General features: G+C 55.3%; 9 protein-coding genes across 13 annotated transcripts; 6 read left to right on the plus strand and 3 right to left on the minus strand.

Moving 5' to 3' along the window:
• Positions 1–990: 990 nt before the first annotated feature.
• Positions 991–50,868, plus strand: NSD1 (nuclear receptor binding SET domain protein 1). Its single transcript, XM_062587593.1, is given in 22 exon segments — positions 991–1,069; positions 4,141–4,313; positions 6,309–8,886; positions 12,474–12,595; positions 12,730–13,021; positions 14,925–15,034; positions 16,169–16,238; positions 17,062–17,180; positions 22,128–22,271; positions 22,758–22,881; positions 23,449–23,649; positions 25,093–25,272; positions 25,640–25,796; positions 26,089–26,294; positions 27,085–27,197; positions 29,856–30,125; positions 31,467–31,583; positions 33,333–33,474; positions 33,938–34,044; positions 37,207–37,411; positions 41,388–43,575; positions 43,577–50,868. Coding segments are annotated over 22 exon segments (7,716 nt in total). The 5' UTR covers positions 991–1,062; the 3' UTR covers positions 43,668–50,868.
• A 1,254-nt stretch (positions 50,869–52,122) lies between these two features.
• RAB24 (RAB24, member RAS oncogene family) lies at positions 52,123–56,038 on the minus strand. The gene is made up of 8 exons (XM_062587418.1): positions 55,883–56,038; positions 55,501–55,569; positions 55,252–55,330; positions 54,840–54,907; positions 54,411–54,510; positions 53,768–53,818; positions 53,319–53,381; positions 52,123–52,631 (listed from the first exon to the last, which is right to left on the minus strand). The coding sequence occupies exons 1-8, from the start codon at positions 55,997–55,999 to the stop codon at positions 52,567–52,569; spliced, it is 612 nt and encodes a 203-aa protein (XP_062443402.1). The 5' UTR covers positions 56,000–56,038; the 3' UTR covers positions 52,123–52,566.
• A 223-nt stretch (positions 56,039–56,261) lies between these two features.
• PRELID1 (PRELI domain containing 1) lies at positions 56,262–58,328 on the plus strand. The gene is made up of 5 exons (XM_062587370.1): positions 56,262–56,416; positions 56,760–56,985; positions 57,069–57,182; positions 57,466–57,544; positions 58,035–58,328. The coding sequence occupies exons 1-5, from the start codon at positions 56,325–56,327 to the stop codon at positions 58,169–58,171; spliced, it is 648 nt and encodes a 215-aa protein (XP_062443354.1). The 5' UTR covers positions 56,262–56,324; the 3' UTR covers positions 58,172–58,328.
• A 136-nt stretch (positions 58,329–58,464) lies between these two features.
• Positions 58,465–59,966, minus strand: MXD3 (MAX dimerization protein 3). The gene is made up of 4 exons (XM_062587714.1): positions 59,767–59,966; positions 59,439–59,553; positions 59,187–59,358; positions 58,465–59,093 (listed from the first exon to the last, which is right to left on the minus strand). Exons 1-4 carry the CDS (start codon positions 59,964–59,966, stop codon positions 58,984–58,986), a joined length of 597 nt encoding a protein of 198 aa, XP_062443698.1. The 3' UTR covers positions 58,465–58,983.
• Positions 59,967–61,065: 1,099 nt separating this feature from the next.
• LOC134147016 (lateral signaling target protein 2 homolog) lies at positions 61,066–65,636 on the minus strand. The gene is made up of 12 exons (XM_062587715.1): positions 65,571–65,636; positions 63,808–63,948; positions 63,576–63,713; positions 63,161–63,363; positions 62,963–63,052; positions 62,768–62,857; positions 62,497–62,598; positions 62,029–62,411; positions 61,838–61,951; positions 61,564–61,662; positions 61,308–61,420; positions 61,066–61,182 (listed from the first exon to the last, which is right to left on the minus strand). Exons 1-12 carry the CDS (start codon positions 65,610–65,612, stop codon positions 61,066–61,068), a joined length of 1,632 nt encoding a protein of 543 aa, XP_062443699.1. The 5' UTR covers positions 65,613–65,636.
• Positions 65,637–66,481: 845 nt separating this feature from the next.
• On the plus strand, positions 66,482–75,641 carry FAM193B (family with sequence similarity 193 member B). Its single transcript, XM_062587630.1, is given in 12 exon segments — positions 66,482–66,514; positions 66,516–66,569; positions 66,571–66,762; positions 68,662–68,901; positions 69,653–69,875; positions 70,270–70,479; positions 70,953–71,367; positions 72,335–72,530; positions 72,964–73,200; positions 73,781–74,798; positions 75,015–75,090; positions 75,262–75,641. Coding segments are annotated over 12 exon segments (2,991 nt in total). The 3' UTR covers positions 75,359–75,641.
• A 205-nt stretch (positions 75,642–75,846) lies between these two features.
• Positions 75,847–83,269, plus strand: DDX41 (DEAD-box helicase 41). Its single transcript, XM_062587509.1, has 17 exons — positions 75,847–75,897; positions 76,024–76,122; positions 76,233–76,392; positions 76,472–76,546; positions 76,928–76,988; positions 77,624–77,760; positions 78,033–78,105; positions 78,284–78,437; positions 78,572–78,708; positions 78,958–79,120; positions 79,226–79,357; positions 79,550–79,621; positions 79,963–80,059; positions 80,962–81,111; positions 81,251–81,322; positions 81,621–81,731; positions 81,947–83,269. Exons 1-17 carry the CDS (start codon positions 75,874–75,876, stop codon positions 82,081–82,083), a joined length of 1,854 nt encoding a protein of 617 aa, XP_062443493.1. The 5' UTR covers positions 75,847–75,873; the 3' UTR covers positions 82,084–83,269.
• On the plus strand, positions 82,890–86,364 carry DOK3 (docking protein 3). Its single transcript, XM_062587510.1, has 5 exons — positions 82,890–82,946; positions 84,453–84,746; positions 85,132–85,225; positions 85,334–85,506; positions 85,587–86,364. Exons 1-5 carry the CDS (start codon positions 82,890–82,892, stop codon positions 86,325–86,327), a joined length of 1,359 nt encoding a protein of 452 aa, XP_062443494.1. The 3' UTR covers positions 86,328–86,364.
• Positions 86,365–86,558: 194 nt separating this feature from the next.
• Positions 86,559–99,325, plus strand: PDLIM7 (PDZ and LIM domain 7). 5 transcript variants are annotated; one of them, XM_062586966.1, is made up of 14 exons: positions 86,559–86,643; positions 88,171–88,277; positions 91,120–91,271; positions 91,591–91,621; positions 92,419–92,591; positions 93,471–93,491; positions 94,286–94,440; positions 94,826–94,862; positions 96,344–96,402; positions 96,562–96,796; positions 96,893–97,073; positions 97,236–97,356; positions 97,846–97,961; positions 98,274–99,325. In XM_062586966.1, exons 2-14 carry the CDS (start codon positions 88,173–88,175, stop codon positions 98,358–98,360), a joined length of 1,473 nt encoding a protein of 490 aa, XP_062442950.1. In that variant the 5' UTR covers positions 86,559–86,643; positions 88,171–88,172; the 3' UTR covers positions 98,361–99,325. The 5 variants fall into 5 exon arrangements, with proteins under 5 accessions (XP_062442950.1, XP_062442951.1, XP_062442953.1 ...); XM_062586967.1 differs by lacking the exon at positions 93,471–93,491; XM_062586969.1 differs by lacking the exon at positions 92,419–92,591 and having other exon boundaries at positions 93,471–93,487.
• Positions 99,326–102,144: the final 2,819 nt, after the last annotated feature.

Raw genomic sequence — 102,144 nt, forward strand, 5'->3', positions numbered from 1 at the left:
TGAATCCTTATTTTGGCAAAGATCCCACGGGTAGCACTGTGTCCAACCAAAGAGGTCTGCATACTTAGCAAACAAAACCGGACCTGCTCTCAGTTCCTCTCTCGTAAGGGAGAAATGGCATTAAACAGCATTAGGATTCTGTGTGTTGGAAGGTTTTGGAGTTCTCCTGACTGCTCCTGGTCCTCTTAGCCAGAGCGGGCTTGGGTGTTTGCTGCCAAGCTAGTATTTGTAAGCCGTTTTTGGAAATGGGCAAGTCCTTGTGTCCTATCTGCCTTGTGAAGGGGGAAAAAGACTGCAGGGTGGCTTCTCCCCTATTCCCTCTACATAGATTTTGGGACAGAGCAGGGGCAGTTCTACTCATAGAAGATGCATAGTTTTTCTGAGTGTGCCTGCCTTTGATTCTGAATATTTTATTATGAACTTTTTCCTGAACATATCTGAGAAGCAGAGCAGCTATTAACTTGTAAATATAAACCTTTCTTTTTGCTATTGGTAGACATTTTCTGAGTTGTTCTTATCACCTTCTTCCAGTGAAGAATATTTTATTTTCTCTTACTACTTTTTCTGTACACTGCAACCTTTGAAATGAATGAATCTGTGTTAGTGAAGTATTCAGTGCCAGTTATGATCTGGAATATTTACCTGGTCGACTGTATGAAGTTTGAGTTGAGTCACTTACCAAAGGTCACATTCTTTACTAAAGAATAATAATAAAATATAAAGCCCTAGTTTATTATTTTTCTCTTTCAGAAGGATGGGAAAAATGATCATGTTCTTTGAAGGTGTAGGGGCAACTAAGTAAAATCAGGGCTAGCCTTTTAATGTAACTGTCTCTGGTGGCCAGATGTAATCTGTACACAGGGGAGGGAGGCAAATTGCTTCAAAAGCATCTGGAGCTTTAGTGATTTCTTGTGTTCTGGTTTTTCCCCAAAGATCCGAGCCAAGAAGAAACCTACTCCAGTGAAGTATGAAGTTGGGGATCTTGTTTGGGCCAAGTTCAACAGACGCCCATGGTGGCCATGCACAATTTGTCATGACCCAGTGCTGGACTGTCACTCAAAAATGAAAGGTATTGTATCTACTCAGACCACAAAGTGGAGGAGCTGTGTATGGCAAGGTGCTACACTTTTTTAATTGATTAAACAAACATTCCCAGCCCTTGATAGGTCTAAAGAAATAGACTCTATTGCAGAAGGCTGTGGGATCTGTGAAGTAGACATGGACCTGGAAGGTATCAGGAAGAAAAAGGGACTGAAGCTGATGGAAGTGAGAATGATGTGGTACAGATAGCTGGACATGTTGGCTCTGATTCCCAGGATATAAGAAGGATCACAAGCTAGGTTGAGTGCAGGGCAATGCAGAAGAAAGAGCAGCCTGTTGAGAAAGTGATATAGAGAGAAGGCAGAGAAAAGGGGGATGAATCAGAGAAAAGGAGACCAAGAGATGCAATGAGTGAAAAGGGCGGGCAAGCAGAGCTAGGTAGCCTGGAGTGTGTGAGGATGTGGAGAGTGAGGCAGACTTGGAGAAGAATGGGATGCAGGAGAGGCTGTGAAGTGGGGTAGACTAGAGTAGCTGCTGAATGCCTGAAGATACCATGTGAATGTGTGGGAGGAAGTGATTTTTTTTTCCTTGTTTGACACGAGGGAGCGGGGAGATGTTTATGGGGAAATATCAAAAAAACCTGGAGATGGAGCCACATATGTGAAAGTTCAGGGCATAGTGTGTTAGAGATACTAGGAGCAGCTGAGTGTAAGGGGAAGAGGCAGAAGGAAATAAGACAGAGCTCTGTGCATGAACATGGAAAAAAGAAGGGAGAACTGGGAGGGAAGAGGGTGCTGTAAGGCTAAGGCAGAGAAGCGTAGATGAGTGATCAAGAGAACAGAGGGGTAGTGGTTGTTTGGAAATTGCCTTCTACTTGGAGGGCCTCAGGCTGCTTTTAGGATCATATTAGCTGCCATGGGGACACTGCTACAGATGGAAAGGCTCATTACATGTGTATTTTTTCCTAATTTCTTCTTTCTTTGTTCTGTGGGTAACTGGAAACTCATTGCAATAGTACCATCTGTCATTGATGAGTCTGTAAGCTCGTAAGGTTGCTGCTCACTGACGTATTTGTCTGCAATTTTTGTGACTCTTGCTGGCCTAAGAATTAAGTGCTGAGAGTGAGCAGGTTTCGGTGACCACCAGCTCAGAGCTCTTTGCTATTCCTCTAGACACATGAAGTAGCTTTTCTCGCATCGCACATGTTGCCTCAAGACAGTTGCTGCAGTCTTACATGCTATTTCTTCACCTCCCTTTTCTTCCTTTGGGAGGCATTCATCCTGATTCTAGATAATACTGAATGTGCAGTTTAAAATAGTCTTTTCTGAACTCACAAAGAGCATATAACAAAGATGTTGCCTGAAGATATGCCAGGCATGTTTCCATTCCCTCTGTCCCCCTGCCAATGAAATTTTGTGTTGGATTTAGTGTATATAATTGTCCAGTAATTCTGTCTCAGCCCTTATATGATGATTTCTAATATGGGAATTCTGCAGGGAGGAAACATGCTGTTAACAAATTCCAGCAAGGTCTGATCTCTCACGTGGTAAACTCTCCTATCATGCTTTATCCCTGTTCAAACGAGTAGATATCTGGGGAAGATTGTATTTTCCAGTTGTGGTTTTATTTGATCTGGTTATTTTGCCTCCCTGAGCCAGAAATGGAAGACCATCTGAATCTGAACTCTCGTGATTTTGGTCAAAAAGAGCTGCCCGAGCTCTGTATGTACTGTAGGAAGCACAGTCCTGTTACCTTAGCTGCTTCTCCCGTTGTCATGGGAACAGGCCATTCAAAACAAGGCAGGTTCTTCAAACTCATCACTTGTGTACAAAGCTTTTCTCTTCTTGGTCTGTGGCGTGGTGTTTTATTTAAAGCAATTTACCTCTTCTCAGCAAGCTCTTGAATGACATAACTTAAAAGATTTTTGCAGCTGAGAAATTGAGGCTCAGTAGCTCTGTCCCTGTGTTGTAAATGGAATGGATGAAGTCTCATCTTTGTCCGTGGTTTGATGTTGCCCCAGTTGCTAATGTCATCCTCTTTCTTAATGGTCTTGGCCAGAATCTAAATGTCTGCATTGCTGAACACCAGGGTAACTGGCACTGTGTTGGCATTCTTAAAAGAGACATCGCAAACCAAATGGGCTGTGAAACTTGAGCTACATGTTCAGAAGGTGAAGGTATCTCCAGCAGAACATTAAGCAGGTGTTGTAGGGAAATACAGGGAAAAAGCTTATATCCCTTGTTCCAGCTTAGTTAGCTCTGTTCTAATACCCTTAACCTGTCCTCTTTCATCAACATACCTAGTTAGTGATTCAGTTCATAATTGTACCACATTTATCCAGTGTTCTTACACAGAAAGCATCATTTAAATCTCCATGGTTGTGATTGTGCCATTATGCTGGAATTTCTTCTCTTTCTTTGCACCTTAGTGACCAAACTATGGAAATATTCATTAGATAATTGGCATTTTGTCACATTGCACTTACTCCTTGTAGTGGTATTTCTTCTCAGAGATGTGCTTGCTTAAATACTGCTGTTAATGTTCTATATTCAGAATGAGAATTTGTCTGACAATAGAATGTGGAACAAGATGGGATATGTTGTTGTGGGGGAGGTAAAACCTTTGTGAGTAAATCATATCCAGAAGGATGTTATTTCTGGGTGTTGCCAGCATGCTCTTGCCTTTTCCCAACGGACAAGTGGACTGGACTGTTTAATCATTAATCAGGGAGGAGCAAAACGAAATGTCCTGCCTAGTATGTTATCTCTCTCAAGGAAAAAGATATTTGGATACTTTTGCCATTTTTTTGCAGCCAAACTCTAATCTCTGCTCTAGGGGGACAGGTCATCTGAGACCTGTTGATTAGTTGTTTGTAAGGAAAAAATTCAGAGTAGCAATAAATAATGTAGAAAGTGGAAATCAAAGGGATCTCCCTGAATTCTAACTAGAAATCCCCAGAACTGGCATTCATATGGAAATGCTATTAAGCAAAGTTGTTAAGAATTGACTAACAAATTGCTACTGCTTTCTCTGTTTCTTTTGCTTTATCTTTATTCTGTTTTATGCAAGGGGTTAATACTGTTTAATTTCTTGAAATAGTTTCCAATCGGAGACCATACCGAGAGTACTATGTGGATGCCTTAGGAGAACCTTCAGAGAAAACTTGGGTTGCTGGAAAAGCTATTGTCCTCTTTGAAGGAAGACATCAGTTTGAAGAGCTGCCTATTCTTCGGAGAAGAGGAAAGCAAAAAGAAAAAGGCTACAAACATAAGGTAAAAGATCTGTTTTCTCTGGTGTGTTTTTGGTTCTTTGAATCTGCACAGTAAAAGTATTTCTTTGTATCTGGAATTGCACTTTGACAGCTTTCTTTTGTGTTGGTGATTTTTAGCAACACAGCCAGCAAACTGATTCTTTGCGTCTTTATAACAAGCATAGTTTATAAGCTGCCAGGAGTTCCTAGGCTCTTATGTAGAGGTGTGGCCTCTTGCTTTTGTTGCCCTACAAAGCTCTGAGAGGTAGAGGAGTTCAGGTCTCTCTGTCATCATGGGATTTGTTCAGCTGCATAGCCCTCTCCTGATGCTAATTACAGTGCTTTTTAAAAATAACTTCCTCTGCTCTCTTGCAGCCTCTTTTGGCTGATCTGAAGTAGAGGTGGAGTTGCACACTTTACTAGATCGCTGAGTGAGATAAAGCGGTGGGGTTTTTAACCCTGCTTCAGTAATTCTTTTTATAAAAACCTGTAAGTATTTATAATTTGACTTGGAAAATACCTTGTCAGTGAGCCTGTACGAATAAGTACTGTGGCTCATCACATCATCTTCATTTGCCTCTTTTCCAAACACAACAGTCCCTAGCAGTTGTGGCCAGTGTAATGTAATGTGACACAAAGTCTGTTCACTACATCCTTAGGAAGGAGACTGGAGTTCACTTTTTAGAATTGCTGAAGAGAAGTACAGAGGCTACTACATTGCTGTAAGAGCAGCAATGGTGTCTCTGTTTTTTAGTCTTTATTTTAATAACAAATTTATTAGCGGTTAAGTACTTAACCAATGTTAATGAAAAGTATCAGATTAAATAGAGTGCTCTTGCAGATTTTGAGCTCCTGGTATGTAATACTTTCTTTGGGTTTCCCTTTTCCAAGAGAATGTTCTTCCTCTTGTATTTCCAGCTTCCTAGCTGCTAGTTACATGCTTCCAAGTAACTTTTCTGGTCCTATAAGTTAAAATACTTCATGGGCTAAAGTCTCATCCTATATATAAATTGTAGTGCTGCTGTGATGCAGCAGAAGGAATTGGATGTTTGTTACTTGCATAAATATCCAGGCTTGCATCCCCAGAGTTTAAGATCTGATGCAAGCTAATAATATTTGGCTGCTTTGCTACCAGGCTTCGTACCTTTTAGTTATCTACTGAGATGAGTTTTTTTTTTTTTTTTTTTTTTTTTTTTTAGAAAAAGTGTCAGAAATTTGAGTTGTTCCTTCTGCCTTGGAATTGATTTTGATTTTAGGAGCACTTGTGAAGCCTTTGATTTACTATTGTGCAGCCAAGAATAACATGCACAAATAAGAAACAAAGTTCTTGTTGTTTCAGATGTCAGCACAAATTCCTCTCCAATATGCAGAGTGCCTTCTGTTTTATGCTAAAGATAAAGGGGTAAAGCTGGAAGACTTCTAAGTAATAGAAATGTTGAATTTGTTTGTGTGTATTTTGGTTGTGTGTGTCTGGATCTCACGTTTGTACCTAGGATTGGGTACCTAGGGCTGATGGAGAGGGCAGATAGAATTGTGCTCCAAATTCAAGTGAAGTAGGAAGAATCAAGAGAGAGCAAAGCAAAAATGTCAGTTCAAATATTTTGAGAAAATGTTGCTGCCTTGAGAGGCCTGTTGGCTGTTGCTTTACACCTCTGTGCCAGGGATCCATACGCATTCCCCTTACAGACTGTCACATTCAGGATGTGCTGGGGTGCCAGGACATTCGATCCCTCGGAGACCTGTGCTTGAAGGGACCTTTTTACCGTTTTGGGAACGTACATGGATTTTTATTAGTTTCATTTGGAGTGCCAGGTAGTTGTCCAGGAGAAGTATTTTCTGTAACCTCTAAGCACTGTCTATGGGAATACATGTTATTGTCCCGTAGACAAGAAATGCAGGACCATTGCTCTGTTCTGTGCTCTGTCCATTTGTCTCTCCTTTTTATCCTGTTGGTTACCTTCTCAAATTTTTTCTCTTTTCTTTTTTTTTTTTCTTTTTTGTCTCCTCCAACCTTAAGGTTCCTCAGAGATTTATGGCTAAATGGGAAGTCAGTGTTGGACAGGCAGAAGACATTCTTCTTGGGGGGCCAGAGGATCAAAAGTGCAGCCAGAACTCCAGTGAGCTGGACAGCGAGAAGGAAGCGCAGTTGGAATACTATGCCAATGGCCCTGGAGCAGAAAGGGACAGGCAGCTGAATGGTTGTTTTAAATCCTTTGTGTTTGACTCCAGACACCCAGCCAGTGAAAAAGGAAAGTTGCACATTAAGCCACACATGAAAAAAAGCTCTGACAGTAGAAAAAGGACTAGAGTAAAAAAGAGTGGCAGAAGAGGGGAAGCATCTAGGGGAGAAATCAAAGACAAGACAGAGAGCATAGTTAGAAGTGTGATTGTCGGGGAACTACCGGATAAGCATGCATCTCATGAACTTCGTCGCATTGCAAACAGCCTAACGGCATCTAGTGGCCCCAGGGAAAACCATTTGCTTTCCTCCTTTGGAGAAAGACGTTTTGAAAAGGCAACTTTGAAACCAGAGTATGAGACTCGTAAAAGTGATACTCTGAAAAATACACTCCAGGGTGATTTGTTTTCCAGTGCATCTTTGGAGAGAGAGAAGAGCTCCCTGGGCATTCTGTGCAGTTCCAAATTACAAATACACTATTCTGCATCTGATACTGGTATTGAGAAAAAGCTAACTGAATCGGATGCATCCTCTTCCCTCTCTGATGATGGAAACAGTGATGTAGATACTATGGACCAAAGTTCGGAGAGAGCCTCCAGCACTCTTGAAATTAGTGATTCTTCAGATAAAATGGAGAAGGAATTTCCTATGACGTCAAGTGGAAACATTAAGCTTTCCATGTATCTGTCCCAGAAGAGCAACAGAAGGGCCAGGAAGAAGTCACACAGAGATCGTAAATCCCTAGGAGGTTCAGTAGCCAGCAGACTTGATGCTGAATTTGCGGATGGGGAACTTGAAGGAGGCTCCTCTGATGCTGAGATGTCACTGATGGCTCTTGAGTGTTCTTCAGATGTAAGAAATGACAATCTTTCCCTAGTGAACAAGCACGCCACTCCCCAAAATGTTTCCAAGGACAGCTCCTGGGCTGCTGTTCCAAAACAAGCAATCTTAAAACAAAAGAGCCTGAAACTGCCCCGGATCAGGAGTATAAAATGTAAACATAAAGAAAAAGTTACTGGCTTGGAACCTTCTCTCTCAGAAGAGGACCGTAGCATGAATTGCTGCTCTCCTGATACCAAAGGTTTCTCTGGCCTTCATAAAGATTCTCTTCCTAAAAGTGGAAAAGTTGATGGTCAGAAACTGTTAAACAACATGCATGAGAAAGCCAGGGATTCTGCTGAAATAGAAACGGCTGTGGTGAAACATGTCTTGTCAGAGTTGAAGGAACTGTCTTATCGGTCCATGAATGATGATGCTAGTGACTCTGGTACTCCAAAGGCCACAGTACCTTTACTTTTCTCTTCCACCTCTGGTCACAGTCGTTTGCCTATTGAGCCAGATTACAAATTCAGCACGTTGTTAATGATGTTGAAGGATATGCATGATAGTAAGACAAAAGAGCAGCAACTGATGGCTACTCAGAATATGGTCCCATATCGAAATACCAGTACGACTGATGGCTCTGGAAGCAATTCTGCGAGCGGTCTGAAGTCCTTGCCTGTTGTAGGCCCCCCATATAAACTAGAAAAAAATGGGGATTGCGTCCAGGAAACAGTAAATCCAAACTCCAGTATAAGCAACTTCTCACTTTCACGCAATCCTACAACCAAGTTAACAGGGATTGGTACTAGCAAAAGGGAGCCCACGAATACTGCTGTTTCTGGGACAAATGGCACAAATTGCGTATCCAAACGCAACTGTTCAAAATCTAAGCAGCCATCAAAACTTGGAGATAAAACAATTTCAAACAGAAAGGACTTAAAACCAGGAGGGCCAAGTAAGTTATTAAGTCGGTTATCCAGAGATTCAGGAGAACATGCATTCCATGTTCATGGTTTGATTACCAGGCCTCTAGGTAAGGAAGCAGAAGATACTGAGAGGAAAGAGTCTGTTGATTTAACAGAACATTCAACTGATGAAGATTCTACCTGTTTATCTGATGACAATTTAGATCGTATTGGAAGGAGACCTGAACCTTGTAGAAATATTGAAAGCTCCATTTCTGCTGAAAATGGGGAGAGTCCAGACTTGGATTCAGAGGCAAATAGTGAGAGCTCTCTTGGTGATGAGTCTAATGATATGAATCACGTAGCACCCAAAAAGCGATGGCAGCGTTTTAACCAAAGCAGTGCTAGATCCAATAAGCACATCAGTAGATCTAGGGAACAAGGAAACTTGGAGAGTGCCTTTGGCCTGAATTCTCGTGGCTTTTTGCTGAAGGGAAATGAGTGCTTGGGACGTAGGCATTCCTCTCATTCGAAGGTGCTTGAGCGAGACCTAACAGATCAGGACTATGAGAATCATTTAGACTTAGTTGAGAAACGTTTGAATGTATGTGGTAAGCCAAACAACAGTGTGATGGACTCAGAAACAGAGCTTGGCAACTTTGCTCCCCAGTCTGAATTCTCTGCACAAGGTAAGGGAGCTGAACTTGCACCAGAGTGTGTATATTTTTATACATTTTATAATCTTTCATTTAAAACATAAGTTACGGAATTTGGGGCTATTTGACAAAATGGAGATACATATATCTGTGAGCTGAAGAAAGTGCAATATGTTGTTTTGGGGGTTCTCTGTAAGGACAGAGAACAAAGGAGGTGGGGGTTAGATTATGGGAATTTATTCATCTCCACAATGAAAGGTAAATTAATCATCCGAATGAGTCTGGGACTTTTTTCCTTTTTTTTTTTTTTTTTTATATTTATACCTTCATACCATGGTTCCTAGCCATGTGCTTGTTCTTAGCTGGATAGATCAGCTCTAGAAACTTATGGGAAACTGCCCCTCGGAGGTTCTGTGGCTCCCCCCACCTCCCCACCCCCCAACCATGCAGTTTGACTTAGAAACCATGTTTGGTCTGTTCAGTAGGATTTCTTCAAGACTTGTGCTGGACTCCTGTTTGTTTGTTTTAGAGTGGAAGTTTATTAGCTGCTGATAACCCCACAGATTTCCTAATTTACAGCTCAACCCCACAGCCTTCCTAATTTACAGCTCATATGGGGCTGTCTGAGGGAAAAGGAGAGAATAGAGGAGAGGGGAAAGTTGCCATGGAGTCTGGGACTGAGGCTGGTCTGGAAGATGGTAGGCAGAAGTAAGGCAGCCTCATCCAAAAGAAGCTGACCTAGGAAGAAGGAAGCTGCTGATGGCCACAAGGTCAGACAACTGTGCCTCTTCCATGAAGATAATGAAAAGATCAAAATGAAATTTTTGCAATGATTTCACCAAACTAAATGGCTTTAATCTGTTCACAAATAATATTGTAAATTAGCATAACTGACAATTTTTGAACCCTTTTTGTCACTTCTGCTCTATGTTGTCTGCATGCGTGTGTATACTTTGTCATTAGCAAGAGGTTGCTGGAGATTGCCTGCACACCTCTGTTTCAATGTAGAGAAGACAGAGCGCCGGATTCAGTGATCATAGGAACTGGTAAAGGCAAGTCACAACAGGCACAAAAATGAGCCCATAGAGTGTAATGCACTGGGTAAAAGTTCTGTTCTGAAATCACGACAAGCTTAATCATTCATTAACTCCTCTGACTGTGGCTGTATGTTTTTTGAGAACTTAAGTACACACATCTTCACAAAGCAAGTAGCAAATATATTCTTTGTCCTGGGCTTGTGCTGTGTAGATAGGGTCTACCATAGAGGAGTGTCACAGCCTGACCAAGGAAGTGAGTTCCTGGCTAGCTGTAGAAGCAGCTGGATTCTCATGGCTTCCTGATGCTTTTTGTGATTGAAGAATCTCACTGTTGCTGTGTGAGATGGAGATGCAAGTCTACAGAGAGGTCTAGAGTTCAGTAGTTGATAAGGGGTAATGCTGTTGAGAGAAAAGGAAAAAAAAAAAAAAACAGAAGAGCAAGACAGTTGGTTCCCAGGGTGAGGTGACATTTGGAGAGCAGAGCTGTCCAGGTGCTGCCTGTGGGAATGCAACACAGGGACCCTTCAAGGGTTCCCTTCAGATCAGCAACTGTAGTGTAACCTAACTTTGTGCCCTCTAAAGCACATGGGCTTTGAAGCCCATCTGACACCTGTATTTGCAAATGTGCAGTAAGAAGGTACCAGAACATCCCTGAATAAGGAGCTCTCTGGAATGCTCTAAGATCAGCAGCGCAATATGGGTACTGAGTAAACCTCCAGTGCTGTGAAAAGTCCCTTCATGGAAATTAGTCTTCCTTCTCTTGTATCAGACAAGGCCAATTCTATAGAGAGTAGACCGTGTGATGTTGGAAATTTGACTCACTGCAGCTTAAGAGAATTAGTTTACTAGTGCTTTGAGAAGACATGGTTAATCCTTATCCGCAGCAGGCAGAATATCAGTGAAAGGGAGCATAAAAGATTGCCATTCAGCTAAGACGAGGAATTGTAGTTTGTGTTTAGTGGAAATTACACTGTTCTGAATGCAATGTTTGCCATATTTTTGCTACAAACATTTGTATGTTTTAGAGTAAATAAGGCAGAAATGAAGACTGGAATTTCCTGACTTAGAACATTTTTATAATAATAGGTATTTCTTAAGGTATTTGATTTGTCATTGCCAATCAGACTGCATTTGGGATTTTTGTACAGGATTCACTTTGGAAAAAAATGTGGTTAAGCCACCCTTTTTGGCACAGTGCTGTGCGCTCTGCTGCATGGCTTTGAGGCTCTGAGTAGTTGCCTAGTGAAGATACTCATACTATAAACTGGTTATATACTGAAATATGTTTCCAGACATCCAGACACCTGCACAGAGCTTTAATAGTAGCTGAGAATACCTGTTTTTGAAAAAATTGTTCCTTTCTTCTCTTTTGGCCAAGTTTGACATTTTAATGCTTGTTTAACCACAAAGCCACAATAAAGTGTAGCAATCTTGTCCAGCGTCCCTGTTCTTAAATATTGCTCTGGAATCCTTTGTTCTAAAATGTTTCCATTTAAAGAAAAAAAGTCACTTCCTACACATGAAGAGAATTAAAGAAGAAAATATTTACTATTTGTTCCAACATTGCAGAGACTGCAGGGTGATTTTTTGAGAATACTGTTTAATAATTCTAAAAACTAATCAGGGTGAAAAAGACTCATTTGGTCACAGACACTCCAGAAAGTGACAGAAAGAAATAAACTTGTATCATCTTGCTTCTCCAACCTGCTAAGCAAAGCTGGCCTAGAGTGTCAGATTCTTTTTGAAGCTCAACATGTGTCAAGGTATGTGAGGTAGTATAGCATGGGTGGTTATATTTGTATTGGGGAAATACCTATTATCAGATTTTTCCCTTGTGAAGGTGCAGTGCTGTTCAAATTTACAGAAGACATCTGACCTGAAGAGCCTCCAGCCTGCGCGGACTGATCTGTTCACTCCCTTGTCATCCTGGTTTCATTGTAGAATCTGTTAGGAAGCAAAGGGCTTCCCAGGCTTGCAGCAGCACAGTGGGAGTTGTAGGCTCTTGCAGGACTGTAGCGTAGAAGATGTGAAGCCTAGCTTCTTCTATTTACTCTCTAGCAAATGTATTACTAGTGAAACTAGTAACTGAACAGTATTAGGGAAAGCAATGTTTTTCCTTTGCCCCTACGCTAAAACCAAAGGAGTTTGGGTTAACAGGAATAATAATATGAAGAGTCTGAGTTGTTAAATAGACTTAGGTTTGGGTAAACCGATTGGAAGAAGGTTAGACATCATCTGTCTAAGGAGATGGTTGAAATTCTTTGGAGCTTTCAGTCAGTTGGATAGCTATTTTTTTTCTCTTCTTTCTTTTTTCTTTCCTTTTTCTTTCTTTCTAATTCTTTCCTGCTGAATTCCTGCTTGAAGTCTCTGAGATTCTTAAAAATGCCACCTGCTATGTCAGGATTATGGAAGATATGAAGCTCAAAGATTATAAGGCTGTATCCAAGAGATAGAAAGAGGGCTCCACATGTAGCCTCTGGAAGAAAAGGCAGGAGTAGCTATCATCTACAGATCATAAGGTGAATTTTATCTTGGGATCTTCTTAGAAATGTAAGTTTTGAAGCTGCTTTCCTTTTTCCTTAGTACATTCAGAGAGGAAACGCCTTAGAAAGCCAAGTAAACGACTTCTAGAATATGCAGAAGAATATGATCACATATTTGCACCCAAGAAAAAATCAAAGAAGAGCCAGGAGCAATTACAGAAGGTAGGTTAAGGCAAATAAGCTCCTCACGGCTGTTACTCTAGTGCTCTGGTTTACGTCCTTACTTGCTGAGTTTTCTTGGTGTGTGCAGTGCTGTGCAGGATAAATGCTTTCATCTTCACATTTCGCTATGTTAGGTGAATTCTGTGATGAAGTCTGAATTTGAAGGAGTGCTTCCTGTACAACACAGTCCTGGAAGCGATGCCCAGCGAGGGCAGAGCCCTTTGGTTTCAACTCCATCTTCAACCAAAGAGTCCCCTCCAATCCTTGAAGCAGAGTGCTCCCTATCAGAACTAGGATCCCATTGCACTGATCCCACTGACCAACTTTTAGAAGGACATTCAGACATGCCAGAGCTGGTGCTGTCTTCCTCAGATGTTTCTGAAGTTTCTGCTTCTCCAGAAGCAGAGGAGAGATTCCTGAAAACAGGTAAGTTGGGGTCATGTGATTATGTTCACATAAGTGAACATATCACAAGTTCAGTGGGAATTGTTGCTTCAATCAGAGTGAAAAAGGTTAGTAACTATTGATCTGTTTTTTTTTTTTTTTTTGCTTTGCTGCATTCAGTGACCTTTACTGGTGCTTGAAAGGGAGAGGACAGGTGAAGTGGGTGGCCCAGTGAGCTGATTCATTTCTGATTTTAGCATTTTGTAGTGTATGATGTCTTCCTTTTGAAGATAGTATATACTAGAAGGCACGGAGTGCCTTCCAGATGAAGATAGCTGTGACTTGTTTTCTGAATCCTTGTCATCTTTGCTTGCCTTGTACTTGCAAACAGTTGCATTATTTTTAGCTTGAAGGAGTCTTGTTGTTAAAATGTTTTGGATGAGCGTTGCTGTGCTGCAGTTGATGTGCAAAGTATGATCTTTTGCATAGGTAATGGGCTGACCTCTTGGTCTCATAGTGAGCTCGGGGAACTGTAGCACAGAACCCCCTCCTGAACTTTATTTTTTTTTTAAAAGGTTCTTAGTATCTGAAGAAATCAGAGATTTGCACCAGCAGCTGCATGTGGCTGCAGGCCAGGACACTAGCATTCAGCAAGGCACTGTATATGAAGAGAAATTGTGATCTGATAGACTTTTTCATTTTCAGTAGACTCAGTATCAGAATACACCTAACAGTATGTTTTCTGGTAGTGTTTAGAGATATGTCTAGGGTAAAAGCCTTGTCGTTACAGCTACGATAACTTGTAAGCAATGCCGTATCTGTTCTGTAGGTCTACTGTAAAAATGAACCAAGCAGGAAATGGGGCGGACAAAAAGATACAGACACAAGAGAAATCAGTTACCCTCTTCTTTTTGTGGGAACTTGTGGGCATCAGAAGGAAATAGGAAGTTGGAAAGGATTAAAGGAGTAAAAAATGGGGATGCGAACATAAGGTTAGGGATATTGGGGAACAGTACAGAGTGCAGCAATGGGAGCAGGCAGCCGTTAAGCAGAGGGCACACAGCTCTTCTCACTTCTAAGAAAAATCTCTTGCTAAAGGAAATGGAGAGCCCAAACTGTGGGCAAAGGAGGCTTACCTTGAGAATGATGATGTTCTTCCATTAGGCATCTGCAGAAGCAGTGCAAGTAGAGGTATGTGTCATAGGAAGGGCATAACCAAGGATGAGAAAGGAAGCAGATGAACAGGGTATGAATAGGCTGTTTCTGTGGATTGACTTGAGCTTCACAGCACGGTAATTTCCTGGTCATTTCAAGTTTACAGTGTTGCCTAAATCAGTGGCTAGTCTATGATCTGGTTGCCTGTTACCTTCTGAGTGCCAGCAAAAAAGCTTGAGCAGGATCTGGAAACTGATGCAGGTTGAAACTTTTCTTCTTTTTCTTTTCTTTTTCTTTTCTTTCTTTTTTTTTTTCTTTTTTTTTTTTTCTCTCCTCTGCAGGCAGTTAACTGAGATCAGGGCCTTCAGCTTGCTTCACCATACATAGCATGAATACTGGTATGAGTGGTGAGGGAATGGGAACAGGAGGAGGCACAGTTACATCTGTGGCAGGACTGGCTTATGCTAGATCAAAGTGATTCAGAAATTATAATCTGAATTGCGCTGCCTGAATGTGTTATCTGCATTAACTTCACTGTCTTGTTTTCTGTAGATAGATTTTTTTGTTTAAATATTAAATATTGAAATATGCCTGAAGGTCACAGCAGACAGAGATCCGTTTTTGTGAAAGTTGTACAGATGCAGATAATTGGCATCTCTACTCAAAGAGCTTGTAGTCCATAAAACAAGGTGAAGCAGGTTGAGAGTTCTGAACTGTTGTTATTTGTTTAATGATATTAATGTGATTGAAGAAATTCCTCATTTATCTAACAAAAAGACTTTTATTGCAGGAAACTTCGAAAGCAAACGTCAAAGGAAGCCCACTAAAAAGCTTCTGGAATCTAATGATTTGGACACTGCCTTTATGCCAAAGAAGGAGGAGTGGACTCCCCCAAAGAAGGTACTTCCTTTCCAGGATTTTGAAAACTAGGTAGAAAATGAGCTTAGATAGCACACTCTCCTGAACGAGGCGTGCAAAGCAAGGGGCTGTGGTTTTGGGGGTTTTTGTGGCTGTGGTCCAGGAGGGAAGGTCTACCTTTCCCAAAGGTGTTGGTTGCTGTGTTATGATGAAGGAGTCTCTTGGATACAAAGGCGTTTCCCATCCCTTCCCACTTGTAACGTGGGTTGGGAAGTTCTGGCTGTAAAACCTTCTCTCTTTATTGATTTGTATGGGAAAAGGATCTGTCTGAATGCTGGCTGGGGAGGTGTAAGCAAAGATGTTCTGGGCAGAGGTTTTCTGTCACAGGGAATCCCTATTATGCTGCACTGTAGCCTGAGCTTGAACCGAGGGCTTTGTCCTTTTCTGTCAGATTTCCTCTGAGTAGCGTTTCTTTTGTTTCCCTCACCAAGGGGCTGGTAGATGGTATACAAGTGTAGGGCTTGTAGCACTATGCAGGCTTGTGTTACATTGTATATGCGGTATGCAGTGCTTGGTTCATATTTTTATTTAAAAATGAGTCTTTTATCTGCTAAATACTCAATATTCATTCAGTGATATGGTTTGAAAAAACAATTGTAAAGAGTTATTTCAAGTGTTGCACCTGTACAAGACTCATCAGTGTTTCTAAGGTTTGTTAAGAGCAATCTTGCTTTCCTTGTTTTCTCCCTGTTTGGCACAGTTATGGTTGCAGTTACGCAGAGGCCAGTGTGTTTCAGTCATAGGCTCCATAGAGATGTAAAAGTGGGAGAGAGAATCTGTTACAACCCCTCTTTCCCCCCCCCCCCCCCAATAACTTGCAGGGTATTAGCAGCCTTTCCAGGAGAGCTCAGGAAACAGTAGGTGATGCTGGCCAGCATGAGACACAGCAGATTCGGTATTCTTCCCTTCCCAGAGACTGTTGACTTTTCCATGTGGGATGTATCAAATGCAGAAACCAAATGTTTTCTTGTACTATCTTTAATCATTGATGAATTTATGATTTGAAGTGTTACTTGTTGCAGTTGTTTGTAAAAATGCTGAATGGTTGAGGAAAGTGCATCTCTGATTTGTATCTGATTCCCACTGGTGAACTGTGTCTGTGTTGTGTTTTTGTAGGGCACTGGCCCTTCAGAAAGTGACAGCTCTGAGCTATACTCTCCAGCCCACTTCTCTGACCTGGGAGAAGGTAAGTGAAGATAGGACCATGTGGGTAAACTGTTGATACTGTTTGGATTAGTACGTGTGACTTGAGCATGTATGCAACATCGTATGTGTCCTAGGCTCTCAGAGGGTACTTGCCTCAGCTGAGGCAGTGGCAGAAGATATAGGTACTGAGATTGTTTATCAAAGGTGCTGTTATGTCTGACTCCCCTGTGGAAAGTAGAAATGCAGGATTAAAAATTCTCCAGGAAGATGTTCACTTCATCCTTAGTCTGGGTGCCTGAAGGAAACCCATCACCATGAGTCTTATACCAATGCAGTGTCTTGCCTGACTGTATGTTGTGACCAGGGTCAACAGCAGCTGCTCTGTCCCATGAAGAATTGTGCAATTGTATTGTATCTTTTTTTTTTTTTTTTTTTTTTGCCTTTTTTTGTTTGTTTTGTTTCCTTTTCCCTGCATTGGCATCGCACTGGTATTGATGTGAGGAGAGTTTTTGTTGCAGTGTGTTAGGAGGAGGCATCAAATCAGCATTTGATTAGTAATTTAAACTTTGCGTTAGTACCTTTCTTGCTGGGGAACAATCTCAGAATAAGTCAGAATGATGTTTTTTGGCAGCTCAGCAGAAGAAGCTTAGACCAGTATGAATCAACATTATCCAGGTCTTCTGATGGCTGCAGGACAGAGGGCAGACTGCCCAGAGGCTAATCTTGCCTCAGGCTTTGCAACCGCCCAGGCAATAGGACTTAGGCTGAAACTGTCAGCAGGAGTGTAAAATTTGCTGGTGGTGCCTGTAGCAAGAGAGTTATCTCTGCATTTTTTTTTGAGTGGTATTTCTGTCACATCCCAGCTCCTGAAAAGCTCTTGGAGAAGCAGCGGAAGCGGAAGAGACAGCGCCATCCCTCTGTTGCAATGCACTCCAAGAAGGAGAGAAATGAGGAAGGGCTGGGGGAGGCCCCACACTCTGAGGTACTGTTGAGTCTTCCTACATGCTGTGATCTCTGTAAACTGTCTGCTACTTCTCAGGGCGCTGTGCAGAAACAAGGCTAGGTAGTCTTTGATTGGCTGAATGTGAGGTTAGTGTTTCAGTTGGGACTTTGTCCCACTGATGTAGTGGCATGAGCCTGGGGTTGAAGCTGAAGGTACCACCTTGATTTAGTAGCTATTTGATAGTGACTGCTTTTAACTCGGGCTCAGTTTATAAGCTGCTACTCAACTAATTCTCTAGGAGAAAGGCTGTTCTGATCTGACAAAACCAGGTTTTGCCTGGCATTTTGCTTTGCACCTCAGAAGGTCTTCCTGCTGTAAAAGCTCTTGTCTGCTGGTGGTGGGAATCTTGCCATTTTACGTAACAATATGAAGTGCAAGCCCTTGGCATGCTAGGGTGAGCTGAAGATCCATGTTGGAGGGGACTGGGGGGAGACATATGTGATTGCTTACAGGAGCCCCTCATTACATTCTGCCATCCAACAGAAAGGGGTAAGTGGGACAATTCCCTTCTACTACATCCCAGCAGAGCCGGCATACAAATATCTCTGACAAGCGCATTTTGCCTTTTAGGAATGAGCCAGGTATCATCAAGTGTAGGGGAAGCAAGACTTTTCCTGGGAGAGGCGGGACACCTCTGGGCCTCCCACCATCACCTCTCTTCCAGTGGCCCAGGTTGAGCAGCAGGCTGTTCTGTCAGGATAGTCAGTATGTATTTCAGGAGCCAATTGTAGACATATACTGTTATATTTGTTACTGTTATACAGCTTCCAGCAGAGCACAAGCAGCAGACCACTTACCTGAGCAGTGCCAGCCACCCTGCTGTATGCTGCTACTACTTTTTGAGAAGGACATTTCTGATGGGGGTGATAAAGTTTGGGGTAATAACCCTAGGCTGGGTAATCCTTCCTGTGCTGTTTTTAGTGCACAGGTAATTTTCTTGTTTCTAAAGTGTGCTCACCTGGAATCATGTTTCAAGAATCCTGTACCCATATCTTTGCCAATGTTTGGGGGGTTGTTAACACTGTCTGCTGTTAAGACACTCACAAGATGCTGGCTTAGTTCAGAGTAAGCAAATTATCCATGTTTCTTCTATAGGGAAGAAATGAGGGAGCAGTTCAGAGCACCAGGGTAGCTAGGCCAAAGCTCTGAATCTCTCACTCTTCGCCGTTCACTGCAGAGGAAGCCCAGGGAGTCTTAACTGTCTCCAGCCTTAGACATCTGTGTTGAGTACCTGAAGTTAGGTGATGTCAATGCTTGGCACCTTTTACCAGCATCAATTTTGCTGTGATTATGAGTCTCTTGAGCCACTTTGCTTAGATGGGTGCATGGGTGCTGGTGAGTATTGGGGTGCTGTGGAGATGCAATTACATTTTCACTTGGAATTCAGACCACGCTGGTCTCTAAGTGGCTATCCACACACCAGGCAAGGAGCCCCCCTTTCTGCTGAATGGTGCTGGAAGAAATAGATGGTCTGGTGATACAGCACAGTGAAGTCTTGGATCCAGCTGCTTTCAGAGGAAAAGATGGCAGAGGAAAGCTTGTCCACCTGGCTGAACTAGGCAGCTTTTTCTGTCCTTGCCTGTCGATGGAGCCAGGAGTGCAAGTTCACAACATCAGGGCAGCAAGAGACTGAGAGAAGGGGATGGAAAATGCTGTTGGAATGGTTGTCAAGGTTGTGAGCCAAGGTCAGGCTGTGCCAAAGAGCAGGCCAGGCTCTGGAGGATGTTCCCAGATGCAGCAGCAGAAATAGCTCTGGAAGAAGACTCAAGATGAGAGATCTGCCCTCTATAGGAGGTATGTAGTTTTGCAGTGCTCACACATTGGGTAGGGGAGAGAATGGGGAAGTGTGACAGGTTTTTTTGGTTGAGTCATGGCCTTGGATGGCAATTCCCTTCTCCCCGTCCTTAAAGCACAAATATTTGGCCTTGCCTGTCTTTCTTGGCTCTAACATTCCCTTTCCTGTGTGGCTGTAGGAAGCCTTGATTAAAATAAGACTTAGGTTTTTGGTGTGTGAAACTTGCAGATTGGCCAGATACTTGTAGAACTAAATAGGATGGATTTAGACTGAAAAGATCCAGGCTAGAGCATGCTGTGCCATACTATGCCCACATACCCCATAACAGTGTGGGCTGGCTGTTAGCATTTTTTGCTACCAGAAAATGCTACCAGCTCTGAAGACAGAGTTGCTGGTTAGTGTTAAATATCTGCAGATAGATTTTTATTCTGCCATTCCATTAACACATGAAACATGGCCATCAGGGTTCAAAACAAGTAGTTCTAGCAGCCGTGAGCCAGAAGGATAGAAAGATGAACCACTTAAAAATCCCTCATATCCCTGTCTATAGCAGGTCTGAATCTCTTCCTCTCCCTCCTTCCAAGACTCTCTAGCTTCCTGCTGTAGCAAAGGTTCAAGTGTCAGTAATCACAGGAATGGCACCCATTTATCAGCACCCTGTACCCCCTGAAGTGGATTCTCAGTGACTGTGAGGGGAGATGAGCTCACTATTGTGTCTGCAACCCCTGGGGCCCCAGAGTGAGCAGAAGCAGTAGCTGATGTTGTTAGCCAGTATCTGTAGCTGATTAACCCTGCTCTTGTTCTTCATTACAGTGACCCCTGCAACCTCAAGGTCACTGCTGAGCTGAGCAGAAGAGGGAGCACGAATGTAGGAATAGGAGGACCTGAGCTGCACCCAGTGCGTGGAGCACTGGTCTCCAGTGCTGCTCCTGGAGCTGCAGGCTGATGTGGAAGAGAGGGCTGTCAATGCATGCAAACTCGAGGCAGAAGTAACCACATGAATTTTAGGGCACCAAACCCAGCGTTTGGGCCAGAGGGCTGTCTTGTGACAGACTATGTCCTTGCTGGCAGAAGTAAGGCTGCAGGAACAGAGGTGTCATAAGCAGCTCTTTAGAAGATACTATTGAGTACAGAGGCAAAAGCAGCAACAGTAGTGTTAGCTGGTCTTTATACTGGTGTGGTAGAGACCTTTCTTGTCCCTCCACCAGGGCTCTGTGTGTTAGGGTGGCAGCAGCTTAAATGCTCTTTCTCAGCGTTCCCACAGGCTATATTGCTGCTGGTCTTCCAGCGTGTTTGTGATAATAGTCTGTGAGGTTGTACACTGTATAGTATATTGGGTTGGCAGTAGTTTGTAGCTGGGAATTTGCTTTTTTGTGCTCAATAAAGGAAGTTTGTACCATTCATCTTTGTATTGTGTGTTTTAATATACATCAGTGCATCTGTGCTTTGCTGCTCCACAGAACCCATATGGTTTTAAAATATCCCAAAATGAAAGCATACTGTTGTATCCAAGGAATGAAAAACAATCAAAGGAAGCAACATTATCTGACCAGGGTACCAACTCCAAGTTCTTCCCGCTTAAGGACATAAAGCTTTCCCAAAATTTGCTTTGCCCAGGCTAATCGTGTGTCCAGAGTTTATCTAGTTCAGCTTGCAAGCTGTATTCACATGCATCCTAGCGTTAGTGGCACAACAATTCTGACTGGTATTCTCCTGTACAGAAACTGGTGTCAGGCTCCCTCACCCGATTGTTGTTTGGATACCCAGTACTGGGCAGCCTCAAGCATATTGAGACTGATGACTGCTACTCCAGACAGGAGTTTGAATTCCTGACAGGCTCTTTAAGGTGTACGGTATATGTCTGAATATACACTGGATATAGCTTTGTGACCCAAGGAGGAAGTGGTGGCTTGGCTATCTGTGCAGTGGACTGGGTTATTAAAAAGAATAACGGACTTCTCTAAAATGTTCTTGCTCAAAGCACTTAGCTAGTTCCTAAGCAATATGTTGATGCAGCAGTGAAAGTCCTGTAAGGCTTACAGACTATAGAGTAGCAGCTGGGGCTCATATGGGGCTCATAAAAGACTACAGAAGTATTGCCTAGATTGCACCTAAACCTTAGAAGTTGGAGTGGTCATGTTTCCTAGCTCAAATTGTCTGTCCTGATGAAAGTGAAGTATGTTCTGCCACATGCCAGCTGCAGAACAGCAGTATCTTGTGGTGCCAGCCAGTGTCTAGCACAGATGCTGCTCTCCTTTCCTTAAACAGGGCAGGTCCCTGGGCAGGTCCCATATGCATGTGAGAGGGTGTCCTTCCACCTTGGGAAATGCTGTGGCCTTTTTTGGCAGGATCTGCCAAGTTGGCCCATGTGAGTGTGACTGAGCCTCCATCATGCAACGTGTATCTGTCTTTCTGCAGGATGCTCACTCTCTGTTAAGTGTTACAGTCAGTGCTATCACAGTCGCCCAGGTCAAGTGCTTACTGTAGACTTGTCACCTCAGGCAGGATGCATAGTGTAAACGCCCTGCTTCGTTGTTCATGTTAGGGTAGGCCTGCTAATTCGTAGTACTGTGGATCTCGGGTACCTGTGTAGGTGTATTGTACAGGGGTAGTACAAGCTGAGAGGAGTCGAAGATAATTAGCTCATTTGCTGGGTAAAACCTGCAGTAAAGATTGTTTGAAGGTTCTGATTTGCATTTTAGTGCAAGCAGGCATCATGATGTGGGACACTTCTCTGGTGATGGGTGGAGGGCATGATTTTCAGGCTCTTCCAGCCTGCCTAGTTTGTTTCTGTGCAGGGTAATATCTCTCTTCCACAGTCATGACTTTCCATTTTCAGAGAGGGAATATACATAGCAAAATAATTGTATTAAATGTATGTATATATATTTTTAAGTGATTTAATGAGCTAAGAGCTCTTTCCTTCCTTAAAACTTTTGGTGAAGTTGTATAGGGGTGTTCTCTCCAGGGTGGGTAATAAAGGCTGTAGCGCAGTATACAGGCTGACTGCCAAACATGTATGTGTTTGATAGCTAAATTTGCAGTTTATAAGTCAGGACAGGAAATACTGACAGCTCCAATTCTGGATTTTTTTTTTTTTTTTTTTTTTTTTTTTTTTTTTTTTTTTTAAGGGGGAGACATCAGTTCATGGGACTGCTGCAAGCCCCAAAGAGGGTAATGAAGAGGGGTCTGAGAATGACCATGGAGTGCCTTCGTCCAAAAAGATACAGGGGGAGCGTGGAGGAGGTGCAGCTCTCAAGGAAAACGTGTGTCAGGTAGTGTCCTTGAAGGAATGTCTTTGAAACTTTTACCATCCTCAGATTTTCTCATGTGAATTCTGGTACGCACAAGTGCCCCAGCTAACCGGTAGCCTTAAGGCAGTGCTTAAACAATTAACCAGCTTTTTGTGCTCTGAGCGAGGGCTTTGCAGTTCTGGAGGCTTTGACTGTTCTTTAGCTGGTAACGTCCCTTGTTCTGAACTGAGCCTTTCCGGTGTGAACGTGTCTCATCCTGCTAAAAGTTAAGGATGTAAGAAAGGAAAACATGATAAATACATAATTTTTTAGTGGTAGCAGGGACTGGATAGCAAGTGGCAGTGGTGGTGTGGAAACCACCCAAACTTACTGGAGCAAGGAGAGCTCAGATGTTTTCTGTGGGATCTCTGCTCGCAGTCCTAGCCAATGCACAGGTTGCTGCTGCTGTCTGTGACTAGTTGGAGAAGGGGATTGCTTAGAGCTGATGGTGTGCTTCCTTCCCTGTAGATCTGCGAGAAGCCGGGGGAATTGCTGCTGTGTGAGGCGCAGTGCTGTGGTGCTTTCCACCTGCAGTGCCTTGGGCTCTCTGAGATGCCAAAGGGCAAATTCATCTGCAATGAGTGTTCCACAGGTACGGCAGCCTCTGTGAGTGCAGAAGGACAAGGTGCTTATTGTGTGCTTACCTGGCACTTTCTTCATTGCAGTGTTTATGCCTGCAGTAGGGCCGTTAACTGCCTCTCAGTTCTCTGCTTATTGACTTAATATTTGATGGTCTCTTTCCAATTAACTAGTCTCACTATTGAAAAATATTCTTCAAGCAGGTAGGTTAGGAAGGTGGGAATGTCCAGAGCCTGCTGGGAAAGAGTAGGAGAATATTTATATCTGGTGTTAGGGAGAGAAGAGTGGGAGGGAAGATGAGTCCAAGGCAAGCTGGAAAGTAGGAAATATCTAAGTGGAGTTGTTTTTTTTTTCTTTGCCCCTTTCCCCAGCTTCAGCCTGTGATCACAATTATTATGATCTTTGTTTCCATTTGGTGTTGTATTACGTGCAAAACCAGCCTGCTGCAAAGAGCTGTGCTTTGGGATATATACCGTGGCTTGGGAAGTCATACAGTGCTAATATGTAACTTGGCGAAGGTGGCAGGTTTTCATTTAGTTCTGCTCTATGACTGGTGTTATGTCTACTGCTCTTTCTCCAGGAGTCCATACCTGTTTTGTGTGCAAGAGTAGCGGGGAAGATGTAAAGCGGTGCTTGCTGCCCCTCTGTGGGAAATATTACCATGAGGAGTGCATACGGAAGTATCCGCCCACGGTCATGCAGAACAAGGGTTTCCGATGTTCTCTGCACATATGTATGACTTGTCATGCTGCTAACCCAGCAAACATCTCTGCATCTAAAGGTACTATAAACCTCTAGGGTGGTCCTGGGAGGCAGTCAGAACCCTTTTCTTTTTGTTTTGTGTCCACTGTCCGTGTGCTAAAGGTAAACTAAATCTGCAGAATAAACTACTACTTACTATCATTCAATCCATCCAGAATTTTCGTACGTGGTCCACTAGTTGTTTGTAATGATTTTATGTCCTTGCCACACTGCTTGCTGTGGCATTTGCCAGGGAGCAGCCTCTCTCCAGGGATTAGGGGGGAGGTGGCTGTATGTGAGGTTGCTGCTCATCAGCACTCCTGATGGTCAGAGGTAGCAACTCAAATGTTCTTGCCTGTCCAGATACTTGTCTGCCTGCACGTCCAGCGATGCCACATTCCTTTCTGGGTTTTTGAATAAGTCTCTGGAGCTGTACGGACTCTCTCATGTTTCTCCTACTTGCTTTTCACTGTGCTAGTGCTGCAGTCGATGCCTGCTTAGCAGCACTGGCTGTCAAGGCAATGGTACAAAAAAGAGCATAGTGCTCATTTTAGTATTGTGTGTTTTTTTTTTTTTTTTTTTTTTTTTTTTTTTTTTTTTTGTCTTTTAATGCAAATTCGTGTTGTAGTGACACCCTTGGGTTAAGCTGCTCAGGCAAATGTTTGTTTGAACTGTTCATAGCAATACTTAGACCTTTTTTCCCTCATGATTAAACTTTAAAACTTTTTATGTGTCTTGCATATTTGCTTCTAAAACTCCCTGCCTTTAAATCCTTGATATTTTAAGACCGGTGACAATAATAATAGCTGTGTTTTTATTCTTGAGCTCTGCTATGTCTATCCTTTTTTTCCACATACTGATACTTAGTGTAATAGAAGTCACCAGGACCTCAAGCCCACAGCTGACTCGTTCTCCACTGAACGCTTGCCTTGTGTTTCTCTGGCTATTCTCACTGGTCAAATTTACCCCTTTCCTCTGATCTCTTCTCCCTATTAATACTTTCCTGTGAGGAATTGATCAGAAGCGCTGAATATTTTTGAATAAATTAGATCTTTAGCAGTTTCTAAGTTCTCTGTTCTAGAATTTGGTAGTAAAGTAGTGAAGTGAGTGCTGAGGTTTTCAAAAGCCTCACAGACTGTTTTCCTGATGTTCAGCTACTTGGAACACTCTAATTACTGTCTGAACTAATTTGCTAATGATTGGTGTATGATGGGAAGCAGTCCTAGTCTGTGGGCTCTTCAACTGTTTCTGTCCTGCAGGCAAGATATCTTTCACTTCTAAATCATAGGTTTTGTTACATTAAATAATTTGATAGGAATCTAGTATGTCATGGATTGTCTATAAAAATTAAAGGTCAGTTTCCATTTCTAAAAATCACCTACAGTTGTTTGTTTGATACTTGTATATCAATAGAGACTAGTTTTGAGAGGAAACTTGACCTCCTTTAGAGGTTCACTATGTTTCTGACACATTCTGGTGCCAGGTCGCCTGATGCGCTGTGTACGGTGTCCAGTTGCATACCACTCCAACGACTTCTGCCTTGCTGCTGGGTCTGTGGTCCTTGCCTCCAACAGCATCATCTGCCCCAATCACTTCACTGCGCGGAGGGGCTGTCGCAACCACGAGCACGTCAACGTCAGCTGGTGCTTTGTCTGCTCAGAAGGTGAGACAGTCTGCGCTGGGTCTGCTGTCACTGAGTTAAGTCCCACTGTAAATGAAAAACAGTAACAGAAACATTGTCAGAATTGCTTGTTGTAGCAGAAGCTTTGCCTGTGCAAAGTGTGCCAGTGAAAATGGAAGAGAACAAGTTGTCTTCCTATCCATCCCCATTGAAATCTAACTTCAGACTAGGACTTTTCTGGGATCCTTAAAGAGGTTCTTTCTGCAACAAGAGTATGGCATGAGCTGTTGAAAAGGGTTTGCAGAAGGGCATTATACCTTTTTGCCAGCTGTTTGATTCTGTCTAGAAGTGTAGAGGCCAGTGCTTCTACACAGTGACTCTGATAAATCCTTCCTCCTTTTCTTTGTAGGGGGCAGCCTTTTATGCTGCGAGTCATGCCCAGCTGCATTTCACCGTGAGTGTCTAAACATTGAGATGCCAGAGGGAAGCTGGTATTGCAATGATTGCAAGGCAGGCAAAAAGCCACACTACAAGGAAGTAGTTTGGGTGAAAGTTGGGCGTTACAGGTAGGTAAAGGCAGAACAGGCCTGTCCCCATTCCTTTTCCATGTAGTGCTCATGGTGTCTGAGATGAGGACATCCCTTTGTAGGATACAATGCATCAGCCTCTGACTTATTTCCATGCATGCAGCTGCTGGTAAAGTGCATACTTTCTTCTTCCTGTAGCCTCTATTTTCCCCACTAACCTTGGTGATTGCCCTCACACAGTTCTTTTCTCATGCCTCTCAACCCAGTAGCATGCATCTGAGTCCATTGCAAGTGAGGAAGTCCAAGATTTCATCTGCTCTTCCCTCTGTAGGTGGTGGCCAGCTGAGATTTGTCATCCAAGGACAATCCCTGTCAACATTCAAAAAATGAAACATGATATTGGCGAGTTCCCTGTGCTGTTCTTTGGCTCCAATGATTACCTGTGGACCCACCAGGCCCGTGTGTTCCCTTACATGGAAGGTGATGTCAGCAGCAAAGACAAGATGGGGAAAGGTGTGGATGGCATATACAAGAAAGGTAACTCATCTTGATCCATGCAGGTACATAATGGCTTTGTGTTCTGTTTCTCTTCTTTTCCATTTGGAGAAGTAGTGTTCTTATGGGAGAGATCATGATCTTTTAGAGCTAAAGGTAAACAAAATTTGCAGAATAAACTGCTTCTTACTATCATTCAATCCATCCAGAATTTTCATAGGTCTGAGTTCATGCAGGATGCACGGATCTTGAACTCTTCTCTAGATTTGCCACAGCTGCTCTAAGTCTGGGCAAGCTGCTGCTCTGTCTACTTTCCTGTGTCTAATACATTCATTACCTGTATATAAAAATGTAATTAAGAGTTCTGAATACAGCTTCCTGACACTTCTTAAAAGCAGGCAAAGCTAGCTGATGGTTTGGATGCTTCATCACCTACAGGCAAGTCCCTTACTGTAACTCCTGTGAGTGCCCTACCATGTTGGCCTTTTCTTCATATCCCTCTAGTGAACCTCTTTGTTTCCCTCCAGAGCAACATGCAGCTCTCTACTGGGGAGGTTTAGTTGTAGGGTGTGAGAGCTGGCCTTCTGAATGCTGTGCAGCTCTGTTGTCAGTGGAGCTGTCAGTTCATGATTGCTGGTGAACCTTTCCTGTGAGAGTTCAGCTTAGACACTGTTGGGCAATTTGCAGAAATCATGCTCAAGATCACAGAAACAAAGGCTGCCCACTCAGGAGAGTGCAAGTGCCTGAGCATTTTGCATGAGGTGGACACTCACAGCCTGCTGCCATGCGAGCAGCAAGAGTTCTTCATAACACACCCTGTTCTTTCACTTAGCTCTTCAGGAAGCTGCAGTAAGATTTGAAGAGTTGAAGGCACAGAAAGAACTGAGACAGCTTCAGGAAGACAAGAAGAATGACAAGAAACCTCCTCCCTACAAACACATTAAGGTGAGGGCAGATGTCGGGGGACAGGTGCAGAAGAGAAGTGTTGAGCTGTCAGTGCAGGTGATTTACAGGTATACAGAAACGTTTCTACTGTTTGCACATCTGGCTGCATTTGAAGGTTACTTTGGTCCCACTGGCATCTTCAGACATGCTCCACAGAAAGGATTTATGTATCAGCAGAGCTGTGTGGAAGCTGGACACCAGTAACAGAGGTATTCTGATTTACTGGAACAGATCTGGACATCTCTGTTTCATGTCAGTTGTGTGATGTGAAAGAAGTGTCTCTTCCTTGGGCACTTAATGGAGAGCACTAGTAAAATGTGCAGTGTGCCCATGTACTGTGAGCTTCCCACATGGTGTGGGAAAGCAGATGGGTTGAGGTACAGTGGAAGAGAGCGATGGGGAATATGGTAACCCACACTGGAGTTTGGTAGTATCTTATTTCATCTCCTGTTGTTTCAGGGTTTTCTGTAACAATTACTGACTGAACTGAACCACAAAGCAGATGTATGTGTTGGATTATCAACCATTCTGCTGAGTTTTGGGGAACTGTTCAGATTTAGGGCTGTGTTTGGAGATAGATTTGGAGCCGTAAGGAAAGAGAGTACTACAGGGTGGAGATGACTGAGAGGGAGAGGTAGGGCTGAGCAGGTTCGTGCACTTGAGGTGTGGGTCCAGTTTGGATGTAGAATGATCAGAAACCCAGTGACTTGGCAACTGTGTTCCTTTTTTCTTTGCCTCCTTCTACTCCTTCCCTTTTTGTGTGGCAAAATATGAAAGCTCAACTGATAACTGGCCTTTTTTGTTTCAAACTAAGATTTCTAGGCAGGCAGGTAGATCCTACATGACTTACTTTACAATGCGAAAAATACAACTGAATGCTGTGGCACTGTGCCAACAGCATGGGCCAGGCAGTTCCACTGGTGGAAATCCTGTTTCTCATTAAAGATATTTTTAAGTCTGTCTCTGTCTGCAACACAAAGAAATTGCGGAAGCAGTTTGGAGCATTTTGGATAGTCTTTTAATACAAATAGTAACAGTCATGGTCATTAGCCATGACAGTTGTTCTTCTGAGGTCTAAGTACAAACTGTTTGTCTCTGTGAGAGCAAAGGAAACCATTTGCAGGAGCTTATGATGAGTTAGGCAAGGCTTTAGGGTGGATTGGCAGAAGGTAGCTGTGTCCACTCCCCTATCTGGCCATCTCAGGAGATCAGCACCTCAGGTATAACCTGGGGAGTTTGCAACACAGGAAACTGTTGCAAAGTATACCTGGGATCCTTCATAACACCAGGATTAGGGTCATGGCTTGTCCAAGCATCTCCCTGTTTAGGAACTGTTTTTGTAGTGGCAATGTCTGAGATTAGGGACTTTCATGCTGAGAGAGTGATCTTGCTTAGACAGCATTACAGTTTGGAGTGGCAGTGCCAGAGTCAGCAGTGGTGCCTCTGTCTGCCCAGTGCTGAACAGTCCTAATTTTGTGAGTATCTCATCACTCTGTTGAAGTGATGAGCTAACAGTTTAAGTAAGAGATGAGAAGCAACAGAGGAAAGGAACACAGAGTGACAAGGAAGGTCACAGGTGGGGACAGTAATAGGAGGAGGAGACTGCATGTGTTAAAGAGATTAACCTGAGATGTCTGATTGATTTGCTTTTAAACAAAGAAGATAAGGCCTAGGCCAGCCTGTGGCAGGCTGCCAGTGCAGAAACTTGCTCTGAGGGTGGGACTTGAGAAATTGTGTCCGGGCTGGAATAGTTTTGTTAAATGATCCCCTCCTTCATGGAGAGGAAAGGACCTGATGGTATTGCTCGCACATGCAAAATACAGCAAGGAGCTTTTCTTCAGTGTCTCTCTCCAAAGTCCTGACTCTCTGTTGCCTGCTTTTCAGCTTTCGCTGCCTTTAACCAAAACCAAAGGACCCTGCTCGTGCCACAGACAAGCCAGTCGCTTCTCCATCTGGTGCTGCACTCTGCTTCCTTCAGGAGCGGTTTTTAGAGAGCTCCTTGGCTTAACTCTGAGCTCCTGTTTGAGCCTTCCAGCCCCAGCCTTGTCTGATTTTTCTTTCATTTACACCTACAGGAAAGTTGGGTAGGGAGGTAACTGCTTTTGTCCTGGTGTGTAGATAGGCCCTCTGCACGCTGTCACGGGTATGCAAGTATCTGGTTCTTATAGTGACAACTGAGAGCACAAAACGGCTTGAAGGTGACAGATGGCTATAAGGAAAAGCTAAGGAGAAAGATCCGACTCCCAGGGACTGGAGAAGGTGCTGTTTCACACAGTGAATGGTTGGTGTCAGTCACACATGTAGTGTATAACCAGCCTGAGCACTGGGCCACAAGGGATGAGACAGGGCTGGATGTAGTCACGGTGGTGCTGGGAGGGGGACACTTTGCAGCCTCTCTCCCCTCCGGGGATAAAGAATATGCACTGCACCAGGTGGTGCTAATGGGGGACATACCTCCTCCGTAGCTCTTTCCTCTACCTGTACGCATCCTGAAATAACGTGCCCAGAAGTACATATGTGCCTATATATTTGTGTCCTTCTACACCTTGCTGAACTAACTTCTGCTGCAGCCTGTAAGCTCGTAGGCAGGGGTTAACTGTAACAGTGACTATCATGATGTTGTTCCTAAGTAGCTAACATCCTTCGTGTGCATTCAAGGTAAACCGGCCGGTGGGTAAGGTGCAGATCTTCACTGCAGACCTGTCGGAGATACCACGTTGCAACTGCAAACCAACGGATGAAAACCCGTGTGGCCTAGACTCAGAGTGCATCAATCGCATGTTGCTCTATGAATGCCATCCCATGGTCTGCCCTGCTGGCGAGCGCTGTCAGAACCAGTGCTTTTCCAAACGACAGTATCCCGAGGTACAAATTTTCCGCACACTGGCACGAGGCTGGGGCTTACAAGCCAAAACGGACATTAGAAAAGTAAGTACTCTGTTTCTACATTTAATTCCCTCTTGCCACAGTGTCGGTTTTAATAGATACGTTCAAATATCTTCCATGATTTGAAAAATACTTTCTTGCTTTAGAATGTCATTTATAAAATAAATGGATGAATTTAACTTTTCCAGTCCTGACAAGAATGTTCTGGCTTAGCTAAGTACATGGTTTGTACGTTAATGTAACAGGGTAACACTCATGATTGCTTGATTTATATGCTTGTATGGATAGACACTAAAGTAGTGAACATTATGAATACGCTAGAACACTGGCCTGAAGACAGTGCTTTGGAGTTTCAGACAAGGAGCTCTATTTTTTTCCCCTTCCTCATTCTTGAATAGCTAGGCTCTTCTAACAGGAGAATCCTGTTACCAAGACTGGGGCTTGGCTGTTACAAAGGGGGAATGTTTTGGAGATGACTATAATTACTGCTGAAATGGGTATCTCTAGACAGCTGAAACTTTTTTTTTTTCCCCCCTCCAATCCAGGGAGTAGTTATTCTGTGGCTACACATCTGTGCTGAATGAAGAAGAGTATTATAACAACCTTAAAGCAAAGAAATGATGAACTGAGGCAGAGGACAGTTAGATAGCATAGTAGAAAAAGAACGTCTGAAGGAGGAGGAGTATGGAGAACATACTGTGGGAGGGGGGTGCTTGGTAGCAGTAGGAAAAGTGCAAGAGTCTGTCCTGCTTAGGCTTCACTGCCTGCTGTGACATAATTTGAAAGATTTCTTTGCCACTCCATGTGCCTGTTTTGCTTTGCTTTAAACTGTCATTGTGGAAACCGCGAAACTCCATTATTTAATGAAGGCACCTCTTGGCTTCAGTGGAGCAGAGCTGTGGTTTGCTTTGATGGCTGAAGTACAGTCTCTGTAGTACTTCGCTACAGGTGAACTCCACGGATTTGCAGGAGAGGATGCCTGCCCTAAGTGCATTATTGTTGCAGGTCTCAAAGTGGATGTTGCTTTCAACTGGAATGCAGTTAGGTAGTATTTTGAGTTTTGCAGCAAAAACCCAGTTATCTGTGGTTTCCTTTATGCTGTCCCTGAATGTTCATTCTTTCCATAGCACAAAGAATAATATGATGGCTGTTGTTGCTATGTTTAGTTTACTTCATGTTATTTGCTGAGTATGTGAAATGGCTATGTAATTTGGAGCTCATAGTGAAGGTTGTAGGTCAAACTGACTGCAAAGCACAGAGGAAGGTTATTACAAAAAAGTTTCTACAGAGGAAATAGGAACTAAGTTTTAGCACAGAGATGGATGTTCCTCTCTCCTGGAGGGAATTTGTTGTATCATCAGCCTGTTGTCTTCTCTCTTGCAGGGTGAATTTGTTAATGAGTATGTTGGGGAGCTAATCGATGAAGAAGAGTGCCGAGCCCGAATCCGCTATGCTCAGGAACATGACATCACCAATTTCTACATGTTGACACTGGATAAGGTATGTGTAGGGAGTTTCTCTTGCCATGATCCTAGGCAGAAGTGAAATGATATTTCAAGGGCTGCATGATAGCAGTCTTCCAGTAACTATAAAGGTGCTAAGAGTGCTGATGAACTAGTATACATTTCCACTAAGATGACTACTAAAAGCATAGATTTGCTGTGCAGTGGAGAAGGTTCAGGTTGGATATTAGGGTTAGGAGCAAAGTCTGAACCAACTTCATTGGAGTTTATACAGAAGTAGGAGAGTTTTCTAGGGACAATTGTCTGAGGATCGTGAGTCATGCTTCAGTGTGTAACAAGGATCCTCAGGATCCTTCCCAGCAGCTGAACCTTTCATAGTCCAAGACTGGGCTGGGAATGCTGGAGAAGACAGCAGCCCTCATATGTACAGCACCAGACACAAGGGGACCCTCATTTGAGTTCAGGACCTGGGCCTTGTATGTCAAAAGAGAGAGAAAGGGAGTTTGCTTCAACCACAGAGAGGTTCTCAGTGAGACCTGGAGGCCTGGTTGCTAGTGTAAGTTCCTGGCTTTTAAAGTTAGTTTTGTCAACTGCTTTCCATACTTTGTCACTCAGGCTTGGAAAGATCTGAAGAAAACCATTAAAGCAGGCATAGGAAAGAAATAATGCAGAATGTGGAACAGGATAACAATGTGACTGCTCTCTTTTTTCCTTCTTGTTGGAAGTTGACATTGGCCAGATAATATTCTCATCTGGAAGCCTTTGGTGCAGTTGCTTTTTTCTGAGTTTAAGCATTGTGGGGCCTTCTCTCCCAGATATCCAATACCTAAGAACTGTGCTGTTGCACAAATTAGCTAAAGACTTTCCAGCAGCTAGAAATATGGTATGTGCTCTGTGCTGCAGATGTGGATGAGAAAACAGTGTTGTCAGGACAAAAGCCAACCTCTCATCTACACACCTAGTGCTGATAGGGTAAATGAGAAGGGGAAAGAGGCTTTTCCAAGCTGACATTCACAAAATAAATCATTCATGACGAAATATTGCCCGGCTCATAGTGAATTTCTGTGTATTGTGTCTTATAGCATAAGCTTTCTGTGCTAGGAAGCTGGCTCCGTCCTCTGAGTGCTCTCTACTTGTTTGGTTGATGAGTGGGAGCAGAAACAAAAATGAGTATTAGTATCTCTCGAGTCAGCAACTCATAGTGACAAAATCAGTCCCATTTGCAATTCCTCTCCCCTCTCTGACGTGGTCTAACAAATCTAACACTGTACAGGGATGTTTTCACCTCGTGCATTGCATTTCTAATTCCCTGCTGTTCATTAAAATATAAGAAATAGAAGCTGATTTTGCTTTTAAGCAGAAGTTAAGGTATGGAAGTGCAAGTGCTGCCTTGGGTATGTGTAGATGTGGTGTTTATCCAGTGCTGATATTACAAGAACAGCTAAGTTCCCAGAAAGCAACAGTAACATCTTGCCTAATCTTTTTGAAGAGGAAGATGTCCCACAGAACACTCTACTGCCGTATGATCTGCCAGCCCTGTCTAGAGACATCCAGAGTGCAGAAACCGGTTGGGTATCTTGGTTGTCCAAGGAACACAGAGGGGTACCTGCCACTTAAACTTGGTTAAAGTGTACATTCCCAGGTGCTTTGCAGGTGTTACCAGATATCTCTGCATACTTTTTACTATTATAAAATGCTTTCTTGGCACACCAGTACCTGTGCTGGAATGGCTTGAGCTGGAAATATCACTTATTAAACATGATTTTCTTCTCCTTTGCAATTCTAGGATCGAATCATTGATGCTGGACCAAAGGGCAATTACGCTCGGTTCATGAACCACTGCTGCCAGCCAAACTGTGAGACTCAGAAATGGTGTGTGAATGGTGACACTCGGGTTGGTCTCTTCGCGCTTGTAAATATCAAAGCTGGTAAGGAGCCCCACCTGTCAGTACCTGGAATGGAGCTGGGGGGCGAGGGGGGTCCGTAAGGAAACGGGAAGGGTTGTGGCTCACTGGGAACATACTTAATTTTTCTATTTTCACATAGGCCTTCATGAGACAAAACACCAGCACTGACATAGTGAAACACATACATCCATGGTATAAATGGAGGTTCATAGGTATAACTTACAGAACCAAGAAATGGAACTGTGTGCCACAGCATGGGACTGAATGCCCTTTGCAGCCCTAGGATGTGGTAGGAGGAGGGAGTTGAACTGAGTTCTCAATCCATGCAGATCTACAGGAAGAATTATAGCTGATATCACTGCATAGTTTTTGTCAGTCGTTTGTGTCATCATATTTCAAATGTACTTCAGTAGTAGTTGTAAGACCTTCTGCTACATAGTTTGTTAGAACTCGTCTTCTATTTTTGATTTGCTTTTGTGTTTAGGAACTGAGCTGACTTTTAACTACAACCTGGAGTGTTTAGGAAATGGAAAGACAGTTTGCAAATGTGGTGCCCCAAATTGCAGTGGCTTCCTGGGAGTACGGCCAAAGGTATGATGCCTCTTTTAAATTCTTCCAAATGATCTCTTCACATAGAAGTGGTGCATTTGCTACAGAGATTTCAGGAAGGGTAATCCGTTTTCACAGGGCCATGAGAACAGTGCTTGAATGGAGATAAATATCCAGTCTTTCAGTCTCAGAGGTGCAGATCTTAGACCTCAATTACTATAGTTGGAATTTCTATAAATAATCACAGGAAGCATATTTTATGACAAAAAATAAATGGAAGATTTTTCAGAGTTTTATTCTAATTGTTGTGGCAATTTCCATCTTGTTAAAGAGGGAAAGGACAAGCATGTGGAAGACTTCTATCAGATAATGAAGCAACCTTAGCTCAGCCCATTTCCCTAAGTAAAGGCCTGCATAAATTGTGAGCATACTTGGAAGGCCAGCAAACCGCCATATTCCTTTTGATTGGAGTTAGAAATGCCTCAGAGCCAGAAGACTTCTACATCACCATCTTTCCTTCAATGGGAAAGTTCCTGTTTTTTGTTTCTTTTACTTAAACAGTGAAAGTATACACATCAGACAGAAGAGGAAATTTGCCGTATCTACTCTAGAAGAACCACTACTTTTTAGAACTTAAGAACTTTTGAGAGCTCAGTTTTGTAACTGTAATGGTGTGGTAACAGGAATTGATTTCAATTACCTTGCTTGTGTGAGCTAGTTCGTACTGCGAAAAGGAAATTACAGAAGCACTTGGCTGAGTTCTTAGCTGTCATCAGCTAAATGTATGTCTCAGCTGTTGGTTTGTTTCAAGAGATGCGCCAAAGTACTCTGTAAACCCTCTGCTTTGGCATGTAGATGCTGGCAGTTTACCTGCAGTTAAGGATTAAGAATTCTAGCAGCACAGGTGTTAAGCCCCATGAAAATACAGAGAAGGCTTTGCTTATTTCCCTGAGAGCTAGGCCTTTGGTCTTCAGAAAAAAATGAATTTCTGATTTTAAAAAAATGATGTCTTCAAAGGACAATGGATGAGGTGAATTACACATCTGATGTAGTTATTTTTCTTTTTTGTTGTCATTTAAAGTTCAGTTTATTTTGCACTACCTCTGGGTTATATGTAGCTCCACTGTCATTTTGGTCCTGAAAGTGCAGGCTACATGATGGAAATCAGAGAAAAGTGCCATTACGTTGGCATTAATCTTCCATTGTAATGACTCAGGCAATTCACTCCATCTCGATGAGATGGGCTAAGAGAAAAAATATCCAAGAAACAGTATCTTCCCCTCCCAAAAAGAAGTATTCATCCCTGAAGATACAGCAAAACAGAACTTCTGAGATTATAGCTAGATTATACTGAAATTTAGCTTAGGAGCTTGTTTAAGACATTCAAATTATTTGTGAAAGATTTTTCTTGTTCTATTTTATGTGACTGAAAAGCAGGAGAGAATAGGTAAAAGGTAGGGATAGTTTAGGTGTGGCCTTCAAATTGAATGATTTCTTTGTCTGTAGTTTCAATATGATAAAAAAAAAAAAAAAAAAAGGCCTGACTTATCCCTATTTTCAATGGGAATGCAGGTATGAAAGTAGAAATATTCACATAGGAAGGGAAGCAAACATGAAATGTAATACATTCATGGCAGGGCAGCTGGACAATTAGCAATGCAGAATTCTGAAATTGTAGGTCTAGTGACAAAGGTTTTTAAATGTTTTTATTTTTTTCTTGATTGGAGAATGACAAAAAGAGTGCCTAATATTTATGGAGAATAAAGGCATGCAAAAAAATCAACTTGTGGGTCTAATCTCAGTATACAGAGATATTCTGCGTGCAGCGTGTAGAACGTGTACTTGGACAAAAGATGCTTGGAAAATGGCATAAAATTTAGCTTGTGTCTATCAAAGACTAATTTGGGTAAACAACACTAATAGTTCTTTGATAACACTGATGGGGCACAGAAAGGTATCATCTTTCTGGACTTGAGAAGGGTGTTTGATACAGTGGGAGACAGCCTGAAGAGGATCATTATTACTGGAATTAGGCCCTTGCCACGGAGCTCAAACCAAAAAGGGGTAGCAGTTCGAGCACTGAAAGAGGAATTGTTAGGCCAGGGAAATAACTGTTTGAGAGCAGTCCTGATTATTTCATTAATGTCTCTGACATAGATGTTGGAAGTCTGCTAATTTAAGTGTACTGATGACCCAAACATCAGGTGTCATCAGTGCAGGAGAAGATTGGGCAATTGCAAAGGAATAACTGAGTTCTAGAAATGGGATTAAATTCAGTGATTCTTTGTGCCAGAAAACACACCTGAAGGGTTATAGCCCAAACAGATCCGCAATAAGAAGGTCATCAGTGAGAAATAATGGTGGAGAAGGAGCTCTTGTCCTGTTATGTCACAGCATGACTGTGATCTGCTGTTGTGATGCAGCTGTGAAAAAGGCAAATGCAGTCGGGGTGCTTGGAGAGAGGTATCTCCAGTTCAGTTAGAGAAGCGTTAGTGTTGCTGTACATAGCCCTATGAGACATCGTCTGAAGTAGCGTATGTAACTCTGTAACTTGTGTTTGAGAGAGATGAGCTCAATACAGGCAGAGAAAAGCCATGAGGAAGATTGGGGAGATGAAGACCGTAAAAGAGTTTGGTTTGTGAGAAGGACCCTGACCGCTGCCTGTAAGCGTATCCTGATGGTTACTTCAGGGAGAGAGGCAAACTTCTTCAGGAAAAGAACAATACTGACACAAGAACAAATAGGTCTAACCTGATTGCAAATAAATTCAGGCTGAAAATAAGGAGAGGGGTGAGAATATCAAAATGTCCAGGAACGGCCTGGAACAAAGGTTTCTGTGAGTTATGGATACAAGGAGACCCAACTGCTTGGAGAACCTGGAGAGTTCCTCAGAGGCTGTCTGCAAAGGGGCACGAGCTCAGCGCCGCCAGGCAGCCCTCGGCTGCTTGTTCTGTTGTTGCTATTTGCCTGTTTCATGCATTTAGCCAGGCTTTGGGTGCAGAGCTGCCAGACTGTTTCCACAAAAATAAGTTCAATTTGCTATAAGAACATAGTTGCCAAATACTACAAAGCATCTGTAGATGTTTCAGGTATGACTGGCAGCGGCTTTTAATTGTGGGATCTGTGGTTGTAGTCCACTGTAGCAGGAAGGGAATAGGTGGAAGGGGCAGAGACCTGTATTAACTGATGTTGTCTCCCCTGCAGAGCCAACCCAGTCTCACTGAGGAAAAGTCCAAGAAGCTAAAGAGACGGCCACAGATGAAGCGCAGGTCACAGGCGGAGGTCATGAAGGAGCGAGAGGACGAGTGTTTCAGCTGTGGGGATGGAGGGCAGCTAGTTTCTTGTAAGAAGCCGGGCTGCCCCAAAGTGTACCATGCCGACTGCCTCAACCTGACCAAGAGGCCTGCAGGTCAGTGCACTGTGCGACTCCGCTCAGCTCAGCTCCGGGAGGAGCGGAGTGTGTGTCGGCCTCCAGTGAGAACGCTGGCTTATGGTCTTCCCAGCGCTGCTCGCTGCGTTGCACTCCCTCTGCCATGTCTAAAAACCAGAGAGCTTTATCACTTGAGCACGCTTGCGCCTCACACAACACAGCCCTAGTTTGCACCCTACTATGACTGCAGAGCGTGAATTTATTGCTGAATGGGGAGCTTGTTGTCACCTAAGAAATACTGCTTGTGAGCTGACCCCATTCTCTGGGCCTAGCAGAGGACAATCCCAAGGACAGGAGAGGTACTGATTGCTCGAATTGGCTGTTTCTCCAAAGCTGAACAGAAGTTAGTGCAATGAATTGTGAGGAAAAGCACTAATGAAAAATGGGAATTAAAGAAGAATGCGTTAGATATCTAAAAAGCCATGATTTCATATTAAGGAAGAGAACAGAATCAAAGCATACCCTCCTTTGCGGTGAAATGTGGGCAGAAATTTAACATATAAGGCAAAAGTATTCAAAAAGTAGTTTTAGTTCGTGTGCAGAAAAAGTTCATGTACTCACTGTATGAGAACAATTGAACAGTTTCCATTTCATTAGCAGCTTGAGAGATGTAAAGTAATATCTATTAGAGGAAAACTTTTAGGTTACTTTTAGAAGTCTTAGAGGACCTGCTTGAGAGGACTGTTTCCTCTGTTGTTGCAGGACTTCTTGGTTAGTAAAGAAATCCCAGGGACCATTGAGTATTTTGATTTAATTAGTATTCAGAAATGAAAAAAGTCTGACCTGAACCTTGGTAGGCCAGTTAGCCTGATTTCTGCCAGGCCAAGAGGATGGAAAAGCTGATATGAGACCAAGGCCAAAGATTAAAAGGGTAAGAATGTAAACAGTACTGGATAACTAAGTTTTTAACCAGAATAACTCGTCAAACCTAATTTAGTGTTTTGTTAAGATATAAATTTGGTTAATAAAGGCAACTGCATTGATGTAATTAGGTTTAGGGGTTTGTATGTCTTTTCAGTTAGTACTGTACAGCGTTGTCATTAGAAACTCTCTGTGCAGCCCTGTACAGTATTTTTTGATCACCTCAGAGGAAGGTTAAGAAGTGTGTAACTGAGAGGTATCTGCAAGGACTCTGACAGTTTCTTTTACAATGAAGTGTTCCTGTTGGAGCTCCATAAGGAACCAGAACTGGGCATTCAACATCATGAGCTGTAATTTGGCAAAGTATAAAAAGTGCTAGTAATACATTTTACAGATGGCAGAAATTATCAGTGTGTTTAAACATTAGGGAGAATAGGATGTTTGTACGGAATAGCTTGCATTGCTCTGCTCGTTGAAGAAACGCTGTAGCAGAGCCATGTGAGAGCTGATGACAAGTGTAGGCAATTCCTGTGGAAACATAATCGAACAGGGTGAGGAAGTCTCGAGTTATTGCCTTTCCACACCAGATTCTGTGCTAAGACAGGACCTTGAAACATCCTGGTAAATATTTTTCCATGCTTTCAAATCTCCAGTAGAGTGGAAGCCAGCATCTCCCCTGTTCCCCTGCTTTACATTTGAGACGTTTTTTCTGTTAAACAGCCTAACGTTCTAAATAGAGTTAAAAAACAGTGGATTGCTGTCTCTCTGATACAATTATTTTATGTACTGAAAGACTTGTATTATCTCCTTAGTCCTTTTCCAGATTAAACAAACACAACCTGTCCTTGCAGCTCTTACTTTCTAAAATTATAATTCTTGCTCTACTCTTGTCCCATTTGCCAACATATTTTCTAAAGTGCAGTAATAAGAATGTTTAACAGTATTGCCACCAAGGCCTTACTAATGCCAGATGATCATTAATAGCTGCTTTTTGAGAATAGTTTTGAGCCAGTTACAGCCATTTTACCTTTTTTTTCTTTTTTAATGCAGGCTGTTATTTTCATAACCTGCAACTTATAATATCATGCAGAATGTTAAAAGTTTATCACATTTTACTTCAAAAGCTTCTTCTATCATGGCATTGCTGCTGAATAGTAGGAATTTCCTGCTAGTTTGCATGCTACTAATTGTGTGATCGTACTTCTGAGAGCTGCTCTGCCCTGGGCTGCCTCTGGAGAGGCTCCTTATTCGTTAGGCCTTTTATCCTGTCAGGGGCCGTTAAGAGTGGTTTGATGCAGTCTATCCTTGATGAAACATGCTGGCAGTTTTGGTCTTACTTTATTTTCAGTCGTTACAAATGACCTTTATAATAATAGTTCCAGAGTCTCTCCAGTGACCAAAGTGACTGTTGAAAGTGGCTGTTCTTTAATTTAATAACAACATGTCAGGAAGGCTCACCAGTCCGGGCAGTGGGAAAAGGCTTGGTGCAGGGGTTGGCGTGGGAGCAAGGGGAAGCAGTAATATCTATACTGCAGCACTGCAAGGCTGAAATGGGAAAACCGTATCTAGTTTGAAGCTTCCATGCTCTGAAAATGATGTTGAAAAATTGGAAAAGATACAGAGAAGCTATGTGTGTTTTTTTGAAACCGGAACAGAAGTCTTGGATCAGCTTCAAAGGAATAGAAAAGCATGGTGCATGTTGTCTCCAGCCCAGGAGGAAAAGCAGCATGCGAGGCAGGGAAGAATGGAAAGCTGATGTTGCACAAGTGCATCAAGAAATGACCACAGCTGCTCGGTGCAGCACAGGAATCTCTATCTCTTCCTGCCTTTCTTGGAAAGAGCTAGTAGCCAAAACCACAGATATGTGGGCTTGGTTTGGGGAGCGTGGGGAGTGCTCCAGCCCTGGCACTACATTGCTGCCGTGCTGCTAGCTGTCCTCTGCCCTTGCTTCTGGCTGCCTCTTGAGGGCAGACAGGTCCGTGGCTCTACTCCAGCCTTTCGGGGAGGACTGCTCAGCCAGGAGCTGCTCGTGGCAGCAGGACATGGCACTGCCTGGCCCTGGGAGCAGGGAGGACCAGGAGGCTGCAGAGGCCTTACTTGATAGCGTGATGGTCAGAGACTCAGCTCATCATGTACCTTGACTGCAGATGATCTCGTTCTCCTTGGGGCTGTAAAGCTGGCATCCGTGAACTAGTTAGAAGCTTGGTGAAATGGCAGCAGCCTTGGCTGGTGGGAAGCAGGGGGCTGAATCAGTAAGATCCATCTTCATGTGGAAAAAAAAAGAAAAAGCTCTATGAACTGTCATGTTTATTTTCTTTTCCTCTGTGACGGTTTTGATACTGGCAGTGAACAGATTCACCGTGGACAGTGAACTCCTCAGGGCACAGTTTGGCTTTGTATTAAAAAACATTATTTATCATGGGCATACACAGAGGTTAAGGAAGATGCCTTGGGGAAGGAGACGAGAGAAACTAATTTCCTTATATCCGCTGTCCTCTGATGGCTACTTTCTGATAAACAGGAAGGGAGGAAGTTGACTCCAGAATTAATAAAGAATTAGATGAACCTGGAACATCTACAAATCATTCAGCGTGGAGGGCTGAATATGAAACAAAACTTGCAGTAGTCTGTAATCTGGATGGCCAAGATTTAAAAAAAATTTGGACGAAATTACTTCAAAAAGTCCTTTGAGTGTCTTGTATACAGATATTACTGGGTTTTTTTGCTTGTTTTTGCTTTTTTTCCCCTGGAAATTAGAGCCCCAATGAGGTGCAAGCTGGAGGTGTCTGCTCTTGTGTAGGTGCCCATACTGATTAGTGTCACCCTGAACTTGGGTGGCCTTTGGTCTCACCTGGCATGGCTTATGTTTGTCATAATGGTGATTTCCCTTGTTGCTTCTAAGGACTGCAGATTACTGTTAACTCACCTTCAAACCCAAGAGCTATGGCAGAAATTAAGGAGAACCAGCAGTAGAATTATATTCGAGTGTTACAGGGGTTTTCCCACTGTCCCTTGAACTCTCTCTGCCACAGGCCTTGTATATTCCCTTGTACCTCACCTAAGTTATGTCTTTTCTCTTGTGTTTGTACTGCAGGAAAATGGGAGTGCCCATGGCATCAGTGTGATTTGTGTGGCAAGGAAGCAGCTTCCTTCTGTGAGATGTGCCCCAGATCCTTCTGCAAGCAGCACCGAGAAGGCATGCTCTTCATCTCCAAGCTGGATGGACGTTTATGCTGCACAGAGCATGATCCCTGTGGGCCCAACCCGCTAGAGCCAGGAGAAATTCGTGAGTATGTGCCTCCCATAGGAGCACTGGCTAATGGCGATGACACCCAGCCACCAGAGCAGCCGTCTGCAGATACAGATCTGAGTGTTCAGTCTTTGGACAGGCTACCTCAGTCAGTGGCCTTCAGACTGCAGACATCGGACAAACCCCCTGCTACCCTAGCGCTGAGGCTGCCACCGTCAGACAAACCCCCCACAACCCTAGCCCTGAGGTTGCAGCCATCAAACAAGCCCCCCACCACCCTAGCCCTGAGGCTGCCTCCACCAGACAAACCACCTGCTACTCTGGCACTGAGACTGCCACCATCAAATAAACCCCCCACTACCTTGTCACTGAGACTGAAGCCATCCAACAAACCCCCCACTACCCTTTCGCTCCGGCTGCAGCCTTCGGACAAACCTCCTACCACCCTGTCGCTCCGTTTGCAGCCATCGGATAGGCCCCAGGCTGCCCTGTCCCTAAGGCTGCAGTCAGAGAAGCAGCCCATCGTTGTAGCGCTCAGATCTCAGCAGCCCGACAAACCTCCCACTAACGCAGTGCTGTGGCCGCTGGATGAGTCTCCTAGTGACTCCTCACAGCCTCATCTGCCGAGCAAATCTCCTCCAGGAACTCCACAGTCATCAGACGAGTCACTTGTTACTGCTGGTGACCTGCAGCTTCAGCTATCGGACAAGCCTCCTGCCACTGCTGGGGTTTTGGGGTTCTCAGACAAGTCTCTCATTGGCACCAGAACCCAGCAGTCTCAGCTGCTGGATGAGTTTCCAGCAAAATGCCTGCATCCTCAACTGTCAGACAGACTTCTCACCACAGCAGGGACCCTGCAGTCCCAGGCAGTGGATGAGCCTCCTGTGGCTGATCAGCCTCAGCTGTTGAATAAAGCTTCTGCCCAGAGTCCACAGCCTCAGTCCATAGAGAAGGCTCCCAGCTCTGTGATGCCACGTGTCCCAGCATCAGAGAAGGCTCCTGGCCCTGGGATGCTGTGGCCTCTGCCCATTGAAAAAGTTCCCAGCTCCCCTATCTCACGGATCCTGCCCACGGAGAAGGTTCCTGGATCTGGAGTGCCACGGCCCCTGCTTCCGGAAAAGGCTTCCTTCTCTGGAGCTGTGCGACTCCCAACCACGGAGAAGACTCCCAGCTCTGGGTTGCCACGTCCCCTACCTTTGGAGAAGGCTCCTGTGTTGGGGATGTCACGGATCCTACCCACAGAGAAGGCACCCAACTTAGGTGTACCATGGCCCCTGCCTCTGGAGAAGGCCCCTGGCTCCAGGTCACCGCACGTGCTGCCAGTGGAGAAGGCTCTCAGCTCAGGGACGCTGCGGCTTCCACTTGGGCAGAAAGCTCTCACCCCCGGGGTACTGCGGGCCCTGCCTCCAGAGAAGGCTTCCGACTCTGGGGCACTGCGGGTCCTGCCTCCGGAGAAGGCTCTTGGCTCTGGAGTGGCCCGGCCTCAGCTGTTGGAGAGGTCTCTCACTCTTACAGCCCCATGGCCTCAGGCATCAGACAAGCTGACTGCGGCTGTAGCTCCTCGGCCTCAAGTTTTGGATAAGCCTCCAGCTGCGTCAGCTCCAAGGCTGTTGCTTTCCGAGAAGGCACTGCGGCCTGTCGACCAGAACGCTCAGCCGAAAGAGAGAGGAGCTTCTGCTATAGAGGTGAATCCCCAGCAGAAAGAGAGGACCATGTTACCTGGTGATCAAATCTCTTGGTCTGCTGGGAAAGCAGCAACACATGTCGGACAGGTACCTTGGCCTACAGAGAAATTACAGACACATGAGCAAACCCACTGGCCCGCTGCAAAAGCCCTGACACCTGCAGAGCAGTCTCCTCGGACAGCAGAGAAACTACCAGAGCCGACTCTTCAGCCTGGCTGGGAAGTGGCTTCAGCCCCCACAGAGCAAACCCCTTGGACATCAGAGAGATTGCGTGCATTTGAGCAGACCCCTCGGCCTGCCAGGGAAGCACCAGTGCCCCCAGAGCAGACGCCGTGGCTTGTCAGGAACGTTCAGACAATTGACCAGATTTCTTGGCTGGCTGGAAAAGTACAGACTCCTCGGGGGCAGGACCCTTTACCTGAACAAAACACAGCGCTAGCCCATAACCAGGATACTGTCTGTCATGAATTGGCTGACTCAGAGCCAAAGTGAGGTTGGTGAATATGGGAGGCAGGTTTCAGTCTTTTAATGTTTAGGGAGGGGGATATTCTTTGTTGTCTTTTTTTTTTCTAATTTTTATTCACTTCCCTGAGCCCAGCCCCTAACCCATGCACATCCTATCCATATTCTCTCATGACATGAGCAAGGACATTCACTTAAGTCTGAGTGTGGCCCAGCCAAGGGGAGAGAATATCCGTGACCTTTTCCTCTTCCTTTTACAAATGGTAAAGCTGAAATAAAGAGTCCACTCTGGATAAATCTCAAATTCCATTGGAATGGTCACATTACTGATCCAGCATGTTCAAGCTCCAGGTCTGATTCATAGATGGGTTCCCAAGTGCACCTAGGGGGCCCTTTCTTCTTACTGTGTTTAGAGGAAGCAGATCAGTTAGGCTGCCCTGGGACTGGAGATGTTTCAGGGATCAGGTGGCTGCCCTGGGACTGGAGAAGTTTCGGGGATCAGGTGGTGAGCAATCAGATGTATTCCCTTGCTAGACTCTGTAGAAGCAGGGAAGGGGGGTTATCTGTTGTCTGCCCAGTTCTCTGTCCCTGCAGGGTTTTGCTTTGCAAGGTTTGTCCATGCGCTCACTGGGATGTGCTGCGTGCGTGGTTCGCTGAAGGACAGGTATTGTCTCCAGCTGAGTTAGGAGAGGAGCCCACTGCACCCGGTCTGTGCAGTTTACTTCAGCAGTAGGCAATATCCATTAAGGCTCCTTTATACATGACTATGACTGTCCAGGCCCAAGAAACAGGAAATCTGAAGGAGGTCAGAAGAAAGAGAGATGTTGGAAGAGGCTACCTGGCAGTTTTTCCATTCTTGTGTCTTAATCCTTTAGCAAAGAAACACGCAGAGTGTTTCCTGCACTTGAAAACATTGTGACCTATAAAGCAGCAATAGCAGAGTAGAGCAGAGTGGATTTCCCCAAGGTGCTGTGCACCACCCCTGCAGGGTGTCGGTGCTCCATTTGAAATTTCCATCTAGTCTCTTCTTGAATTCTGTCATTTCCATGAGCCAGCAAACTAAGCAGTCTTTTCTTCGCTTGTCTCAGACATGTTCAGGACATGTGTTTGCATCGTGTCTGGTCTTTCCAGCAGAGTGATGCACTGCAGTGCTGCAAGTGAAGCCTGTGTCGTTCGCTCTGTAGCACAGAGGCAAGAACGCGGTATCTGTATCGGGACCCATCTCAACACCTTCCCCTTGGGTAGCTTCTGGCTTAACACATCTACAACCAAAGGAGACTTGAATTAACTGGACTATATTGGTGTGTGTGTGTGTGCGTGTGTGCGCGCGTGTCCTTCCAACTGAGTAGTAGTTCTCACACTGGAACACAGTGGGCTCTAGCAGCTGGCTGGCATTCTTTTTTCCTCTTCTCCCTTTTCCAGTTAAGACGTTTTGTACCTGGTGGTTGTCAGGCTGGTGTCCAGACTAGGCCTGCTGAAAGCAGTTGATTACTTGAGTGTTGAGGCAGAAGTTTGCTTTGCTGTGATGCTCTTGGGGCAAGAGGTGGAATCCTAGGGACCGAAGGAGTGGCACCTTGTGACACCAGCCACTGCTGCCCTCGCAGAAAGGAGGAGGGCAGATGTCCCCAGGCGGTACTGCCCGGGTTTGATCAGGTTCAGTATCCTGCCATCAGGAAGCCAGCACACTCTCCCACTCTCACAACACATTACCTCTGTGATTTGCCTGAGCTCCACTGATGCAGGTCCCGCAGCCTCGGATCGCTCTGTGCCAGCCACTCACCTTTTGTACAGCTCCACCGTATCCTTCTAGGTCCAGGCAGATCTGCAAATCTCCCCTCGAAGGGAGAGTTTAGCTCCAGGCTGACCCTTTCCTCCTGACTTGGGAGCAGGTCGTTGCTAGCATTTGGCTTGCAAGTGCTTGCTGCTCCTGGAGCCGGATGGTCATTAGCTTTGCAGTGTTCTACGAAGGGAGACAGACACTTGTACCAAGACAAATCCTGATCCATTCTCCTTTCCTGCTGTGTGCACCCAAGGCAGTGTCCTGCTGTAAAGGCCAGGTGTGCTGGGCACAAGGGGACATTACCAATGCTGTGGTGCATCCCTTCTCTAGTCCGAATCATTTCAGATCTTTTGTAGAATAGCTAGCGACTTTGAAAAGCTTTATGGCTTATGAAAACTTACTGTTTAATGTTGTTTTTCCGGGAAGACTGGCAGGTCAGTTCCTGCTTGCTGCTGAAACTGGGGAAATGCAAGCAGCTTGTGTTTCTGCGTGACTCCTGCACAAAGGGAATCAGGACAACTCCTCAGAGCCATTGAGAGAGAAGATATACTAAGGGCATTTATTAACTTTTTTTAAACAAAATAAAAAAAATGGTAATGAGGTTCAGTATATTAAGTATTTATCATGTGTGAGAAGGAAAATAAATCTTGAATTTACACTTATAGGCCTTCCCATGAGCTGGACTTAGTCATGTAGATTGTGTAAGTAGGGTTACCTCCGTGCCAGCCACCCAGCCAGCTACAACTGTAACCAGAAAGGTATCTGCACTGCTCTGTCCAACTCCGCTTTGCATTGTCATGTGTTAACTAGTTATTTGTTTCATGAAAAATAAACTGTGAATATTTTTGGTGCAGGCTATTTTAAATCTGTATAATGGAGAAGTTCTCAATGAATTCTCATAAGTGCAGGTTTGAAAAATCACTTCTATAAATCGTATGTTCAAATAATAGGGTGAGGTTCACAGCAACAGAAGCCTTTCATACAGCAAGCTGTTATCTAAAAACTTGTTTTTAACAGTGAAAATAGATTGAACTGTTGCATGGCGTTTCAAACCCACAGCCTTATTCCTTGCATCTGACTTTACCTCACCTCTCTTCTTGTCTCCCTTCATGCCTTTTCCATGAGGAACCAGTTTTCCAGCTTGCTACCTTCCAGCTACGTGTTGGAAAATTGACTTCAGCGTAGCTGGGAGGCTGCTCAGTAAAATGTGACCTGGCATTTGGAAATGTCGTTAAAAGAGGAAGCAAGCAAGCTGTTGTTCCCTCCCAGCCCCTGCAGTCCCCTGGGTGAAGTTTAGTCAAATCAGGAGGGTTTTATAGAAGTGCCCAGGGCTCGCATAGGGAGAATTTATGCTTTTAGGAATGACTGACTCTGCTGGGTCACTCAGCAAAATGAGCAAGGCCTGAAAAGGCACGGAGATAGGTCCCTCTAGGCGAGACTAAGAGATGTGCTCTGCTTTCACCAGCCTGTCTTTCAGCTGGAGCTGAACAACATGATCTCAGGGTGGCAGACAGCGTTGGGCAAGAGAACCCTTAAGAAGTAAGTGTGAGCTCCCTCAGCACTTGAGAGGGCGCTTACTGTTTGTGGGAGCTGGTGGCACTTCCTTGGCGGAGGCGAGGGAGAGGTGTGTCCTGGCGCTTCCTCGGTTCCGTTTCTGAAGTTCATTGCTGCCTTTCAGAGTTTTGCCAATTTGAATCACTGGATGTTTTTAACATGTAAGGAAGCAGCAGGTAACACACTGCCCTGGCAGAACGTTAGCGTAGGAGGGAAGCTGCTGCTCTCAGACTGTGACACGGCATGCAGGAGGTCCTGCACCGTAGGAGACGGCCGCCACGGCGCTGCCGCCGCGGCAGGGCAGCTGCGCTTGCTGTCGGGCTGGAGCTCCATGGCTGAGGCCAGGGCATGTTTTGGGATAGTTGAAGGGATCTCATCTGGTCACAAGTGGTCTCAGATGAGATGTCGCTGCACACAAGGTGGAGGAGAGGTGACTCTTGGGTTAATATGCCGCCATGGAGAGTTTTTACGTGGAGAGTAATTGTCAGTTCTGCTTAGAGCTATGTCCCCTTTCCATAACATCTTGAGGAGGCTCATGGAAACTTTCTGGTAACAGTCCACTTACAAAAACATCCGTGACTTCCCACGGCTCTGATAGGGGCTGAAAGTTTTGCTGCCATGTTTGATGGGCAACTGTGCCTGCCAGTGCTCCCTGCGTGCCGGCGGGACGGCCGGGCTCAGAGCAGTGAACAGCAGTGGTGCCTTGGTGGGCTGCAGTCACAGTCCCACCGACTGGGGCACTGTGGTGCCCACTTCAACAGCCGGTTTGCCCATTGGGTAAAGTAGTCTGCATTCACCTTTGCTGATGGAGGAGCTCTTCTGAGGGATAATGGCACAGTTATGGACTTCACGGGGCCACGATCTGCTCGCAGAGGCGGGAGGAGAGTTGTGGAGGAGGAAGAACCACGGGAGTGTACGGGGTGTGTGTGCAGGAGAGGAGCAGCGCACTGGCTACCGCCTTGCTTGGCTCAACCCGTTTACTCCAGCGGAGCTCGCTCGTCCTCGTCCCTGCCAGCCAGGACTCTGGTGAACGTAGCATGAAAGTGACCATTGCAAGGGATAATCCCGTACTGTGTATCTTCAGATACTAGCTAGCTCATGGTAGCATTCTTTGTTACTGTTCTCAAGTTAAAACTTTTCCTATTAAAAAACAAACAAAAAAAAAAAAAAAAAAAAAAACCCCAAAAGACAGATTCATTTCCGTGCACAAACTATCCAGATACTACTGTGGGAGCATGCGTTTTAACCCCCCTCCCCCCCCCCAGGCTCAGGCCTTGCTTTGAAGGAGGGAGCAGTATTAAAATTTAAGAGATCAGATATATGGTTAAATCTAAAGATCAGCAACATATTAAGGTGAGAAGATGCAGAGTTAGGGTGTTAGAAAAGCTTTAACTGTTTAATTAAAAAAAAAGAAGAAAAATGAGGCCTAACCCTAATGCATCTTGCCAGCTGGTTTATCCTGAGCACGCAGTTGATGTATGTTGCTTGTACTTGGATGTGGTACCCAGCATCACTACAGGGTAGAGGAGAGTTTGAGAGACCTCAGACCTTCAACACCTTCGGTTTATTTTTATTTTTAATTTCAGCCTTAACTTCTGATTTTGCTTGGTGTTTGGAATAACTGTAATTGTAACCTGCTTGTAATGTGCTTTGCCCTAAATTACTGATGAGTCTTTCAGCCTTTGCCAGCGAGTGAGTGTTTAAGCAAGGTGTCAAAGTGGTGCAGCTACTCTAAAAGGAAGCTACAGAGGCGGCCGCCTGGATTCAGTGAGTTCTCGTGATGTGGTTTGATCGCCCCGAGCTTTATCCACAGTAGGTGCTCCATGTGATGGTGACACCCCCGTGGAGGCATTTGCGACCGAGGCTCTCTTGCATGAGCAGGGCCTTGCTGATGGGTGCTCTGGGTTCCCAGGCCCTGGGAGACGGGCCGCTGTAGTTCGGAGACCGCTCTGCCGCTTGCCTGGCGTCAGCCGGAGACTTGCCTATGTGGTGATGACAGGATGGCAGTGCCCTTGGTTAACAGGGGGTGGAAGATGCACGTTTGTGCTTCAGGGTCTCCTAAAGTGAAGTCAGGTGCGGGTGCTCTCCAAGCACGGCAGCAGGACAGCGTGCATGAACTTGGGCTAGAGAAGCGGCAGTGATGGACAGTCCCTACAGCACTGAATCTACCTCCGAGGGAAATCTCGAGAAACTGATGATGCTATGTCCTATTTCAAAGTAAAGTTTTAATCAGTTTGCCCTTGGCTGCTAAGCACTTGGGCAATTGTGGTGCTATTGTAAAATGTTTGGCAGCTTAGCACAGTAGGGCTGAACTCACAGCTCCTAGCCCTTGGGCTGGAGTTTTTGTCAGCTGAATCCTGTCCCCTGGTAGCTGGGGCTTGGGCTTTGGTGTGTGTGATGGAAACAGGGCAAGGCATGTCTCTTAAGCCTGGAGGGACTCAATTCCTTTGATTTGTGATGGTTTTGAGACTCAAACCAGCGTGCCGGTGGGCTCCATTAGTGCAGAGAGCAAATGGAGCCACATGAAGCAAACCAGGTATCTGCTAACTGCATGTTCTTTGTGTCTGTTTGGTACTGAGCTGGTTTCAGTTTTTGTTTTTTTCTGATGTTTCCTAGTTGTTGACTTCAAGGAACTGGGTTTTGTGTATTTTTTTTTAGACACTGGGAACTTACTGAAAGGAAAAGCAGCAGCACCAGGAGGCTCAAGGTGAAGCAAGGCTGGAGCTAAGGCTAGCACGGGTGGGAGTGAGTTTGTTCTGTCGGCCGCAGTTCGTGCCGGCGCGGGGGTGCGCGGGCAGCAGCGGCGCTGGCGGCACGCTCTACCGCCTCGGCTGGGCTCCTCGGTAGGGTGGTAGAAACGTTTTGGAAGAGTAGTCCCAGCCGTGCTTGCACGTGGCGCTCCACTGACCGCTCCGCCAGTCTGCTGGCTTCAGACAGAACATGTTGGAAAGCACACGCGGTTTTGAAGTCTCGCGCAGCCCTCCTCCTGCGCAGCCCGCTTGGCGGTGCTCTGGCCGTGCCCCTGCGCGCGGCTCGGCGGTGGGCTCCCGGGGAAGGCGGCCCCATCCCAACGGGCCTGCCGGCGGCAAGCCCAACGGGAGACGTCCCTCTGCAAGCGGTGTGCAGCCCGGCCGCGGAAGAGCGCCGTGTCCCTGGGCGTGCAAGCGGGCGGCTGGGGAAGGGGGTCCCCCGGCCGCCTGCTCCCCCCGCCTTTCCGGGGCGGATAGGAGCAACACGGGGTGCAGTTGTACCAGCGACGAAGCATTAGCTGGGAGGCTTGGTAGGAGCCAACCCTGGTTAGGGGTTAGCTGAGCCCACCCGTGCGCGTGATGCTAGTGGGGCAGCACTGGGGGCCGAGAGCTCTTTGCCCAAGCTCTGCCGCCCGCCGGGAGGTGGCGGAGGGGAACTTCTTGCAGGGTCCCATTTTTCAGGCTTTGCTGAAGGAAAGTTGACTGAAGCACGGGTGCCCGCCGGGGGGCTGGCCAGAGCTGCACGCGCGCGCCGCGGTGGTGTCTGGGGGCCGTGCCAGGCGTGGGTGCTCCCGGGAGACGCGCAGCTACTCAGCGCTGTCCAGGTCTTGTCCGTCGGTTCCAAGCGGAGAATGCCAGAGCGGGTGAGAGAAACCTACATATTTCCAGCATGTATATTATTTTTAGAAGAGGGAGAGGGGAGAGTCTTGGACCATTGATTACTTTCATTTTGCTCCCCTTAGACTGTCGGCTGTGTATGTGAAACTTATAATGAGAAGAGGGTTGCCCTGCCCAGGTGCTCCCAGAACATGTACTGTAATTCTTTGTATATAGAAGAAAAATTACTGTAAAGTAAAGTTTAACTTTACTCTCGATGTCCTCTTGTGTTTTGTCTTGCTGCGTGGGGGCGAGCGCACGCACGCGCACACGGAGGGGCCGTGCGGCCTGGCGCCCAGCCGTACCCCGCGCCGGGCGGTGCGGGTCGGGGCCGAGCGCCGGCTCGGGCGGGAACGCGGCTGCTTCCTCCCTCCCGCGCTGCCCGCTGCTGCCGCCGCCGCGCGCAGGCGGGTCTCCGGGGTGGGGACGGGAGAGAGCTGCAGGAGCCGGGGACGCGGCGGGCCCGGCCGAGGAGCGGGGCCCGGCGAGCGAAGGTCAGTTTGATCGCAGCGCTTCCGCGGGATTCGCCCGGGCGGCGGGGCAGGTTGGCGCCGATGCGGTTGACGCCGAGTCCGCGCCAGGGCTCGCTGGAGGCGGGCGAGAGGTGCTGTGTGCTCACCGAAGGGCAGCCTCTGCGCGACCCTGGTGGAGAAATGAGCATCTAAAACCCACGCGCCGCTCAGCAAGGCTGGGGCAAGGCCGGGGTGTAACAAGGCTCAAAGGGCGGCTGTGTAACCGCTGCTGTGCTCACTGATGTGCTCCTGTCTCAGAGCCCTTCGGAAGGACAAAGCGTGGAGCCTTCCTGTTTGGAGAGAATCACTTGGCCTCTCTCAGAGGAGTAGGAAATCCTCCTCCAGAGCCAGATCAGGTTGACCCAGAGTAGTTGAGGTGCAGCCTTCAGGCAGCTGGGCCAGGAGGGAAGCCTGGAGCCTGCACGCAGCTGCTTGTGGGCTGGCTGCTGGGAGGGGGTCCTAGGAACAGGACCAGCACAGTGGGCACACGGTAGCGCACAGGACACGGCACAACCCAGCCCGTTTTTCCAGGGACCCTTTCAGACGGGGCAGACTCAACTGCAAGTCTGGGTTTGGCGTTCTTCAGTGTTGATGCACGGAGCCACCCAATACTGGTCCTAGCTCAAGCAGAGATCTGGCCAGAGGGAGAGCTCCAGGCTGGCTGTTCTGGTCCAGGCTAAAGGGCCTTGCAGGAGGCTGGGTTAATGCCTGTTCCCACTGGGTTACCCATGGCGGCCTGCAGAGCCGGCGCAGCAAGTTCAACAGGCCTTAGGGAATAGCGCATTGAGGTGACGATCAGCTCCGCTGGGCAAGGGGGGTAGCTCAGGCATTGCTGAGGGCATGGGATCTTCCCCCAGGCACCAGCCTTCAGGAGATGAGTTTCCCCCACACACCTCCACATGCTGAATCCTTTTGCCTGCCCTAGTTGAGGCACATGGTGATGTCTCAACTGTAAGCCCATTCTCAGACCACAATGCGTTTTATTTACATTGTATACCTCAAAAGAAGATGCTTAAATAATCTGTAAAGTATCAGGCAATATCTCCAAGAGAATAAATTAACAGCTGCACTGGGCCAGAGCTGTGACTCAGGGAAGCAGCTTTATCAAACACTGGGTAGCAGATAAACCCTCTGCAGGGAGATGTCTCTGCAAGCATCCCGAGGCGTCACAGTCTGCAGCTCCTCACACAGCAGCAGTGTCCCAGCACCGTGCAGCAGCCCGCTACAGCTGGCGCTGCTCTGCACGCCAAGTCCAGGGAGACGAGAGCAGTCCACGGGGCTGTGCTCCGTTTCTACGTGGCCAGGCAGCCCATACAGCTAAAATACAGCAGGTAAAAAATAGGAAAAGTCTGGAGAGCATGGACTGCCAAGCCCACAGCAGCAATTCCCTTTTGGCAGAAGGTCTCAGTGGTGGCAGCAGCTGTACAAGTAGGTACCACTCTTCTGGCCCAGGTCAACTCCTTTCTCCTCTGAAAGAGAGCAGTGGGGTAAGACAGGGTGTTGACACGTACTGCACCATGATGCCAAGCAGAGGCCAGCCCCTGTCACCCCCAAGCCTGCCCTGTGGAAAGCCAGAAGATCCCTCAGAGATTTATCCCAGGCACAAGCAATTTTAATACAACCCACAGTGAAACTGCAGGATTCATTGCTATAGGACGTTCCAGGGCTGAAGGCAGAGGTGAGCTGAGCCTAAGCAGACACATGAGGACAGGCCCAACACGAAGTGCTGGAAGCAGGTAATGCAGCTGTTGGCGGGGGGTGTCTTTCTGGCTACCTGTTTCCCTAAGGCCTCTTTGTGGCTCAGTCTCAGTATGGACATGCTGTGCAGAGCCTGTCCTGTGCAACAGACTGACACAGGGACACCACAGACGGGGAACTTCCTCTAAAGCTCTGCCGCAAAAAGCCCGGCATGGAGCTGCAGCAACTTCACCAAGGGTGTGGGTGAGACTAGCAGGAACCTGAAACCACGTTGCTGCTCTAAACACCCCCACAGAGCAGTGCGACGGTCTGGGGCCTCCTGCTCCTCAGGCATCAGCAGGGCCAGGGCAAGGAACGACCCTGCGAGACCCCCATGGTGCTTTTCATCTACGCCCTGCCCCAGGCCCAGCACCTGCAGAGGGTGCTCCAAGGGGAATGACCCGTCCTGACACACTCACCTGTCATCACCTGGAAGGCGGTGAAGTGTACAAAGTCCTCAGCCACCTTCTGGAACAGTTCATCTGTGACGGGAGAGAGCACATCAGTGTCTTCCCACACACTGCAGCTGGGCAGCTGCCAGGATGCTCCCGGCAGGAGGTGGATGAGGGCCGGGACCCGGTGACACTCTGCCTGGGCACGGGGCCAGGGGGCTGGAGTCAAGCACCCTGGCTTTGCTCTCCTACCTCGGGGCAGCTACTTCCTCCTCAGGCAAGGGCAGAAGCCTCCTCACCCCTGACTACTCCTGCCATCTCTGATAGCCCCCCAAGAGCAGCTCATCGGGGTGCTCTGCCCCCTTGGCAACTAGTGGGGCCACCTGCCTGCACTGAGCCCAAACACACCTGGAGCTGCCCTCCAGTGCTGCTCAGGCGAGCAGTGATCACAGCTCTGCAGAGAGAAGGATACTCACCAACGCTCTCGCCCGTCTTACTGGAGGTTTCAAACAGCTCTGCCTTGATCTCTGAAAGAACGGGCACAGGTTAATATCCACGGGTGCAAGAAGTGGGCCCACGAGTTCAGCTCTCCTCTGAGCCTCCCTTCCCCTGCAGCAGCAGTTGTGGCTGCTGTCTCAGAGATGGCAAGTTGGCTGGAGCCCAGGGCAAGGTTCAACAAGCAGTTCCTGCCATCCCCCTCTCCCCAGCTGGCTTGGCACCACTTCCAGAGCCCTCTCCCACTGGTCTGTGTATGCACCGTCAGGACATGCTGTGCTCAGGGAGTTTCTTGGAAAACCCGGAGGCTTGTTATGCAGGGAGCCTAGGCCAGGGTGTGCCACAAGCTGCTCCTGCCATTCACCCAGAGGCACAGAGCTGCTGGATCTGCTGCTGGACTGTGCACTGGCAGCCCCTCACACCTCACAACCCTCATGGACACCATGTCTTCCAGCTCACCTCCAGCCCTGCTTGGCCCTAGAGAAATACGGGAAGGCCAGACATTGCCTGGCCAGCGAGCTTCACAGCTCCACTGGAACAACGTAGCACTGCGGTGACTCAAGGGCCTAGGGAGCAGGGAGTGAACAGCAGCTGCTCGTGCCCAGCCACCCAGCAGAGACGTACCATCCGCATAGTCCTGCACGTCATGGAAGTCAACTCCCCGCTTCCTCCTGTCCTCTTCCAGCAGGTCGCTTTTGGTGCCACACAGATAGATCCGGCAGTTCTACAGCAGGTAGAGAAGGGCTAGGTTAGATGTGCCTGTGAGCTCAGGCATTGCCAGCAACATTTCCTCCCTTTCCCAAAGCTGCCAGGCAGCCACATGCCTGCAGCTGGAGGTAAGCAAGAACAGACACACTGCAACCCCCAGTCCTCCCACAGCGCTCCTGAGGCTGCGGACGAACGCAGTGAGACTCACGGCAGCCCAGCAAGCTGCCCTGCTCTCATACAGAAACAGTTTCATGCAGGAAACTGAACCCCCAATTCCTGCTTGTCCTCAGCACATCCAGAGGGTCTTTCCCAGCCCAGCAGCACAAACTCTTCTCTGTAATTTACCTCCTCAAAGTTCTGCAGCTCGTTCACCCAGAATTTGGCTCGCTGGAAACTGCTGCTGTCAGTAAGATCTGGAAGAAAAAAGTCAGGCCCTGCCCTGCCCCAAGACCCTCTGCACCATCCCACCCTCTGTCCCCAGCAGGGAAGAGCCTGAGCCACCAGCACCTGGGCTTGAGGGGCAGCATCCGCACCTGCAACGTGGCGCACCCGCAGCCAGGCTGCTGCAGGCGCAGCTTCCCCGCGCTGCGCCCAGCGCCGCTGCTTCGCCCCTTTAGCAGGCTGGCGTTCCCGCAGGCGCACTCGCACCGGCGAAGCCCTCGTGGCCTCCAGCTCCTTCCTCTTTGCGCTGGGAGGAACAGAGGGCCCGGTGCCTGCCTGCAGCAGCCCCGGGCTCCCGCCGACGCTGCGCCCTTACCGTAGCACACGATGGCCGCTCGCGCGCCGCGGTAGTAAATCCGGCTCATGGCCTCGTACCTCTCGGAGCCGGCTGTGTCCTGGGGGTCGACAGGGAAGCAGTGAGCAGGGGCCCTGTCCGGGCCCAGCGGCCCCCACCGCCACTTTTGTCTCGGAGAGCCCTGCGTCAGGGAGGCGCTCGGGCACGGCATCGAGGCCTGCGGCTGGCACAGCCCGCGGCCCTGCGGACAGCCCGCGTCCCCGCACTCACCCAGATCCCCAAGGTCACGGTCTGGTCCCCCACGGGCATCACCTTGGCCACGAAGGCGGCCCCGATCGTCTGCAAGAGAAGCGGCAGCACTGTGGGGCCCGGCCCTGCGGGGGCAGCCGGCCTGGCCCTCGGGGCAGCATGAGCCGAGGCCTGGACCGGGGACACAGCAGCGCCTGGACCGGGCTTGCACCGGGCCGAGGGGGGGGTGCACACCGTGGGGGCTGGGGCCTGGGCCGGGCTAAGTAGCAGGAGCGACTCATACGGGGCAGGAGCAGGCCCAGAGCGGGCCGCGGGAGGGGCACGGACACAGGCAGGGCCAGGGCCAGGCCCGGGCCGAGCCGAGCCGAGCCGGGCCGGGCCGAGCCGGGGAGGAGGGACTCACGTTCTGGTAGGGCCCGGGGCGGAAGCGGCGGTGCACGTAGCGCTCCACCAGGCTGCTCTTGCCCACGCTCTCCTGGCCCAGCAGCACCACCTTGGCGTCCACGCGCCGCCCGCTCATCCTCGCGCCGCGCCGGGGCCGGGCCGGGCCGCGCCGGGGCGGGGCGCCGGCGGCGGCGGAAGCGAGCCGAGGGGGCGGGGCCTGGAGGGCGGGGAGGGGCCTGGAAGGCGGGGCGGGGCCTGGCGGCGGGGGCGGGGCCTGGAAGGCGGGGCGGGGCCTGGCGGCGGGGCGGGGCCTGCGCGGCGCGGCGCGGCGCGGGGCGGGGCGGACGTGGCGCCGCAGGCTCTCTCTCGCGCTCGCTCTCGCCGCATGGCGGCCGCCCAGCGGGCGCGGGCCGGAGCGGGCGCGGCGGCGGCGGCGGCGCGGGCCTGAGCGGCGGCGGCCCATGGGGAAGTACTGCGCCAGCCTGAGCGTCCTCAAGGGGCCCTGGGACCAGGTCTTCGCCGCCTTCTGGCAGCGCTACCCCAACCCCTACAGGTGCGCGGCGCCGCCGGGCCTAGCGGGGCCTACCGCGCCCTGCCGGGCACCGGCGCCTCCCGCGGCCGCGACCCTCCGCGCGCGCCCTGCCCCGGGGCCCGCTCCGGCGGTGGGGGTGCGGGTGCGGGGGCTGGGCTGCCGAGGGGCCCGCCGCTGCCCCCTGCCCCTCCGGCGCCCCCCGGGTCTCTCTGCTGCCCCACCCCGGCTCCCCCTCGGTCCCGCGGGGCCGATGGGCTCCTCCAGCCCCCCCTTCCCAGGGCCACTGCTGCCTCCCCCACCCCCGGGGCCTGGTGGTGCCGGGAGCAGGGCCTGACATTCCCCCCCCCCCCAATCCCTGTCTTAGCAAACATGTCCTGACCGAAGACATCGTGCACCGGGAAGTGACGCCGGACCAGAAGCTGCTCTCCCGGCGGCTCCTGACCAAGACCAACAGGATGCCCCGCTGGGCGGAGCGCTTCTTCCCCGCCAACGTGGCCCACTCCGTCTACATCTTGGAGGACTCTATCGTGGACCCCAAGAACCGAACCATGACCACGTTCACCTGGAACATCAACCACGCACGTCTCATGGTGAGTACTCGTGGGCGGGCGGGGGAGCGCATGGGAGCGCAGGCCCTGGGCTGCGCTCACGGTCAGGGCTGTGCTTTGTGCAGGTGGTGGAGGAGCGGTGTGTTTATCAGGTGAACCCAGAGAACAGCAACTGGACTGAGGTCAAGCGAGAAGCCTGGGTTTCCTCCAGCCTGTTCGGCGTCTCGCGGGCTGTCCAGGTGAGTGCTGCAGACAGCCCATTGCTTAAGCAGTGCGGTGTTTCTCCGCTACTGTACCCCTGCTCCATGCCATTTTTCTCCTCTTTCCCATTGCTCCCTCAGTCTGCGTGAGCTCACGGAGCCCAGAACCATTACTGCAGTGGCTCCTCTGATGGAGAGGCAGCATAGCATCTGCGAGCCACCAGATGTTTGGGACTGATTGAGCTAGGCCACAGCTCCAGAGACAGCACCTCTATATGAATTATGGTCTGGGCTTGCAACCTCACAGATTCTTCTGTTGCAGGAGTTTGGTCTGGCCAGGTTCAAAAGCAACGTGACCAAGAGCACTAAGGGATTTGAATACGTGCTAGCAAGAATGCAAGGTGAGTACTTGAGGGTAAGCCTTAGCTGTTCAGACCAAGTTTTTGTGGTAACAGGCCACCCCTGTACACCTCAGTCCATGGGTTTTGGTTTGAACTAAACTGACTGAGAAATCCTAGTCCCTTGTCTTTGCCTCCATGTCTTGGCACAGCCTGCTCTTCCTGAGCAGAGCAGCCAGGTAGCATTTACAGTCCCAGTCTCTTCAGAGAGCTGTTGTGAAGCTTGGCAGTGGTGGCCTGTGGGAAGGAGGGGGGAAGTAATACAGCGGTCACGTGCCTGCAGTTCTCCTTTGTGACGTGCCCTGAAGCACGGAGCGCACGGAGCGGCTGTCAGGAATAATTCCCCTTCCCCCACTACGTGGGGAAACATCCTCTGTCCCAAGAGGCAACAAAGTTCAGGCTTGTCTAGCTTGCTAGCTTGTCTAGAACTCCAGCAGCTCTCTGGTGCCAGGGCAGGGCAGGGACTGCTGGGTTAACAACTTCCGTATTACAGGAGAAGCTCCATCCAAAACACTGGTGGAGACTGCCAAGGAAGCGACCGAGAAAGCCAAGGAGACAGCTATAGCTGCTACAGAAAAAGCCAAGGACTTGGCCAGTAAGGCAGCCACCAAGAAGAAGCAGTATGTGTGAGCAGCTCGGCACAGGCAAGAATCAAGCCCACACCAGAACAGATAGGAGCCTCTTAAATTTTATATTTTTTAAACAAACTGTACAAGTCTGACAATCAGCTGCTGTTAGATCCTTTGTAAGATGTAATTATCATTAAAGAATCTACTTCCACCTCTAATTTTGCCTAGGGCTGGCCTATGTGGAACAGAGCCCTGTGATACCCTCTGCTTTGGGGGATGCAGGCAGCGAGTCCAGCACAGCTGCCACGCACGATAGCAAAGTGTTGGGCATGCAGGCAAGACACAGACACAGGCTTAGCCAAGTGCATTTACTAGAATAGTGTCGGGTATATACAAGGTTGCAGGGGGCAAGGCAGTTCTGGGAGCATGAGGGCAAGTTGCTTAATGCACTCTTTACCCTTGCCGGGCTCTTGAGGGGCAGCAGGGCTGTCCGGCACCCGCTGCAGACAGACTTGGGCTCCGGCCTGCCTTGGAGCAGATGGGGCAGGGGCGGACTGTCCCAGTTACAGTCAGGCTGTATTCCGGTGCCTGTTCCCCCCCCCCCCTTTTGAAATGCATTGCTGTGTGCAGAGGGGTCCTGGCCCCAGGTGCCTAGCACTGCAGCCGCTTCAGCTCAAAAGCCCAGCCGTGGGAGCTAGGTGCCCATCCCCATCCTCAGCCCCTTCTCCAGGCAGCCACAACGAGGCTGCGTTTCCGGCAGAGGCAGGCCCTGCGGTGGGCCGGGAGGCGGGAGGTGGAGCAGGCAAAGGCAGTTCCAGAGCGTTTCTGCAATAACCCCGGGGAACCGCAGGGCTCTGCTAGTGCCAGGTGCTGTCAGGACCAGGGCCCACAGGAGCTGGAGTAGCTGTGGTCCCTCCCGGTGCTGAAGCTGGCCAGTAAGTCTCCACCAAACATGGCTCCATCCACATCGATCTCTACCTCCTCTGAGCAGAGGGACAAGCCGGGTCAGGGCCTGGAGGTAACCCCTTCTTCCCTGCCCAGCCCGAGGTAGCCAGGCACACCATCCCCTCACTGACCTCCTTCGGAGCCAGAGTGCTCGGAGAGCCGGGACGAGTCCAGGCTGTCCGTCCTTGTCCGCTCGCTGCCGGGGGGTGAGAGCAATTGCTCCAGCCTCTGCTGCAGGCTCTGTTGTTCACAGCGCAGCCGGTCCTTCACCCTCCGAGCTCTCAGCTCCTGCTCCTCAAGCCTCTGCAGGGAACCAGAGGGCTGTGAGCAGGGCTGTCCCATCCAGTGGGCCAGGACCGCCCCATCTAGCAGGCCATGCTTACCTGGATGTGGAGCCGTGCATGGTGCAGGAGGCTCAGCGTGGTGGAGCGGGCATGCTCCGTGCCCACCGGCACCTGCTGCTTCAGTTGCTCCAGGCAGCGCCGGAGCTGGGCTCTCCTGCAGCAGGGAGAGGGTGGTGGTCACATCGGGGGGCGCAGCCTGCCGCCCCCTCCGTGCTTCCCTCCCTCCCTCCCTCCTGCAGCAGGCCCCGGTCCGGCGGTACCTGTGCTTCTCCAGCGCGTTGTGCACCGACCTGCAAGAGAGCACCTACGGTGAGGCCAGGCACGGCCGGCCGCCTCCCCCCGCCGCTGCCGCCGCCCCGCCGCTCACCTGAAGCTGCCCACGGCCTTGCGGGGCCGCGGCAGGCGCCGCGCGGGGCACAGCGAGGCGTAGCCGTGCTCGGCCTCGGCCAGGCACGACGCGGGGCGGGCGACACTGGTGCCGGCGGCAGCGGCCGCGCCGCGCTCCCGTCGCTCCAGGAACTCGGCCGCCTGCAGGAGCACCTGGATGCTGCTGAGGGCCGGCTCCATGGCGGGCGGCGGCGGGGGCGCCCCGTCGGGGCGGCTCGGCGGCGGCGGCGGCGCCGGGCGGCCGCGAGCCGCGCGCCCATTGGCTGCGGCGCCGCCCGCGCCCGTGACGTCGGCGCGCTTTGGAAACAACTTCGGGCGGGAAAGCGCGTGCTTCAAATTTGAATCGGCGGGAGGGGGCGGGGCGCGCGGAGGCCCCGCCCCCGGCACATGCGGCCCCGCCCCCGCCGCGGGTGAGCACGCGCGGGCGCGGGCGCGCGCACACAGCCGCGCTGCGCACAGATGTCGCCGGTGGATGCTTTTGTCTGTGTTTCTGCGCACATCTGTGTGTCCGCGTGAATGCACGTGCACGCGCGTGTGCACGTGCGCGTGAGTATGTATGTCAGTTGGTGCACGAGCATGTATATGTGCATGCATGTCTGCACACATATACACACACGCATGTATGTGCGTACATGTGCCTGCGCGGCTGGCTGCAGGAGCAGGCCTGGAACACGTGTGCACTATGGGCCCGTGCTCCCCCCGCTGTACCCCGGCTGCCCTGCAGTTGCAAGGGGCCCCCCGTGCACCCAGAGGTGCCCCGACATGGGGCAGCCCCCCCCCCACCCCCCCAGGACCCCGTGGCCAAGCTGCCGCGTGGCACAGCCCGGGACAGGCAGAGCGGAGCGGTTCAACGTGTTTATTAAAATCCAGCTTGCCGAGGTGGGGCCCCACGAGCGACACGGGCCTCCTGGCGGAGCGGGTCCCGGGCGGCCCCGCGGGCACCCGCTGTCATGTGAGGGCTGTGTTTGCGCGTTCTCAGGACGAGCCCCGGTTAAGATTCGGCCCTGCTCTGAACAGCAGCCAAAGTTCACCTGAAAAACGCAACGAAGCACATTTCCGCGCCGGGGGCAGGCAGCGCGCCGCGGCTCTCCGGCAGCGGGGCACGGCTGCGGAGCCGGGCGCTCCCGCCGACCCGCGCCGGCGTTGCACCCCCCCCAGAACAGCCTTTTCTGCCCCGTTCCGCAGCGTCATCCAGATGCAGACGCTGTCCGCGCGGGAGTGCGGCTCCTCTGGCTCCCCGGCGCCCGGCCGTGGCTCTGGGGCCGAGCGCCTCGCGCCCTCACCGGCGGCCGGGCGCGAGGTGCGCGGCGTAGCAGTGAGCGCAGACGCGCACCGGCCGCGGCTGCCCGTACTGCGGGAGGGCGGCCGCGTGCGGTGAGCAGCGGGAGCAGAAGATCTGCGGGGAGAGCGCCGGGTGAGCGGGCGCCCTCGCGGCACCGAGCCCGCCGCGGCCGTGCTCCCCGCCGGCCCCCGCGGCACCAAGCCCGCCGCGGCCGCGCTCCCCGCCGGCCCCCGCGGTACCTTGCCGCAGCTGCGGCAGTGGTGCCTCCGGCGCAGCAGGGTGAAGGGCTGGCTGCAGGCTGAGCACTGGCTGCAGCTGCTGTCCGGCACCCACTGGGGCGGGCTGCGGGCGCCTGGTGAGGCCAAAGCACCGGTCAAGGGGCTCCGGGCCAGCACACGGCAGCCCCCTCCCCCCCCCCAGCCTGCCCTCCGGAGCTGCTCGGGGCAAGCAGAGCCCCCTGAGGAGGGGGGCAGGACGGTCGGGCCAGCCTCTTACCCGCCCCACGAAGCCCGGGCGCCTCGGCGGTGCTGGAGCAGAGAGGGCAGTCGGCCAGGCGGGACGGGGCGGCGGCGCACGCCTCTCCCTCCTCTTCCTCTGCAGGGCACAGCGGCGCCTTCAGCAGCGCAGCCCGGCACTGGCCTCAGCCCCGCGGCCGGCGCCGGCCCCCTCTCCCCGTGCCCGGCGGACGCGGGAGGCGCAGCGTCCGGGCGGCAGCTCGTCCCCGTGCCCGGCCCCCCCCCGCTGGCCCCGCGCGCTCGGGGCGACTCACGGCTGGCGCCCGCCTCCCCCGCCGGCTGCGGCTGCGAGGCGACGATTTTGAAGACCGTCTTCAAGATGCTCCGCAGGTCGCTGGCGAAGTTGGTCTGGAGCTGGTCAGCCACCCCTGCGGGGCACAGCGCCGGGCTCAGCGCCGGGCGCGGGGGCGCGGGGCGGCGCGGCGGCGCGGGGGCGAGCGCTCACCCGAGACGCACACGAAGAGGGTGTGCAGCATGTCCCTGGTGCTGCTGTAGCGGGAGCGCAGCTCCGAGCAGCGGGCACCGGGCCGCGGCCGCGGGCTGCTCCCGGCGGCCCGGCGGCTGCTCGGAGAGGAGGCAGCGGTTCGCCGCCGCGGCGGCGCCGTCCCTGCGGCGAGCCCCGTGTGCCTGTCCGCGCCCGCTGCCCCCGCCGGATCGGAGTGGGGAGCCTCCAGGAGAGCCCAGGCAGCGGGGGCGTCCGCTTTCGGGGCAGCTGCCGCCCCCCAAGCCGGTGCCGCGGCCGGACCGCGGGGATCCTCCAGTTCAGCGGTGCACAGGCTCCTCTCGAGCAAGGCGAGCTCCTCCGCGGAGAGCACCCGCAGCAGGTCCCTGCAGCGAGGGCACGGCGTGAGGGGCGAGCCCCCAGGCCACGGCCCCCCCCGCAGGCGCCCCCCCAGCCTCCGCGCCCGCTTACCTGATTTTCTTCAGGAGGTCGTAGAAGGGGCTGAAAACCCGGGACATCTGCTCAGGGCTCTGCTCCAGGTTGAGGGGCCCCTCGGGGTAGATGAGGAGCCCGCTGCAAGGGCGAGAGCACCCAGTCAGCCCGTGCCCGGGGGTGCTGCTCCCCTCTCTGTGCCGCTGCCTGGGATGAGGGGCTGCCCCACGGCGAGGGAAGCTCCCGGGACAACCCAGCACCCAGACCCACTCCCCCCGGGAACCCCCGTCACCGGAGGGGCTGCACGCACCTGATGATGGCCAGGCGAGGGATGGTGAACATCAGCAGTGGCTCGTAGCCATCGATCATCTCCTGGGTGAGGTAGCCCAGGCGCAGGGCTCTGCCGGAGTGGGGACAGCCTTGGAGCGGGGCCGAGGGCTCCCCACCGGCGGGGGGCCCTGGGCCGCCCAGCTGCCCTGCGCCCCGGCGCCGGCGTGCCCCTCACCTCTCCACCGTCTCGCAGAAGAGCACGATGATCTCCTGTTGCCGGTAGATCTCCTCGGGCGATTTCACTGCCACCAGCGAGGACACGTAGCTGGGCGAGACGCGGCGGCTGTGAGGGACGTGGCGGTGCAGCCCATCCTGCCCGCGCGGCAGGTCCCCGCGGTGGGCGCAGCACCCGTCTCCCCGCCACGGCACCCACCTCAGCTCAAACTCCGCAAAAAGCCTGTCGAACTGGATCAGCACAGCCCGCACGGGCTCCGAGTAGCTGCCGGGCTGGCTGAGGCTCTGCTCCCGCAGCACCGCGCGCACCAGCTCCAGGCTGCACAGCAGGTTCCTGGCCCGGGGCAGCAGCTGGGCGCTGTCCGCCTCCTCCACCTCGATGAAGGTGCCTGCCAGGAGACACTGCCAAGAGCAGCGGGCCGTCAGGAGTCGCGGCCCTGGGGCAGCGCGGCCCAGGACCCCGCCGGGGTCTCCGCGGTGGGGTAGGTGCAGTGCTGGACGGTCACCGTCAGCCATCAGCCTGGGGGACACGGTCCCCTCCGGCCCCCCGTGGCCCCCGCCGGCCCGTGGGACAGGCAGCCCAGGCCGCGGGGCTCCGCTCGCCCAGGGCTCACCTCGGCGGCAAACAGCATGTGGTTGCCCAGGTTGTCCACCGAGAGCTCCTCGGGGAACTTGACCAGGTAGTCGCGGCTGTGCCTCTGCGTGGGGATGCACTCCTCCATGATCCGCTCGATGACGGCCAGCAGGTGAGCCTGGGCGAGAGCGGGGACGTCACCCGCGGCCGCCGGGGGAGCCAGGGCCGCGCCAGCGGCCGGCAGCGAGGCAGCCCGGGCCGGCCCGTCCTACCTGGCTGAGGTGCAGCTGGTTCAGGAGCACCAAGTACTGCTGAGGGTCCATCTCGGCATCCAGCCCGTTGATCTCCATCACCACCTGCGACACCTTCTCGTCGGCGTAGAAGAACTGCGAGAGCAGCCGGGGGTCTGACCGCTGCGGGGAGAGCGGCGGGAGCGTTATCCACGCCGGCGCCCGAGGGCGCGCAGAGCTGGCAGACGTCCTCCCCGCCAGCAGCCCGTGCTGGGGGCGGCAGGGAAAGGGCTCTGCTCCCGCTCTCCTTCTCCGCGGACATCACTGCCCTGGAGCAGGCTACCAGAAGTGGTGGAGCCCTTGCAGCAAACCAGCCCTCCTGGGAAGCTCCCGTCCTCCCAGGCACCCCGAGCACCTCAAGGACCCAACAGCTCTGGGTCCCGGGGCAGGGTGTCCGGAGCCACCCCTAGCTGTGGGCTCCAGGGCTGCGTAAAGGCAGGGCTGAGCTGAAATGGCCGGAGGGCGAGATGCAGCCTGGAGTTTGCTCTTGTGCAACAGGCGCACGGAGGGTCCCCGAGGGCTACGCCACTGGCCAATCCCCCCAGCAGGGCAGCGTTGTGCCGTGGGGTGGCCCCCCGGCGCCACGCGGGGCCCGCACACCCCCTGCACGGGGCGGGCGCGAGGCTGCGCACACACGCCCAGGGCAGGTATGCGGGACCCGGCAGGCGAGCGGCCAGGCAGCTCCCGCCCCGCGCGGCGCCTCCCGACCGGCTGCTCAGCCGAGCCGTGCCGTGCCGCCGCGGCCGGCCGGCCAGGCACGTGGGCTGGGGGCCGAGCCCTCGCGCAGACTCCCGCCATGGCCTGGGGAGTGCCGCCTTCCCCACCCGTGCCTCAGTTTCCCCAAGGGCAGAGCAGGATTAACAAGCTCGCTTGCATCCCGGGAGCGTGGGCACGGATCTGTGTGTGGCTGTAAACACCGGATCGGGCGAAAGGGCTGCGGGAAGCCTCTTCACCTGACGGGGAGCAGGACACCAGGAAATGAGCTCATTGCCCAGTTTCTTCCCCGCACTTTCTCCAGGCCAAGCGGGCTGGGAAAAGGGCAGCGTAACCCGAGGCTCGAGGGATGCACAGTGCCCCGGGGCGCAGACCCCACGGAGGGAGACTCCCGCAGCGCCTGCGCCTGGCAGATTCCTCACTCACCCATGGTGCCGGGCTCAGGCCCGGGCGGTGCTGGGACGGGCGCTGAGCTGCCCAATCCTGTCCAGTGGCCCATGGCACAGCCTCCGCCGCACCTTGAGTCATGGGCCAGGCTCGCTACTCGGCTGGCACCACTTCCTCCTCACAACACGCCCAGGGCTGGCGGGGGCCCGGGGACGGCTGGGCCCTGCCAGCCCTGCCAGGCACCCAGCACCCACCCGGCCCTGGCGGCTTCTGGCATCACTGCGAGGCACCTGATGGGCACTGCTGCCCCCACCCAAACCCAGTCAGCCCTGGCCCTGGCTCTTGGCAGGGTGCTCTTGACTGGCCCCAGTGCCCCCCACCAAGGGGTGCTCCCCTCCTGGAGCACCCCACTGACCCCCGGGGCAGCCCGGGGCTATGCTCCAGCCAGCACCCTTCCCCAGTGCCCGGTGGCCCGGCAGGTGCCTGGCACCACCCCGGCACCCAGGCTCTGCCTGGGGTTTCCACACGGATCCCAGGAGCTCCCGGTGCCCAGCGGGGCGCCGGAGCAGGTGGCCGCCGCGCCCCCCGGGGGGCAGCCCCGGGGGGGCAGGAGGCCTCCCCGGAGTGGCCTCTCCCGCTCTCACCTTGGGCCGGTGCAGCCATCTCCGGAGGGCGGCGGGCAGCATGGCGCGACCGGGAGCTCTCGCTGCCGCCCGGCTCCCCGCGCCCGCCGCTCACCGACGGGGCGGTCCGGCACCGGGCACCGCCCAGAGGCGGACCGGGGCGGTGTCTGCCCGCCCCTGGGCCAGAGACCGCGCGGGCCCCCGGGCGGACCGTCCCGCCCGCGGCGGGATCCCCCGCCCGGTGCCGGGCTGCCGCGAGGCCGCCGTCACCCGACGGACCGGTTTCGCGGCGAGGTGGCGGGCGAGGGCGGATCCCCGCCGGGGCGGGCGGGATTCCCCCGCTCGGAGTCTCGGCTCCCCCTCCCGGTGCCCCACTGCCCTCGCAGCCCCCCGCCGTGCTGCAGCGGGGACGGGGACACCCCAGAGCGGGCCTAGCTATCCCGGGCTGACGGGAGGGGGCCCCGGGGGCGGCCCCGCGGCCTGGCTGGGCCCCCGCCGAGCGGGACCCTCCGAGGGGCGGCTGCTCGCGGCCACCGGGTGCTGTGCGCAGCGGTGGCTTAGGCGGCCGAAAGCCTCATCGGGCCCGGTCACGGGCAGAGCCCTCCGCGCCCCCGGCAGGCAGCGGCTCGGCTGCGGCCAGTCCGGAGCGCAGGCTGCGCGGAGCGCGGGCGGGACGGCACGCAAACCACCCGCACCGCCCCGTCCCGCACCGCCCCGTCCCGCCCCGTCCCGCAGCGCACCGCACCGTCCCGCACCGCCCTGTCCCGCCCCGTCCCGCAGCGCTCCGCACGTCTCCGCCCCGCCCTGTCCGGCCCCGCTCCACTCCGCCCCGCACCGCCCCGCACGCCGGGGGGGGGCGGTGTGTAGCGCTGCGGCGGCGCCGCCTCCGGCCGTCAGGCGGCGCCGTGGTGGCGGCGCTGCCCGCTCGGGCGATGGCGGCGGCGGCTTCCCCGCGCCGGGCCGCCCCCCCGGGCAGGGGCCGGACGGGCCGCGCCGCCATATTGGCTGTTGTCCTGTCTGCGGCGGGCGGCGGGCCGCGCTCGCCATGACTCGCAGGCGGAACAAGGCGGCGGCGGCGGCGGGCGGCCCGGGGCCGCGCCGGGAGCGGGCGGGGGGCGCCGCCGCCGCCGCCGCGCCCCCCCCGCCGGAGCCGCCCGCGCCGCCGGAGGTGGCGGCGGGCTGCAGCGCGGAGCCGGGCAGAGCCGCCGCTCAGGTACGCGCCAGGCCCGGGCGGCGCGGGGGGCCGGCGGCGGCGGCGCTCGGCGCCCCGGGCCGCGCCGGAGACGGGCGCGGCGTCGCCCGGGAGCGCGGGGGCTGCGCGGGGCGGCGGCGCGGGCGCGGCCGGTGCCGGGCTGCGCGGGGCGGCGCCGGCAGCTGCAGCATCCGCCGGAGCCGCCGCCGGCAGGTGCGAGGCGCTCGGCTCGGCGGCGGCGCCCGAAGCCCCGGGCCGCGCTCCGGCGGGAGAGCGCCTGGTCCCGCCGCACGTCGGGGCCGGCGGGCCGGCGGCGGAGACGTGGCGGGGGCGCCGCGGAGGAGCGCGGCCTGGCTGCCCTGGGCGGCCGTGGGAGCGCTGGCTGCCGGGGTGCGCGGGGCCGCCCCGCGTGCGTGCATCTCCCAGCGCAGTGCGAGCTGGAGCCCTCTCACAGCAGCTTCAGAAGACTGATCTCAGCTCTCGCTTGGGAGGTTGAATCAGCCTTCAGTACGCCTGTCCGCCGCGGCTGCGTGCTGCTGGCCGCTCCGCGGACGTGGCCAGCAGTGCTCAGCAGCGTGTGGAAGCACAAGGGCTCTGCCAGCCCCAGGGCCTGCGTGCCGCTTGCTCTGCGCGCGCAGGAGTGTGCACAGATCTTGCTGGTCTGCCCGAGGGGCCCGTGTGCTTGCTGGAGGGCAGAGCCGGGGCTTGGGGACACACTCTTGCGTCTGGGTGGCTTGCTGCACTTCGAGGTATTTCCACAACTCCTGCTTGGAGGAGGGCCCAGCTCTCTCACAGGGCCTGCGGGATGGCAGGTGACTCGAGCGTCGGCTGGACGGGATGTGGGCTGGCGCCGGCGCGCCTTGCCGCCTGGCGTCGCGCAGAGAGCCTGGCCGCCGCTGTCTGCGCCGGGATGCAGGGAGGGACCCCGGGGGACGAGCCCTGGGTTCGTGTGGATGTGCGCGGTGGCCTGGCGAGCGCTGTCCGTGCGCGCTTGCAGCGGTGGCCGCATCCGCCCCCAGTGAGACGCGGGGTGGCCCGGGAGCCGCCCCCGTGCCCGCAGCAGCCTGGCTGGGAAGGGGAGCAGCTTCCCTTGCTCCGGTCTCCTTGGCCTCTGACCTTTGCTTCACCTTGAGCCTCGGCGACGCCATCTGCTTCGCAGCAGCGGCTCGACGCGCGGCTCTTTGTCGCGGGGCCCGCCGCGGCGGCGCACAATGGGGGCCCCCGCGGCGGCGCTCCGCTCGGCACGGCTGTCAGGCCTCCGGCGAGCCCGCCGGCTGCGGACGGGCTTCTGCCGCAGTGCCGGGCGGGAAGCCCCGACCCGGCCGCCTTGTGCCGGGAGAATGCAAAGAGCGCCGGGGGCTGCACGCCACCCCGGTGCATCTGCGCCGCCGGCTGCGCAGAACAAAGAGACGGGCGGCGGGGCCCGAAGCGCTCGGGTAGCGAGGCGGGGGGCCTGCGGGGGGCTGGGAAGGGCGGTTGTGGCTGCTGGGCCCACCCTCTCTGTCCCTGTGTGGTGACTTCTGCAGGTCCTGCGTGGCCCTGGTATTCCCCTTGGTCTTGTTTTACTGGAGATACAAGTGGGACCTGCTGGTGCCCTCACAGCCTGACGTGCTGCTGGCTGTTGGTGGGACTAGCTGTTTAGCATATCGTAGTCTTTATGGGGGATGAAAATGCTGGCAGCTGGCACATCTCGGGCTGGCATCAGCTGGAGAGTCCTGAGACTACTCTGTCCTAGTAGGAGAAAGCATAGTCCCATATGTAGCCTGCCAGAAACCCTCTGGTTTGATGTCAGCATCCTCGGGCAAAAGCCTTACTTTGCTGCCCTGTGCTTCGTTGACCTGGTGCCCTGCAGCAGGATTTGCCCTGCCGTGAGAGCAGTTATGCCTTGGGGTGACTTGTGGCTTGTGCATCCTGCTGCAGGTGCTGCCCACCGCCAACCAGTCAGTGCAGACGTGCTGCCTGCTGTGCCATCGGGAACGCAAGGACTGGGGAGGCCCGTCGCACAATGGGCTCGTTTCCCCCGGTGAGAGGCTGCCGCCAGACTTTGTGCCAACACTCGTGCAAAACCTTCTGGGAGAAATGCCGCTGTGGATCTGCCAGAGCTGCCGGAAGAGTGTGGAGGAGGAAGAGCGGCGAGCAGTGCAGGAGCAGGCCCTGGCAGTAAGTGGTTTCGGAGGCGTGGTTGGAAAGGTCAGCCTCGTGGCTCTCTGGACCGTGGCAGTGTGGTATTGCTCGTCTTATGGCATTAACTGGGTGCCTACGTTTCCTCCCTGCTCGGACCCGAATGCCTTGGGCATCTCTGCGTCGCTGATCCCTGCAGCCATGCCACCCTCTTCAGGGCTGGTGCCAGCTCCTGTGGGAGGGACCTGGCTGCACGGTGTGTGGTGGAGAGAGTGGGATGGGGGCTTGGCTGGCAACTTGCGTTGCGTTGGAGCTGCCTGTGTGGCACGGCCAACGGTGCCACTGGTTCTGTGCCTGCCCTGCTCCGCTGGCCTTCGTGCTGCGTCCCTCCTAGGCTGTGCTGTTATGCTGAGGCTCCCCAGAATGGCTCTTGCGCAGGAGGAATGGGCAGTGCCTGTCCGCATGTGGAGCTCAAGGGAAGAGCAGCTGTTTCCTGCTTCGCTTTATTTAACCCTGGTCCAGCTTGGTTTGAGCGGGTCCAGAACAGGGACATGGCCTTTGGCATAGGCCTGGCTGTGCTGCCTTGGGTCGCCGGGAATGGGGGCATCACTGGGGGCTGGACAGGTTGTTTGTTTTCAATGAGACAGCGAGAGGTGCAGTTCTTGTGTGCTGTGCCGCATTGTGGAAGATCCTGCACGAGACCAGCGGAGGGGTCTTGGTGCCAGGGCATTGAGGCCTCCCACCTCCCCTCCCAGCCTGCTGCAGCTTCACACTGTGTTTTTCTTGCCAGGTCTCGTTATCCCACACATCCTGCAAGTCGCAGTCTTGTGGGGGTGGCTCCCACTCCTCTTCCTCTTCCTCCTCCTCCTCTTCCTCCTCGTGCCACGGGAACTCAGGGGACTGGGACCCCAGCTCTTTCTTGTCTGCTCACAAGCTCTCGGGCCTCTGGAACTCGCAGCACAGCAATGGGGCTGTGCAGGGCAGCCCCCTCGGGGCCCCCTCGGCTGCACTAGGTGAGTTGAAGCCAGCTGTGGGGTTGAGCAGTGCTTTCTGTCTGGGCCTTGGCTTAGCCTGTTTCCTTGCAGGCATCTGGCTGGTGGGCAGGGGTGGACAGCCAGGCTGTACCTTTGAATGCTGGCACCAGCAGGAGGCCTGGGTGCCATCCTCTGCCACGGCAGAGGCTTCAGAGCCTGTGGGGTCCTGCAGCGTTTGCCCTCTTCCCCAGGAGAGTCAGCCCAGCACAATGTCAGCATGCTGAGCTATGGGCGAGGTAGAGTGGGGTGGCTGTAAGCAGAGGTGCCGCACTGGAGGACAGATGTGTCTGCGTGAGGCCATGGAGCTTTTTGTTCTCTTCTGTGACTAGCAGACGTTGAGGTGAAGCAGGCCCTAGCTCTGCTTTCCTTTCAGGTGACAAGCATCCTGGCCTTGCTCTCTCTCCAGAGTGCATCAGCCAGGCTCCTGCCGTGGCGCCTGGGCTCAAGGCTTGTCCGTACAGCCATGCAGCATCCCCCACATCCAGCGGCACTGCCCCAGGCTCGCCTCTGCCTACCTCACTCGACTTCTGCAAGGCACTGCCGAAGCAGTTCAAAAGCATGTGCCGGAGGGCCACCCCGCCAGGTGTGTGCACACAGGACCAGGGCTGGCCTCCTGCTCCGTGCTCCCCTCCTGCCTCTGCACCTTTCCCCTTGCTCACCAGTGTGCAAGGCAGAACCAAATCCAGTGCTGGGGGACAGTGGGACATTGAGGCCCCTTGCAAGCAGGAGTGGCTTCTAGCCCAGGTGCTCTGCTGCCTGGGGGGAAGAAGGGAGAGCCCCACAGAGAAGCAGCCTGTGCAAAAGTGTTGAGTTTGTCTTACTCTCTCAGGAGCGGCCCCTGAGCATGGTCTCCTGGCTGAGGAGTAGCATTGTGGGCATCTGTCAGCCCCAGTGAAGTGTTTGGGCCTTCTTCAGGCCAGCCTGGATCTCATACCAAGAGACCTGTGTGCTTCTGGGCTTGAGGTGGCAAGGAGCCGTGGGGATGGCTCTTGAGTGTGACCTTGTCCCACGCAGGGCAGGGGGTATCTGATCGTCTCTGCTCCTGCCTGTCTGCAGGTGAGGCCTTCCACTCCTCAGAGCATCATCAGCACTCGGACCTCACTGCTCCTCCCAACAGTCCCACCGGCCTCCCCTCCCAGCCACCAGCGCTGATCCCCTCCAAGCAGACGCCTGCCCATCCGGGGCCCTTTGGCTCCCCGCCTCGTGTCCCGCTGGGCACCTCCCCACAGGCTTCGCTCTTCCCTGCGCCCAGCGTGCAGGCAGCAGCCCTAAAGCCAGCATCTGAGGGTCCTCCTGCTGGCACTGTCTCTCACAGCCCGGGTTCATGTAAGAGCCCTCACCTGCCCCCTGCCAATGTGCCGCTGCTGAAGATGCCACCTCCGCTTTCGGGTTGCACTCATCCTTGCAACGGGCACTGTAGTACTTCGCTCATCCCTCCTCCTGCCTCCCACCAGCTGCCCAGCACGAACAGGTGAGTGGACCAGCCCTGCATGCTTCCAGCCTCTCCTTGCTGGGCAACACACCCTTTCTCCCACCCCTGTCCCCAAATGTGCTTTCCCCTGCCAAGGGATTGATTGCCGTGGAGCGGTGGTGCAGAGGACCTCTGCATTTGCAGGCCGAATCCACTGCCGTAGTCCCCTGGTCTCTGAGGCTTAAGCTCTTTCTCCCCACGTGTCTTCTCCCTGCGGTTGTCCTTTAGTACTGTGGTGCAGAAGAGACTGTGCTTGCTCCTCCTCCAGCTAAAAGACCCAAAGGAACCGCCTGGTCAACCTGCTGTTGGCCAACAGGACTTTTGTCAATGAGACCCGTCGAGCAGCTGTGGCACTGAGCCAAGGTCCTCAAGAAGATGAAGCCTGTGGACTTGTGGTTCTGCTCGCCTACTCCCCTGGCCCTCTTTGGGCTGCCTGTGCCTTGGAAGAGAGCACGCTGAGTCAAAGGCAGTGGTCCCTCTCTGCTGATTAGCGCTCCCTGCGGAGGGCCAGCCCTGTCCCCAGCTGGAGCTAGAGGAATGGCGTTGTGGGCTGTGCCCTGGCCTCCCTGTCTCTGAGCTGGGTGGTCTGTGCCTGTGGGAGTCAGGCCTGCCAGCACGTGGGGATGTCTGGCAGCTGCATGCAGTTCCAGCGTTTCTCACCTGTGCTACCTGCTGCCCCCAGTGAGTACCCTCCCTGCCCTGGAATCAGCTTGTGGCCTCGCAGGGGGACACTGCTTTCTGGAGCTCTGGCGTCAGCCTCCCGCGTGCCAGAGATCCTGGGGGGCGACGAGCTACTGACTTCTTCTGCCATGGGCTCCTCCTCTGGAGGAGGATGCAAGGGATGGGGTTGTCTGCCCTGGAAATCCTTCTGCTCTGGCACAGGCCCTGGGAGGGTGATCCTGCACACGCAGTGTGGGGTGATTGTGAGACCACCAGCTCCTGCTTACCTCTTGCCTATTTTCCTCAGGGACCCCTCTTGCAAAGGGCACAAATTCCCAAACGGTACCAGCTGCCACCCGCCACAGCCTTGTGAGGCAGACGAGGGGCTCGGGGAGGATGAGGATAGCAGCTCAGAGCGCAGTTCCTGCACCTCCTCCTCTACGAATCAGAAAGACGGGAAGTTCTGTGACTGCTGCTACTGTGAGTTCTTCGGCCACAATGCGGTGAGTGACGCTCCGGCCTGCAGCCACCCCGGTCTTTGTGCTCTGCTCTGTGGTGGGAAGCGTTAGCTTCTGTGTGCAGAGGGTGTGAAGATGAGAACGGCCCTGCTTGCAGCTCTGGCCGTGACCCTTCTCTGGCAGCATGTGCACCCACCCATTCATTTCCATCCTGCCTCAGCCCAGTGGTCCCCTTGCTCCTGACCCGTAGCTTCCTGCCTGTCCAGCCCTAGGGCTTTCCTTGGCATGGCCAGCCAAACCCTCTGCCTTCACTGGGGAAAAGTAGTTCAGCTGGGCTGCGGTGACTTTGTCTTGTTGAGACTTTGGGGAAGGGAGCAGTAGAGTAGCTCAGTGAAGAAGACGCATGGGAACTGGGGCTGCCTATGCGTTGCCCTGGCTTTGTGTGCCTGCTGAGCATGACAGTTCTGACGTCCTGCAGCCCCCGGCCGCTCCTACCAGCCGCAACTATGCTGAGATCCGGGAGAAGCTACGTTCGCGCCTGACCAAGAGGAAAGAGGAGTTGCCACAGAAACTAGGGCACAGCAGCAGCTTGGGAGAGCCTGCTGTGGATCACCGCAATGTGGATGAGCTGCTAGACTACATCAACAGCACAGAGCCCAAACCCCTGAACAGTGCCAAGGCGGCCAAGCGGGCACGGCACAAGCAGAAGAAGAAGGTGAGGATGGGCAGAGGGAAGCACTGGCTTGTGCCCTGCCTGGCTGTGCAGGGGGGCAGACTGTAAGGGAGAGGCCTGAATACCCCTTTTTGGGAGGTCAAGGCAAGACCGGGGGCTCCTTTCAAGAATTCACTTCTCTCACTTCCGTCCATTTGATTTCTGAAACTGTGTCCTTTGCTGCCCCTGAAGTGACAGCTGGTGCCTGACTCCCCAGGGACTGCTGGTGCCTCTGTTCACACAGGGGGCTGTGCACCCCGTCCAGGCTCCACCTGCTCCATGCCGTGGCCCTGACAAACACTGTGTGTGTGTGCAGTGGAGAGGGATGGTGCTGTGACAGCTTGTGTACGCTGTTTGCTGGTGCCTCATGTCCATACTGGTGTCTAGTGTGCAAGGTGGTGGCTGTTGTGGTGCTCGTGGAGGATGTGTGATAGTTCTGGGGGCCATGGAGGACACAGCTCAGTCGGGCTGAGCACAGGTGTTTGGGGTTGCTGCCTGGCAAGACCAGTGCATAGCTAGTGCTGTGGCCTGCATGTGTCACTGAATGGTCCAAGCCATTTGATCCTTGTGGCACCTGTTGCAGGAGAAGGAGAAAGCCCAGCTGGAGGCAGAGGCCCAGAAGCGGGCTGAGCGCACCCCTGCAGCCAGCCAGGCTAGGGAGCCAGCCGAGGAGAAGCTGTTAGAGTGGCCGGAGCTGGAGCTGGAGCGGGTGAACAGCTTCCTCAGCAGCCGGCTGCAGGAGATCAAGAACACCATCAAGGACTCTATCCGGGCTAGCTTCAGTGTTTATGACCTCAACCTGGATGTCAACGACTTTCCCAAGAAGGCAGCTGTCCTGGAGCAGAAGAACCTGCTCTCTCACCTCAATGGCTCCTCTGACCTGCAGGACATAGACCTGGCCCTTGCCCCACTCAGCCTGGGCTCTGCCAAGAGCCACCCACTGCTGCGGGGTGAACTGGGCCCCCGATGGGGCGAGGGGTCTGGGGAGCCATTGCCAGCCCCAGCAGCTGAGAATGGTGTGGTGAAGCGCCTTAGTGCTGTGCCCAGTCTCTCTCGGATGATCTGGGTGCAGTCCAAGGCCACAGACTCTGCTGCGGATGGTGGTGGGCCAAGCCCAGAGCCCAAGGAGGGACCGCAGCCCAGGGGGCCGGAGCTGCAGGAGCAGGTGCCTGCAGGGGGGCGTCAGCGGAAGAACAAGCGGCAGAGTGGGCAGGTGAAGAAGGGGGATGGCGCCGCAGTGTCTGGTGGCCAGGCCAGGCTGGAGAGCCCTGGTACGAAGGGACAGGTGCTGGGAACCAAGCACCCTTCAAAGCTCAGCGCCCCAGAGCTGCAGCGGGCAGGCGGCTGTGCCGAGCCGGGGGAGAGCGGCAAGGGGCAGCCCTGGGGCTGCAGCGGCACTAGGCCAGAGAAGGAGAGAAGCGGCGACTGGAAAGGCCAGAGGGGCGAGGGCAGAGCGGAGCTGCCGGAGCTGGCACAGCCGCCTCCCCCGGCTGCTGGGGACCGCCAGCCGCCTCACCCCACCACCCTGGGGGGCTCCCCACAGCCCAAGGGCAAGAGCAGGAAAAGCCGGAACAAGGTGGAGAAATCCAGTACCTCTATTGGTGAGTCCTGGGAGCTCTGCCCTGTGCCGCGGTCCCTGTGTGGCATTGCATCCTTTCCTCGCTGGCTGGGCTGTAACGGGTTGGTCCTTTCCGTGCCAGCCGCCATCCCCTTCCCGTCCTGGCGCAGGGGTTCCCCTCCTGCGGCAGCGCCGTGCCCCCCTCCGCTGCCTGAGGGCCCCCCAGCGTTGTGCTGACTCGGCTCCTCTGCTTTGCCAGATGACGTGTTCCTGCCCAAGGACCTAGACGGGGTAGAGATGGACGAGACTGACAGAGAAGTGGAGTATTTCAAGAGGTGAGGGAGCACCTGGCCGCGAGAGCCTCCTGCAAGGCCTGCAGGAGATGGGACGGGCTGGGCGTGGGCCCTGCCTGGGGGCGCGTGGGGCTGGGGGCGGAGGTGGTGGTGCGGTGGGGACTCCTGTGGGGGAGGCCCCGGCTCACGGGGCTCTCTTCTCTCGCCGGGCAGGTTCTGTCTGGATTCTGCCAAGCAGACGCGGCAGAAGGTGGCCGTGAACTGGACCAACTTCACCCTGAAGAAAACCACTTCGAGCGCGGCCCAGTGAGGTGCGGGGCAGCCCCCCGCCGCCCACGGCCGCTCTGCTCTCCTCACTGTGCCCCCCGCCCTGCCCCACCGGGGGCCCCCTGGCTCGCTGCTGCGGGGCTTGCCGCCGCCGCGGCGCCGGTGCTGCCCTCGGCCGCGGGGCCCCCGGGGCTCGGCCCCTCCGCCCGGGCCCTGCCGTCCTGCCCCCCCCCCCACCGCCCCGCAGGTGCCCTGCTCCCTGCGCTGCGGGCAATGACCGTTGCTGGACTCAATAAAGAACTTTTTAATTTTTTATTTTATTTAAACCCAGCTGTTTGGTCGTTTGTTCCCGCGCTCGGGGGGGAGGGGGGAGGAGTGCGGTTCGCGCACTCCGGCGAAGTTTGGCCTTCGAGGCGGCCCGTCGGGCGGTTATTTCCACCTCCGGCTCCCGTCGCGCGCGGGGACGTTGCTAAGCGACAGTACCCGCCCTGCGGCCGGCACTTCCGCCGCGCGGCATTTGCGTCCGGGGCGGCGCGGCCGTTGCGTGGAGACGGCGCCATGGAGGCCTCTGCCGACAGGAAGGTAGGGCCGGGCCGCTCCGCTCCGCGCCGGGCCCGCTCCGCGCCGGGCCCGCTCCGCGCCGGGCCGCGCCGCCTGCGCCCTTCCGGGCTGCGCACCGGCCAGGCCTCACCTCGCGTGTCCCCACAGAGACAACGGGAGGAGGCGTCGGAGGCGTCGGGCCTGTCCGGGGAGGACGACGACGACTATGTGCCCTACGTGCCCGTCAAGCAGCGCAAGCAGCAGATGGTAACGGGGCTCCGGGGGGCTCCGCGGCGGCGGCCGGCCGAGGGGAGACCATGCATTGCCGTCGCGGTGTGGGCCCCCTCCCACCGCCTGCCCACGTCTTTTTCTTCCAGCTGCAGAAGCTGCTGCAGATGCGGCGGAAGGTGGTGTCGGAAGAGGAGCAGAGGGACAGTGGGAGCGAGCAGCGGGGTGATGAGGATGATATCCCTCTGGGGCCTCAGTCCAACATCAGCCTCTTGGATCAGCACCAGCACCTCAAAGAGAAGGCGGAAGGTAGGGAGACAACTGGCAGCAGGGCCAGGTGGCTCTGGGGCCCTGAAACCTTCTCACTGTTTCTCTGATTATTCCACAGCTCGGAAGGAGTCAGCCAAGGAGAAGCAGCTGAAAGAGGAAGAGAAGATCCTGGAGAGCGTGGCAGAGGGCCGAGGTGAGTTGTGGGAGCTCTGTGTCCCTCACACTGGTTTCTAGAGCTGTCACTGCAGCAGGGAGTCCGTCAGTTGCCTTGCAATGCTTGGCAATGTTTACGTGCAAGGATAGGAAAGAAAACCACAGCAGAATCCCTCAGTATGTATTTGACTGTTTAACTTAATTTTAAGACTTTGTCATTGCTGGTTCCTAGGTGCACAGACACACCAGGCTTGCAGTACCTAGTATTTCTGTGCCCAGAAGTGCTCTCTGGGGTACTGCTGTTTTTCAGTTGTCTCTGAGCATGGTCCCCCAAACCTTTGCCCCGAGTACTTCTTTGCTGGAGTGCTATGTGCCTGGAGATGGATAGTTTGTACTGATCTTATTGGGTTTGTTCTTGCAGCTTTGATGTCAGTGAAGGAGATGGCGAAGGGCATCACATATGATGATCCTATTAAAACCAGGTATGTTTTACAATACAGATGTTGTCTTCCTGAAAACTTCACTTCCTTGCAGCTGAGGAGAACTATAAGTCATGCAACCTGCTAGACTGATGGCTGCTCTGTGACCACTGATTCTTGTGGTGCTGCACTAGTTGGCATCTTACCACAGTATGTAAGATCAAAGACTATCAGGTCATTGTAGATGTTATTTTATGTACGGTAAGATGGTAAGCTTTACTAGGGTACATCTATGTTAAGCTCAAAGGCTTGAGCTAGATTTTCAGTTTTTGGAGAACGCTAAGCTAGAGAAGGAGCCTGAGAGCCCAAGGAGCCAACACTGCTCAAGGCCCTGCAGTAGCAGGCAACTGGTGAAGTGAGATGCGTCCAAAAGATTTTGGCATATTACAACCATCATCTTTGGACTGTTTTCAGTTGTTGGCTTGGGACTGCTTGCTTGCTTTCCGGAGAAATTTTAAATGTGTGGGACAAGCTTGGATCTTCTGCGTGCTCGCACCATGAAGCTTCGTGGGGTTACCTGCTTTCCCTAGTAGAGCATCAGACCCAGGCTTAAAGTTCCCCGGGACGTTGGCTGGGGTCACTGACTGTGGAGCGCCAGGCTTGTTCTTCACCGTGACCTTTTTCTGTTGCCTCCACAGCTGGAGAGCGCCTCGTTACATCCTGGGCATGTCAGAGGCACGACACGATCGTGTGCGCAAGAAGTACCACATTCTCGTGGAGGGAGAGGGCATCCCCCCTCCCATCAAGAGCTTCAAGGAGATGAAGTTTCCAGCAGGTGGGCTAGGAACGGGAGTGTGGCTGGAAGGGCAGGGGAGCAGAGTCCTCATGGGACACTGACCATGGTGAGCAAAGCTGGCAGATCTTTAATACTGCATTAATGAGATCACAGCTTACATTCAGGATGGTAGTCATGTTTCCTAAGCTGTCTAGCTGCTGGCCTGGGGTGTATTTATCAGTAGCGGAAGAGCTGCTTTTGAGAAATGAGCTAGGAGGAAAGCAGGGGAAAACTTCAGTCTCTGAACATGCATGTCTGTTGTTTTCTGACAGCTATCCTAAGGGGCCTGAAGAAGAAAGGAATCCAGCAGCCAACACCCATACAGATTCAAGGCATCCCCACGATGTGAGTACTCTGTCCCAGTGTGGCGAGTGTTCTGTTCCCTACAGCCTCCTGGCGGTGTCAGTTAGGTGATTTTCCTGTTGATAGGTGAAACTCCCTTCACCCTGCACACAGCCTGCCCCGCAGATCTGAGCTGTTCTGTGATGTTCCCCACTCACACTCAGCCCTGTATCTTTGACAGCCTCTCGGGAAGGGATATGATTGGCATTGCGTTCACTGGCTCTGGGAAGACCTTGGTGTTCACGCTTCCTGTTATCATGTTCTGCCTGGAACAGGAGAAGAGACTGCCATTTTCCAAGCGAGAGGGCCCCTATGGACTCATCATCTGTCCCTCTGTGAGTGTGTTGAGGCACCTTCCTGCAAGAGTGCAGTGAAGCATGGCAGGAAGCTTTTACTGATGCTCAGTGGGAACAAATGCAACTGCAAGGGGATAAACAGAGTGTGGGGATTAATAGTTTTCTGTCTGCAGCGGGAGCTGGCCCGGCAGACCCACGGCATTATAGAATACTACTGCCGCCTGCTGCAGGAGGACGGGCTGCCCCCGCTGCGCTGTGCCCTCTGCATTGGGGGCATGTCTGTCAAGGAGCAAATGGAGACAATCAAACAGTAAGACTTAGTGTTGGGTGCTGGAGTTGTGCTCTTTTTTTCTGTCAGGGAACTAAGAACTGACATCCAGGCTGGCCTGGTGGGTGGAGGTGAGGGCTTGGGGGGATGTTACTGGCCTGCCGGCCCACAGCACGAGCTCTCGAGCGAGGAGTGTTGGTACTGAACAGTTGCATCTTGAACCTTTCCCTGCATGTTGCTATGTGGGGCAGGAACCTGAGTGTCTGACTGTGGCCTTCTTTTGTCTCACAGTGGTGTACACATGATGGTGGCAACCCCTGGCCGCCTCATGGACTTGCTGCAGAAGAAGATGGTGAGCTTGGACATCTGCCGGTACTTGGCCTTGGATGAGGCTGACAGAATGATTGATATGGGCTTTGAGGGGGACATCCGTACCATCTTCTCCTACTTCAAGGTACTCAGCTGGCATGATACAAGCATCCTACCCTGGGGCTCGGTCCCTGCATCTGCCCATTTGAATGAGAGCTAAATCCTTGCTTGTGCTATGTTCCCTGTGCAGGGCCAGCGGCAGACCCTTCTCTTCAGTGCCACAATGCCCAAGAAGATTCAGAACTTTGCCAAGAGCGCCCTGGTGAAGCCCATCACTATCAACGTTGGGCGAGCAGGTGCTGCCAGCCTGGACGTTGTGCAGGTGAGGTAGTTGGGTGCTCCTCCCCTATGTCTGAGAGGGAAGCCGGTGCAGTTTACAAGGGCACTTGATACTTCTCCTTGTCAGAGAGCTGGGCTTCTTGGCCCTCCTTGGCAACCCTCCACGGCAAGTCATGCAACACCTGCCAATAGTTGTCGCTCTGTCTCCCTGACCTGTCCCTGTGCTTGTTCCTAGGAAGTGGAATATGTGAAGGAGGAGGCCAAGATGGTGTACCTACTCGAGTGCTTGCAGAAGACCCCGCCACCTGTGAGTAATGTGCTCCTGCTGCTCTGGCAGCATGTCTGGGTCTGTGTGGGTGCACCTCAGCCCAGGCGCATGGATGTAGCAGACTGCTACATCTGCTACATATCCCTGAGCTGGCAGTGGGGATGTGGTGTTGATGTTGCAGGGCAAAATTCAAGGCAGTGCCACATATGGGGACAGGTATTCAAGTGAACCATACTCTAGGTATGCTCTTAGGCCCAGAGCTATCATGTGCTTTGTCTGTTCATCGAGAGGGAGGAGGTTTCTCTAGAAGTTGTGCTGGTTTTAGCAGTACAGGCAAGCAGAAGGGCTATTCTCTTTCCATGATGCCTGTGCTGTGGCAGGTACTGATCTTTGCGGAGAAGAAGGCGGATGTTGATGCGATCCATGAGTACCTGCTGCTCAAGGGTGTGGAAGCTGTGGCCATCCATGGAGGGAAAGGTCTGTGAGCGTGTCGGGAGGTGTCGCCTGGGCCTGCGCAGACAGATGTTGTCCTGTCTCACCTTACTCCTACCATTGTGGTACCCTGAGTACAGCAGGTCCCAACATGTAGCAGTTCACAATGGTTTGAGGAAGGACCATGGCAATGTCAGGAGCACCTGGGAATGTCATGCCCTTCTGGGTGGGAAGCAGGGCAATAGCCAAGGTGGAAGCAGCTGTGGTCATATGAGATGGTTCCCTCCTGTGAGGGCGTCCTTCACTAGCACAGGCGGCACGAACACAGCGCAGCTCCCACATGGCTATCTCTAAATATCTCAAATGCATTTCGGGTCTTTGTGCACAGATGCATGTGCCTGATTGACTAGGTTGGCTTTGTCTCTGGGGCTGTTCCTTTTGCGCTCTGCTCTGTCTATCGGGACGGGTGAGTTCACCTTGCCAACCTGCTTGTATCGGCTGAGCTGTGTGTTGCCACAGTGCTGAGTGGCACCGTGATCATCTGAGGGAGAGCTAAGCCCACGGAGAGCACAGGGTCCTGTGCACATTGCCTTAGCCTAAAAGGCAGAGCCTGGGAGCAGCTGAGACTTCTCATGCCAGGCCCCTGCTGCAGGGCTGGCTGAGTTTGTAATGTAGTGAGGCACACAGGGCTAAGCTGCATCTCTGTGCACGGAGCTAGGCATCTTTCTCTGCCTCAGTGGATGAGGCAAGGGAGGTCAAGGACGCTGCTAGTGATGGACCTGCGTGTCCATCCCTATTTAGGGAAAGGATGTGTATATTCTCTCAAAGTGGGGGAGCTTGAGCTGTGAATGATGCTTGACTGTGAGTGATGCTTGGCCCTGAGACCATAAGACTCAATAGGACTGGGAGCTGTGCCCTTGCTGATTTTCTGTGCTGGTCCATTGCAGATCAGGAGGAGCGGACAAAAGCCATTGAGGCCTTCCGGGATGGGAAGAAAGATGTCCTTGTTGCCACTGATGTAGCTTCCAAGGGCCTGGACTTCCCAGCTATCCAGCATGTGATCAACTATGACATGCCAGAGGAGATTGAGAATTACGGTGGGGAGTGGGCCCTGGGTGGGTGCAGGCCAGCAGGACTGCATGCTTGTCCTTGCAGCACCTGGAGCGGGGCTGTCTCTTGCTGCTGCATTGCCTGGGCTGCAGTTACGCAGGCCTGAACCTGTCTTTTTCGCTGCAGTTCACCGCATTGGGCGTACAGGCCGTTCAGGCAACACCGGCATTGCTACTACCTTCATCAACAAGGCCTGTGGTAAGAAAATGTGTGGGGCTGGGCTGGGGCCTGCCTAGAGGGCCTGTGCACTGGGCTGCAGGTATATGAGGCGATGGGACAAAGTCACTTGTTTCCCTGAGAGCTGCCTTTGCCTTTGCAGTTGTGGTTTTCCCAAGCAAGCGGGGTGTAGTCATTAGTGTTTGTGGAGGGGAGATGGTGACAGGAGACAGTGCTCCCTTGCCACCAACTGGCCTCGAGGACCTGCAGGCCATCCTTCAGGGCACTCCTGTGCTGGGCCTCTGCTTGGGCTGCATCTGATCTGTGTCTCTGCCCGCAGATGAGTCAGTGCTCATGGATCTGAAGGCTCTGCTCTTGGAGGCGAAGCAGAAGGTGCCTCCTGTGCTCCAGGTGCTGCACTGTGGGGATGAGACCATGCTGGACATTGGAGGTGAGAAGGGGGCAGCAAGTCTCCCATCGCTCCAGGCTCCCAGGGCAGTTCCTGCCTCACTGCTCTCTGGGTGCCTGCCTCGAGACTGTCATTGCCTGGCTGCTTGGATGGCCCGGTGCTGCTTGCAGTGTGGGAACTGCAGGCATAGCCCCTGGGGTGGGGACTGCTCTTCTGGTGCGGTGTGTTTCTCCCTGACCTCGCTGCTCCCATTGCAGGTGAACGGGGCTGTGCCTTCTGTGGTGGCCTGGGCCATCGCATCACTGACTGCCCCAAGCTGGAGGCAATGCAGACGAAGCAAGTCAGCAACATTGGCCGCAAGGACTACCTGGCCCACAGCTCCATGGACTTCTAGCCTGGGGACTTGCTGCCCAGTGCTGCCTCCACCAAGGCTGGGAGAGAGGGCTGCACTTCGTCTTTCTTTGGGCAAACTGTGCTGTCCCAGCTGCCCTCAATTCCCAAAGCCCAGACCAGTCCTGGACTGCAGGCCTGTCCTGCGCTGCTTTGGTCTCTTTTCCAGGCATTTGGCCACTAGGACTGTTGCCAGTTCAGCCTGCTGAAGCTCCTGCTCTAGGAGGAAATGTGATGAACTGTGCTGCAACAGCCCATTACATAAATGGTGTGTTGATATCAAGCGTTAGGCAAGCAGGTAGTGGTGCCTGTGTGGCCAGCTGTGTGGCCAGCTGCCTGCTCTCTCCACTCATCTCCGTGGTGGCATACCTGGGGTCTTACGTTGCTCCCCTGCAAGCCTCTGGATTCCTCTGGAACTGTTTCCCCCTGTTCATGTTGTGCACCCTCAGCTGGTGGCTGCCTCTTTCTGCTGTTCTGTGGCCAGGGCAGTTTCTCTGTTACCTTGCAACTGTGCCCTGATGCAGCCAGGGTTGGGCAGAGCATGCTGCGCTCATGTCAGGCAGTGCCCTAGGAGCTTCCTGTGCTCTTGCTGCATGCGTTCTACCCCATTGCCCTCGTGTGGGGGGGAGGGAGGATGGACGCCTCTGGTGGCCCAGCCTGCCCCTCATCCCACACACCAAAAAAGGGGAAGTTGCTGAGAAAAGGAAGTCTGCCCCATGCAGTTGCTTCAGCTGCGGCAGTCACATTTCTCTGCTGATGGTAGTCTGAGTCCCAGATTCTTGCACCGGCTGCCAGGGCAGTGCTGTGCCCATGGAGAGACCTGTGAAGGATGGGATCCTCTATGTGCAGCACAGCAAATTTGGAAAGGTAAAAGGTGGAGGGTGGATTTGGGGTGGCATGCAGAGCACTGTCGTGCCCTATTTTGCCTTGACACTAGGCTCTGGAGGAGGCCTTCACTGGATGGGGGATCTGGGCTTTCTCCAGCCTAGGAAGGGAAGAGATGGAGCCAGAGCCCAAGAGGGTCTCGGGCTCTGCAGGTGTAACAGCAGGGCAAGGTGGCTCCCCCATGGCTGAGGGGACTCGCCCGAGCAGCCCTCTGCTCACACTGACCCCCATGTACAGGGTCTGTCTCCTCGCTTGATCGCCACACAGTTCGCAGTGAAACAATAAACTCGTGTTAATGAGGCACAGCTCCGGTGCGTGTGCGCAAGTGGGGCAGCAGGGGTGGGAGCCCCTCACAGCCCGTGGGGGTGGTGGGACCACGCGTAGGAAGTCCCTGTGCACTGAGCCTTTGAAGGGCCTGGCCCTGGGGGGCAGTGCTGTGGGAAAAGCCAGCCACAGGGCTGGACCTGCTGCCCAGCTGCTCTGTGTGCTGGGCCCTTGGGGATGGGCCCTGAGTGTCAAAATCTGGGTACTTTATGGTACCCTGGTAGAATCGAGCCGGCCCCGTGGAGCTGTGAGATGATGCTTGTATGGCAGGTCCCACCGGCTCGCTGGCCATGCCCAGCAGCATCCCTGCTGCCTCAGCAGGGTGGCCGTGCCCCTTCCTACGGCCTGCGGGGTGCGGACAGCTCTCCCTGTGCTCGGTGGACGTGCTGGGCCATCGCTGTGCCTTCAATACTCTCAAGAGTCCCAGAGCTGAGGTGGGCAGACCCCCATGTGAGCAGAGGCTAATGCCCAGCCATATGGGATGTAGGTGGGCTTACAGTGGCGGGTATTTTGGGCTCTGGGTTTGGCCGCATCCGCTGGGGCGGAGGCCCCGTTGCACTCTTAAGGCACATGGGGGGGGAGCGCCTCCTCTATCCCATGACAGACTGGGAAGGTGCTGGGTACCGCAGAGCCTCCCCTGGGAGGAAGCTAGCTGCAGGGACTAGCTGTGGTTGGTAGATGTGAGGCTGCCTGCAAGAGCCTGAGCAGCTCAAAACGGCTTTAATTTGCATTAAAGTTTGTCCTGAAAACAGCCGAAGAGGCTCAGCTGCAGCAGCAGCGGGCTAGTGCTTGCAGCAGGGAACGGGAGAGCAGGACCCCTGGGTTCCCTTTCCGGCCGGGGGCAGGCGTAACTCACCTGGTGAGCGAAGGCAAGCTCGCCGGAGGGCCAGGCTGGCCACCCCACCAAGCTGGTGGCCAGCAGCCCTGGCTTTGGGACCAGCCAGCCTTGAAGGTGCTGGGGGAGCTGTGAAGGCCCCTGCTCGCCACGTCCTCCCCAGCATGTGCGGTGTCCCTGGCCTCGCCGAGGGTGCGGGAAGGGCATCGCCAAGCACAGGCTGGAGCCCTTACCATGGTGTGGTAAGGAGGGCAGCACTGGCAAGGATGCAGGAGGCAGCGGTTTGCTGACCCTTTTTGCCCCTCATCTGTGCCCTTTCCACACCCTAGAAGTCCTGGAGGAAGATGCGAGCGCAGCTCTTTGCTGCCAGCCCTTCCGGTGTGGCTCGGATGGAGGAGTTTGATGTGCGGGATGATGGCACAGTGCTGGAGAAGTCCTCCCTGCGGAGGTGCGCCCGCCGGGTGATCCGCCTCTCGGACTGTGTCTCCGTGGGGCCCCTCGGTACCGACAGCTGTCCCAAAGCCACCGCTGCCTTCTACCTCAACACCACGGAGAAGAGCTATGTGCTGGCAGCCGAGCAGCGGGACGAATGGATCTCTCAGCTCTGCCAGCTGGCTTTCCAGGTACCGCGAATTTGGGGTGAGTGGGTCCGCAAGCAGCAGGGTGGGCAGGCAGCACAGCCAGGACCCCTCTTGCCCTGCCTGTAGTCCAGGTGAGCTGGGGGGGCTGCTTGGGGTAGGTGGGGGGGGGACATCACCACAGGATGGAGGGTGTTACCAGGGTATGGGGGCAGGGATGAGCCCCTTCAAGCGGACTAATTTGGGGTCCTTTGAAGGCAAGCCCCTACTGGGAGAGTTTCCACTGCATGTGCACAGCAGAGAGGTGCTACAGCGGTGCTCACACGGTCCCATCTTCATGTGAGCGCTGCACCACCGTGGCGTGCTCAGAGCGGCCCCGGGGCCGAGCTGAGGGTGCCCAGGGGGCCACACTCACATCCCGCTGTTGCAGGGTGCAAAGGAGGGGCCACAAAGCAGTGCCAGGACGCAGCCCAGCCCAGACGTCCACATGGAGGAGAACTCCCTCTACTCCTCGTGGCAGGACCGTACGTTCCATGGGCTGGGATGACGGAGGGGTCCGCACAGTCGGGATGCTGGGGCGCGCAGCAGCTCAGAGCGGCAGGACTGACCCCGGCACTGTTCTGCTCCCGCAGTGACTGAGTTCCTGGTGCTGGTGCTCAGGACGGACGCGGCCACTCGCTGCGGCCTGCATGGGCACTACCTGCTTGCAGCCCTTCCCCAGAGCCTCACGCTGAAGGACCCACAGTCCCGCCAACCCTTGTTCACCTGGCCCTACCCCTTCCTCCGCAAGTTTGGCCAGGACCAGGTAGGTCCTGCCCTGCTCCCCAGCTTCCCAGGGCAGATGAGGTGGGTGCCAGTCCCTCACCCTGCTCTCTGGCCCTGCAGACAGTCTTCTCCTTTGAGGCCGGCCGCCGCAGCGACTCCGGTGAGGGCACCTTCACCTTTAGCACCCCACGGGCCCCGGAGCTCTGCCGGGTGGTGGCCGCTGCCATTGCCTGCCAGCAGCAGGGCAAGGACGCCTCGGAGACCCGGCTCCCCGCCCCGGGCACTGAGTCCCAGCCCCGGGGGCCCAGCGCAGAGGAGCCGCCAGCCGGGCTGCCTGCGGGGAGGCTGCAGCCCGGCTCCCAGGCGCCCCTGGGCCTCCTCCGCTTCTCGCCCACGGAGTCCGACGGCACTGGCCCCATCGTGTACGCCTCCATTGCCAGGGGCCAGCAGCCTCTCTTCGGGCCAGGGCAGCCGGGCCCCGGCCATCCCTGGGCTGTGGGGAAGCCGCCTGCCGAGCACCTCTACGAGAACATCTTTGCGGGAGAGCCGGGGCCCGCTGAGGAGGAGGAAGAGGAGCAGGAAGAAGGGCACTGGGAGCTGGGGTGCCGGCAGGCCCCCGAAGGCCACAGCAGCGAGGCAGGCCCCATCTATGACAACCAGGCAGCAGTGGCAGCAGCCCCGGCGTGGGGCAGCCCGCAGCCCCCCGGCCCCCCGGAGCAGCGCTGGGGCCCGGCAGGGCACTGTGCCCAGGAGGAGCCCCCGGGGCGCCCCGGGCCTAAGCCCCAGAACAACCTCAAAGCCAAGCTCGTCCGGCTGCTGAGCAGGGAGACCGCTGCCCCCGGCCCGCGGGACTGGCTCTGAGCCGGGGCGCGCCGCGCTCGGCGCTGCGGGGAATAAAGAGCCTGCGCCGGACTCGGCTCCGAGCCTCTCGCGGGCGGGAGGGGGCGCCCGCGCCGAGCCGCCAGGGGGCGCCGCCGTGCCCGCCCCGGCGCGGCGGGCGGGCGCGCGCGCTGATTGGTCGAGCTGGCCGCCGGCACCGCCCCCCCGCCCCTTCGGCCGTACTTAAAGGCGGTCCGGGGCGGGCGGGGGCGGTGCCCCGAGTTCGAGCCCCGCGCCCGCCCGCTCCGCTCGGCCCCGCTCCACTGGGGCGGCCCGGCCCTGCCTGGCCCGGCCGCAGGTGAGCGCAGGCTGGGACCGGGACTGCGAGGGGGGCGGGCGACGGGGCCCGAGGCGGGGGGGCGGCTCATCCGTGTGGCGGCTCATCCGTGTGGCGGCCCCTATGGGGCCAAGTAGGGGCATGTGTGGGGCAGGGCTGGGGAGCAGAGAGGGCACTGGGGGCAGGTGCGTGGGGTAGGGCTGGGGAGATGTGGGGGGCCTGTGTGGGGCAGGGCTGGGGAGCTGGGGGGAGCCCATGTGGGGTAGGGCTGGGCAGCGGGAGGGTTCATGTGGGGGCAGGGTTGGGGGCCCAGCCGGGCTGCTTGTCAGGAGCGGGTGCCCCACGACCCCCAAGGTGCCTTGCACCAGCCCCACAGGACGTGGCTGTGGGCCCCACCAGGGCTGTAAACCCTCGCAGAGGGGCTGCGTGGAGGTCCCACCCCATCCCTCTGAAACACTCCTCTGCCCCCCCACCGGCACCCTGACCCACGGCTGCCAGAGACCCCGAGGCGCCCGGACTGGGGCGTGGGGCGCTGCTGGCCGCCTCGCGATGGGCCGCCGCGGTCCCGGCCCCGAAGGGAAGGACGCAGCAGCGCCTTGCCCCGGGTTGTGCGGCTGCTCGGTGCTGGGGAATGTCTGACACGCAGCCTTCACCCAGCCTTCCCGAGCACGGAGCACGCTGGTGTCATCTTACAAGCCTTATATAGCCCGCACGGGCGCGGGGAGAGCGGGGCGCGCTGGCCCCCCGGCCCCGCTGCCTCCCGGCTGCGAGCCCGGGGTCCCCGGCCCTCGGGGTGCGACATTCGCCCCTTCCTTGCAGGGGCAGGAGGCAGGGTCTCAGAGGGACCTCCCGAGGCGCCGGAGGGCTCCCCTCGGGTGCCGTGGGGCCGGGAGCCTGGGGCTGACCCTGTGCCACCCGTGCCTTGGCTGGCTGACAGCTGTCAGCGCCGTCCCGCTGGCACGCAGGCTGGCGCGGGGATTCCCTCCTCGCCAGAGCCCCGGCTCCGCGTGCGGAGATGGGCTTGCTCCCAGGTAGCATCTGTTCAGCCAGCTGCTGGAGCACGAGCCTGGCTGCGCTGCCAGTCCGCTTGGTTGGCATCGCGCAGCTACTGCGCTGCTGATGCTAATTCACCCAGTGAAAATGCTTCTGGTTTCCATCCTTCCACACCTGCTGTCACTTCTCCATGGTCTGAAACAGTTTTGGCTTTCAGCGGTGTGAGCTTCCGGGGTGCTGCTGCGTGGGAGAGCACACCCCAGGTTTGGAGCGGGGAGAGCAGAGTCCCTGAGTGCGCTGAGCGCGGCAGTTGGGCTGCATCCAGCTCCTCAGTGCTAGTCAGCGTTAGCCTGGGCCCCTCAGCCATAGGAGATGCTGAGGGCTTTGGGGTGCGTCTCTAACCGCAGTGTGGGATCGTCGGGGCGGAACCGGTCCTGGAAATATGACCTGTCTCCTCCTGCCCCATCCTGCTGGGTGCTGGGCCCCTGCTCAGTTGCTCACCCTGCGTTGTTCCCATGCACCATAACACCGAGATTGCACCCTCTTTCCTTGCAGAGATGGGTGAAGTGGAATCCTACAAGGTGATTCTGGATGGGCCTGCGCCCTGGGGGTTCAGACTGCAGGGAGGGAAGGATTTCAGCATGCCGCTCTCCATCTCCAGGGTAAGAGAAGCTGAGCCTCGGTAATGCCCATCCTTCTTCTGCCTCTGTGGGGGGGGGGGGGAAGAGTGTGGCTGCTAGGTCCAGGTGACTGAGGCAGCAGCTGTATGGGGATGTGGATAAGCCAGGACCCTTGAAGTGCTGAGTCCTGCCATGATCTCACTCTACCTAACCTCTACTGAACCACCCTGTCGCCTTATCAGCCCCAGTGTGGCAGGGGACATGTGTGCCGGGGGTGTTCCGGGCAAGAAGCGCAGCAGAAATTTGAAGTACTGCAAAGCCTCAGCAGAGTCGCTCTGGCTGCTTGGGGAGGCAGGGGAGGCCTCTTCCGGAGCCTGTCCGGCAGCTGGGGGAGGGGAGCCGCTCTTCCAGCGTCCGAGCCGCGCGGCTGGCCGCCTGGTCCGGACCGCGACGCTGGGCTCGGCACCCTGGGGTCTGGGCTTGCGCGGCGGGGTCAGTCCTTATGTCTTCCCTCCCGCTGCTCAACTTCCAGCCCCGGTGTGAGTCCGAGCTCGTGCTGGCCCGGGAGCGGGCAGGGAGAGGAGGAAGCCCGTGCTGCTGCCTGCTCTGGGATGGCCACCTCCAGCTGCAGCACCGGCCCGTTTCTCCAGCGCTGAACGTGTGCTGCTGGCTGCTCGTGGCCAAGGCCCTTGGTGCGAGCCATGCTTGCCCAGGTCTGGTCCCGGGCCACTCGCGTGCCCCTCTCACTGGGGGGACCAGTCCCCATGTGTGTGCTAGCGGGCGGCTCCAGCTGCGCAATTGCCTTATAAGCCCTGGAATGTGTCTGCGTCGCCCGTGCTGCTGACGCTGCGGCAGCTGGCACGGGAGGCTGCTTCCCGAGCGAAGGCTTCGCTCGCGGGCGCCGAGCGCTGCACGAGCACCCGCTCCTTGGCACGAGCCGGGCGCCCCGCAGCTGTGCCGGAGCGTGCGGGTCCCCGCAGCGCCCCGGCAAGGTGCGCGGGCCCTGGGCGCACCATGCGTGGCCGGAGTCACCGGCGCCGTTCCCCCGAGGCCTGCCGATCCTCGCCGAGCTGAGGGCTCCGCACTGAGAAGGCTCCAGCGAGTTTATTCCCTAAAAAATGTTTCTCTTGGCCGCGAGCCAGCGCCTAACAAAGGCTCTGATCAGATGGAGGAGCCTCCGAGGGCCCGGGGCAGGGGCCTCGCGCAGCGGCGGCCCGATGTGCGCGCAGGCCGGTGCTGCGGAGACGCTGCCTTCCTGGGCAGGGCCGGGCCGGGCCGGGCCGGGCCCGGGGCGTGCTGCCCGCTCCGGGGCTGGAAGCAGCTCCCCGAGAAAGCCCAGCCCGGAGCCGGGCAGCTGCGCTGCGGGGATCAGCGAGGGCGTTCCTGGGGGACGTAGGGCCGCAGCGGTGCCCTGCTCCGCGGCGGGAGGCATCGTGGAGGACGAGTGAGGGCAGAGCAGCGCGGGGTGGACCGGGGAGGCTGCTGGCCGAGCCGCTTCAGGGCGCCGAGGGGCTCGGCGGCCGGTGGGCGCTCCGCCGGGCATGGGGTGGCCCGGGCTCGCAGAACAAAAGCCAGGCTGGGTGGGGAGGGGAGGAAGGAAACCTCAGTTAGCGGGGCCGGGCAGGGCACTCGGCCCCGCGTCGCAGGAAGCGGGAGGCCGGCAGCTCCCGGCCTGGCCAGCGCCTGCACGAGGGGCTTCCTGGCGGGCCGGGCCGGGGGAGCGCGGCGGGGCCGGCGCCTGCCCTCGGCCGGCGCGGGCTGGGTGCGGCTGCGTGACGCAGCCTGTCGAGCTCTCCCCTGCCCGAGCAGCCATGTGAAAACCTCTCCCGGCTCCTGCCTCCGAGCCCACGCAGCTCGGCTCCTTCCCCAGCCTCCGGGGCAGCAAGCCGGAGCTTGCCAGGCCCCCGAGCGGCCGGGAGCCGGCCCTGCTGCTGAGGGCCGGAGGGCACCGTCCTGCCCGGCGCGGGGGCGGGTGCCGGGCCGCTCGGGGCGCCGGAGGGGCTGCCCCGCTGGGGATGGCAGCAGGATGCCGGCAGAGCCACGCCAGGGTTTATCCAGCGTGGGAGCGGGACTGGCTTCCGCGCGGAGGACCGGTGCTCCGGCTCACCTGGGGAAGGGGTGCGCTGCCAGCGGGGCGGGCTGGGCTCCGCGCATGGGCGGCGAGAGCCCGATGCTCGGCGGCGGGGATTTTCCAGCCCTCTGACGGCGCTGGGAATCTGGCTCGCTCCTTTTATGTTCATGTCGAACGGGACTTGAGGAAATACTTGGGCCTGGTCCAAGTTGTTCCGTGCTGGAGGAGCAGCAATGGCTGCAGCTTGCCCACGTCTGTCTGTCTGTCTGTCAGTGCCCGGGAGCCGTGCTTGCGGCGGCGAGCTCCTGCCCCCGGGCCCGGCTGGCCTTCGGCGCCGGACGCCCGGGCCGAGCGTGCCGGCGGGAGGAGAGGGCAGCCGAGGCGAGGCGAGGCGCGGGGCCGGGAGGACGCTGCCGGGCCGGGCGGGGGAAGCCGGCGGCCGCGCTCCCGGCCGCCCCCTCCTCGGGCAGGGCCTGGCTCGCTGTCAGGCTAGTGCCGAGCCCGGCGCTGCTCCCCCCGCCCTGCCCGCGGCCGGGCCGCCTGGAGCCGGGAGAGGGCTGGAGGAAGCGGGGGCGGGCGGCTCCCTGCCCCGGGGCGGCTGGTGCTGCGCCGCCGCGGCGTGAGGTAACGTCTGGGCGGCCGCGGCCCGGCCGGGCGAGGCAGGGGGTCTCGCTTCCCACCGCGGGGACCCCGGGGCGGCGGCGGCGCCGCGGGGCGGACGTGCTGGGGTGCCCGGTGCTCGGCCGGCGGCAGAGCCCCGCTCTCGCGTCCCCGCTGCCCGCCCCGGCTCTCCCTGACTCCTCTGTTTTGCAGCTGACTCCGGGCGGGAAGGCGGCCCAGGCTGGCGTGGGAGTGGGCGACTGGGTGCTGAGCATCGACGGGGAGCTCACCAGCTCCATGACCCACATCGAGGCCCAGAACAGGATCCGCGCCTGCGGGGACAGGCTCTGCCTCACCCTGAGCAGGTAGGGTCTGCGGCGGCCCTGGGGCGCCACGAGCAGAGCCAGGGCCCTCGGCCCGGCGCGGCCGCCCTGAGCCCGGCGGCTCCGCGGCGCGGAGCAGGCTCCGGCCCTGGGCTCGGGCTTCCCCGCTCGGCTGGACGCGGGCCTGGCCTGGCCGCAGGGGTGCTGGCTCGGGCCCGTCGCCCCTGAGCCGTGAGGCAGCGGCAGCCGGCCGCGCATCCTCGAGGGCAGGCCGGTGCCCCGTCCCTCCGGTGTCGTTGGCCAGGCTCTGGCGGATGCTGGGCCTGTTCCATCACCTGCCTTGCTGTTTCCTCTCTTGCAGAGTGCAGAGTGCCCTGGGGAAGCAGCAGAAGGTACGTGTTGCTCCCGATGCTGCTGGCAGCAGCTCGGTCCTGTGCAGGGGGAGGGGAAATGTGAGCTCAGATAGAGGGAATAGACTTTGCTCCTGGGGCCTGCAGGCTTCTAGGGGATCAGGGCACGTCCCGAGGGCTGGAAAACTCCCTTCTGGAAGAGCAGCTGCAACCCCCGGGACCACCAGGAAACTGAGGGGGCAGGACCAGCCCAGCAGTGCCCCCAGCCCCCAGCTGCCGTGTCTCCGTGCCTGCCCTGGTCGCGGGTGCAGGCAGGGGTGCGGAGGGGCCCGCGGCAGGGGAGGAGGCCGGGCAGGTGCTGCCGTGGGGCCCCGCACTTCCCGGTGCCAGGGAGCGCCCTGGGGCAGAGCGCGCTGCCTCCTGCGGCTGCCCAGGGAGGCAGGGACAGGGCTGGTGGCTCCTGGCAGAGGCCAGCTGCAGGCCTTCTCCCCCCCGCTTCCCGCGGGATGATGCGTGAGCAGCGTGTGTGCATGCGTGGCCCTCCACAGGGCACTTACTAATTTTTCAGCGACCGTCGGGCCAAGCTGGCAGCCGCGCTGCTGAGCCCGATGGCCGCGGTCTGAACGTGGAGAAGGGACCTGGCCTAGCAGAGCCTGGTGCCCGAGGCACGTGTGCTGTCCGTGTTTGTGTGCCTGGATGTGTGTCCGTGCAGGGACCTGCAGGCGAGGGCGGGTCTGGCTTCCTCACCTGGCTGCCCACCGCACTGCCTGGCCCGGGGCTGCCCCTTGCATGCTGCTTGACGTGTGAGCCCGTGTCCGTGTGTTTTGTGTCTCGCTCAGGATTCACTCCCCTGCTCTGAGCCCCCGAAATATAACTTCGCTCCCAGCACCGCCCTCAACAAAACAGCTCGGCCCTTTGGGGCCAGCTCGCCTCCGAACCCACGGCCCGGGCTGGTGACGAAACCCGTGACGTACGTGCCCCTGGCGCCCACCTGCACCCCCCAGCACAACGGGTACGTTGCTGTCCGTCCTGCTCCCGAGGATGGGCTGGGGGCAGCCCAGGGCAGCCCTGCCTTGCCCGCTGCCTGGCCCCGCTGCGCCCTGCATGCCAGGCACCCACGGGTGGGAGCGGGCGACGGTGCCCGTGCTGCCTGCTCAGGTTTCCTGATGGCTGGTGCTGTGACTGCACGACAGGACTGCCACGTGTGGGGACTCATTGCACACGCACGTGTCTGTTCCTCCCTGGGGGACGTGTCCTCCTGCCCTGGGCAGTGAGAAGCCCTGTGGGGCACAGCCTGGCAGCGTCTGGGTTCATCCAGGGCACTCGCTGATGTCTGCAACAGCCCCACGGCAAGGGGAAGGGGAAGATTTGGCTGTTTTGTGGACGCTCTTGCAACCCTGCTAGCCCTGAGGCTGCGGGGATGGGCTGGGGAAGGGGGAGCCCTCAAACCCAGTGCAGCACTGGCTGTGCCCTGCTGGCTGCAGGCTTGGATGGAGCCCTGGGAAGACGCTCCTGTCTCTGCACGTTGCCTACCAGGCCGCTGCGTGTCCAGCAGGCTGCCGGTCCCTGCCCTCTGGACAGGGCAGCTGTGGCACCCTGAAACTAGGTGAACTAATGATGTGGCCCTGCCAGACTGGGGCCTTGGCTACCCCGTACACCCAAGCCTGTTTCTGGGGGGCTGAGGGAAGTGCAGTCTGGTCTGTTGGTGACTGCCCCTGTGGCTCAGTGTGCTCCCAGCCCTGGGCAAGCCGGGCATGGGTCTCTGGGGGCAAGGGGACTGGTGCAGGCGGTAGATGAGCTCTGGAAACATCTTGGGTGCTGTGGGTCTAATTTCACTTTCCTTTTCTTTCTTTCTCTCCTCCCTTTCTCTTTCCCCCTCTCTCTCCTGCAGGTGCAGAGCCTTGACAAGTCAGTAAGCCTTTTGCCTGTTCTCTCTAGCCTTCCTGCATGCCTCTTGCCCTGTTAGTGCCCTGTTAATGCCCTGTTCTCCAGGGGCAAGGTTAAGCCCAGGGGCTCTGCATCTCCCAGGCTGGCAGCACACCCGACTGGCTGCACCGGTCACTCCTGGCCGTGAGCTGTCCTTGGCCCGCAGTGCTGGGGCCGAGCAGCGCGAGTGCTGCCTGTGCCTGCCCCGGAGCATCGTTGCGCGTGGCCCCCTTCCCTCCCCGAGCTGGGGTCCTGCCGCCTCGGCCTGGCTCTCCGCAGCTTGGGCACCTGGCTGCGCCGTGCACCCTGCCCAGGGCCGGGCAGGCGGGGGGCTCCGGGCTTGGCACCCGAGGTGCTTCCTGGGCTCTTGCGCTGCTCCCCTCAGTCTGATTTTTACCTCAGCTTATGCTTGCCCTGTCCTCTCTCCTCGTGGCCCTTGGGGCCAGTGCCAAATGGTCCGAGATGGAAACAGCCCTGTGAAGACTTCCTTAATGGCCTCAGCCCTTCCCATGCGGAGGAGAAGTAAGGCCGGGGAGGGGGGGGTGCGATGTGCCGTCTGTCAAGCGTTCGCTGCTGTGCCGCCGTTGTTCGCCGGAGGAGGTGTGGGGCAGCCCCCAGGGAGCCGCCACCGCAGGGACCCCCCCGCCGAGGCTCGGGCTGGGGCGCTGGCAGCATAGCGGAGCGTGCTCGAGCCGTGGCCGTGTGCCCGGGGGCCCCTTTGGGAGCGTGGCCCCGTGCCGCAGCGCGGGGGCTCAGTGCCCTGCCCTCTGTCGCTCGCAGGCACCCCCCGCAGCCGCTGAGCCCCACGGGCCTCCTGCCCTGTGACCCCAGCAAATTGAGGCTGATAGAGGACACGGAGGACTGGCGGCCCCGCACCGGGACCTCCCAGTCCCGCACCTTCCGCATCCTGGCCCGGCTCACGGGCACAGACTGCAGTAAGTTCCTGCAGGGGCCCAGGTGTTCGCTGGCTCCCACGGGCTTTGCCCAGGCGGCTGGAGCCCGGCACGGGCTGCGTGGTGCACCATGGCACCCGGGCCTTGGTTTCGGCACTGTCTTGCCCTTTCTGGGAAGCAGGCGGCTGGCGGGGAGCTGCCTTGGGCTGGCCGTGGAGTGCCGCAGGCCTCGTGCGGGCACGCGGTGGTGCCGCTCGCGTGGAGCCCGTCCTTCACCCCGTGGCCTGGCAGGGGTGTGCAGCCGCGGGGCGTTTGGGGCAGGAGAGGCGAGGGGGGAGATGGCAGATTTTCCTTCTCTTCCTGCTCGGCCGAGGGCCGTGGGTGCAGCAGACTGACTCTTTCCTCCTTTCTCTCCTGCTGCTCTCAGTGGAAGATCCTGATGATGAGCTTGTTAGCAAGTCCAGGTAAGCGGTGTGTGTGCCAGGGCAGCAGCATGAGCTCCTGGGCTGCGGCGGCAGAGGCCGAGGCACGGGCTCTGGGACCCCTGCTGCAGGGTGCCCGAGGCTCGGCCCGCCCGGCTGGCTCGCCCTCGCGCTAGCTGCTTGTTGGGACTCCAGCAAACCTCTTTCTTCTCGTCGCTGTAACTTCTTTTCTTTCCCTGCCTCCTCCTTCCTCCCTTTCCCTCTCTGTCCTTCTCTCCAGAGCAAAGTTCTTCACTGAGCTGCAGAGCCCGCGCTACGCTCGCCTTCGCGACTGGCACCACCAGCGCTCAGCCACTGCTCTGAACGTCAAGGCGTGAGGGGCCGGGTCTGCCTGGCCGCCTCGGGTCTGCCTGGCCGCCTCGCTGCCAGCCGGGGCGTCCCCGTGGCAGGGCGTCCCCGCCTGTGCCGGGTGTCCTGGCCAGGACCCTCTGGGTGCTGAGCTGGGGTGGCCGAGCTGCGCCGGGGCGTCCTGGGCAAAGCGGGGCAGGGGGGAGCCTGGAGGCGCTGGCAAAAGCTCTGCTCCAGGTGCTGGAGACTTGTTGGCAGTAGTTGGACCCTGGCGGCGAGACCCCGCAGCCCTGGGAGCTGCGGAGAGGCTGGGAAGCCGGGCAGAGCCAGAGCGAGCGTTGCTGGCGTCCCCGGGGGACGCGGGGAGGGGAGCAGGGGTGGGGGGCGGCTGCGCCCTGCCTCGCGCGGCCGGGGCAGGGAATGGGCAAAGCCCCTGTTTGCGGCGCCTCCGCGCTGCCCGCTGCCTCGGCCCCGCCGTGGTGCTGGGGCTCTGGGTCTGCCAGGTTTGCTCTGCGGCAAATAAAGGCTCCTGTTCTGGTAGCCGGCTCCTTTTCGTCTCTGCCCTGGCGGGGCACGGAGCCCCCGGGCTGCCTCCTGGCTCTCCCTTCTCTCGGGTGAGCGCTGCTGCCCGCGGCTCGGCCGGGGCCGGGCCCCCTCCGGGCGCTGCTTGCCCGCCAGCGCTCCTTGCTGCTGCTGCTGGCTGCTCGCGAGCCCAGCGCTGGCAGCGTGCCGTGGGGGCACAGCCTGCCCCCCCCCCCGGACCAGCTGCTCCTGCCTGGCCGGGGTGCAGGGCCCTGACTTTCCCTGGCTGTGCTGACACTGGGCCCCAGGGCTCCCCGTGCCAGCCCTGATCGAAGCTCCTCTAAGTCGCAGCGAGGCTGGGAGGGGTGTTTGGGGCCGTCATGTCTGAGCGGGTGGCAGCAGCCGCCTGTGTCATCCCCTGGTCAGCCTGGAGCACTGCGGAGCGCTGAGCTGGGTGCCAGAGACCCTGGCGGTGCCGCATCTCTGCGGGGATGGTGGTATTTGGCTCAGTTCCCCCCCACCAAACCAGCTAGCGGGCTGGTGCGGGGGCTCGTGGTGGGGAGGGGGCCCTGCTGGTCCGCACAGCCCCCTGGGCAGCCAGCCCAGGCTGCGGGAGCCGGCACGGCAGGCTGGATTAACTGGGTGTTCTGTAGCCAGGTCTCTGTGCCGGACCTGTCCCCAGGAGCAGCGATGAAGACGGAGCCGGGACTGGGTAAGCAGAAAATTTCCTCCTGGTCTTTTGGGTCTGGAGGGAGACGAGGGAAGAGCTGGTGCTGGGGGATGATTCTTGCCCCGTTATGGGCTGAGGGTGCTGGGAGGCGGCTGTGGAGGGATTGAAAGCAGCATCCTGGAGATCTCTGTGTGTGCACAGCCCCCAGGACCCCCACGGTCACCTCTGGCCCTGCCAGCCGCCCACCCTGGGCTGTGGACCCGTCCTTTGCTGAGCGTTATGCCCCAGACAAGACGAGCACGGTGCTGAGCAAGCACAGCCAGCCGGCCACACCGACCCCCATGCAGAACCGCAGCTCCATCGTGCAGGCGGCCCAGCAGGCGCCCGAGGGCCTCGGCCGCACGCCGCTCTGCTACAAGTGCAACAAGGTCATCAGGTGAGACACGGCCTCTCCTGGCCGGTGGCCCTGGCCGCACCATCCCACGGGGGTGCCAGGCCGTAGCGTGGCTGACGTGGCTCTGTTCTGCTGCAGGGGACGCTACCTGGTGGCCCTGGGACACTATTACCACCCAGAGGAGTTCACCTGCTGCCAGTGCAGGAAGGTGCTGGATGAGGGCGGCTTCTTTGAGGAAAAGGGCTCCATCTTCTGCCCCAAGTGCTATGACACGCGCTATGCGCCGAGCTGTGCCAAGTGCAAGAAGAAGATCACTGGGGTGAGTGTGGCTTAGCCCTTGTCTGCCCTGTGCTATTTTGGCATCCTGGTTGTCTCCACGTCCCTGGCTCTGTCCTGGGGCTCCCCTGCTCCTTTCTCCCCTGCATGGGGGTCCTGTGTGGCACAGGGGGTCCAGCCCCAGCTGAGAGCAGCTCCCTTCCAGGAGGTCATGCATGCACTGAAGATGACCTGGCACGTGCAGTGCTTCACCTGCGCAGCCTGCAAGACGCCCATCCGCAACCGTGCCTTCTACATGGAGGAGGGACAGCCCTACTGCGAGAGAGGTAGGGGCTGGGGCCCTGTGTGCACTGCCCCTGCAGCTGCTGGGCATCACTGGGTGGGGGGTGAGCGGCCCTGCACGGCAGGACTGTCCCCGGGGAGGGCAGGGGCCCTCCCGCAGCTGCCAGCCCTCCGGCCCGGTCCCAGTCCTCCCGCTGCCGGCTGGTGCCGCTGCTGCCGCGTTGCCATGGTGAGGATGGAGGATGTACATCAAAGGCGAGCTGCACGCCGGGAGACCAGGCTCGCCTCCTTCCCGTGCCCTGGGGGCGGCTGGGGCAGCTGGGGACACCCTGCACGGTGCAGCAGCCTCTCCCCCTGCGCTGGCTGCATCACGCCGTGGGGCCGGCACGTTGGGGCTCGTCCTCGCTTGGGCTGGGAGCGAGATTTCCCCAGACTGTGCCTGTGGGAGCCAGGCTGTGCTGCAGCCCTGCTCCCCTGGGACGAGGGGTTGTAGTGCTGGGGACCACTAACTTGGGCTCTGCCTCCCCTTGTAGACTACGAGAAGATGTTTGGCACCAAGTGTCGTGGCTGCGACTTCAAGATCGATGCTGGGGACCGGTTCCTGGAGGCATTGGGGTTCAGCTGGCACGACACTTGCTTCGTCTGTGCGGTGAGCCACATACCTGCCTGCCACCCTCCCTCGGTGCTGGCAGGAGGCTAGCGAGGGGCCTTGGCTCCCTTCTGCACTTGTGCAGCCCGTGGGGGCTGCCAGCAGCCCGGGGTCTCTGCTGCAGTGAGGTTTCCCCACTTTGATCTGTGCCGGTGGCTCCAAACCCCATGCAGCAGCTCTGGGCCTGCTACTCCTTGGTGTCTGTATGATGCTGGTGCTGAGCCATGGTCAGGGCAGCAGGGGCTGAGCCGCAGGAGGGGAGACCGGGTGCTGGCTCAGCCCCCCTGACTGCGTGCGCTCTCTCCTCCCCAGATCTGCCAGACCAACCTGGAAGGGAAGACATTCTACTCCAAGAAGGACAAGCCGCTGTGCAAGAGCCATGCTTTCTCCCACGTGTGAGGGGCGAGACTCCGGCTGTGCCCACACATGCCCCTGGCCCTGCATGCTCCTCTTCCCCCCTCCCCTGCCCCCAGGGAGCCAGGCTGGGAACTCGCCCCTTCCCCTTGCTCCTGCCTCTTCCCTGGCGGCTCCTGGTCCTGCTCCAGCCCTTAGGCAGCGTGGGGCCCTGAGCCTCTTCTGGCTGAGCTGCTTGTTCTGCACCCTCTGGCTGGCCCTAGGAGCCAGGGGAAGGGAACGCTGCTTGGGTTTCCTGCCCCCGAGCCGCTCAGCGTGGTTGCCGCGGCCGTGCTGAGGCTGGAGTTGGGGCAGGCTGCCGCAGGGCTGCTCCCTCACTTGGATGGGGCCCTGCTGCCTCGGCAGCTGAGCGCTGGGGCAGGGCTGCTCCCCGCGCCTCCCTGAGCGGGTGAGGACCAGCCCCCCAGCAGCGGTGCCAAGCTGTTCCCACCTTACCTGCTTTGGTCTGTGGGGCTGGAGAACCAGCGCTCTCCCTGCGGGGGCCCTGCCTGCAGCAAACCCACAGCCGAACCGTGGCCACGTTGCAAACCGCTGCGGTGGCTTCCTACCCCAGCCAGCCCTGGCGGCAGCGCGGTGGTGGTGGGGTCTGTGCCTCGCGCCTGCCGCTGTGGTGTCCCCGCACCAAGCTGCCTCCTGCCCGCCCGCCCCACCGAGGCTGGGCGGGGGAGCCGGCTGCAGCGGGGCTGGCCTGCGGCTGCCTCCCCTGCCTTGCCGTGGCCCGGGGCACCGGGCTGCCTGCCAAGCCCGCCTCGGCCGCGGGCTGGGAGCGTTTGCGCTGATGTCCAGCTCACAGGCTCCTCCGAGGCTCGGAAACGGCTTCCTACCAAAGAGCGTGTGCCACCACTGTCCCTGAACTGTAAATGCCTCTCCCAAACCCACACTCTCCGGTCAGGCTGTGTCTGATGTAGCCACGGTGCTTTTAGTGCCTTTAATAAACACTTCTCTGCAAACGCTGGCTGTCTTGGGGCCTGTGGCTTTGCCGAGGGAGGTGCAGCGCAGCTGGGAAGGTCACACGCAGCCCTCGCCCCTCTCCCAGCTGGAGCCGGGCCCCTGGGCCTGACTCAGCTCCCTGAAGCTTTCTTGGGAAAGTCTGATTTCCCCTCTGCCTATGTCAGCCAGGATTGTGCTGGACAGACCCCGTGTCCCCTAGGCCATCCCATCCCTCCCCGTTTTTAGCACGCAGCGACCGCTCCTCGGAGCAGGGATGCTAACGGGGGCAAAGCTGCAGTAGGCCTAAGCTGAGGGGGAAAAGGGGGGCGTCAAAGCTGAAGCTGAGCTCAGCTCTGGCCCCACAGGGGCTTACACACTTACCTGGCGTCATCCTGCCCGTCCTGCTGCCGCTGTGCCCTAGTACCAAGGCCTGTGCTGGCGGCAATAAGTCACTGGGCCCAAGTGGGACAAACGCGTTGGTTCTGGACATGCTTTGGTGCAAAGCGGCCAAGCGTTCCCTCAGTAAATACAGCTGTTGTCCTGAAGGATGGGTGAGAGGCAGGTCTGGCACCTCCACTTGGAGCAGGCTCCAGGGGCAGTGAGCGTGCGGATGAGCTGCTCTTGCCGCTCCTATCTGGCAGCTGTAACGGTCATTAATATCTGCAGCTCTTCATGGGATGAGCAATTGTAAGGAAAATTGCATCTTGCTAATCTGCTGGAAGGTTCTGCCGGGGCAGGGTCGGGCTGCGGGAAGCCAGCAGCTCCCCAGCCCGGCTGAGAGCTGGCCAGAGGCCGTGGCGAGGCGCAATGCTCCGTCTCCATGTTGCCGCCTGGAGAAACGGGAAAGCCCGTCAGAGACTGAAGGGGAAGAGCAGGAATAACTGAGGCAGGTTTGAGCTGGCACAGCAACAGCCACAGCCTGGCAAAGCTCACTGGAGAGCGGCAAAGGCCGAGCAGCCCTGGCGGCGCTGCCCAGGCAGACAGCGGGTGAACCCCGCTCAGCTGCGTCGAGCCACGTGCAGGCGGAGCGGTGCCGGGAAGGTAAAAGCAGTGCATCGGCTAAAAGTGCCTGGCTGGTGCTGCCCGCGGGGCCCTCCGTGTGCAATCTGCTTTAAAGCCGTCAGCCAGGATTTTGGCTGCGCAAAGGGAGGACAGAAAACCAACCTGGGACCAGGCAGCGTGGGAATCGCCAGCACGGGCTCAGCGGGATGCTGCGTGCAGGCTACGGCTCCCCCAGGGCAGGAGAGGGGTGAGGAGGGTGAGGAGCAATAAGCCAGGCTGCAAAAAGGGACAGAAAGCCAGCGCTCGCTTGGCAGGTCCAGAAGCGCGGTGCCTGAAGGTGAAGGGCAGGGCAGGAGCGCCTGGGCACGGCCCCGAGATCAGGAGCAGCGGGCAGGGGAAGGTGGGGCGGCTGCAGCCAGCCCGCGCAGGCAGCCACGGGGCTGGCGCTTGGCGGGGGCTCAGCCCGAGGGGACGGCGGGGACGGAAACACGGGGCTGAGGGCAGGCATGGGGCAGGAGGGGAGGCAGCCATGCGCGGCAGAGCCCAGGCTGCCAGGGTAGCGTGTCCTGGGAACAGGTTGTGCCAGCTCAGCCGCAGGGTGCCCAGCCTTGGAGCGGGGCCAGGGCAGAGCCGGGCAAGCTAGCCGCAGAGCCGGAGCCAGCCTGCCTCCCCCTGAGGCAGGTGATGGCTACGTGGCTGCAGAGCAGCTCCCCTGGGTGCTGGGTGCCGTGCAAGGCCTGAACCCACCGGCGCCTCTGCCCGTGTGTTTTCTCTGCCCCCGCACTTTCTGGGACCCTCCTGTTGCCTCTGGTCCCTACTGATGGCCTGTGCTGGCTGACAGCCCCGAGGAGCCAAGGTGTTGCTCTGTGCTGTGCAGAGAGCAGCTCTGCACGCCGAGCGGGGGTCTCAGGTGGGCTGCGGAGGTGGAGCCAGGGAGGGGCCACGGCCATGCCACTCCGAGAACAAAGCCATGGGGGCGCAGGGCGCCGCCGGCCCCCGCAGGCTCCCGCCACCTCCGCCCCCAGGGCCAGCTGGGCCGCTTGCGAGGCGCCTGCCCGAGCCCCGGCCACCGGCCCCTCGCTGGCTGCTGGCAGCTGTTCGACAGCTGCTCCCAGACCAAACGCTCGCAGCCTCTGCGGGTGGCGCTGGCCGGCTCGGAAGCGCGGGGCGAGGCGGGTGCGGGCGCGGAGCCGCCAGCTCAGGCAGGGCCTGCGGTGCCCGGCCGGCAGCCGGCTGAGCTCGGGGGCTCTTCCCCAGGCTGCTCGCGAGGGCCTGGTTTGGAAGGGCCGTGCCGGCATCAGGCCCGACCTGCAGGGATCAGGCCCAACACAGCTGCGGTCTAAAGATCCCTTCAGCCCAGCTGCTGCCCCATTTCACGTCTGGGGGGGGGGGGGCATTGCTGGGGTCAGGGATGCAGGACAGAGCAGGGTTTCTCCAGCTTCCCTGGCAGGCAGATGCTGCTCCAGGGACGCCTACACTCATGCTCCCGAGGAGCCCCAGGCAGGCTCCTGCAGGAGCGCGGCTGCAGGAGACCCCTGGAGCCCAGGCAGGGCTCAGGCCCGAGCCCCCGTCCCCAGGGAGCGGAGGTTTGCTCCAGAGGAAGCCTCATGTCTGCCCCAGCCCCATGGGGCCCCTCCTGGGGGCCTGCAGGTCCTGCTGGGAGCAAACGGAGCTGGTGCCAAGGGCCCTGCAGGGCCTGGAGCACCCGGCCTGCCCCAGGCTGGGACCCTGCGGGGGACTCGTGAGTGGGGTTAGCCCGAGAGCGGCTCAGTGGGTGCACAGAGGCAAAAGCTCATGGAGAGGGAGCAGTTGCGTGCAGTCCCACTGGCACGGTCCG

The sequence above is a fragment of the Rhea pennata genome, chromosome 14, assembly GCF_028389875.1.
Source record: "Rhea pennata isolate bPtePen1 chromosome 14, bPtePen1.pri, whole genome shotgun sequence".
In the NCBI taxonomy this organism is placed as follows: domain Eukaryota; kingdom Metazoa; phylum Chordata; class Aves; order Rheiformes; family Rheidae; genus Rhea; species Rhea pennata.

What these genes read in the sequence shown, in the direction of transcription:
- RAB24 (XM_062587418.1), bottom strand. Translation starts at nt 55,999, where the DNA reads ATGAGCGGGCGGCGCGTGGACGCCAAGGTGGTGCTGCTGGGCCAGGAG. An exon ending in GCCCCGGGCCCTACCAGAAC is followed by an intron (nt 55,570 to 55,882) that starts GTGAGTCCCTCC and finishes CTTCTCTTGCAG; the next exon opens with ACGATCGGGGCCGCCTTCGT. An exon ending in AGCTGCAGAACTTTGAGGAG is followed by an intron (nt 54,511 to 54,839) that starts GTAAATTACAGA and finishes TACCTGCTGTAG; the next exon opens with AACTGCCGGATCTATCTGTG.
- PRELID1 (XM_062587370.1), top strand. Translation starts at nt 56,325, where the DNA reads ATGGGGAAGTACTGCGCCAGCCTGAGCGTCCTCAAGGGGCCCTGGGAC. An exon ending in TCAACCACGCACGTCTCATG is followed by an intron (nt 56,986 to 57,068) that starts GTGAGTACTCGT and finishes TGCTTTGTGCAG; the next exon opens with GTGGTGGAGGAGCGGTGTGT. An exon ending in CGTGCTAGCAAGAATGCAAG is followed by an intron (nt 57,545 to 58,034) that starts GTGAGTACTTGA and finishes TCCGTATTACAG; the next exon opens with GAGAAGCTCCATCCAAAACA.
- MXD3 (XM_062587714.1), bottom strand. Translation starts at nt 59,966, where the DNA reads ATGGAGCCGGCCCTCAGCAGCATCCAGGTGCTCCTGCAGGCGGCCGAG. An exon ending in AAGGCCGTGGGCAGCTTCAG is followed by an intron (nt 59,554 to 59,766) that starts GTGAGCGGCGGG and finishes TCCCTGCTGCAG; the next exon opens with GAGAGCCCAGCTCCGGCGCT. An exon ending in GCACTCTGGCTCCGAAGGAG is followed by an intron (nt 59,094 to 59,186) that starts GTCAGTGAGGGG and finishes CCCTCTGCTCAG; the next exon opens with AGGAGGTAGAGATCGATGTG.
- LOC134147016 (XM_062587715.1), bottom strand. Translation starts at nt 65,612, where the DNA reads ATGCTGCCCGCCGCCCTCCGGAGATGGCTGCACCGGCCCAAG. An exon ending in GGGGGAGGCGGGCGCCAGCC is followed by an intron (nt 61,663 to 61,837) that starts GTGAGTCGCCCC and finishes TGTGCCCTGCAG; the next exon opens with AGGAAGAGGAGGGAGAGGCG. An exon ending in ACTGCCGCAGCTGCGGCAAG is followed by an intron (nt 61,183 to 61,307) that starts GTACCGCGGGGG and finishes CTCTCCCCGCAG; the next exon opens with ATCTTCTGCTCCCGCTGCTC.
- DDX41 (XM_062587509.1), top strand. Translation starts at nt 75,874, where the DNA reads ATGGAGGCCTCTGCCGACAGGAAG. An exon ending in GGAGATGAAGTTTCCAGCAG is followed by an intron (nt 77,761 to 78,032) that starts GTGGGCTAGGAA and finishes GTTTTCTGACAG; the next exon opens with CTATCCTAAGGGGCCTGAAG. An exon ending in ATTCAAGGCATCCCCACGAT is followed by an intron (nt 78,106 to 78,283) that starts GTGAGTACTCTG and finishes TATCTTTGACAG; the next exon opens with CCTCTCGGGAAGGGATATGA.
- DOK3 (XM_062587510.1), top strand. Translation starts at nt 82,890, where the DNA reads ATGGAGAGACCTGTGAAGGATGGGATCCTCTATGTGCAGCACAGCAAA. An exon ending in TCTGCCAGCTGGCTTTCCAG is followed by an intron (nt 84,747 to 85,131) that starts GTACCGCGAATT and finishes CCGCTGTTGCAG; the next exon opens with GGTGCAAAGGAGGGGCCACA. An exon ending in CTACTCCTCGTGGCAGGACC is followed by an intron (nt 85,226 to 85,333) that starts GTACGTTCCATG and finishes CTGCTCCCGCAG; the next exon opens with TGACTGAGTTCCTGGTGCTG.
- PDLIM7 (XM_062586966.1), top strand. Translation starts at nt 88,173, where the DNA reads ATGGGTGAAGTGGAATCCTACAAGGTGATTCTGGATGGGCCTGCGCCC. An exon ending in GCTCACGGGCACAGACTGCA is followed by an intron (nt 94,441 to 94,825) that starts GTAAGTTCCTGC and finishes TGCTGCTCTCAG; the next exon opens with TGGAAGATCCTGATGATGAG. An exon ending in GAGCTTGTTAGCAAGTCCAG is followed by an intron (nt 94,863 to 96,343) that starts GTAAGCGGTGTG and finishes GGTGTTCTGTAG; the next exon opens with CCAGGTCTCTGTGCCGGACC.